At 39.1% G+C, this 144,179-nt stretch overlaps 3 long non-coding RNA genes across 4 annotated transcripts; 2 read left to right on the top strand and 1 right to left on the bottom strand.

Annotated features, from left to right (window-relative positions):
• The first annotated feature begins 30,803 nt into the window (after positions 1–30,803).
• Positions 30,804–51,150, top strand: LOC129038476 (uncharacterized). Of its 2 annotated transcripts, XR_010126533.1 has the most exons (8): positions 30,804–30,910; positions 39,716–39,942; positions 41,800–41,915; positions 45,189–46,378; positions 46,495–46,627; positions 47,200–47,402; positions 50,102–50,208; positions 50,959–51,150. It is a non-coding gene; the product is annotated as an uncharacterized LOC129038476 (long non-coding RNA). The 2 variants fall into 2 exon arrangements; XR_008503159.2 differs by lacking the exons at positions 30,804–30,910; positions 39,716–39,942; positions 41,800–41,915 and having other exon boundaries at positions 44,836–46,378.
• A 15,542-nt stretch (positions 51,151–66,692) lies between these two features.
• On the bottom strand, positions 66,693–95,214 carry LOC129037982 (uncharacterized). Its single transcript, XR_008503034.1, has 2 exons — positions 95,127–95,214; positions 66,693–67,914 (listed from the first exon to the last, which is right to left on the bottom strand). It is a non-coding gene; the product is annotated as an uncharacterized LOC129037982 (long non-coding RNA).
• Positions 95,215–95,303: 89 nt separating this feature from the next.
• On the top strand, positions 95,304–141,816 carry LOC129037983 (uncharacterized). Its single transcript, XR_008503035.2, has 4 exons — positions 95,304–95,679; positions 106,194–106,311; positions 116,727–116,855; positions 141,635–141,816. It is a non-coding gene; the product is annotated as an uncharacterized LOC129037983 (long non-coding RNA).
• Positions 141,817–144,179: the final 2,363 nt, after the last annotated feature.

Here is a 144,179-nt window from a genome sequence, read left to right as displayed (position 1 = left end):
TCAAAAATCTGTTGACTGTAAGTATTCTGTTTGTTCCATTGGTCTATGTGCCTATTTTTGTACCAGTACCATGCTGTTTTGGTGACTATGGCCTTATAGTATAGTTTGAAATCAAGTAGTGTGATGCCTCCATATTTGTTCTTTTTGTTTAGTCTTGCTTTGGCTATGCAGACTCTTTTTTGGTTCTATATGAATTTTAGAATTGTTTTTTCTAATTTTGTGAAGAATGATGGTGGTATTTGGGATTGCATTGAATCTGTAGATTGCTTTTGGCTATATGGTCATTTTCACAATATTGATTCTACCCATCTATGAGCATGGGATGTGTTTCCATTTGTTCGTGTCATCTATGATTTGTTTCAGCAGTGTTTTGTAGTTTTCCTTGTAGAGGTCTTTCGATTCCTTGGTTAGGTATATTCGTAAGTATTTTATTTTTTTGCAGCTATTGTAAATGGGGTTGAGTTCTTGATTTGATTCTCTGCTTGGTCGCTGTTGTGGTATAGAACAACTACTGATTTGTGTACATAAATCTTGTATCTGGAAACTCTGCTAAATTCTTTTATCAGTTCTAGGAGATTTCTGGAGGAGTCCTTAGGGTTTTCAAGGTAAATGATCATATTGTCAGCAAACAGTGACAGTTTGAATTCCTCTTTACCGATTTGGATGCCCTTTATTTCTTTCTCTTGTCTGATTGCCCTGGCTAGGACTTCCACTACTATGTTGAAGAGGAGTGGTGAGAGTGGGTATTCTTGTCTTGTTCCAGATCTCAGAGGGAATGCTTTCAACTTTTCTCCATTCAGTATTTTGTTGGCTGTGGGTTTGTCACAGGTGGCTTTTATTACATTAAGGTATGTCCCTTGTATGCTGATTTTGCTGAGAGTTTTAATAATAAAGTGATGCTGGATTTTGTCAAATGCCTTTTCTGCATCTATTGAAATGATCATGTGATTTTGTTTTTAATTCTATTTATATGCTGTATCACATTTATTGACTTGCATATGTTAAACCATCCCTGCATCCCTGGTGTGAAACTCACTTGATCATGGTGGATTATCTTTTTGATATGTTGTTGGATTCAGTTAGCTAGTATTTTGTTAAGGATTTTGGAATCTGTGTTCATCAGGGATATTGGTCTGTAATTTTCTTTTTTTGTTATGTCCTTTCCTGGTTTTGGTATTAGGGTGATGCTGGCTTCATAGAATGAATTAGGGAGAGTTCCTTCTTTCTCTATCTTGTAGAATAGTGTCAAAAGGATTGGTACCAATTCTTCTTTGAAGAATTCTGCTGTGAATCTTCCTGGTCCTGAACTTATTTTGTTGATAATTTTTTAATTGCCATTTCAGTCTCACTGCTTGTTATTGGTCTGTTCAGGGTATCTAATTCTTCCTGATTTAAGCTAGGAAGGTTGTATTTTTTCCAGGAATTTATCCATCTCTTCTAGGTTTTCTAGTTTATGTGTGTAAAAGTGTTCATAGTAATCTTGATTGATCTTTTGCATTTCAGTGGTGTCAGTTTTGTTTCCTGTTTCATTTCTTAGTGAGATTCTTTGGATTTTCTCTCTTCTTTTCTTGGTTAATCTTACCAACGATCTACCGATTTTATTTATCTCTTCAAGGAAGCAGATTTTGTTTCATTTGTCTTTTGTATTTGTTTGTTTGTTTCAATTTCATTTAGTTCTGCTCTGATCTTTGTTATTTCTTTCTTCTGCTGGGTTTGGGTTTGGTTTGTTCTTGTTTCTCCAGTTCCTTAGGTTGTCTGTTTGTGCTCTTTCAGTATTTTTGATGTAGACATTTAGGGCTATGAACTTTCCTTTTAGCACCACTTTTGCTGTATACCAGAGGTTTTGATAGGTTGTGTCACTATTGTCATTCAATTTGAATAATTTTTTAATTTCCATTTTGATTTCATTTTTGACCCAATGCTCATTCAGAAGCAGGGCATTTAATTTCCATGTATTTGCATGGTTTTGAAGGTTCCTTTTGGAGTTGATTTCCAGTTTTATTCCACTGTGGTCTGAGAGAGTGCTTGATATAATTTCAATTTTCTTAAATTTATTGAGGCTCATTTTATGGCCTATTATATGGTTTATTTTGGAGAAAGTTCCATGCGCTGTTGAATAGAATGTGTATTCTGTGGTTGTTGGAGGAAATGTTCTGTATATATCTGTTAAGTGCATTTGTTCCAAGGTATAGTTTAAATCAATTGTTTCTTTGTTGACTTTCTGTCTTGATGACCTGTCTAGTGCTGTCAGTGGAGTCCCCACTATTAGTGTTGCTGTCTGTCTCATTTCTTACATCTATTAGTAATTGTTTTATAAATTTGGGTGTATATATGTTTAGGATTATGATATTTTCCTGTTAGACAAAGCGTTTTACAATTATATAATGTCTCTCTTTGTCTCATTTAACTGCTGTTGCTTTGAAGTTTGTTTTGTCTGATATAAGAATAGCTACCCCTGCTCACTTTTGGTGTCCATTTGCATGAAATGCCTTTTTCCACCCCTTTACCTTAAGTTTATGTGAGTCCTTATGTGCTAGGTCAGTCTCCTGAAGGCAGCAGATAGTTAGTTAATGAGCTGTTATCCATTCTGTGGTTCTGTATCTTTTAAGTGGAACATTTAGGCTGTTTACATTCAGTGTTAGTGTTGAAATGTGAGGTACCAGTGCACTCATCATGCTCTTTGTTGCCTGTGTACTTTGTTTTTTTTTGTTTTTTGTTTTTGCTTTTTAACTTGTATTTTTGTTTTATAGGTCCCCTGTGATTTATGCTTTAAAGAGATTCTGTTTTGATTTGCTTCCAGGATTTGTTTCAAGATTTAGAGCTCCAAAAGGCAGCTCTTGTAGTGGTGGTTTGGTAATGGCAAATTCTCTCAGCATTTGTTTGTCTGAAAAAGACTTTATCTTTCCTTCATGTATGATGCTTAGTTTTGCTGGATACAAAATTCTTGGCTGATAATTGTTTTGTTTGAGGAGGCTAAAGATAAGGCCTCAATCCCTTCTAGCTGTCGGGTTTCTGCTGAGAAATCTGCTGTTAATCTGATAGGTTTTCCTTTATAGGTTACGTGGTGCTTCTGTCTCACAGCTCTTAAGATTCTTTCCTTCGTTTAACTTTGGATAACCTGATGACAATGTGCCTAGGCAAAGATCTTTTTTGATATGAATTTCCCAGGTGTTCTTTATGCTTCTTGTATTTGGATGTCTAGGTCTCCAGCAAGGCTGGAGAAGTTTTCCTTGATTATTTCCCCAAATATGTTTTCCAAGCTTTTAGAATTCTCTTCTTCCTCAGAAACACTGATTATCTTAGGTTTGGCTAATGATACCAACCTACCAGGTTTGTAACGAAGTGGGAATGAGCCAATATATATGAATTCCTAGACTATGTCTGACATGAGCCCTGATTGGTGTGTAAAGGGTGACATATGATAGGCTTTTATTTTCATCTGGCATTTATGTAATAGGACATGAGATGGAAGAAGCAATAAAAACAGGCCGCAGACAGAACTAGGATACCAAATAGAAAGATGACCTGCAGCAGAACTAAAACTGGGTTAGAGATACTCTTGCAACCATTCCTGATAGATAAAACAAAACAAAAAACCAACATCAGCAACAATAGCAAAAACAACAACTGAACTCCTTCAATCTTCCTTATTCAGAATTCTTTAGTAAATCAAAGATTAGGCAGAGAGAGAGCACCATTACCCACAACTAGGTGAAGGAGACATCCAGATAGGGAAGGAGCAGTTCTCAGGGGTACAACCAGCACAGGCACATCTAGGCCAGACATTCTTGGATGAGGTAAGCTGGTGCTGGGTGGTTGAGTACAGCATAGTGATAAGATCTCTGGAAGCCCAGTCACAGAGGCAATTTAAGAGCAGGGCAGGGTCTCAGAGAGGGGAGAGCTTGACTGGAATTTGAGAGAATAATTAAGAATGGGCCCAGCTCATACAAAGGTGACTGTAGGGTAGGAGATCTGCAAAGGAGTCCAGAGGACAGTAGTGTCATAGGCCAAGGTCAACCCAGCAGAAAGAGGAACCAAGGCTGCAAATAAGAGCTGAAATTCACCTCCCAGGTCTAATGGAACCATTTGATGCTAAGGCCTATGAGTAAAAGTTGAGCTGAAGGGTCTCCTGGGAAGAGCGGGGGCCAAAGAACCAAAGGAGTAAGGCCAGAGGGGGCAGCTGGTAGCTGTTGTGCAAATATACTGATGTGTGTCAGTTTGCTGAATGGTCTAGACTTAACCTGGCTATTGCTAAACTCAGACTCCTCCATCTTAAGTGAAGCTAGATAAACTTACCTTTTTGCTGTTCTTCTGGAATCTTTTAGACATTGATAACATACGGGTTATCATTGCAGACACATTCCTTCCATCCTTACTAAAGCAGGTTAATACACTCTTTATAAAATACTGTCCAAACAGAAATCATTTTGAATCTGGCAGAGACATCCTAGGGTGGAAGAGCAATTAAAAGACCATCTTATCCACTGCTTTGGAAACTTCTTTTAGCCATGGGTAAACACAGTTTAAACGGAGGTACAATATATAAAATAGACCCATGGGGACCTACTTTGGATGAAGAGAGAGGGCATTTGTTGGGCATGGAACAGGGAACTTGGAGCTCCACTGAATGGCTTCTCACCAATACCCATTCCTTGCTCAGAGAGCAGAGTCTGAAAAATGTCAGGCCAGCTACCACCTTTTTATTCCCTTTTTTAGTCTCTATGTCACATAGCTGCCCACCTGCAGGGAATAAACCTCACTCTTCGAAGCAGAGATTTCTTTATTTGGCCAGTTCTTCTTTTTTTCTGTACCACCAAGCTTTGTCTTTCTGCAGTGTCTATCCATCAGCAGTCCTTGATGCCACATTAAGACATTGTATCCTGGGATCCGATTATTTAAATGAAAGGATTTTACAAAATTCCTAACCTGTATCATTGGAATATATCCATGCCTTATTCCTTATTATGTACATTATCAGACTGTAAACAAAAAAAAGAATATTTTTTTTCTGAGAAAGGGAGAATCTGCTGGGATACAGTCTCAACAGGATTTAGGAAATAAATATCATATAAATTAATCACATGATACATAAACAAAAAGCATGGTTCCTAAAATGAAATTGGTAGTCAATGTTGGAATGTCAAATAAAAACAACTGACTGTATCATTGCCATAGTAATAAAAATTTTCTTGATTAAAGAAAAAAAGCTGAAGCCAATTCAGGTTTTAAAAAAAGCATATTGAAGAAACATTTATATAGAAGAAGTAATGCACAGTTGACCTACAAAGAAATAGTATACACACTAGGCATCAAATTTAACTCATCATTCTTAAATGATATACATTATTTAGCCCCCAAAAGGTAATTAATTAAAAGTACATAGTAGAATTGTCCTTTGAATGTCGTCATGACTTATCTGTAGCACAAGTTCTGTATTCAGAGTCTGTCCATGTATAATTTATGATGATGAACAATTATCTTAGGCTGGCATCAGGCTAAAGTTAAGTTTGATTGTCATAAGCAAAAATGGACTTTCTGATTGTTGCTGATAAGTTCATGAAGGACAACAATGTGAATGTAGCTGCCAAACAGGTTAATGTGATTTTAAACCATAGAGAAATATAGCTCTGGGTAGTAAAATCTAGGTTTGGGATTTAAGTCAAAGGATAAGGGTCCAATCTGCTATGCACACTTGGGATATCTTAAAATGGTGTGTATTCTAAGATTAGTGGACAGAATGGAAACCAGATTATATTGAAAAACAAAGGAAATGGGAATATCCAATTTGGAGAAGAGATACCTCATGAGAGATTTGATAGTCATTCCCAGGTCCTGGTAGGCTGTCATAGGAATAACAGAAACATAGATCTTGTCTCTACATGTAGAACTGTCCAAAAACAAAATGGACAGTTACAGAAGAATTCAGATTCTTGTAGTGAGAGTATTCAAATGCCAGGGGTCCACTTGGTGGAGATATTTCAGTTGAGAGTTTTTCAAACTGTGTTTCAAGACCTATTGGAGAATCATAAAATGAGTGAATTAGAATCCTCTAATGATTTAGAGGATCATTATATTTGTCTTTCCTTTAAAGAAACAAAATAGGAAATAGCATTTTGAGCCTGCAAGAAAAGTACATATTATTTTGTTATTATTTTATAAAACTTGTGTTACACACACACACACACACACACACACACACACACACACATAGAGTATGGTAGGTCTCAGCAAAAAAAATGAATTTCTTCTTGTAAATTGCAGTCAAAAAAATGTGAAAGTCAAGGTTTGAGTCATCATCTTCATCGTTGCCAGGTGAGGACCATGAACCAGACACACCTGACTGGCATTTCAGTCACAAAACTTTTAGTTATTTAACCTCTCTATGGTTAAGTTTCCCCATTTGAAAAATGGAGAAAATAATCACAGTTGCCTCTGAAATGTATTTATACATATTACGTTTTAAAAACCTAAATACTTAACATGTTTTAATGATTATGTATATCATCACTTCTGCCTTTTAGTTTCTCAAAATAAAAAAGAAAACCCAGAGTTTTCTCTTTAACCTCATTTTTTTTCCTTTCTTTCCTTGGACACTGATATGTACAGATAAATCAGTAGGACCACATCCTTGGGAACAGGTTGTGGGAGCAGGGAAGCGTAACAGAGTATGTGCTCAGTTCCTTAATACAATAATACGATTCATTCCCAGACTCCCAGATGTAGCTCCATTGCATTCTGCCATGGCTTTGGAGGCAAAGGAAGCCTTCCCATTTTTACTCAATGGCTCTTTTGCAACTCTTCACTTTGGCTGTTGGTGTCTCCCCAGCTGGAACTGGACATTCATGTTATCAGAGAACTGAACGTCTCAGCCTCTCGTGTGTAAGCTCCATTGTCTAACATGGGCTACTGTGTAGGGTGCTGTACCATTGGCCTTTATTGCTGTTTGGGTAACAGGAAGAAACCTGGTACTTTTGTACTGTTCAAACACTCATCCTATTCATGGCCACTGTTTATACCAGAGGAAAATGTTCTCACAGAGAGACCAATAATTTAGAAAATATTTGAACGGGAGGTTGAATAGCTTCTATTGGAGTCTTTATCAGTGATCTCTATTTCTGAATACAATGCAACTCTGTTATAAAGTGTTCCTCTCCACTGCAGATTTGGTTTATTGCAAGCCAAATTGCTCCCCGTGTACAGAATAAAATCTCTGTCACCACAAAACAAAAAGGCTATACTATGTGTAGTTCTTTTTTTTTTTTTTTTTTTTTGAGAGGGAGCTTCACTCTTGTTGCCCAGGATGGAGTGCAATGGCGTGATCTTGGCTCACCGCAACCTTCACCTCCCAGGTTCAAGTGATTCTCCTGCCTCAGCCTCCTGAGTAGGTGGGATTACAGGCGTATGCCACCATGCCCAGCTAATTTTGTATTTTTAGTAGAGACGGGGTTTCTCTATGTTGGTCAGGCTGGTCTTGAACTCCCGACCTCAGGTTATCCACCCACCTGAGCCTCCCAAAGTGCTGGGGTTACAGGCATAAGCCACTGTGCCCAGCCTACTATGTGTAATTCTTATTCCTGACTTCTGGGATAATAGAATAAGCTGTAGTAGCAGTAGTAATAATAATTTTATATATATACATATAATATTTTAGAAGATAAACAAACTGAAGCATGAGCTACCATTGTAGATATTTTAGAAAGTGCTGACGTTTATTATCACTAAACATATAAAAGTTTTCCAAATTAGAATACTGAATTGGGTACATGCAAAAGAGATTTAGACTCAGAGGAATATCTATATGTCTGGAAGTTTTGTGAGCTGCCAAGGTCTTTCTCCACTTTTGAGTAGAGTAAACCAGTATCACTGAGAAAGACACAATTATTAGAAATGGTATTTATGGCATATATTGGATTAAAGTCCTCAAAGGTATGCAGAAATAACAACTTTATTTATCTATAAATTAATTTATAAATTAATTTAATGTCTATTTCCAGCCTACTTGACCTTAGATTGTGTATGGCATTTCCCTGACCAAGGCTTCAAGAGCATAGTGGCATCTGGTCCTCAGGTCATCTTCTCACCTACGCATCGTCTGAAACGACCTTGGTCTTACTGGTCTCTCATCACTGTTCATACAGATTGATGCTGGGTTGCCTCATGTCCCCAAATGCAAAGCCACATTGCATTCAGCTGTCTCTTACATATTAGCATGGCCCTCTAGGGGGCACAGAGGTCATTCGGCTGCTCCTGAGACCTGCTAGACCATCAGAGACTCCCTGGGCTCAATGCCATTCCCACATGAGCAGGAGACCTTCTCAATCCAGTTACTTTGAGACATGAAAAGACTGAGCCTCCCTAAGGATTGAACACTTCATGTTCTCAGATTCTGCTTCTTCATCCAAACTGAACTCAAGGTACCTGAAGCTCTAAGACTTTCTCTTCCTGTACATACTGTGCAGCTACATCTCTTCTGGTCTTGCTCCCTCTCTTGGGTTAGTTACACCAAGGGAAAAAGCTTTGGTCCCTGTCTTCTCAGATACCGCAAACCTATCTGGGGTTTTGCTGTCATTCCTCCCCAGGGTTTGGCCCCTGGGAGGAGACAGGGCATAGGAATTATCTTACTCAGGGATGCACAATGTCTCTATTTCTTCCCTCCCTCCACCAAAGACCTTCACTGGAATCCTGAGGATTCAGAAAGCTTTGTTCTTGATGCAATTGGTTCTCTTTGGGGTTGCCAGGGAAAAGCAATGTATTCACCCCTGTTTTAAATGGGGAGTCTCTTTCAATACAGAGGAAATCAAATGGTGGCTGTGGTTGATGACATATGTCACAGGTGCAGAGCACTATCCTCGATTGCAGAGGGCAGGTGGGTAGTTTGGAAGATTTCCAAGAGAACTCAGTCTTTAGCTAATCTGACTCATGGGCACTCCACCAATTCACTCATTCACTTGTACATCCATTAAGCATCTATTGAACACTTATAATGTACTTAGCACTGAGGAACAAATCTGAATAAGATATGGTCCTTGCTTTCATAGTTCAGCTGGAGAGGAAGAGAACAAAAATGCAAACAGATAATTACAATATAAAAATGTAAATTTCATAATAGAGGGATGTCTGAAGAACTAAGAAAGCACAGTGGAGGGAACTACAAATTCTGCCTAGGGCAGTTGTGGAAGGTTTCACAAATGATTATTGCAGTTATTTTGACCAAAAGAATATTGAAAAAATGGTGTGTGTGTGTGTGTAAGGGGAGGAGTATTTCAATGTATCCTAATTTGCTTAAAAAAAGAGACAATATATGGTCCTATTTCTAAAAAATGGAGTGAGCTCTTCTGATGTCCTAAATGCTTTATACCTTCCCTTTTTTGAAGACATATTCATCCTTCTAATGGGCAGTATGCTTTCAGAAGGGCTTCATCAGTGTGATCAATGGACAGGCTACGTGGTGTATTAACAGATATAATATGTCAATAACTACAATTCTATTTTTGACATGAATTAGCTATTTTCTTCTTAAGTTTCTCTCTGGCACAGTTCAGTTCCCTCTACTAAATCTAGTAAGTTTTTATAGCAGTGATTATCTGAGACCAGAATAGATGCTCTCGGAAGTAATTTAACTCTTCAAAGTGGTTTAAAGGAACTAAAAAAGTTGGAAAAGCAATGCTCTCATGTAAAATAAGTGAGGAGAGAGACAAAATGAGATGAGCTGAAAGCCTAGGCTTTATCTTACAGGAATGAATAATTAGTTACTCAAAGATTAAAGACTAATGGCTTTAGGACTGTTACTTAAGTATGTTTCACTTTCTAATGTTCTCTGAAATGAAACCTAATGAAGCAGATTTCACAGCAGTTTCCAAAACCCATACAAAAGGCAGATCCTAAGAAGTGTAGCAGAAATCAAATAAAAACATCAAAATTTATAAATATGTTTTGAGAACTTTCATTTAATATTTATCCCTTTAAATTTAAATTTCATGAGGATCCATGGAGTACTATTCAGCCATATAGAGGAATGAAATAATGGTCTTTGCAGCAACTCAGATGGAGCTGGAGGCCATTATTCTAAGTGAAGTAACTCAGGAATGGAAAACCAAATATCGTATGCTCTCACTTATAAGTGAGAGTTAAGCTATGAGAATGTGAAAGCATAAGAATGATATGATGGACTTTGGGGGTTGGGTAGGAATGGAGTGAGGGATAAAAGACTACATATTGGGTATAGTTTACATTGCTTAGGTGTCAGTTGCACCAAAATCTCAGAAATCACTGCTAAAGAACTTATCCATGTAACCAAAAACCACCTATACCCCCAAAACTATTGAAATAAAAATAAATAAATAAATGAAAATAAATTTCATGAGGATGTAGTAAGCTGAGAATTGCATACCGAATGCCACAAGCAAGTCTATTTTTTAAGAGTACAAAAAAAAAAAGCAGGCATATACACATATTCAGAAACAGATGAACAAAAAGGAGGCTAGTGACTCAACGTTTTTGACACTTAACAGTGGGTTGACTTGATTTTAGTTCCAGGAACGGGCAAAGGTTCAAGTTGGATCTCATTTTATTCAAACTGGTTTTCCCACCATCTTTAGTTACATCGTGACAGTACTCCCACTACTATACCTCAAATACCAAACACTATGCCAATACTTTTAGTGGATTAAAGAAAAGAAACCGCAAGTAAACATGTCTGATACCCCCAAAGATCACATATCTTATCTTTTCACCAGTTATTTTTGCTCTCTATTTTCTTGTAGGCGCTTTTGCTGATATGGGCCTGAATGTAGACAAGACCACGACACTTTGCAGCTGGCTATTTTTGCAGAGGAGGAATCTGTAAAGGGCAAGTAGGCTCAGTTCATTGCCCAGACAATCTCCAAATAGGTCCAAACCTGTTTAGCTGCAAATACAATAGCAGTTCTTTCATGCGTTATTTAGTACAAAACATCTAGCTGCTGTTATTTAAAGTGGACTACAATTTTCAGAACTTTCACAATCCAAGAAATGCCTCAGTTTACCTGTCATATAAAGGAATTAATGTCAATTCATCCTGTCTGAGAGCATTAAGGTATTCTACAGACTATGAGATGTCTGGATCCACCAGGCAAAAAAGACTCATAGAGTGAAAAGCCATCAACTGCTCTTCTCTCCATAGTAGCAGGTTTGTCATTGTAACAAGTACAAGGTTTGGCAAACCTCATAAAGCAAATGGGTTTGTTCCCATAATCCCAGGCCTCTGGGCTTGGTTTTTGATTAGCAATAGTATGCTGGCACACTTCTTACACAGGAAAAGACAAAATGTGGCTGTTATGAAAATACTAGGGAGAGTATTAATTTTTGTCTCAATAATATATAAGGTACCTTAGATATTTCTGCTGGTTTATCACTGTGTACTGCACTGAATCCAGCAACAACAACTACAACAAAAAACGTGAGACACAGGATTTAATCAATGGCAGTTCCAAAGATTTTCTGTGTGGGGTCAAAGAACAGGATTCTGCCAGTAGCTTGCCATTTCCTGCAGTTACGCCAAAAAGCCAAATAGGTTTATATGTATGTAGAAGAGTAAAAGAGTTTAGTCTAACAATGAGCTTTAGTTTAAGAATTGGGACCAATTACATGAAATTCTTCTCTTCTCAATAAGCATTCTAGAACTACCATTTGATCCAGCAATTCCACTTCTGGGTATCTACCCAGAGGAAAAGAAGTCATTATACAAAAAAGATACTAGCACACACACACACACACACATATATATATATGAGATGAAATTCTACTCAGCCACAAAAGCAAATAAATTAATAACATTTGCAGCAACTTGGATGGGATTGGAGACCATTATTGTAAGTGAAGTAACTCAGAAATGGAAAACCAAACATCACATGTTCTCACTCATAAGTGGGAGCTAAGCTATGAGGATGCAAAGGCATGAGAATGATACAATGGACTTTGGGGACTAGGGGAAAGGATGGGAAGTGGGTGAGGGATAAAAGACTACCAATTGGGTTCAGTTTATACTGCTCAGGTGATGGGTGCACCCAAATCTCGCAGATCACCACTAAAGAACTTACTCATGTAACCAGATGCCACTTGTTCCCCCAAAAAACTACGGAAATAAAAACATTAATAAAAGTATTCTAGAGATTATTACGTTACTTAAAAGTGAGGCACCATAGCATGGAATGGGTCCTGCCAAACTCTGGAGAGATTGTACAAGCAATGCTTCCCACTGGGCTGTTAATGATCCATAGCTGGACAGCTACAGTCCCTTGCTTATCTGTATCATGGCCACAAGGATAAGTAGACCCTGGTTATCTCTCTATTCAAGATACAGGGATGTACCGTTTGTTACAGACTGGAAAGGATGTGGTGGAAAGATTCTAGTTGTCAATGGTGGGAGATAGGGGAACTGAAGAGGAAATATTCCTCAGTAAAATCAGTTTACACTTTAAACACATAAGAAAATCATCTAAGAAATATTCTGATTGTTGCTTTAATTAGTTCTTGTTTCAAGACAATCTATTTCTTGTGGATCACCTACATGGTAATCAGAAGGACAAACACATCATTATCTCTACCAATCACATTACCTTCAAATATGACCTTTGCTGATCAGGTTGTTAAAAATTATACTAAGAGCAGTAATTCTGGAATAGTTCTTATCTCACAAGAGGAAAAATAACCAAAATGCTGTAAATGCCAATGAAACCCCAAGGAAATATTGGAGCTTCTTCTACAGATATTTTCATAAAGGAAACAAAGAAGATGACTTGTATCTTAGTCTGTTCTCATGCTGCTAATAAAGACATACCCAAGACTTGGTAATTTATAAAGGAAAGAGGTTTAATTGACTCACAGTTCAGCATGGCTGGGGAGGCTTCAGGAAACTCACAATCATGGCAGAGGGAAAAGCAAACACGTTTTTCACATGGCGGCAGCAAGGAGAAGTGCTGGGCAAAAGATGAAAAACCCCTTATAAAACCATCAGATCTCGTGAGAACTCACTGTCAAGAGAACAGTATCAGGGTAACCGCCCCCATGATTAAATTACCTTCCACTCTGTCCCTCCTACAACATGCAGGGATTATGGGAACTACAACTCAAGATGAGATTTGGGTGGGGACACAGCCAAATCATATCAACTTTTTATGGTAGAATAGTCCTAAAATGGGAGATATTCTAATAAGAAATGTCAATGAAAATCTTGCAAAGAAAATGCAATAATATATTACCTAAATTAGCTATAAAGTGTAAGTTCTAATCACTTCCTCCCCAACTCTCATTGATTTTTTTTTTTGTATAGGAGTATAATAAACAATAAAACAGTATAGTTATTTAATGAAGTAAATGCATAAAATAATATAGAAAACAATTGCCCAGAAATCTTTAGTAAAGGAAAATCTGTTGAGTGATATTAACATTGTTTTTATTAAAGCATGTGAAAATGTTGGAAAGGGGACATAATAACAATAATCAGTAGCAATAAATGGAAAGGTTGAGATAGGCACAGTGCATTTTCTTTCCCAGTATAAAAGAATCAAAGTAAATGGAATAACTTATCAACCCTATAAAGCTTTGAAATTCAAGTTGCTATCAAACCCAGAGAGATTCTTTTTGTATTATCTGGATGAAAGGTTGAAAATTGAGTTGGTTGTTTGAAGTGATTTAGCTACTTGGCACCAAATATCCAGAGCCAATACACAGATAGAAACTAAAATTCTGCAAGTGTACTCACAGAAAAGGTGATTCGGAGGACCCTTCACCTGCTAAAGTACATAATCAGGTTTTCTTATTTCTAAATGACTAAATACAAAGATGATTCTACCTCCTACTTTTCAGTTAAAAGACATAAGGAACATAGGAATATGGACAAACCATTAGCTTTATTCTTGCTAGCTATTGATTTTCTTTTTCACTCAGCCAACTATTTTCAAATCATGTGAAAATTGTTCCACTAATGTGATCTGAAATAAGAACACACCCACACAAATGCTAAAAGCTGAAGGCATAGGTGAAAGATATATTTGTAAAAAGAATACTCCAATAAAACCAAGGGCAAGGGTTGGGCTGACTAAAAGTCAAATTAACCTTTCCAGAAATATGGAGGCTACTTAATCGACTTGGAGGACTATCATTTTATTTACTTGTCTTTTGTTGGAACCATTCCTAAATCATCCCAGAGGGATAAATTATAACACTGTCCAAAAACAAAAATCTCAGCATCTCCCCAAGAGACCTGCTCATAAATGACACTCCATTCCATGAAGTGGCTTATTAGTGATGGCCTTTCGGGCCTTCATCGTGCCTAGAACCTTAAGGACAGTTATTGAGTCTAAGGTATTTATTGTTACCTTAGAACTGTAAGAAAAATATGTGAAGCCCTTCACCTACAGCCAAGTGAGAGAGAATATACTTCTCAGCCTGTTTTCTAGATTCAAGATTCAAGCTACAGTATAAACAGTGGAACAGTAGAAAATTGCAAAATCACTCTAATGGGAATATTTCGTACCGCATTTAGGAGCATAAAGTCAGGAATTTAAAAGCCAGATATTTTTCTGTTTCTTCATGTAAATGGAAATTAATATAGCTATGCTAGATAAACTTTCTGACATTCTTACTGCATGTGAAACAGGATCCAAAAAAATGAATTGGAATGTTTTTCTTTAGCTCTCTACCTGTGTTGTCCAATATGGTAGCCACTAGCTACAGGTAACTATTTAAATTTAAATTAGTTAGAATTTATGACATTAAAAATTTAGTCCTTCAGTTTTACTAGCCAAATTTCAAATGCTCAGTAGCTACATGTGGTTAGTGGCCACCGTATTGAATAGCATAAAGTATTGATTATTTCTGTCGTTGAAGGAAGTTCTATTGGACAGTGCTGCTCCATAGCATAACTTATTATTTCTAATACCTTATATTTGCATAAAGCAACTTCATCAGTTACTTAATACTACTATTTATATTTTATAGGCAACAAAATTGCAATTCAAAGAGGTTAAATGACTTTTCAAGCCAAAACAGCGAGCAGGGTCTTACAAAAACTGACTTTCATGAAATTTTAAGCGAGGTCATCTGAATTCTATCAAGTGTACTTTCACAGAAACTCTGCAGTGATAAGCACTTAAAACAGATCACAAATAAATTTATTCCTCACCTTAGTCACCCAAATAATCTAAATTCTCCATCTAGGATTTTGTAAATGAGATTGTCAGAGGTAAAGGGAGTCTATCATGTGGTTATAAGAATCCATCAAAATCTCCTCTCTTTGCTTTTAAATTGCTTTGAATTGCACCCTGTTTCTTATTTCATCCTTGGATCCTTCTGGCTTATATCACACTTGACATCTCTACCAATCCTTAATTTTTCCCTTTGATTTCTTTTTATCAATATTTTACCCAGATGTTCTAGGCCCTTTTCTGGGCCTAACACACATTGACTAAATTTGCTCTACAGAGCTTGAAGATTTCTCTCAGTCCCAGACTCTAATGGGAGTAGATGACCATGGTGAGGGAAACAGTAGTGTTCAGGATCACTTGGCTCAGATTGGGATCTTGCAAGTACATAGGCAATGGGACAACCATTAAATTATAAATATAGCCCATGTGCTGGGCCACTGCAGGTTCAATAACAGTTTTGTATTTCTGAGAATTCATATGGTCACAAAAACCACACTAGTAAAGAAGATGTGTAGCAACCAATAGTATAAATGATTTGAACACATTATCTCTGTTTTGCTAACTTAATGAATATGGTCAACACTGGTATATTCAATAAGGTCATCACCCTAAAAATTTGCAATCTTTGATAAATTCTTCAAAGACCTAAACTTTTATATCCTTCTTCATCTCCTGTTTACTTGTTCTGTTAATTATTGAGAGATTGGTGTTGAAATCTCCAGCTACATTGTAGATTTGTCTATTTTTCTTTGCAATTTTATAGGTTTTGCCTTATGCATTTTGAAGGTTTGTTATTAGATGCATAAATATTTACAATATGTATGTCCCCTTGATTAGTAGTTGTCATTATCATAATAAAATAATCTTCATTATCCGTGTAATATTGTTTGTGCTGAAATGTATTTTTCTGGTATTAAGATAGCCATTCTAGCTTTCTTTGGACTAATTTCAGGATGGTATCTTTTTCCAGTCTTTTACTTTTAACCTATTAACTTCTTTACATTTTAAGGAGAATTTTTATGGGAAGCATATAGCTGGGTCTTGCTTTTTGTCCAATCTGATACTCTCTAACTTTTAATTGGTGTGCCTATATATATTTAATGTTATTGTTGGTATGGTTGAATTTAAATGTACCATCTGCTATTGGTTTTGTTTATCTAAGCTTTTTATTATTTTTATGTGTATTTTTCACATATACTTTTTACATCCAAAGTAACTGCTATTAAATTTCCTTGGGAGCTTTGCCTATTCTTCTGAATATTTCAGAATATAAATGTATTCCTTTAAAGATTTTTTGGCACAAACTTCCAGCTAAGCATGGTAGCGCAAACACACCCACTTGCTCTCTATTCTCTAGTGAAACCCTTCAAAAATGACAACGGATTTAAGAAAAAATTTTTGAAAACCAGTTATAGAATTTTTGCATGCATTTTTAGGACATAATACAGAAAGATCCTGTATATCCTTCACCCCATTTCCCTCAGTAATAATAATGTCTTGCATGACTGAAATTGACATTAATATAATCCACTGACCTTTTTCAGATTCACCAATTTTATATGCACTCATTAGTTTGTGTATTTAGTTCTATGCAATGTTATCATAGGTGAAGATTTGTGTGAGCACCACCACAGTGAAGATATGGAGGACTTCCATCACAAGGGTGCTTTGTGCTAACCTTCTATAGTCACGGCCACTTCTCTCCCCTGACAGTCTCTGACAATCACTAATTTGTTCTCCATATCTGTAATCTTGTCATTTCAAGAAGATTATACAAATGAAATAATATGGTATATAACTTTTTGAGATTGGCTTTTTCACTTAACAAGTGAAGCGATCCATCCAAGTTTTAACATGTATCAACAGTTCATTCCTTTTTAATGCTGAATAGTATTCCAAGGCATATATGTAGCATAGATGTTTAACTTTTCACCCATTGAAGGAATGTTTGGGTTGTTTTCAGGAGAGAATTTTTTTTTTTTTTTTTGCCAAAGACTATGCAAAGAGAATAAAAAGATAAGCCACAGTCTCAGAGAAAATATTTTCCAACCACATGTCCAACAAAGAACTCATATCTAAAATATACAAATAAATCAATAGTAAAAAATGAGCAAAACAGTTAGAAAATTGGTGGAAGATATGAACAAACATTTTACCAGAGAAGATACATGGTTGACAAATGAATATATAAAAAGATATTCAACATCGTTCTTTATTAGAAAATACAAAATAAAGCCACAGTGAGATATCACTATATGCTTATCAGAATGACTAAAACAAAAAATGTTGACCATGACAAATGCTGGTGAGGATGTAGAGAGACTGGTTCGCCATTCATCATGCATTGGAATGCAAAATGGCACAGCTTCTCTGAAAAAGATTATGGCAGTTCCTTAAAAGCTAAACATGTGCTTACCATATGACCTAGCAATTACACTTTTGGGCATTTATCCCAGAGAAATGAAAACTTAAGTTCACATGAAAACCAGTACATTAATTTTTATAGCAGCCTTATTCATAATAGCCAAAAATAAATGAAATTTTAAAGGGCATAAACTCAAAGCACAAAGAACACAAGTGGATTTACTAGGAGTTAATGAAGCTGAAGCTTTAGGGCCCCTCACTGTTCATGTGGGTGCCTTCCAAAGGCTCAGGAAAGGACCCTAAAAGTGTATTCAAACTGTTGTATATTTTTATAAGATTTGCAAAGGTAAGACTTTTTAACCATAACTAATTAATATTGTTCTGTATTTCCACTCAGACATCTCCTTTATCACAGATCACCTTGCATTTGATGGGGACTGTGATCACTTCTGAGCTCTGGGTAAGGAAAGTTTATTTGGGTATACATTGAGCTTTGGTTTAGAAGGATATATTTATGAGTGCAATCATATTGTATTGCAATATGATTATGAGTGCAATACATATTGTATATATGTATACAAGTATGTTGCGAACAATCCTAATAGAGGTCATGGCTTCCAGGAATATTTCTGCTACCCATTTTACCAACACACTGAGCATCACAATGCAAATACATACTCAGGCTCAGAGATTGTTTTGTGATATGATAGTTCCCTATGGTATCAGCCTTCAGTATATGCAAGTAGTACACGAGAAATAAGAGTCAGATTTCTTCAGTTGTAAAATCAAACTTCTTTTCTATCCCTTTTCCATCCTTTTAACATTTTTTTTTGCAGGACAAATCTTCTGGCAATAAATTCCTTCAGTTATTGTTTATTAGAGACAGTTTTTATTTCTCCTTCACTTTTGAAGATAATTTCAATGGGTATAAAATTCAAGGTTAGTGTTTTTTGCTGTTGTTATTGTTCAACATCTTGAATATTTCAGGCCAGCCACAGTGGCTCACACCTGTAATTCCAGCACTTTGGAAGTCCAAGGTGGCAGATCACTTGAGTCCCTGAGTTTGAGACCAGCCTGGCCAACAAGGTGAAACCCCTTCTCTACTAAAAATACAAAAAGTTAGTCAGACGTGGTGGCACACATCTGTAATCCCAGCTTCTCAGAAGGTTGAGGCATGAGAATTGCTTGAACCTGGGAGGCAGAGGTTGCAACGAGCCGAAACTGCACCATTACACGCCAACCTGGGTGACAGAGTGAGACTCTGTCTCAATTGAAAAACAACAACAACAGCAACAAACCAACCAACCAAACAAAAAGAATATTTCAATCTGTTCTCTCCCAGCTTATACTGGTTTTGAGGACAAGTCCACTATAATTTTTATTCCTATTCCTCTGTAGATGAGGTGACTTTTTTCCTTCTGGCGTGTTTTTGCTTTTTGCTTTTTTTGTTTTGTTTTGTTTTTGGCGACAGAGTCTTACTCTGTCACCCAGGCTGGAGTGCAGTGGTACAAACATGGCTCACTGCAGCCTTGAACTTTTTGGCTCAGAGGATCCTACTGCCCCAGCCTCTCAAGTAGCTGGGATTACAGGTGCATGCCACCATGTCTGGCTAATTTTTTAATTTTTTGTAGAGACAGTGTCTCGCTATGTTGCCCAGGCTGGTCTCAAACTCCTGGGTTCACATAATCCACCTGTCTCGGCCTCCCAAAGTGCTGGGATTGTAGGTGTGAGCCACAGCACCCAGTGTCCTCTGGCTTCCCTCAAGAATTTCTCTTTGTCTTCGGTTTTCTGCATTTTGAATAATATGCCTAGGTATAGATATTTTGGTACTTATCCTGCTACATGTTCTCTAAATTCTCTGGATCTGTAGCTTGGTGTTGGTCATTAATTTTGGAAAATTCTTGGTCATTATTACTTCAAATATTTCTTCTGCTCCATTCTGTCTTTCTTCTTCCTCTGGTATTCCAATTACATGTATGCTATGCCTTTTGAAATTATCCTACAGTTCTTAGATATTCTGTTCTATTTTTTAAAATTCTTTTGTTTCCTTGCATTTCTGTTTGAGAAGTTTCTGTTGATCTAACTTAGGCTCACTGATTCTTCTCTCAGCTATTTCCAGTCTACCGATAAGCCTCTCAAAGGTATCCTTCATTTATCTTCGTGTTTTTTCTTTTTAGTATTTTTTATTCTTTCTTAGAGTTTATATTTCTTCACTTAAATTACCCATCTGTTCTTGCATGTTATCTATTTTTTACATTAGTACCCTTAGATTTTAATCATAGCTATTTTAAATTCCCTGTCTGTCGATTTCAATGTCTGTGTCATATCTGAGCCTGGTTTTGAGGCTGCTTTATCTTTCTAGATTGTGTGTTTTCTTGCATTTGGTTTGCCTCATAATTTTTTTTTGTTTTCTTTTCTGGAAAGCCAGATTTGTCATACTGGGTAATAGGGACAGAGGTAAATTGCTCTCTAGTGTGAGGTTTTATGCTAATCTGCTAGGAGCTGGGCTGTGTTTAATATCTGAAGTAATTAAGGTGCCAGAGGCTTCAAATTCCTCTAGTGTACTTTTTTTTGTCTCTTCTTCAGTTTTGGCTTCCCTGAGTACTCCTGCTCAGAGAGAGTTTGCGTGTTTCAACCCTAAGGTCATGACTCCTAAGAGTTTCTCATTACTAGGCAAATGCACACTCAGCCTCTAGCAATTTGTCAGAATTGCCATCTAAGCGTTCTTACCAGTTTGTGAACTCCAGAGGCAGCTGCTTCCAGTGAGCAGAGCTCAGCTGGACTCATTTCTGGATTCCAGAATTTTGCAGGGATAATGGGAACAGAGTTTGTTCCTCACGTCTCTGATGGGTCCAAGAAAAGTTGATAATTTTCAGTTTTTCAGTTTGATCTTGTTGTAAGGATGGAAATGACAGCTTCCAAGCTCTTTGCACATCAGAGCTGAAACTGGAAGTCTCTTGGCAGAGGAGATATTTCGATAGATATTGCCAAATTGCCATTCAAAAAAATTGCAACAGTTTACATTCCCATAAATAATATATGCAATGACTTAAATACAATTAGTTTTAAATAGCTTGAAACAACTAAGAACACTTGCTACTATTTGACCTTGAGACTGTGGGACAAACCCTAATAGTATGAATATCAGAGAAAGTCTTAAAACTAAGAGGGAGGAATCAGGAGGGGAGGTTGTGTTCTAATGTATTATAAATTTAGCATTCCTCCACTTATGCTCTTAGTTTAAAAAAAAAAAAAAAAGAAGTAATGCGTAAAAACACTGATGGTGCTAAAGAATTGGTGGGTTTGCATGTACCTAGCCTCACACATATAAAATGCGTCAGAATTTTCCATGAGTCAGGAATCACAGTTGAAATTCCTGACCTTGGTTTGGCTCCAGGAGGGAACATAGCTTCGCTATTGTATGCATGCAGCTGACTTCTACACAGGAAGTAATCCTTGATGGTTTCAAACCATGCCTCTTCTTTCTTTTTTAAAACAAAAATGTGCTCCATTAAAATTTCTCCTAATCTCTTTGATTACAGCCAGAGAGATAATAAGTGCTTTTTCCCCTACCTGTCCTTGTAGAGATGATGATGCAGGAGTGAGTTGATTTTTTTTTCTTTTCCCACGTGAATGTTATTTTTCCATTAGTCCTTTTTCTGTGAGTGGAAAATTCACTTCAAAATCTAGTAAATAGTTTTTTAAAGTCAGCAAGGGGCAAAACCCTAACAAACCAATGATCTTTCTATTGACCACAATCCTTCAACTTTTATTTTTACCTCATTGGAAATTTTATCCTGGAATTGGATAATCTTTAGTATAAAGTAAAATAATTGAAAAAGAAAGGTCTGATACATATTTGAGGGTCAAAATGTAAAAAAAAAAAAAATGAGTCAAATAGTTTGGTGTAATAGAGCCATCTTAACTCAAGCTTTAGTTACCCCAAAAGTGACTGAAGAGAAGACTGTCTTAAATGGGCTATTTCATTATTGTTAAAAGCTACAGTTTCATTTGTTCACTCACTCTGGTATAAATATCTACTAATGGTAAATGAACTCTCTATTCTAAAGAATGTAAAAAGGCTCTCCATCCTTGATAACAATAAGCTATGGACAGGAAATGAAATATGAAGCAAAGCCAAAACTCTTCTTTCAGCTTTGTTTTGTTAAGCTCTGTTCTCATAAGATATTGTCAGTCACAATGAAATGTGACTTTACTAAATGTTATCATTTAATAACATAGAGGACATAAAAATAAAACTTCACCCCCAGGTGCTGAGATTGGGACAAACTGAAGAAGTTATTTCCACATTTACATGATATTATTGCTATAAACAGTATTGAAAACTGTCCAATATTCAAGTTTATTTTTAAAAATAATTCAGGTTAAATCCCTCTGACCATAGAAGTATATCTGTTTGGTAGTTTAAAGCATCATCCAACACAAATTCAAACTTTCGTCTGCTTTCACTGATCCAATTCTTTAGACACTATTTTTTTTTACTAAAAACAATTTAAGAACATTAAAAATTTGAAGTAAATATGAATTATTATTTTTTAAAGAGCCCATGTAGCCACAAAAAGTAAACTCAGTGATCCAAATGAAAGCTTATAGATGAACAGAAGGCCCTTTGCTCTCAAATCCCATTGCTTCTGTTTTAATAGTGTTTCTGAGTAGGAGAATGTACTAAAATCGCCCACTTTACAGCTCACTTTCCAAACCAGTAGTTTGGGATTAGAGGGATTTTTTTCTATGTGCAGAGAGACAACAAAAATTTAAAAACTTTTACATTCAGTCATCAGGGATTACCTTTGTTCTATTACTTTTCCTCAAGTCAAAAAGTAGTTTCTCGTAAGGTTCTTATGCTACGAAATATTAGGCTCCAAGGTGTGTTTATCTCATCAAAACTACGCACCTATAATTTATGTGTCTGTCCTTTTTTCTTGGTTTACATAGAAAATATTGTTCCAGAGAAAGCTCTCAATTCTAAAAACTTTAAAACTTTGTTATCAGCAGAAAAAGAATCTCAGGAATAATGGTGCCATTTGGATGTATAGTCCTGCCAGATGAGCAAGAGACTTGATGATGAAAACCTAGTCAATTTCATGATGATCTGAGGGCTACCAATTGGTTTCTGAATTTATAAACTGAAGATAAATTACTTTCAACAAGTAGTATGTCAATACTTTAACTGTAGGCTAGATTAGAGATTCAAAAATGTTATTCTGAGTTGATTAAAAATAAGAGTAGAGGATGAGATATAATGGGGAAAGAGAAGTAGAAAATAGAGTTGATTTTTTACTTTTGGAAGGATCCACTCTCAGATGCAATAGTTTAGAAATAATTACAGTGACAACCATCACATATGCCATGCACTAGTGCCTTCTCAAGCACTTCTGTAATAGGGTACTAACTCTTTTTGGAGGCCCATTGCTTCCTCTCTTTCTTCTCCATTAATTTGCCTACACTGCAACTTCTCCAAGGCTGTGTTGTTTTTCATAACCTATGTTTTGTTTCCTTTATCCTCTCATTAGTGATTTTGCTGTTTTTGAGCTACTATAGTGGTATGCTGCAACAATTTGGAGTCAGATTCACCTAAAGAAATGTATGCATTTCAGTTACCTATATGTTGAAGATGTATTATTCCTAGCCTGTTTAATGTTATCAAATACAACATCTTCTGTTGCAATGAAATAGGTTTCAATGTAGAATAATGGATAAGAGCTCAGGTTCCAGTGTGAGAAAGTTGGGGTCATATCTCATGCCTACCACTTAATAGGTGAGTGTTCTTAGGCAATGTACACTTATTCTCTAAGTCCCTATTTTCTCATTGGTAAATGAATTTAATGATAGAACTAATGGAACTTGCTTCATGGGTTTTGGGTCGGTATTAAATGAACTCCTCCATGAATAGTGCATAGCATAAAGCATGGGGTATAATAGGCAGTCAACGAATGCTATTATTCAAAAAAAAATCGAACATGACATTGCAAATCTATTCTAAATAGAAAGAGATGTAATACAGTATCCTCATCTTGTTGAAAGTGATTCTTTTCTATTGTGATGAGGAGTTTAATTGATAGGCATCTTAGAACTCATGTGCTGAGTGTGCAGCTTTCTGGATGCCAACACCAAATTAGAGGGCACAGAATAGTAGCCTACTCTAATTCTAATAGGTGATAGAACCTAAACATAATCCGTTTGGTTTATGGCATCAGATAAACTTGTGGTATTACTATCCTCAGTCGTTACTAATTAATTTGAGTATTAAAGCAGGTTTACGTCCCAAGGAGAGGTCCTGTGCTAAGACTTTTATCAAATAAGGTCCAAAAACAAATGGTCCATTGAATGATGCTGTTTCTAACAGGCCGACTTAATAAAATAGATCTTTCAGAAACTTCTGGAATTACTGAGACTTGGTCTTGTGGCTACATATCCTAACTCAGAAGTCTTTTTTAAAAGTGAAAAGATCAACAATTATTTTCTAGTCAGTTACTCTTTGCTAGTTTTGAGTGAACTTGAATTTTTAAAAACCATATGACTTGAGATTTAAAAGATGTATGTTAAGTGATGTAAGTATTCCTCAAGCTATTAGGCTCAGTGCTCAAGTTTTGTTCTTTGCGAGCTGTTAAAGTTGTATGATGTGGTCGTGCAGGGTCAAAGTAAATCAGTCACTTTTTCAGAATAATAGTTCATTTGTTTGTTATCCTATGTTTATGGTTACCCAACAATGCTCTGACCCGGTCTTTGACATTTATTCCTGAGGGTCAGCAGATGACATAAAAAGAAACACGAAGTTGTAAATTGACTCTTTGTTAATAAATCTGGTGGAAATTTTGATAGAAAGTGGCAGTTAAAAACAACTGTTCAAAATGGTTTGTGAATGATGCATGGTTTCAATAATCTATTCTTTCCTTTTTCTCCTTTACCACTGATTATCAAGATTTGACTATAAATAACTCTCCAGATGCAGAGGCTAAAAACTGCCAATCAACATTCTCTGCAGTTATCTTTTATGAGTTCCTGGATGAGTGCCTTCCCGTTTTTTCTGGTAATGAAATGTGTCTGGCATGTCTTCTGCTGGGTACTTCAATATTAACCCTTTTTCTTCAGGATATTCTAATTTAACATGTACAAAGTTGTAGATGCTCGTGGACCTGTACAAGAAAGCTATACCAGATATTGATATTATCACCAAGAAATTTCTTTAAAGTGAAGCACATTCCAAGGTGGTGTTCCCAAAAATGATGGTGTTGCAACTCAAAGAAGGCGAAAGAAGCGATCATTTTTTACCTCTAGGCTCTCCCATAAAATCCCTACAGTGTCCTGATGCCATATACCTTATATTGAAGAATCCAAGGGCAGCATTAAGTTATTCCCTGCTATATTGCTCCATCTTGCTTCTTGGTGGACAAGGGAGCTCTCTAAGCTTGAATTTTCCCCTTTCCCAAGACTGAAAATAGACAATGGGCCAGCTACATGGGTCATTGTTGTAAGATCTTGAGTGAGTAAGATTAAATTTATAATAGTCTTAAAGATATTAGCTCAAATTATTTTAATCTTAATCTCTATTTAATAAAAAGTCTTTGGTTCAGGTAGTTAAATCATTTCTGCAGGTGTGTTTCCCTACAATTATTTAGTCTTACTGCCTAGTTTCTATAAGGTTGGGTTATAAATTGCACTACTGGAGATTTTGTTGATCTCAAAGCATTTTCTAAATTAGCTCTGTGATAAAAATAAGAAATAATTGAGAAGAAACAATTTCTCCAAAGAATAGTTAAGAATATTAGTCCTTTGCTCCTTGGGCTGGCCTCATGGACATGCAAATTGTATGGTCACACAGTGCTTAGGAGACCTTGTGCCTGGCTTCATGCCTTTCTATGCCATTTTAAAATTCTTGATAATTTTGTCTTTGAACTTGTGGTTTGTAAGTGAGTGAAATCGGACAATGGAGCATGTGCATGAGCAGAGAAGACACATACAATGCATGATGGCTGTGATACCTCATTACCCCATGAGCCATGTAGTATTCACCATGGCCCATAAGCAGAACATTCCGGTGGACCCACGATACATGGGAGTTCACTAAAACTCAAAGCAAGCAATGTTAGGCATGTTAGGTCTACCACTGAGTAAGTAGTGGGAGGAGAAGTGGTCTGATAACTGCAAGAGACCACTTTTGAATGAGAACTCGCTTTGAATGAGAACTTTCTTTGAATGCAAACAGAAGGAAATAGAGTTCTAAAAAACAGGAACAGCAAGGAACTCTCTCATATCCATAACTCATGTTACTTCCCTGTATTAGCCAACCACATATGCTAGAAATTGTGACATAAAGCAGAGAGAAAGATAAGTTGATCTACACTTAACTTTCCTTTTAGTTTTTTCTTACCCATCAGTAAGTCAGAGGTAGAGAATGCTGGTAGAATGTATGTATATGAGGAAGAGAAGTAAGAACAGTTGAGTTAGTAGTCTGCAGCATTTCCACTGTTCTAGTCAGAGCAAAATACATGTGCATGTATGAGTACAAAATACAAATTGTGTGATTTTGATGATTCTACATTGGGTTAATGGCTTTTAAATTTGTGTTGAAGACTGGCATTGCACAATATAAAGATGAATGGTAAGAATCCTGCTAATAAGTTAAAATTTTATTTTTTCTTATTTAGAACAGAATTATAGAAACAAATAAAAAAAAACAAACCATGACAAGTCAAGAGAAAGACTGTGAAAGAAAGGAAAAAACTATTTTAGTACCTTTAACAGCATGTTATTTTCTGCTTTTTGAATAAGAGGTTCTGCATTTTCATTTTGTTCTGGGCACTGCAAATTATATAGCTGGCCCTGGTTGCACCATAGCTGTTTGCTCCTTGACCTTGCTAAATCATTAAGAGGTGGGGCTTGGGAAGAATGGAGGGGTGGGTGAGGCAGTGAGGCATACTTCAAGCCCCTTCCCTGCAAAGCCCTAGGGATTCTCTTCTGTATTGCTTTAATAAAGGCCTTTCTTGCTTTATTGTGAAATTATATTAATAATAGTAGTTTCTATTAGTTTTCCAACCAAAGAAAGGACCCTGTATTCTTCCTTATTTCTAATTTACTGAATACACACTACCCTTTGTTAAACTCAATTCATCTTTGCTATTGTTACTTTCTATAAGCAAGTTCAAATCACCCATGATTTGACACTGTGGATTACTTTCTTCTCTTCATTTTCTTTGTTTGTTTGTTTGTTTGTTTTTGAGACAGATTCTCGCTGTGTTGCCTAGGCTGTAGTACAGTGGCACAATCTCAGCTCACTGCAACCTCTGCCTCCTGGGTTGAAGCATTTCTCTTGCCTCAGCCTTCCGACTAGCTGGGATTACAGGCCTGCACCACCACGCCTGGCTAATTTTTGTATTTTTAGTAGAGACGGGGTTTTACCATGTTGGCCCAGCTGGTCTCGAACTCTTGACTTCAAGTGATTCACCTGCCTCAGCCTCCCAAAGTGCTGGGATTACAGGTGTGAGCCACCACGCCTGGCCATTTCTCTTCATTTTCTTTTTTCAGTTTGTATTCAACCATCTAATTTCAAAACCATTTCCTTTTTATTACATTTTTAACCTCATAATTTAAGGTCACTAAAAGTATTTTACATATATCCTGCAAAGTTTGATCCTTTTCTTCTCCCTTTTTTCTTATGTCCTGATTTCTTATTTGTTCTTAGGTCCACAGAAATGTAGGTAAGACCTAGGCCTTTATAGATGTCCTGTTGGTTACTTCTAAGGAAGAAAAGAATCATGTTGCTAGTGCTCTTTAAAGGTCTCCCAAGAGGCTATAAGCAACTTGCCAAAATGTCAGTAATGTTTTACCTCCGCCTTCACCTCTAGCTGTCATTCATCTCCTCTAAGCAAATCTTTTGATCTTAGGAAAACCTCCACCTTGCCTTTTTAGTTTCTTTGATTTCTTGCCTCACACTATCTAATTTCTGAATTCTCAGTATCAAAAGTGGTAAGACCTAAATCCTGTTCTGATTTATTTTATCTATATCTTACAGGAGCTTTAAAATTTCAAGACCTTCTTCATTCTGGCCTCTGCATACATGCCTCACCCCATTTCTTCCTTGCCCTTAGCTTTTTAGGAATACCAAGCTTCTTGTATTTATTCGAATGTGGCTTGTGTTTCAGGCCTCCTCACTTTTTCTCTTGTTAGTCCTTCTGTCTAGAATATCCTTTATTATCTTCTTTACTTAAATAATTACTTTTCAAGCTTAAAGTATCAGCTCAGGCATTACCTCCACTGCAAGTCTTTCCCGTTCCTTCATAAGACAAGTCAGGGTCCATCCAGTTAGGGCCCATATTACCGTGGATATCACTCTATCTCAACACACAGTATATTGTACTAAAAACATCTGTTTATGTGATTGCCTTCAGACCATACTATGATGTCCTTGAGGGCAGGGATGTATCTTTTTATTTGTTGCATTATACAGTCCTGGACACGTAGCAGTATTCAACACATATATTTTTCCCTAAATTAAGACCAATTGAATTAGATGTGCTTTAATATAATATGTGATCTGTCTTCTGGACATTATTTATGTGGTCCCAGCCCAGAGAATATACAGACAGTTGATCCTTGAACAATGTGGGGTTTGTGCAGTTGAAAATCCAAGTAAAGCTTTTAACTCCCCTAAAACTACCCTCAGCTCACTGTCGACCCAAAGCCTTACTGATAACATAAACAGACAATTAATACATATTTTGTATGTTATATGTGTTATATACTGTATGTAAGCTAGAGAAAAAAAAGTTAAGAAAATCATAAGGAAGAGAAAATATATTTACTATTAATTAAATGAAAGTAGATCAGCAATGGTCTTCATTCTCATTGCCTTCAGATTTGGTAGACTGAGGAACAGGAGGGCTTGGTCTTGCTATCTCGGAGGGGCAGAGGCCAAGGGAAATCCATGTATAAGAGTACCAGCACAGTTCAAACCCATGTTGTTCAAAGATGTGTGTGTTGTAGAAATACATAAGTATATATAAATTATGTGCTCCAGCATTATTCTCTAGATTTTTTTTTTTGGACAAAGTCTCGCTTTGAAGCCCAGGCTGATGTTGTGCAATCTTGGCTTACTGCAACCTCCACCTCCTGGGTTCAAGCAATTTTTCTGCCTCAGCCTCCCGAGTAGCTGGGATTACAGGTGTGCACCACTATGCCTGACTAATTTTTTTGCATTTTTAAGAGAGACAGGGTTTCACCATGTTGGCCAGGCTGGTCTCGAACTCCTGGCCTCAAGTGATCTGCCCACCTTGGCCTCCCAAAGTGCCGGGATTACAAGCATGAGCCACTGTGCCTGGCTAGCATTTTTAAAAAGTCATAGAATGTTAGAGTTAAAAAGAACCCCAGAGTATCCCACTCAATTTAGGAATCTCCTTTGCAAAGTTTTGGCCACTTGTTATCCATTTTATTTAATAATTTAATTTCATTTTATTCTTTTAACCTGGGTTGGGGGAAGGAACTGATGAGGAAGAGAGTTTCACAGACCCTTTTACTCAAAGCCAATTGCTAATATAAATTATCTTCTCCAGAAGCCTATTGTAATCAGGGATCAGTTGAGTCATAGGTAGCGGAAAGGTCATCAAAAACTTTTGCTATCCCTAGGTTTGGGCAATCCTTTCTGAAGAATTTCACAAGAAGATTCTACCAAATTTTCAGAAATTCAAGAGTTCTGTTATGAGCTCAGCTAAAGATAAGCCATTTAGAGAGTAGTTTTGAGTCCTTTTCATGAGCTTTAGCTAGAATTTTGATTTCTTGGTACTTTTTGATTCATTTCATTCTTGGGAAAGCTAAGTGCATGGATTGTCATTTTCGTCAGTGTCTTGCGTCAGTAACAAGATTGACATCTATTCTTTTTACCTTAGGACAAGAACACTGGATTCCAAGAAGCAACTTCCAGGTTTTCCAAGTTTTTCAGCATCAGTATTTCCTTATATATGGGTTCTATCGACCTTGCCATAGACACACAGATATATGTAGGAGGTTAGCCCTCTGGTGGTGATGAAAGCCAGCCTTTACAGTCAACTGGAGACTGGTCATTTGTCCACACACCTAAGGGCTCTGACCTGATGAACAGGGCCTACCTGAGGAACCTGACATGTGGGTTCTGTACTTTCTGCTGCCAGCTCTTTATGAGGTTCAAGGGTCTTTAACTTTGTCTCTGTACTAACTCCTTATACTGCTGAAAATAGACAATGCCTATCTAACTTCGCCAGGTTATCCTGACAGTCAAAGGAAAAAATATGTGCAGAGTTAAAAGTGCTGTGGAAGTGAAAAAGTTTTGTGTTCATTCTTCTATTCCTACTGGGAGTTGGCTACTTATCTCATTTTGCATCATAAACTGATTGGCCCAGATTGGGTGGAGCAGATAGAAAGGAAGAGGTGTCTAGCAAGAAAAGATGGGCTTAACAGTGCTTTTTTCTCCGTGTACTGATTGAGACCATTTCTTAATCAGAGAAAATCTGTTTGGGATCCAGAATGGTTTTCTCTGAAAAGAAGATGAATTGCTAAATTATAAAACTAGGACAATGGGATGGAGAGACTTCTCATCCATGATTTGACACTGTGGATTACTTACTTCTCTTCATTTTCTTAAGAGCCATAATTGCCCTGCAATGGATCATGGATCCCAGGCTGCTTCTGGACAGGTTCTATTGGGCCAACACTCAGACTTACGTTCAGTACCCCCATTTGTGTCCTGTGGCATTGTGCCCAATGTAGCCACTAGAGTGATAAATGACTTCCTGCTCCTAAGGTCACCAAACAAGCAAATGCTCCCCGGGGGTCATTAGATGGCTTTGTTTTCTTCTAAATTGTTCCATCAGTGAGCCAGGATGGTGGAGGACTTGATTTTTTTTTAATTTTATTTTTGATGCTCCTTCTAGGCTCCAGACTCACTGGAGACACCCTGACACATAATACTTTGCCCAGCACAATGCGATGCCCTTTACCTAGTAAAAGGGTGAGTCCCGTAAAGGTGCTGCCTTCCCCCCAGAACAAACAACGGAAATGCATCAGGAGAGCTCAGCTGCAGACAGAATGCACATCATGAAGCAGGAGCCACCCTGAGATTCCTCAGATGAAAGCCAATTTCAATGAACATTGTGTTTCAAAGCCCGCTTCCTCTTGCTCGGTAAGAGCTGCAGAAGGAACATCCCACTTGCGTCTGCTGACACAAAAGAATGCTGTGGCTGGGAGATCTTATCGAGCCTTCCTGTGCCACAGCAACAGAGCTCCAGTTGTGTCTTGTAAGAATTGGTCATTGTTTCATGGGGACGACTGGCTCCTTTGGGTGGGATCTGATGGCATCTCATGGAGTTGAGGTAGGTGGTGCTGGGAGGTCAGCCAGCCACATGACCTGGCTTGCTGGCTTCTCGGAAGTCAGATAGAAGAGCAAACTTCACCCAGTTTGCTGGATGCCGAATAGTTAAACATTTTAAGTTTAACCATTAAAATATGTATTTTCTGTTTCCTTAATAATATCTTCAACTGTACAAGTTAAGAACAAAATTAGAAATGATGTTCAGGGTTTCTCTGTTGGTATAAGCTGTTTATTGTTCTCTTTTAACCAACAGTTATTTGATTCTAACAAAACTGAGAAAAATCAAGTAGTGTTTTGAAAAATATAAATTTAATTATTTAAAACTATCTATGGAGAATGTAGATGCTAATATGTAAACATTTTAGTGTTGATGACGTAAGTCTCAAAAATATTTATTTGCTTCATGAAGATGAACTTCCAGTTTACAATCATCACATTTATATATAATAGTGTAAGTTAATAACATCAACTTAATTAAATTTGACTAATTCTAGATAGTGTCTCCTTTTCCTAGAAAGTTCGTGGCCTTTTCCAGAGAGGGAAAATTGATGGTTACTTGTTCAGTTATATGGAAAGTAGAATTTGAATTTTCTTCTCTTTCCTCAAGGTCTGCTGCAGTAATGAATACATATAGAAATATATATAACTGTCAGTAAGACATGTCAGGGAAAAGTGGGGTCATGAGTTTCCTAAAGGAACTTAAAGAAATTTTTTTTAGATTTGAGGGGGTACATGTGTAGCTTTGTTACATGGGTGTATTGAGTGATGCTGAGGTTTGGGCTTCTGTTTGAACAATCACCCAAATAGTGAACACAGTATTCAATAGGCAGCTTTTAAACTCTTGCTTTGCTTCCTCCCCCCTTCCCCCCACTTTTGGAGTCCCCAGTGTCTATTGTTTTCATCTTTATGTCCATGTGTACTCAATATTTAGCTCCCACTTATAAGTGAGATCATGCAATATTTGATTTTCTGCTTCTGCGCTAATTCACTTAGGATAATGGCCTCCAGCTGCATCCACATCTCTGCAAAGGACATGATTCCATTTATTTTTATGGTTGCATAGTATTCCATGGTGTATATGTATCACATTTTCTTTGACCAGTCCACCATTAATGGACACCTAGGTTGATCCCATGTCTTTGCTCTTGCGACTAGTGTTGTAATAAACATATGAGTGCAGGTGTATTTTGGTAGAATGATTTATTTTCCTTTGGGTATATATCCAGAATGGGATTGCTGGGTCAAATGGTAGTTCTATTTTTATTTTAAAGAAATATTTCAAATCCTCCTTTCCCATATCTCCCTGTAGAATTTTCTAAAATGCTGTTTGTTCCATATATTCTGATATTCAGAAAAAAACAATTATTTTCCTTTAACTTTGTACAAGTTTCTGAGGATCAAGATATTACCAAAACACCGTCTCTGTTCTAAATATACATTTTAAAATTATCACGCATAATTAGTTATGTGTAAATGTTTCTGCCGTCAATGAACTGTGAGCACCTTGAAGAAGGGAGCTAGACCATATTCATCTTCCTGTCTCCAGTGTTGACCACAATGTCCTGCACATAGAAGTTCTTAGTGAATATTTATTGATGGACAGGTGGATGGATGGGTGATCAGATGGATGAATGGATGGCCATGCTGTAGCCTAGCACATTTACAAGTAGGGATTTAATTCAGGCTATCCACATGGTGCTTGGCATGACTACACCTGTTAATCCTCTGGGCATTTATTATCCCACTCTTTTGTTTGCTTGTTTGTTTTTTTGAGATGGAGTTTCACTCTTGTTGCCCAGGCTGGAGTACAATGGCACTATCTCAGCTCGCTGCAACCTCTGCCTCCTGGTTTCAAGCGATTCTCCCACCTCAGCCTCCTGAGTAGCTGGGATTACAGGCACGCGCCACCATGCCCAGCTAATTTGTTGTTGTTGTTGTTGTTATTGAGATGGAGTCTTGCTCTGTCACCTAGGCTGGAGTGCAATGGTGCGATCTCAGCTCACTGCCACCTCCGCCTTCCAGGTTCAAGTGATTCTTCCACCTCAGCCTCTCGAGTAGCTGTAATTACAGTGCATGCCAACATGCCTGGCTAATTTTTTTGTAGTTTTGTAGAGACGGGGTTTCACCATGATGGCCAGGCTGGTCTTGAACTCCTGATCTCAGGTGATGTGCCCGCCTCGGCCTGCCAAAATGCTGGGATTGCAGGCGTGAGCCACCGCACCTGGCCTATTACTCCACTCTTAATTACACAGAATGCAGATATTTTCAAGATTACCTCGTCCAACTCCTTCAGTTTACAGTTGAGGAAATGAGATTCAGAGAGAGATTTTGATTTATCCATAGTCATATAGCTTATAATTAAGTGGCAGCTCTTGGTTAACATCCAGACCTCTTGATTTTCAGTCAAGTGCCAACTACATGATGTTGCTTTCCATGACTCATATTTGGAGGTTTTCAGGCACCCTACGGAGCAGTCTGTCCCTCCTGGCTCATCTGGGGCAATATGAAAGCAAATGGGGCTAGAACAAAACTGGGTGAAAGGAGAAACTCTGGGGCTGCTGAATTCACATGCCGATGGTGCTGGGGAAAGGTAAGAACAAGAATGACTCACGGTTATTCAGGCTGATGTCATTCCATGACTCCCTCAGAAGATACCACACTCAAAATTCAGCGGATGGCATCCCATCCCTTCCCTAGGTTTCCTGGCTAACCTCCGGAGATGGTAATGTCCAGCCCTACTCCACTTACCAAAATCTCTGTTTTATGCAAAGTCCAGCTTTTGGAAACCCTTTCCAAAGAAGCTTTTTTCCCCACCTCTTAATGGTGAGGCTGATGTAATGGTACTATCTCTAGACCTTCCTGATATAAGGAAGCGCTCCTAATGCATTATTTCTGATGGCCTGGATTTTGGTTTCTCTGAATTATGCCCAGTTACGGATGCATCTAAATGCATATGATGGATCTATACTTAACCAGAATGTTGTTTATTAATAATTTAAACTTGGGCCGGGAGCGGTGGCTCACGCCTGTAATCCCAGCACTTTGGGAAGCTGATGCAGGCGGATCACAAGGTCAGGAGTTCGAGACCAGCCTGGCTAACATAGTGAAACCCCGTCTCTACTAAAAATACAAAAAAGTAGCCAGGAATGGTGGCGGGCTCCTGTAATTCCAGCTACTCAGGAGTCTGAGGCAGGAGAATTGCTTGAACCCAGGAGGCGGAGGTTGCAGTGAGCTGAGATTGGGCCATTGCACTCCAGCCCAGGCGACAGAGTGAGACTCTGTCTCAAAAAGAAAAAAAAGAATTTAACCTTGTAGAGTAAACTATTTTAGAATGAGCACATAACAGAATAGAGGAATCTCAAAATAATTATGCTGAGTGAAAGAAGCCAGACCAAAAAAAAGAGTACATACAGTATGATTCTGTTTATATAAAACTCTAGAAAATGCAAACTAATCTAGAGGAAGAAAAAGCACAGTAGTGGTTGTCTGGGGAGATGGGGAAGGAGTGGAAAGGACAGAGGAATAGAAACGGGAACAAGCAAACTTTGGAGGGTGATGAATATGTTCACTGTCTTGATTAGGGGATCTGCATATGTCGAAACTTATCACACTGTACAACTTTAATATGTGCAGTTTATTGTATGTCAATTATACCTCAAAAAGCTGTTTTTCTCAATGTAATCTTTTAACATTCAATTAAAATACTGTATTATTAAGTTTTCAATAAGAGAAGCAAAAACACTAGGATGCCTGTGTGTATGTTATGTATATATATTTATATAGTTCCAGGGATTTGACATTATATAATAGTGTGGTGTGGTTAAGTCATGTCTGTAAAGCTGTTGTCTTCATATCCGATGCTGGAGCTTGAATTCCAATAACAGGTTGTCAGGAAAGGAAGACGGATATAAAGTGGGGGAAGAACCAGAGCAGGCTAGAACCCCAGACACAGTGGGGGCTCACAAGGACAGACTGAAACTTGCACCAGTTCTGAATGCCTCTAACCTTGGTTGTATAATGTTCTTCAGAGGCAGAGCCCTTCATTACAGAGCTCAGTACAGGTGTGTACCTGGCCCAGGAGTTGGAGAAGCTTCAGGAGGATCCATCCAGGGGAAGGTGGAACAGTTGCAGGCCCAGCTGCTGTCTCATGCAAGAGGTGATCCAGCAGTGAAGAGACATATATAAGGTAGCAAATGGCTGCTGCTTTACTCCCCTCTCCAGATTTTGCCCGAGAATCTCTCCCGTGACCCATCCTAACCAGAAACACACAGAAAAGGGAATTCTGGGAAACAGAGTTCAGTCTAGTTGGGTTCGCTCTTTGCAAAGCCACGCCTTGACAACTTGGTCTCCTACTCATCTCCTTAACTCAAACTTAATTTCCAGTTACAGGTAATAACAAAGTCGTACCTGCCTCTAACATGATATGTCTGTCCCAAGAACAACCAAAACACACTTTTACGTAAGAGAGAATCCAACATTCTATTTTTGATTTTGGGTGATATTCATTTTTATTCTAACAGATTCACACCAGATTCTCACTTCTCCTTTGATATCCTACAACTCATATATTGAGATATTAAGTTAAATAGTATTAACACATTTTATGTTAGATGATGAGGGAATGAGACAGAAGACAAATACAAAATAATTGGTTAAAGAAATATATATACATATATTTATATGTATGTTTGCATATAGTCCTATAAAAATAAAGAAGAAATACTCATAATTATTACAATACTTGTATCTGTCACTGGTCACGTGACCACAGCTGGTATTTAGAACTACATTCTTCCACTACCTATTTCATGTTCCCTTTGTTCTCAGTAAGTACTTTAACTGGTCATGGGTTTTTGCCTGGTGGTATAAACCAAATCTTTGTTCCTGAATGTTCTAGGCCATTAGCAGTCTTGTTAAGTTGAACTGATGTAGTTTTCTATTCACTTTAATCACAGGATGTGGTAGTACTAAGAGGAAACCTAGAACTTTAGCTTTCGAGACATGCTCCTGATTCTCTTTGTGTAGAAGCAGCCTAGATTGAATCACTGCCTTCTTTGCCTGTTTATTCAAGGGCATGAGTCAAAGTGGTCAGGTGGCACTCCAGATCAACCGAGTCATCATATGTCCCCTGGCAGAAGAACTCCTCCTTTTGGAACTAAGACCTCTTTACCACCCGAGCCTGATGTCACAGGGACTGAAACAATAGTTTGTTAGTGAATTGCTAGGGATAATAGAAGATCCTGTCCTATTTCCACCCCTTGATCCCCATACGCATGAGTTCTGGCTAAGGAAGAAACAGAAATATATGTTGGATGCTGATCTAGAGCATACTTTGCATCCTAAAAGTCCATACATGAGTCTCCAAAAGGACATTCGACCATTCTATCAAGCCAGCTGCTTCAGGGTGACGGGGAACACGGTAAGATCAGTGGGTTGCATGAGTCCATTGCTGTACCTCATTTGCTGTGACACAAATTTGTTGGTCAAAAGTGATGCTGTGTGAAATACCATGATGGTGAATAAGTTATTCTGTACATGGTTTTTGTAGTGGTTTTAGCAGGAGCATGTGGGCAGGGAAGTCAAATGCATATCCACAACAAGTGTCTATTCCAGTAAGAGCCAAACACTGCCACTTCCATGAGGGAAGTGATCTAATGTAATCAGCCTAGTAGCTGGGAATGGTGCCATGTCAGGAGCTCGCTGTCAATCTCTGCTGTTAACAGATTAGGCAGTCAGTTTTGGCACCACTCAGTGGTGGCTATAGCTAGATAGGCCTTGGTAAGTGGAAGTTCATGTTGATGAGCCCAAGCGTAACTGCCATTTTTTGCCACCATTGCCTTTTTTTGTTTTTTTCATTTTTTTCATTTTCCAGTTGGGTAATGACAGGAGTTGGTTGGGAAGAAAGGTGATGAATGTCCACAGAATGGCTCATTCTATTCACCTGATGAATAAAATCCTCCTCTGTTGAGTTTACCCTTTGGTGAGCATTCACATGGAACACAGTTATTTTTACATACTATGCCCATTTGAAGAGGTCCATCAACCTACCTTTTCACCAGATTTCCTTGTCACCAATTTCTCAATCATGTTCCTTCCAAATCTCTGACCATTACAACCAAATAGCCCATGAGTTAGTGTTGACTTGTACTTCTGGACATTTATTATTTGAAGCAAAATGAATGACCAGGAACATTGCTTGAAGTTCTGCAAACTAGGCCCAAGATTTTTATCCCTTTATCAGCTTGTCATAGGAAGCTCTCCAAGGGTCATAGGTGTAAGTTGAGAGAAAGAAGGCAATATAATAGGAGTAAGGGCCACAGGTATGTAGGCCACTTGCTCATGCAATGTATTTGTGCTTTCAGGCCCTGCTGAGGCCCAATTTTGTATCTACCACTTCCATTTAATCAGAGAGTCCTGCTGTGCATACTCAACTTTATGGCCTGGTGACTCAGACGACACTAGTAATGGGCAGCTCAGGTCATATGGTAACTTGGTAGTCCATCGTCAAACATTCAGCCTCTACCAAGGCCCAGTAATAACATAAAAGCTATTTCATAAAAGAAGAATCATTACCTATCAAGAATGGCAGAGCTTTCTTCCAAAATTCTAAGGGTCTGGTCTGTGCTGTACCTATAGGAGCCTGGCAAAGGCTTTAAACAGCCTTTCTTTCTGTTACTGACATTTCAAGCACCATTGGCTCTTCTGGATCATGTGGTCTAAGTGGCAGAGCTGCTTGCAGAGCAGTCTGGACTTACGGAGCCTTCTCTTGTTCTGGTCTCTATTTGTGGGGTGCCTCAACATGCCTCAGACTTGATATTTGTGGGGTTTATTTCCTACCCTTGGTGTGCAAATGTCTTACCACTATATCTAGAGCAGTTTGTACTTTTTAATTACCAGAGAAGGAATAGGAAAAGCTGAAGGAGGATACATGGGAAGACGAAACAGCTGCAAGCCTGGCCACTGCCCACACAAAGGAAGTAAGCCAGCAGATAAGCCACAGTGTTTAGGGGCAGCTGAAATGTGGCTGCTGCTTCCCCTCCACCCTCCTTTCTCCCACAAGAACCTCTCCCCGTAGCTCACCTTACCCAGAAAGATACAAGAACAGAAATTCTGCAAAATGTAGTTCGTCCTAGCCAAGCTGACACATTACACACTACATATTCAACTTATGATCTATTATTATAGGATGGAGAATCCAGTTTTTTTAAAAAAAAATAAAAAGTAGATGGCCTATCTTGGCATGATCTTCTTTCCTGAAGAATTCATCTAACAAAACTTTTTCTTACCTACAAGGCTTTGATTCCATAGAATTTGTGTGTATATTCTAGCTCTGGGGAGATGATCAAAAGGGAGCTGTTTCCAGAAACACATTATTTTTTAATAAATAAATTCTTAACAGTGTGAAAATATATTCACAGTTTGAGTGTATTATTTATCAATTGCTTTTCCAGAGAGACTAAAATTTGCTTAGGTTTGAGGTTTTTTTTTTTTTAATATTTAATCTTCAAAGTATTAGCATTTACTTTTAAGTTAAAAAGTGTGCTGTGGGCAAACAGCAATGTGATATGCTTTTGCATTGTACCAAAAAGAACATCTCAACATTTGCTCTCCAGGCTTCTTGGAATGCAGTTCATTGCGGTGCTGTAGGTGACCATAGTGTTTCCAGAATTGATTGTCCAGGAAGTGCAGGGCATCCCAATATGTGTACCTGTTCCTCTGCAGAAAGCACTAATTTTCTTTTGTTTCTTTGTTTTGTTTCTGTAAATGATCTAAGAGAAGGCTGATGTCAACTTTTGTCTCGTAATACACGAATCTATGAGTTTCTCTCAGAAAATGGTAAGATCATTGCTCTGTGCAAGAAAGGAGGGTGTATGTAAGGAATATGTGACAAGCTTTGCAGGGACAGAATTCACAACAGAGAGCAGCTAAAGGGAGAGAAAGTACAAATGACACTAAAGGGAAGGTGATTTTCAAATCCACCCTTGCTTATCTCAAACCAGTGCGTGATTTCCTGATGAAGCCATTTGTCCACCCTACAGTGCTGTTGTTTCTAAAAATTCCTAGCACAGAATAACAACTGTCAACACCTGCCTCAGACACAGGAGTAGGGAAGACTGCAAGTGGGAACGAGACTTAAACACACCAATCTTTTTAGGAACAAAATCACTCATATCAGCTGATTTGCTGAATTAAAGGATTTCTTTAAAGTAAATGGTATTCTTTGACATAGTATTGGCTGAATAATCATTTAACAAATGTCACTGGTGGATGAATTAAGTAAGAAAGGTGTCACGTTGGCTCTTCATACAGACGTTTGGCAAGTAATTGGCACTAAAGGGATTCTGACTTCTTCCCCTGCCATTTTGATCTTTCAAGTTTTAAAATAGCAAATAACATTGGTCCTTAGAGTTGGTGCATGTTAGAATCACAATGGACAGAGACCCTGAAAAACTGTACAAAAGAGGGAGGAACAGAACAGAATGGAAAAAAGTTATGGAAATTTTCCACCCATGGATGGGACACACCCTCATGCAAACAAAGCTTTGGGGCGAAGACTATATTTTATAAAAATGTGATAAAACACTTGCTGAGCCCTGAGGGGATGAACAATGGTTCTTTTTATTTTATTTTTTTTAATCCTCCAAAATTCAGTCTCACATACTGAGCAGTTGAAGGGAAAGGCCTTTTGTCATAGCTGTTTCCAAACATCTATTTCCTTTCTGGAGCCCCAGAAGTTTGAGTTGCTGTCACAGTGAGGAACTCTGTTGTGTCAGGCACTCTGATTCTATGTCCTTGTCCTAACTAGGTTGTCTGCCAACACTAACTGGCCAGCTCTGACAGGAGGTGCGTGGCCCAGGAGGAGCCATCAGGCCAGTTCTCTGGGATACTGCTGTGTGTCCAGCTCTGCAGTTTGCTCTCCATCACTCAGCGGCAGACAGAGAGGCAGACACAAGCCCCTTTTGAGCCCTCCTCCCTACCGTCATCTCACAATGTTCTGAAATAAGGAGGCAAATGGCTGAGGTCCCCTCAGTTGTGAGTATCTTGCTTCCTTCCCCAATGCCTCTTCAAACCACTTTGTCAAAAACAACAACAACAACAACAAAACAAAAAAACAGATTCTTGTGTTCATGATACTAAAACAAAATTGCGTAAGGTCTGTTGCTTAAGGTTAAGCACTGGCCGGGCACAGTGGCTCATGCCTGTAATCCCAGCACTTTGGGAGGCCGAGGCGGGCGGATCACGAGGTCAAGAGAGACCATCCTGGCTAACACGGTGAAACCCTGTCTGTACTAAAAATACAAAAAATTAGCTGGGCGCGGTGGCAGGCGCCTGTAGTCCCAGCTACTCGGGAGACTGAAGCAGGAGAATGGCGTAAACCCGGGAGGCGGAGCTTGCAGTGAACTGAGATCGCGCCACTCCACTCCAGCCTGGGTGACAGAGCGAGATTCCGTCTCAAAAAAAAAAGATTAAGCACTCAAAAAATGTCAAAGTTGGTCTTAAAAATCTGGCTGTGGTTAATGGGATCAGCTGCATTTTTCTTTAAAATGGTGTAACCCATCTCCTCCATTTTACTTTTGCATTTGACTTTCCAACTTCCACGCGAAGGAACAGCATGTGGTTTACTTGTGGTCATATGTTACATGTTACTTTGGTGCTTTACAACTTTCAAAGAGCTTTTATACAAAAGTGATATCATCAGCTCCTCAGATAACCCTGTGATGTGGGTAGGTTGATGGATACTCTATCATCATTTCCCATATGAGGAAGGAAGAGTAAATAAGTTACACAACATGGACGAGCACTTCAGAGGTGGAACCAAATTCCAACAGAAGCATTGAATTTCTAGACGAGTTTTTGTTTGTTTTTTATCTTTTCCATCACACCAAGCCACCTCTGTGAAGGAAAATTGCATGCATCTCCCTAATCCAACATTTTTCATGTTAATTATCCACTAAATTACAGCCACAATTTGGTAGTCTCAGTAGCTATTCTGGTTTGAGGACAACTTTTTCCAAATTTCCATATTTTTTCTACTACTTTATCATTTTCTTCTCTACTTGGAATTCCATACTTAACATTCACAACAACACCCTCTTTTATCTTTCTTCTTTCTTCCCTTTCTCTGTTTTTTTTTTCTCCCTTTGTCTCTCCTCTTTTTCTCACTGCCTTTCTCTGTCTCCTTTTTGTGTGTTTATTTTTGTTTTAGTTTTAGAGACAGGGTCTTGCTATGCTGCTTGGGCTGGTCTCAAACTCCTGGGCTCAAGCAATCCTGCCTTAGCCTCCCAAAGTGCTAGGATTATAGGCGTGAGCCGTCATGCCCAGCCTGATTTTGTTTGTTGATTGCATACTGAAAGTAACACATGACTGGAATATAAGAGAACTGAGTTTGAGATATTATAATTTCACATAACCTCTATAGGTCTCTGTTGTTTTATCTCTAAAATTGTTTTTTGTAAAATAATGATTTTCTACACAAGTAAAGAAGAGAGAAGGGAAAATGGGATTTTTGTGATAATCAAAAATAATATGTGGTTAAAAAAATTGAGGGCTACCTAATTTGTAGGTTTTCTTATTTTAAGTAATAGATGATAGGATCAAATCCAGGTCTCCTGTCTACAAGTCAAATATTTAGTAAGCTGCTGGGTGCAGTGACTTGCATCTGGAGAGGCTGAGGCAGGAGGATCACTTAAGTCTAGGAGTTTGAGGCTACAGTGAGCTACAGTTGCTCCCACTGTAGTCCAGCCTGGGTGACAGAAGACTCCATCTCTAAAACAAAATAAAACCAAAAACAAACAAACAAAAATATTTAGTGATTTTATTTTTTAGTGACTTTGTTAGCCTTACCAGTAAGTTATTTTTACTTTTACTTTTTTTTTTTTTTTGAGAGAGAGTCTCGCTGTGTCCCAGGCTGGAGTGCCGTGGTGGGGTCTCAGCTCACTGCAACCTCTGCCTCCCGTGTTCAAGCAATTCTCCTACCTCAGCCTCCTGAGTAGCTGTGATTACAGGTGCGTGCCACCACGCCCGGCTAATTTTTGTATTTTTAGTAGAGATGGGGTTTCACCATGTTGGCCAGGCCGGTGTCGAACTGCTGACCTCATGATCCTCCCACCTCAGCCTCCCAAAGTGCTGGGATTACAGGCATGAGCCACCACGCCCAGCACCAGTAAGTTATTTTTAATATGAAATGCCAAGGCAGGGTATCCAAAATTTAGGAAAGAAAGAAGCCAGAATTTTAACAAGCTACTCCTGTCTTCACTATTATTAATACCAGATAATTTCTCACATTGATGACATTTTTTTCTTAGAAACTCTAATCTAACAGTCAACAAAAAGACAACAATAAGCAAAAGAGGATATGAGACGATTATTCTAGCATTCTATTTTTCTGGTTCTCTTTGTCAAGCCAAGCGTTATGAGGTGATGGGGGTGTTTGTTCTGACTGGAAATGTGTTGCATTTAGATATTATATACAAAGGTTTTTCCTGGAATAACATCATTATTTAGCTAAAAAGCTATAGCTCCATAGACTTGTGTGCTCTGAACACAGCTGCATAATTAGTAATCATCATTAATCATTTCTACTTCTGTACTTTTATCACCAACAAAATTATAGCAACCTATATTTTTAGTAAATTTTAATTGCAAGTTTAATTTGATATTTATTTATCACTATAAGAAGCAGTTTGCTGAACTGATTACGCAAATTTAAAATGATGTTTCTGAAGATAGAAATAAAACTTCCTGCCAGGAATAAACAGGCTTTTCAAAAGAAGAATATCTGCCTCTTGGCAAAAAAAAGAAAAAAGAAAGCAAGGCTTTTAGGTTTTTTCCACCTTTAATGTGAAAATGAGTATTCATATGGGATGGCTTTAGACTACCTATTAGAAAATGCATATCAAGTAAGAGATGTATAATTTATAGAGTTGATTGCTTTGAGCAGAGAAGCTTAAAAAGGAGTTTTTGCAACTCAGGTTGTTCTCAAGAGGCAAACGTATGCTCATTATTCAGAAATGAAACCTGCCTGTGAAATACACAACAAAAAGGAAAATAAACTTAGAGAAATGTTTGAGAAGTAAAATGTTTTACCACTCTTGGAAAAATTTTCTTGCTTCTTTTCTGTAAGAAGGAATGAGATAGTTGTTAACACTCTTGAAAACTATCTTAGAGAGTGAGGTTTGAACAGTTGAGGTTTTCTCATGGGACCGTGCACTGATGTTTTGTGGTGCTGTATCAGGATCTCTAGGCTTTCTTAGGTGGACAGTTGAACGGATGTGTCAACAGAAGCTGAGAAATGTTCTCTCAGCCAGGCTTAAGACATGAAAAGAAAATGGCTTTCTTCATTTACAAAATTGAGCCATGAATAGACTCAAGAACAAAAGCCTAACAAGGAAGATGAATAACATAGAATTATCACTGTCACTTACATTATGTCCAGAATAACTGGATTACAAAAGGCAAGTCATGTTGTCAACAGCCTGAGATATGTGAGGAAACCCTCCGATGAAGGCCTATGCCCGAATGTCCTGAAATGGAAATCTGAGACCTGTTAGTACAAAAGTGCCCTGAATGTTCTTAACTGGCAGGGTGTAGGCAAGGGGATGGGGCGGTCTCTAAAGCAGCTAGAACCCTTCAGTCACATGCAAGGAACTGGTAATCTGAAAAAACAAACCACCAAGAGAGAGTACAATAAATGTCACAGCAAATCAAATGGAATATGATAAGCCAAGCTCTATACTCCTATTAGAACAGGAAGTTCCAAGGAGAGATACCTTGACTTTTAAATAGTCTGCAGACACAAGCAATGCATTCTTCACAGATATCTTATTTCCTGTTTTTGTTTTGTTTTGTTTTTGACTTTTTAGTATTTATTTTAATGTTTTTGAAGGAGATACATTTTTTCAAATTTAAAAAGAAAGAGACATGGCCATCAAGATTAGGTTAACATATAGCAGAATACCACACAAACGAATTAGCTGCTAGCTACAAGCAGCAACTTGGATGAATCTTAAAAACATAACATTGGGGCTGGACACAGTGGCTCACACCTGTAATCCCAGCACTTTGGGAGGCCGAGGCGGGCAGATCACGAAGTCAGGAGATCGAGACCCTCCTGGCTAACACGGTGAAACCCCGTCTCTACTAAAAACACAAAAACAAAATTAGCTGGGCGTGGTGGTGGGCGCCTGTAGTCCCAGCTACTCGGGAGGCTGAGGCGGGAGAATCACTTGAACCCAGGAGGCAGAGCTTGTAGTGAGCTGAGATCACTCCACTGCACTCCAGCCTGGGCAACAGAGGGAGACTCTGTCTCAAAAAACAAACAAACATAACACTGGACAAAAACACATCACAGAACAATATGTATAATACAGTACCATCTATACAAAGGTCAAAGCAGGTAAAATTAAACAATATATTATCAGGAATCCATAAATAGGTAGTAAAGCTATAAAGAAAATCAAGGAACAAGTACCATAAATTTCAGGATTGCTCTTCGTGGTGGGGAGGAGATGTGATCAAGGAGGGCATAAAGGTGTTAAATACTGGCAGTGTTTTGTTACTTAACGCTGCTGGTAGGAGCCTGAGTATTCATTTTATTATCTTTACACCAATTATAAATGCTGTCATCTGCTTCTTTAAATGTATGATTTATAAGTTTGTTTCTTCAAAAAAGATGAGTCAAGTTTTAAAATTTTATTTCATTTATTGAGATCCAAGTATCCCTATCTTCTGAGGGTGGCCTTTATCCAGAGACACCTATGAAGAAACCCAACATGCAGAGTTTCCAGATCCATAGACAATGCTGCCAAAGTGTAAAAAATAAATAAAATAAGATAAAAATCAGAAAAAAATTATTTTTTTTAAAGTTGGTATCCATATATGTGAACTGACACTCAAGGCCTTTTACCACCTGAACCCAATCTTTCTTTCTAGGCAGATGATATCCCAGAACTTCCCAGTGGGACCTTTTTCCTTGTTAAATGTTATTCCCTGGCCAAGCCTTACATTTCCCATGTTTGTGCTGTGATTATCTCACTCCATTTACCTGCATTTCCCACCCTCTTGCTGATTGGCCATCTTAGTTTGACCTTTTCTGGGAAGCCACCTCCATAACCTTTGTCTGAAGTGCTCTGGCTCTCTTTCTTGAGCTCTCAACAACTGCCAATTTAATTCTCCTAGCAGTTAACCTTGTGTGCCCTGTAACAACTGCATTTTCACCAACCAAACCCCTTTCCCTCCTGGGCAGAGAGCTTGACTTTATTTTCTGTTTTCCCATGCAGGTAGATGTGATTGAGTTCTATCTACCAGAAGCATATGCCTCCTGGAAGCCTGGTTCTAACACCTCCCACAAAATCCTTCAAGCACTTTTTTCTGCTCCAAGGTTTGCTTATGGGGGACCTAGTGAAGTGCTTCAGAGCCCTAGAGATTTGCTGAGTCATATGAGGGGTCAGCAAACTTTTCCTGTAAAGGGTCAGATAATAAACATTTTAAGCTTTGTAGACTGTATAAAGTCTCTGTTTCTTCTCCCCCTCCTCCTCCTCTTTCTCCTTCAGCTTGTTTCCTTTAAAAATGTACAAAACCTTTCTTCTTTTCCAAAATTTGTCTATATTTGACCTGTGAGCCGTAGTGTGCTGAGTCCTGCATTAGTAGGAAAGATCTTGGGTTTCAGAATCACGATGTAAAGCAGAGACCCTCCTCCCCGCACCCATTCTCTGCAACTGACACTTGGATTACTTTTCTTTTATTCTTTGTCTTTCTCTGAACTATAGATGTATGGTTGGCTTTCTGAGGTCAAATATAATAAAGAGGTAGCCAACCATTTGGCAAGTTTGAACCAAGCAGAGTTCTGATATAAAGAATGTAGGACCCATTCACTCCCAATTAGTCTCTTCACTGAAAGGTGGCTTACACCAGATATATCTTATTTACTAATTTGTTTAGTCCGTGTCTAGGGAAACATTGTGATCAAGCCAATATGCCCAGGCCAGAGCAGCCTACTTTAGAATCAAAGCTTTAGGCTAGGCGTGGTGGCTCACACCTGTAATTCCAGCACTTTGGGAGGCCAAGGCAGACAGATCACTTGAGGTCAGGTGTTCGAGACCAGCCTGGCCAACATGATGAAACCCCGTCTCCATTAAAAATACAAAAATTAACCGGGCATGGTGGTGGGCCCCTGTAATCCCAGCTACAGCTACTTGGGAGGCTGAGGCAGGAAAATCACTTGAACCCAGGAGGAGGAGATTGTAGTGAGCAGAGATCGCATCACTGCACTCTAGCCTTGACAACAGAGCGAGACTCCACCTCAAAAAAAAAAAAAAAAAAAAAAGAATCAAAGCTTTGAAATCCACCAGAAGTAAAATTTCCAAGTAGGAGGGAAGAGGATCAAGAGGAGAATCTGCAAGAGTAAAACAGGAAGAAGATGTGTGCTGCATGGCACAAAATGAATCTGCAAAGCATCTGGGAACTGCAGGTATGTCTGACTCATAATATTAATGCTTTGCTTAGGACCCCTAATCTCCCTCCTTCTCTTCAATTTTCTGAAATAACCTACATCTGTGAAGTGTTTTCCTTTGCTTATATTTTCAGACCCTACTGATGCCTGGAACTCACTGGAGTCAGCATGTCCGGGCAGCCATTGTAGCAAGTCAGAGTGGTGTGATGAAATGCTTCAGGAGAAAAACATTTCACCACGGCCTGGTTCACTCAGATACCTTGCCAGGTACTGTGGTTCTCATGTGAAGAAATTACCCTTTACCTCTTTCAAGGTGTTTCCCCCTAAAACAGCAGATTCATTTGGACACTGAGTAACTTGCTATTTTTTTTTTTCTTAGGCCAACATTTGTTTTATTCCTTGAAGCTGCAGGTTCAAACTCAAGTGTGGTTTTTCTTTCTATAACACACTCAATCTTCAATGACTTACTCACATGCCAAGCTTGAGAGACACAAAAGGAATACCGGTGCTAAGCAAAAAGCCAACAGACTTTTGCTCTTGTTCTTGTAACATAATTCTAGAACCAAAGGAATGGGGTCTCCTTTTAATTGTGATGTAAAAAGTAGAAGAAAAGAGAGTTAGCTTTTCTACAGTTGATTTAGAAAAAGGGTCTCTGAAATTACATTCATATATATATACTTTCACTGGAGTAAGCCATATAGTAGATCTTCATTCTCAGCAATCACAATGTACTCCAAGTGACTTATTTATATGTGAGTTTTGACTCCACCTGCCTTTGTTAATTATTTTGTAAGCTAATATTAATAAGGTATTCATAGCTCATTTGCTAACTCTTCCAGGGAATCAACATCTCACTCGGGCCTCTGATATTGTAACTGTGGGCCTTTAAGAAACAACAGAAAACCCAACTGAATAAAAACTGACCTTCTTTGTGGCTGCCCTGATGGAAGGGGCTCAGGAGCAACAGCCTCCATGGTGCCCACCCTCTGGGCCAGAACAACGGATGCCCCACATCTGAATGTAGTGCCTCCAAGAACCACAGGTGAGGGTTCTGGGGGTAGGGAGAGTGGGAGAAATTTCATCATTCCACAGATGAATGAACACTGGTCTAGTGTGTTTAGGGCAGTATACCTTGACCCAAAGGGATTGCGTGGAATACACTTTATGTTTAATCTCCTAACACCTTTTTGCTAATGCAATTACTTGAAATATAACTCAATAGAAAGACAGGACCCTCCTGGAAGTGTCTTGAAATGCTTATTGTACAGGAAGGTTTCTGCTTATTTGCTTAATTTTTAAGGATTTGTAGCTTGATTTTTCCCCCAAAAATGGATGAAAGGATGAGCAGTGTTAAATTTTGAATATCTTAAGAAGTCGTGGCCCTTGTTAAATTTTGTTTGAGAGAATTCATAGAAAGTTACTGTGAAACAACCATATTCTTAGAAAGCTTCTCATTTAAGACTCAATTGGGTCAGAGCTTAGGTTATTCTGAGAGCTGAATACATTTGTTCTCTCTCTGAATCACAGATTCTGACATGTTATTTTAGAAGTTCTTGGTCTTTTTCTAAAAATTGACAGGCATATGGAAAAGTTAATAATTCAGTAAGTAAAATAGGCTTATATCTGCAAACAACAGAGATTAAAAAAAGGTGCCCTATTTTTATTAATCTTTCTAAGAGTTTTGAAAATGCAAACCCAAATTTGACATAGAAAAAGTACAAAAGATCTTGGCCCTTAAATTTTCTCTGCTGTTTTTCATTTCATGCAATGTTTTAATTTTCCTTGAGATGAAACCACTTAGATACCAGCTTTAGATCACTATGTCCTATACTATAGGATGTATAGAATTTTAAAAGGTAAGAACGTTCTTGGGAAAACGTGGCTTCTGTGAAATATAGTCACAAACATAAATAATGACTATTTCTACATTATTTCTCTTAATTTTTTATTCATATTACATTAATTATATTATAATTATTTCAGTATTCCCTTTTTTTTTTTTTTTTTTTTTTTTGAGATGGAGTCTCACTCTGTCACACAGGCTGGAGTGCAGTGGCACAATCTCTGCTCACTGCAATCTCCGCCTCCCGGTTTCAAGCAATTCTCCTGCCTCAGACTCCCGAGTAGCTGGGATTACAGGCCCCCGCCACCACACCCGGCTAATTTTTGTATTTTTAGTAGAGGCAGGGTTTCACCATGTTGGCCAGGGTGGTCTCAAACTCCTGACCTCAGGTCCTCCACCCACCTCAGCCTCCCAAATTGTTGGGATTACAGGCATGAGCCACCACACCTGGCCCTATTTATTTCTTTAAATTTATCTGATTTAAGACAAATTTGGGGATGATTTTCTTGTAAATGAAACTAATGCCTTTCATGAATGAGTAGTTGCAAACCAGATCTGATATCGTTTAAGGAGATATGCGGAGGACTTAGCTAGTCACTAAGTTTCTCTATTCATTTTCTACACTTCCTTTCAATGATATTTCAGTTTATATTTGGAAAATAGCTTCCAAACTATAAAAATTGCTTCACAGTCCATAAAACAATATGCCACCTTCAAGCTAAAGATGAATACGTTTTTTTAAGAGCATGAAAAGTTCTATTCCTTTGGTTGCTGTTCCATCTGTCCATAACTTTACAGAAAGTTACCTACCAGGAGCTCAAACTTAAGCAGATCATATGTGAGGTCATACATAAATTCATGGAAAAAAAGGAAGCCCTTCTTGCTGACAGATTTTGCTGTGAGCAATGGGATAGGGGCAGTTCTTTTCCTCCTGGGGCCTTAGTTTCTTTAGCCTTGAATCTTCTTTTTCCTATTTCTGCATGACTGCCTTCCTCTTTTCTTGGGATCTCAGCTTAAAGGTCACCCTAGAGTGATTTTTTCAGAGTAGGTGCCCTATTATATAATTGTCTCTGTAGCACTCAATCTAAGTTTAAGGTGCCCTATAATTGTCTACATAGCACTTATCATGAACTGATACTCTTGGTTTTTGTTTGTTTCATGTCAACCTCCTTGTAGTTGCAGAGCATGAACTCTGTCTTATTTGTTCTGTAATCTGGCACCTAGAGTGGTGCTTGGCAGGTCTTACGAGTTGAATTGTGCCTCCCAAAAAGATATGTTGATGTTCTGATCCACAATACATCAGCACGTGACATTATTTGGAATAGGGTTGTTGCAAATGTAATTGCTGGGATCACAAGGAATAAGATGTATCCTTAATCCCAAAAGACAGCTGCCCTTAGAAGAGAAAATAACACACAGAGAGGACACCATCTGAAGACACAGACACACAGAGAAGATGGCCATGTAAACAAGAGGCAGAGACTGAAGTTTTGTGCTGGAAATCAAAGAATATCCGGGGCTGCTAACGGTGGACGAGACAAGCAAGGCTCCTCTCCCACAGGCTTGGGAGGAAGCATGGCTCCGCCAACATGCAATTCCCTTTTCAAATGCTGAGGGCTGACACGCTACTCCCTCAACCAGGGGCCAAATATTTGCCTTAAAAATGAAACTAAAGTAAAAACAAGATTTTTCTAATAAAAACCAGCTGTATAGCAAATGGGATGAAATGTATCATTCTATTGCAGTTCTCTAGTTGGGCTTGAAATAATATTGTAATAAATTCATCAAAAGTACTTGGAGGAAAATTTTTTTACCATGATTTTGTGCTCCTGGCCACTGTAAATTTGCAAGTTTAAGCAAGGATCATTCAATAATTTAAAAATACTTTCCTCCCCCAGCTTTTTTTGCAGCAGTAGGAGCATACCTCTGAGGCACTGTGAAGAATCTGATGGTTGAACTGAAGCCAAGTCCAGTCTTTACGGAAAAATTTACACAACACTTCCAGGTGGGCAGATTCAAAGACAGGATGAATCATGGTTCAGTGCAGTGGTTCCTGGCTGTAATCCTAGCACTTTGGGAGGCCGAGGCAGGGGGACTGCTTAAGACCAAGAATTCAAGACAAATCTGGGCAACATAGTGAGACCCCATCTCTATAAAAAATTTTAAAAAATTAGCCAGGTGTAGTGGTCCGTTCCTGTGGTCCCAGCTACTCAAGAGGCTGAGGCGGGAGGGTCACTTGAGCCCAGGAGTTTGAGGTTACAGCAAGCTATGATCGCGCATCACTGCACACTAGCCTGGGTGACACAGCGAGACCCTGTGACCCCCTTTCTCCCTGAAAAAAAAAATAGGATGAATCAGTGTCAAAATTATGAAGAAAAATATTCTAGGTTCTTAGTTCCCAAGGTCTGCATGACCAAAATGGTAAGAGCTCAGAGGGTACAAATTCAAAATGTATTAATTGCTAGAATTGATCTTTAGTGACTGCATTTGAAAAATCTGAAATCACTTGAAAAACAATTGTATATGTGCATATACGTACGTGCGTGCGTATGTGTGTGTGTGACCTGAAAAATTTCATTATGAGGTCCTTTATACGGCTACTGTAGCAAGTCCTTCAGTTTATACCAAATGTCTCCTCATAAATCAGTAAACCTCTTCATTTGTTCCTTGATAATGTAAGAGCAATTTCTTTAGAAGTCATATACTGTCCTATAACTGCAGCTTTCTCTTTGTCTCATCTGTACACAATACATAGAATGAAGCACAAAGAAGCAAATGGATGTACCAAAAACAAAGAGCAAACTTTGCAGGGAGTTACGTGCAGGGTCTGAGAGCATTTCCTGTCTCATAGATAGGAAGCATTTGCATCACGGCTTGTCATCTGCGCTGTCGGGCCCAGTGTCTCCTAACTTCCTGAAATAAAACCAAACTAAGCAAAACAATAAAAGTGACAATTTCTCTCTGTTTTGGAATTCCAAACTCCTGTTACTGGAACATTAAATCTGTCAACCCTACTGGCTAATGTGCCTTCCAAAATTAACAGTGTTTTTGTAATGGTTTGTTTTTAAAATATAATGCTGCAATATACATTCCATATATTATAACAACTTATTATTATTATTATTTTGAGATGGAGTTTCACTCTTGTTGCCCAGGCTGGAGTGCAATGGCATGATCTCGGCTCACTGCAACCTCCGCCTCCCAGGTTCAAGCAATTCTCCTGACTCAGCCTCCTGAGTAGCTGAGATCACAGGTGCCCGCCACAATGCCCAGCTAATTTTCTATATTTTTATTAGAGACAGGGTTTCACCATGTTGGCCAGGCTTGTCTCGAACTCCTGACCTCAGGTGATCCGCCCACCTTGACCTCCCAAAGTGCTGGGATTACAGACGTGAGCCACCGCACCCAGCCTATTACACTTATTTTAAACATTGTTCCCAAATTCTGCTAATCTTTGTGTCAAGAGAAAAATACTGGCTTATTAAAATTTAGTTTTCCTTTTACTCTTCTAAATGGCTTGAACAAAACTCGTTCTCTCTTGAATGTTAATTGGGTTTCAGGTGTGGGCAGATGACAGAGAAATACATAATATAAAAACAATCCTTAGTTTTGTCAGTAAATTTATCTTTCTTGTCCTTCAAGTGTACTTGATGGTCCAGTGGTTTCCAACTCTGATACAAAATTTTCATTTGCCTTTATAAGAAATCATCTCGTATAAAGAAGGGGTCACATTTTATCAGCATCATCACCAACAAACACATCACCATCACCACTTTTTAATTTGTAGAAAATCCAGTCTTATCTGCCAAGTTGGCAAGATACCAAAACAGCGTGGGTTGTTTTAAGGTGGTTCAGTTCTGGATGAGTTTGGGAAGTTCATGGTCGGGTCTGGGGAGAACGTCTATGTCATAAACCTCCACATCACATAGGTTAACAGAGTAATAGAATTGTGTAGGTACAGAGACCTGATGAAACCTACTGACACCTCTGCTTTTCAAACTAAGAGAGTGCCCCTTCTAGGGTTCCCCTGGGAATGTGCAGCCATGAATTAGGTATGTCTGGAGTAGAGGAACAAACAAGACTGCAAGAAGGGATGAGGTGAGTGTGAGTGAGTGCATGGAGAGAGGTTTAGTTAGGACATAATATCTATGTTTTAAATATCAAAAAAAACTCAGATGATGGAAACGAGTGTAAATTTTTCATAAAATTTTAGGGAAAAACTAACTTATTTTCTGTTTAGAGCAAGCATTCAGACCTGTAGAGAGTACAAATTCATTCAGCCCAGAAGAAATGCTTAAGGAGAGTGATCTGATCCCATGCTTTCATTATGCTGCAAGGAAATAGAAGTGATTTACCAGCCCACTAGAATCCTGGCTTTCTGATTGCCAGGCCTCAGCTCCAATTCATAGCTCTTTAAGAAAAGAGGAAATGCAGAATTAACTTCTATTAAATTTCATCCATGGGCCAGACAGGATGACAACTGCCAGGCATTGTCATTGTCACAAGCAATGGTTATGAGCTCAGGCTCCCAGGCACACTTCTTCAGTGGGAAATTGGTTCCACCTCTTACCTGTGTGACTTTAGACAGGTCATTTTTAAGTCAACTGATTCCTAGTTTCTTCACTATAAAATGAGGATCATAAATGAAACTTCTTTACTGACAAGAATTAGATGAGACAATCTTTGCAAAATCCTTAATGGTGCTTGGCGTGTAAATGTTAGTTCAATGAAGATTGAATAGAAAAAAAAGAGAAAAAAAGTCCTTTGTCTGTGGGAGGGGTGAGGAAGAGGCAGTGGGGGTCGATTTTATGGCTGTTTTACAGATGAGAAAAATTGGGATTGAGTAAAATGCACTCATTTGCCAGCAAGTTGCAAAACCAGAACGTGAAGCTGTGTCTGTTTGAACCCCCACTTCAGATTGTGTCTGCTACACCGCAACGCCTTCCTGTAAGAAAGCCGAGAGCTGGCAACTATGCTGAGGCCATCCCCTTTGGGAGCTGGCTGCCGCACTCACTGCACTCATGCTGAGTTCTGAAAGCCCTCTGGCAGCTCCCCAGCAATTCCAGCAATCTGCAAAGTTCTGAACTGGGTGCTGCCCAGGTGGCAGAAGTCAGTGAGCATATCCAGGTGACAGTGCAAATATGATTGTAGGTAGGAGTCCAGAATGTGACCTTGACTTCTTTTAGCCATTTCCCAGTCCATTCTCAAGGGCAGATGCTGCGTCCTCTCTTAATGCAGGGCTGACTCACTCCATGCCCAACACTGTAAGAGCTTGCTCTCTGTCTCAGCTCTGCCAATAATGTGACCTTAGGCAGCTCACTTTACTTCTTCAAGGCAGGCTTAGGATAGATCCTCAAGCCACACCCCTGGCCAACAACTCGGATTCTACAGAGTGAGACACTGAAATATTTATATTTCTTTATGGTAACCGTTTCATTGAAGTAAACCTTACATCAGGAAAAAATGTGCAAGCCCTGTAAATATACAGATTAATTTTCACAAAGCGAACACAGTCTCACATTAAATAATAAAGCAATCCAGCCCAGAAGACACCCTCTGGGCCCCCTACTAGGCACCAGTCTACCAAGATAACCACTCTATTTTGACTTTTAACATCATAGCTTACTTTTGCCAATTCTGAAATTTTAGATAAATGGAATCACACAGCATGTATTCTTTTGTACGTGGCTTCTCTCACTCAACAGTGTGCTTGTGAAATTCATCCATGTTATTGCAGGTAGTTCTAGTTTGTTTTCATTGCTATATAGTAAGGGATCAAGCTCCGGTTTTATAAATAAAGTTTTATTGAAACACTGCCAGGCTAATTTGTCTCAGTATTATCTACAGCTGCTTTCACACTACAATGTAGAGTTTAGTTGCCACAGAGATTACATGGCTGGCAAAGTTAGAAATATTTACTATCTGGCCCTTTACAGAACAAAGTTTGCTGAACCCCACTGTATGGTATCCAATCATATGAGCCCACCAACATTTCTTTCTTTATTCTATTCTTTATTCATTGATGGACATTCGGGTTTTTTACAGTTTTGAGTTATTACAAATAATGCTGCTGTGAACATTCTCGTAGCATCTTTTGGTGACATTTCTGTTGGATTTATGGAATGTGTATTTTTTAAAATCTTGGACTGATGCTAATGCCAGGTTTGGGAACTCCTGCTTTACAGATGTAATCTAACCCAAAATGTTTAAATTGTCTCGCTCAAAGTCATGCAGAAAATAATTGGCAGACCTGGGATTGATAACCAAGCCCTGTTCTTGGAACAATTCTCTGCTTCCACTGCTGTTCGTATAGTTATTATCTTTAGAAGAACATTGTTAGAAAGCTCTTTACTTATCCAAGCTCTTTCACAAATATGACTCTTTTCTACTGTATTTGGCTGTACATTTTCAAGAACAGAAAACGCACTGCCTTATGATAATTTTAGAGAGAAGAGATTATGTAATCAACCCAGTCTTCTCACATTATAAATTAGTAAATTGATGTTTGGGGATACTAATAATTCACTCAAAATAGGCATTTTGAGCCTTGACTTTTATCCTGTACTACAAAATGATTTTGAACCTGCCTTTTTTGTCTTTGCAATTTGTACTACTTCAGTCAATTAACTTATTTAACCAGTATCTGTTTAACTATTTAAACATTATGAAAGTGCCTGAAGTAAAACCAATAGTCTCTCTGTCACCTTCCAACTGTATAGCTTCTTTCTCCTAGGCAACTACTGTTAACAATGTTTATTAAACATCCATATATAAACATATGAAAATGCATTTAACTGCTATGAGTCCAAACATTGGTAAGGAAAAAATAAAATTTAATTCTTCTTTAACTCAAATTAATATCTAGTTTGAGGCTCCATGTCATCAGTTAAGTGAAGACTCAATCTCAGTTAATTTGGAATACCCTCCCTTTCCCTGTAGCTGTACCTCATTTCAGAGGGGTTAATGTAATGCCAAGAATTTGGTGTGTGTTGGGGGCTGGGGGTTCAGCATGGGAAGCATGTAGACCTTGATAACCACATAGGCCACTGGTCCCCACAAATGTCGTGGCCTATGCTGTCAGATGCTGTGAGGTCTGGTGGTTTATGTGCCGTGCTTGGGCCATGGCAGTCTCTGCCAGGCTCACCATATGGCCTGGCTCACCACAGCCATTCCTCTGTGGCAGCTTCCCTGGCCTCCACCTGGAAATGGAGGTCCAGCTCTCTGGTTTTATTTATTTTTATTTTTATTTTTATTTTTTTGAGACAGAATCTCTCTGTCACCCAGATTGTTTGTCATCCTCTATTCTTGATATTACAACACAAGTGCAGTGGCACAATCTCAGCTCACTGAAAATTCTGCCTCCAAGGTTCAAGTGATTTTCATGCCTCAGCCTCCCAGGTAGCTGGGACTACAGGTGTGCACCACCACGCCTGGCTAGTCTGTGCATTTTTAGTAGATAAGGGGCTTCATCATGTTGGCAGGCTGGTCTCAGACTTCGGACCTCAGGTGATCCGCCTGCCTCAGCCTCCCGAAGTGCTGGGATTACAAGCGTGAGCCACCGCATCCAGTGAACGTATTTTTTCTTAACACCCCCTCACTCCTACTCACACACACAGGTTTTGGGTTATTATAAATAACACCATAAATGTCTTCTCAAACGTCTTTTCTTATGTTTATTGGCCCTTTACATTTCCTCTGCTGCGAATTGCCTGTTCCCATTTGCCATTTTCTAATTAATGTGTAAGAGCTCTTTGTGTATTAGAAATATTAAGCCATTGTCCTATATGTGTTGTAAATATTTTCTCTTGGAAGCTCATTTGTTCTCTGCTTTATACTACACAGAAATTATACATTTTTATTGAACTGCCTCTGCCTTTATTTCCTTTATAAGCTACACAGTACTCTATACTATGAATAGTTTCTTGAAAATATATTCAGTTATTTACCTAACTAAGCTTCCTATCTTGCTATAGAAAGCTTTTCTCATTCCACAGCCGTAAAATGTTTTTAAAATTTTTTAAAAATATATTCTATAGTTTTCCTTATTTCATATTTGGCTGCTTAACATTCAGGAATTTATTTTGGGCTATGTTACAAGATAGGAGTTGAAGGCTATTTTCTTGCATATACATAGTCAATTATCCAACCCCGTTATTATATATATTTTGTATTATATGCAAAATGAATATTATATACCTTTTCCCAAAAGATTTCTGCACTCAGATATAGTCAGACCTACTTCTGGATTCTATTGTTTTCCGTTGATCTGTCTGTCTTTCTATCAGTACCATTCTGCTTTGACTGCAGTAGCCTTATAGTAAGTTTTGATATCTGTTAAGGGAATTACACCTCCTTTTCCATTTCTGAAACAGGACTATAAAGCTCATGAGACACCTTTCTTCTCTAGATATTTCTAATTTTCCACTAGGCCAGGGTGCTGCCTTCTTATAAGCTGATTTTCTTATGAATTAAGAAGCATTACAATTTTTTAAGTAAATGAAGCTTTTCATGTCTGAGAAGTTATACAGGCTGACATCCTTCAAATTTTGTCAAATAATATTATTAATGAGTTGGCCATAATTTTGGATTTGAATTAGCATTTTCTTTAACTTTAGTCATTGTCTGAATGATAGGAAAATCAGCAAATTAAGGGAGAAAGCACAGTAACTTTTATGATTAATGAAGATCACTATTTTGCTTGAATAGAAATAATTTGGTTTAACAATAATTTAATGTAATGTCATAATCTTACTGCTCAAGTAGCTGGTCTTTAGTGCTGTGTTTTTCTTTGGTAGGGGTCCCCTCTCCCCCATCTTTATTTCTAATTTGCATCTAGCTTTAATTTTTAAGGGTTATAAAGGTTTAGACAGCATCATTTTTTTTTATTATAAGCTTCATTATGGATGTGAAAAGAGCTGAAGTTTATTATTTGTTTAATGCCAAGATACTAACTAATTTTCCACTAAACTCCATGGACAATTTGGTTCTTATGCTTTTTGACTAATTTATCTTTGTTTGTAAATGTAGCTATGTAGAAAGATTTCTCTGGATAAAATATTAATCAATCTAAATAGAACCATTTGGCATATAGTATATTACTCAATTTATAATCTGGAATTAGCACCACAATGATTCATGCACTGTAATATCCACTACTGTACTCCCTCCTACACACTGAAAAGCTTTATATTTTGGGAAGAATTTTGCCTTAATCACCACCACAGTGGGATTTTGCCCTCATTTCCTGTGTATTTATTCTGGGTGGTGTTTGCAAGACGATGAGGATCTATTTTGGTGGGGTTCTTTTCCTCGAGGAGGAAGTAAGAGCACTGCGCCTGTCTCCAGCTCCATGACTGCTAGACAGATCAGACGGGCTCTGCCAGCCAGGCTCCAGGAAGGCTTCTCCCTTCTGATGGAACAACCAAACAATTGTTACTATTTACAATGGCCCAAATGGAGAAGTATTCTTAGAACAATAAGAAAAGGGAAAGTCAGCCACCAGCAGGAAAGAAGGCCTTCAAGCAACATCAAACTCAGAGAATGTGACTGTCCTTTCAATGTAAACAGTTTGCACAGCACTTCTCTAAATAACAATACAAGGAGTGCTGGCCATGTGCAGGGCCCCTACATACACTATTATCTCTAATTCCATAACAGCCTTAGCAGATATGTATTAACCCAATTGGACATCTGAAGACACCAAGGCCCAGAGAGGTCATAATAACCTATAGAAGTTTCCATGACTGGTGGATGTGACAGTCAAGCCCCAGTTTGTATAATACACAGCCATAATCTTATCTACCACTTTTAAAAATTAAACATAGATGAAATGTTTACAGTTCTTTGTGAGTGAATCTATAATTTTGTTTTAAAAAAGCACAAGGCAGTGCAGAGGGCTCCATTAACAGTTTGAAATATATTCTTTTTCTTCTGAGTTTCTCTGAATATTACAGAGGCAACGGGAACTTGAAGGAAATTTGCTGACTGCTGTGTGTGACCCTGTACCAGCTTCCTTTATCATATACAAAAGGATTCCCCTGGATCTCGCTCATTCTGCAAACAATGCACAGGGCGAACTCTTATTCTGCTTATATTAACTTTAAATCTTGAAGGCAAGTGTGTAAATTAAGGATCTAAGCCAGGTGTGGTGGAGCGTACCTGTGGTCCCCACTACTCAGAAAGCTGAGGTGGGAGGATCACCTGAGCTGGGGAGGTCTAGGCTGCAGTGAGCTGTGATTGCACCACTGCACTCCAGCCTGGGCGACAGAGCAAGACCTTGTTAAAAAAAAAAAAAAAAAAGAAGAAGAAGAAGAAGGAGAAGGTGATTAAACATCTACATTAACATGACCATCATACTAAGTTTCAGTAGAGCTTGGGTTATCCACTGCATGAGCATGATTGTGACGTGCGATGTATGCATCTGAAAAATCATTCTCTATCACTAAATATTTGGTCTCTTTTCCATTAGCATTTAACTTTTCATTGATTGTTTCTATTAAGTGCTAGATCAATGAAGCAATTCTTTACCTTAATTGCATGTCATTTAAAATAGGCGAGAGAAGAAAATAATGACTCTACAAGTGAGATGTCCATTGGATTGGTTTTGGATATGTAATCATGTATGAGAACAAGTCAATAATTATTGACTTCAGGACTATAATGGACCATGAAAAGTTACTAGTTTTCTAGTTGTTTCTAGGTGTGATGATGCAAATAATTTTTTAGTTTTCTATTAACTTTCTTAGGTTTTCCAGGGCCCAGCCTGGGCCTACTCTATACTTAGGTAGAGTATAGAGTACTATACTAAGGTGCACTAAGATGCTTATTATTTGAAGCTCTCCTTCTCACTGCCCAGCATGCCAATCTCATTGCAAGGTTTCCTGTTGTCAGGTTCTCCTGCATTGGCCTGCCACTAGCCACAGGAATATCCACCATGCACACAAGAGAGGACCTCATGCTCCCACGAGCTTCTGTTGATAACACTTTCATAGATAGGGTCACAATTCATTAGTTTCCATCACAGAAAGCAGGATTCTGGGCAAATCAGTCAGAAGACAAGTATGCTATAAAGTTAGGATGACAAGAGTGGGGGTCTGGCATCTGGAACTCTGTTCAGGGCACCCAACATGAGGAAGATGAATTAGAATGGAAGAAGAATGCTATGAACTACATTGTGTCATCCCCTCCCCAAAAAATTCATATGCTGAATCTCTTCCCCTCAATGTGATTGTGTCTGGAGATGGAGTCTCTGGGGAGGTTAGGTTTAGATGAGATCTTGAGGGCCCTCATGATGGGTTAGTGGTTATAGGAAGAGACACCAGAGAGCCTGCTTCCTCTCTCTTGCAGTCCTGTGAGGACACAGCAAGAAAGTGGCTGTCTAAAAGCCAGGAAGAGAGCTCTCACCGGGGAACTGAATCAGATGGCACCTTGACCTTGGACTTCCCAGCTTCCAAAACTGGGAGAAATAAATTTCTGTTGTTTAAGCCACTCAGTCTATGGTGTTTTGTTAATGGCAGCCTAAGCTGACTAATACAAAGAATGATAAGAAGGGAAGCATTAAAAGAGAAACTCTTCTCCAAAAGGGAGGTAGAGGGTTTCCTCATCCCTTTGCCTAAGGTCACCTGAAGTTTACACTGTGTTAAAATGATCAATCTATAGGACACCAGGCCTTAAGATGGCTGCCATGCCTGCAGTCTTTTCCAGAGAGAAGCACTGTATTCACAGCCCCTGCTGAGGAAGATCTCTAGGAAGTCCTTTTTTTTTTTTTTTTTTTTTTTTTTGAGGCAGGGTCTCACTGTGTCACCCAGGCTGCTGCACAATGTCATGATCACGGCTCACTGCCTCCCAGGCTCAAACCATCCTCCCGCTTCGGCCTCCCAAGTAACTGGGACCACAGGCGTGTACCACCATGCCCTGCTAATTTTTTTGGTTTTTTTAGTAGAGACGGGGTTTCGCTATATTGCCCATGTTGGTCACAAACTTGTGAGCTCAAAGCAATCATCCTGCCTCCGCCTCCCAATCTAGGAAGTTCTTTAAGTGTAGGTGGACATGTTTTGCTCCACATCAGTCTGCCACCCACAGACAGCAGGACTAAGGTTCATACCTAACCCAAAGGCAGCTAAACTAGTCAGACCAACAGCCTGTGCGGTGGTCTGACGCCAAAAGCTCTGCCCTTTATGAATCATGGTGATTAAGTTGACCAACCCAATCCTCTCTTGAGACTTTAAAGTTACCTAGTAAAAATGAGCTATATGGTAGCAGAAGAATATAGGCACACAGAAAGATGCAAAGGCAGACACAATACTCAAGAAGTTGGCAAGGGAACAACCAGTCATTAGAACTGTGTGGAATCCTGAATCACTTTTCAGAACATAAATTGAGTTCTAGTCTCCATGGGAAGCTATGGTTTTGTGATTTCTTGTTGTGAGCCTTTTTCTGGACTCTGGTTTAGATTGCAAGCTTTAGAAGAGGAAACCTAGTAAAAAAATTCTTTGTTACTTTATTGCCACAGGTGTTATTCCACAGGCCATAACACTGTGGCTTCATCTCTTGAGGTAGCATGAGTAAGTCTCTTTCCAGCAAACAAAAAGGCCACATAAACGATGATCTAAAATAGCTTATCTGTATATCTGTATGTTTTTTTCTATATAAGATGTTAGGTTACATAAAAGTTTAGGAAGTGGGACTTAATAGGTTTGTCTTGGAACTTTTCTAGCTTAAGGTCCAATAATAAGAAAAGTAGAAAATAAGTATTCCTACATTTTTAAGGAGATATGCTAGACAAATCTATGTAAGAAATTACATAGATTTCAGTTCAATTAATATCTGTTACATGAATGAATTAATGTAATACCTGAAAAGAAAAAAATTTCAAATGTTTGCAGAAATATCTGAGAAGGAATTTCCAGAGTTTGTAGTATTTCAATTTTTTTTTTTTAGTTATTTTCTCTGCTTCCTAATTTTTAATTTTTATTTCCCCTTAGTAAAAAGTAGCCATTCCCAAAATGTGGTCTGCAGACCCTTAAAAGTCCCCAGGATCCTTTCAGAAGGTCTGAGAGGTGAAAAGTATTTTCATATAGTACACGTTCCTTTTTTCATTGTTCAACATTTTCACTGAGGTTGGTAAAAAGGCAATGGTGGGTGCCTTGCCCTGACTCAAAACAGTGGCACCTAACTATACTAGTCATTGCACCACCTATTCATATTTGAAAAAAAAAAAAAAGGCTAGCTTCACTGAAGAATGTCCTAGATGAAGCAATAAAAATTTTATTACATCTCGATCTTTAAAATAATGTTCTTGTGGTATAATGAGTAGTACTGTATTTGTCCATTCTCTCATTACTATAAAGAAATACCTGAGACTGGGAAACTTTTAAAGAAAAGAGGTTTAATAAGTTTAATTGGCTCATGGTTCTGCAGGCTGTATGGGAAGCATGATGCTGGCATCTGCTCTGCATGGGAGGCCTCAGGAAATTTACAATCATGGCAGAAGGCAAGGCAAAGGTGGGGCAGGTGTGTCGCATGGCCAGAGCAGGAGCGAGAGAGCAAGGGGGGAGGTGCTACGTACTTTTAAATAAACAGACCTCACAAGATCTATTGTGAGGACAGTACCAGGGGGATGGTGCTAAACCATTCATGAGAAACCTCCCCCATGATCCAATCACCAGGCACCAGGCACCACCTCTAACACTAGGGATTACATTTCAGTATGAGATTTGGGCAGGGACACACATCCAAACTATGTCAAGTACACAGAAAGCGCCTCTGCTGCCTACTGAAGTACGGTGGTTGTCTCAAGGAAAAGCACTTATGCAACTGAGTGGTGGGCTGAACCAGCCACTTTTTTCATGAAATACTATTTTTATTTGAAAGAACAACTGACAGAAAACTGTAGTTCTTCAAACATTGGTATTGACAGACTTTTTTTAAAAATGAACAAAGTGGGTCTGTCATTTCAAAAAAAGATTTGGCAGTATTTGTTGGGAATAATGAAATCTAAGCTTTCAAGTGAAAATTAGAATTTGGAAAACTTGTAGCTGCCATAACGAACTTGACAGCTTTGAAAACTTCAACACTTTTTTGTTGTTGTTCTGGTGAGATGGGTGATGATATTAACAGATGTGATTTTTGATATTGCATAGTGACATAGATCAACATTTACAAGATCTGCATATCTCATGGAACCAAATTTTCCAGATGACCAATACTTAATATTACGAAAGTCATGAGTCAAATGTCTGTCTCAAGCACCAAATAGATCAATGAATTTTTTTAGACCAGTGAATTTTGATGTAACAGAGTATGAAATTTTTATTGATATAGTTTCAGATATCATGTTGTAACAAACCTGTAAGAAGATATCACTTGCTGAGTTTTAGTATAGTATCAAAGAAGAACATCCATAATTAATTATTTGAAAATGCTGTTAAAATGCTGTTTTCTTTTCCAACTATACATTTGTGTGAAACAAGATTTTCTCCATATACTTAAACCAAAGCAAAATAACACAACAAATTGAGCGCAGAAAGAGAAATTAAAATCTAGCTGTCTTCTTTTAAGCCAGGTATAAAAGAGATCTGCAAAAATGTAAAATAAAAGCATATTTCTATTTTTGCTTTGGAAAATATAATTACTTTTCAGAAAATGTGTTATTTATGTTGACATGTAATAAGTTTTATTATTATTTTAAATGCATTAAAATATTTTTAAACTTTTCAGTTTTAATTTATATTGTGGTAAATAGCAATAGACCTAATCCATGTAAGCGAAAACTCTTTGAGTTTCTCAACAATTCTTTTTTTTTTTTTTTTGAGATGGAGTATTGCTCTTGTTGCCCAGGCTGGAGTGCAATGGTGCAAGCTCCGCTCACTGCAACCTCCGCCTCCCGGATTCAAATGATTCTCCTGCCTCAGCCTCCCAAGTAGCTGGGACTACAGGCACGTGCCACCATGCCTGGCTAATTTTTTTGTGTTTTTAGTAGAGACAGGGTTTTGCCATGTTGGCCAGGCTAGTCTCGAATGCCTGACCTCAGGTGATCCATCCACCTTGGCGTCCCAAAGTGCTGGGATTGCAGGCGTGAGCCACCGCATCCGGATAACAATTCTTAAAAGTATAAAGGTGGCCTAAGACCAAAGCATATGAGTTACTGCTTTTATCCCTTTAACCTACCTTAAAAAGGTAGGTAAACAAAGAAAGATTATACGCATATTAACACACAAGAGAAAAAAAATACAGATACCAAAGGGAATTCTTGTTATAGAATCGAGAAGCAAAGTTCCAAATAACATGTTTGAAAAATATTTTACTAGCATACTGATTTCATTTTAGCTAGGAATCCACCATAGCATATGAATGCAGAGTCAGCTATTAGATTATATTTAAACTAAGACAATAATTGCATAATTGATAAGAAACATGCAAAACAACTCATCTAATTTGAATCAAATGAGAGACTATTCATATTTTGAAAATGTATTTATTATTTAATGCCACCAGATTTAGTTATAAAAAGACTTGAAACTAAACAAAGATCTTATTTGCATGCTCATATTCCTATACAATATTCAGATAACAAAAGCAAAGTTAAATTTTTAGAAGTTGTACAAGAAAGGGCTCACAATTTATTCAATACATTTGATAGTATAAGAAAGACTATATTTTGGTGAAGGTGGTAACAAGTTTCAGTCAAATTCTGCCCATTATAATTAATTTCAACATGATTGTTTCAATTATTCTGCTTCTGGAATTTGTTCTGTCAATACCTGAAATAGGCTGTTAGTTTTGACTTAAAATAGCTCCAGTCAAGATTTTTGTATATTCATTTTAGTCAATATCTGATCTATAGCTCTTGGGTTTTTTTTTTGGTGCAACATTGACTAATGTTTTTCGCCAAGTAAGAAACAGGTATTTTTTACAGAATATAGATTCTCTCAGACCTGTTGTGCTGACCTGCTGTTTTTATAATTATACTTCTTATACAAGTAGAAAATTAAAATAAATGTACAAACTACCTACCTAAAACAAATTCAGTAAAATTCAAGTTAACTAGCATAGTTGAATGTGATCATGTAGCTTTGCAGAAATTAAGTCACTGCTAGTAGCAAGCACAGGGCTCCCACGACTGCAGTGCAGCTCCTTTGGGTGAGTACGTGGATACCACTACTGAACTGTCTGATGACTGTATCCACCCACGACTTTTTGTTTTAACCAAATTGCAGCAAAATCTTCCTATCTACACGATACTGTGATATTGTTCTTCACTGATGTACCTATTAGTATTACTATGGTATTTTTATGTTTCCCTCCTCACCCTCAAGGTGATAGTATTAGGAGTTGGGGCCTTAGGGAGGTAATTAGGCTCTGCTCTCATGAATGGTGTTAGTGCCCTTATAAAAGAGCCCCCAGAGAGACCGCTTGATTCTTCCATCACTTGAGGACATCAAATCTGCCTTGATTTTGGACTTCCCAGCCTCCGGAACTGTGGGAAATAAAATTCTGTTCTTTATAAGCACCCAGTTGATGGCATTTTGTTTTAGTGACCCAAACAGACTAGACAAGTATCCAAAGCTCTAGAATTCCGTGGGTACTGCAGATGCCTGTGATCAGGCCCATTTTGCAGCAATAGTTGTCTAGATCATCTAGATAATCCCAAATTTGATCATATCAATTATTTTTATTGTCTTTAGAAATGAAAACACAAAACAAAAATTTTGTAGAGAACTTGCGTGACTTTAAGTGTTGTCCTCGGAGTCCAGTTTAAGAAACAATGGTTCTGATTAGGAAGACTGAGAGCTGCAGGAAAGATCCTGCCTTCAGGTGAGGGTCTCAGAGGTGATTTTATTCCTGAAGTTGAGTATTTGCAAGCTTTTCAAAGCTTTCAGAGCTATCATAATCAAAGGGACACAAGATGGGGAAGCCATTTTTTGCAAAAAGATCCTTTATGTTAGGAAAATAAAATTTCATGTGTTAATCTCCACTTCCTGAGAAAGGGCTGTACATGTCTTTCCATCAAACATAGCAAGTTTTCATGTCAAGAACACTTTTATTTGCAAACCTCATAGTAAATTAGTAGAGCAAATTCTGGCAACATCTGCCTCATTCTTAAAATCTAAAGCAGGAATTAGCAAGCTATACCACCTGTGAGTCAAATCAGCCGACTGCCTGCTTTTTTATAGATGTGAGCCAAGAATATTTTCAACATTTTTAAAGTATTGTTTAAAAAGAAAAAAGGAAAAAGCCCATATGAAACAGAGGACTTACGTGGTTTGCAAATTATAAAATAGTTACTATCTGGCTCTTTATAGAAAAAGTTTGCTGACCTCTGCTCTAAAGAATTGCCTCTTTTTAGAAAGCAATATTAGTTTTATCTTGAGAAAAAGGTAGATAATATTCACATTCTATCTGTCCTCTTTCTTCTTCACCCTGTTTTATTCTTTGTTTACCTTTTCTAGCTATCAAAGGCTTTTATCATGCTACTAGATTTGTTGTCTAAGTTCTATCATTCAGTCCTTTATTTTAAAAACAGGTGAGAAGGTAATTTATATTAATCCTCTTTAAAAAAAAGACACTAATATGAAATAGTCTGCTTTTTGACTTGTTTTTCTGTGTGTCAGTAATTTTTTTAAAAAAGAAAATGTGACCTATTTACCTTGAATGCCTACATTAAAGTAAAGCTATTTCTTAATGTCTTTGATTTGCATTCTTATTTATTTATTTATTTATTTATTTATTTATTTATTTTACTTTATTGTTTGGAGACAGGGTCTCACTCTGTCTCTCAGGCTTGAGTACAGAGGCACAACCAGGGCTCACTGCAGGCTCTGTCTCCCAGGCTCACATGATCCTCCCACCTCAGCCTCCTTGAGTAGCTGGGACCATGAGCATGTGCCATCATACCTGACTAATTTTTTATTTTTTGTAGAGACAGAGTCTCCCTCTCAGGCTGGTCTTGAACTCCCAAGCTCAAGTGATCCTCCTGCTTCAGCCTCCCAAAGCACTGGGATTACAGATGTGGGCCACCACACCCAGCCTTTTTCTTTAGTAATAATAATAATAAAGTAGGTCACTAATGTGGGAATAACTTGAAAAATGTGGGGATAACTTGAAGAATGTTTAACCTGAGTTCAGAGCATCCCAGATGGAATATATAATTGTTAAACTCAGGAAAGGACAACTGAACATTAACCTCATTTTCTAAATCTCTTTTCCCAGGAATTAAAGCATGAATAATATTTGTTTGGTAAGATCTAAATGGCTTAGTAATCTCTAAGCCTGCAGAGAAATTCACTTTCAGAATTGCAAAATGGTTTATAAGGTTCATTAATAGTCAATTTTAAGTATGATTAAGTGCTTAGACTATTGTTAAGTACCCAAGAATTACTTGTTGTTGATTAACTATTATGATCTCCTTTACCTGACTCAGAGAATGCATTTAAATAGCCAAAGAAATGTGATAATTACTCATTAAGGAAACAAAATGTGGTGGGTATCTGGATTCCTTTCAATCTTCAGTGGTTTATTTAAGAAAGAACATTGGAAACTAATTCCACAGGGAAAATGCTGTTGCTGAAGAAGGCGTTGGGACACAGATTGCTGACAACAGGATTTGGTTTTGAGAACTGAATTTGAAAGACCAAAATGAGTTATGTTTTCTTCCCTGAAGGCAGATGGGTACTTGTTAAGAACTTCCTTCAGTAAGAAAGTTAGGATCCCTGCCACGTTCTCCACCTCTTCACAGTTTCCTCCCTTCTGGAGCTCTCCACGGGAAGCAGGCATGAGTCACCAGAAGAGGGAGGCTCTTGGTGGGGCACTCTTGGTGGTCCGAGGACTCAATCAAGGTGCTAGAGGGTGAGCCCATCTTAACCAGAGATGGCAGAACTTGACCCAAGAAGGCCTTGTGGTCATCGGGGCTGTACGCAGCACACCCCTGGCACATTCTGTGCCTCTCTTCTTTTGGCTCTAATTGTTGCCAACAAACAGCGACATCAGGACTTTGAGGAAGGTTGTGTCCTCCAGGCCTTTGTTAAAACTTTGTAAAGATGTAGATGGCATTGCCTTCTCGGGCACCAGCAGAATCCTACTCATACCCTACTAATCCTTGTTTGCAAATGCAAGGCGTGATCAGTCAGGCCCCCCCGTGGCATGATGCTGCAGGCTGCCTTTACCAGAGTCAGGGGCCACCGCCAGCTTTGCTCCTATAATGGATTTTTAGATACTGCCCTGACCTCCCACTCTGAGCTCCATTCTTTCCCTGATTCCTTAGGCAGCTTGGACTTGAGCCTGACTTGTCCAGTTCCTAGCCTTTTATTCTTCCAAGGGTGCACCAGGGCAGCTGGGATCTCTGGATCTTAAAGCACCTCCTCTTCCACATCCCCCCAACACCCCATATGCAGGACCACACCTCCACCTTTGCCCCTGCTGGACTTTGACTTCTGGGCACACCCGGAGCAGCCAGACAGCTTGCAGTCTGAGCTTTGGTCTGCATTTTAGAATTCAACGTTGTCGCCTCTTCAGGCTTAATGTTTCTACATTTGCTGCTTTAATTTCCCCTCCAGCTCTGAGCTCTAGCTCTGCCTTGGCTTGCCTATTACCTTGGCCACATGGCCAAGCTGGCAGGTTCCCCGAAGCCAGTCTATTCATGCCCATTCCTCAAGTTTGCTGTAGCTGTTTGTGTGCTCCAGCTTCCAAGAAGTCTCCAGACATAGGACAAAGGCTGAAACGAAAGAGTAACAGGAAGTAAGTTATCTTAGCAAGTTCCCCTGTGAATGCTGGTGAGGGGTTGCTGAAACGAACTTCTCAGATCAACACTGACAAGGATTCTCAAGGGAAGGCTTGGTGATAGAGTGAAATAGATATTTAATTTAGATATAGAGATATAGAGGGAAAGCCTAAATTAAAACATCAACTCTTTCACTAGCTCTTTTCATAGATGAGAAAATGGGAGACCAAAAATATTAACTGCCTTGGCCACTATCACTCTGATTAAAATAGAGCAACGTTGGAACCAGTGTCTTGCTTGCTGGATGGGTACAGTGTTGTCTACCCTCCTTATTCATTCAACAAGTATTCATTGAGTGTCTACTTCAGGCCATGCCACTACAATTTAACAGTTCTTGGCTGTATAATAAATAGGTGCTAGAAAACATATGAAGTAAATATAATAAAAGGTAGCCGTTGTAAGGGACATTAATCTGGTTAAAAAAATAAATATATTTAGAATTTTAAAATAATTCAATGTTATTTATGCTGGTGTGATGCTAGAAGTATATGTAATAAGTTTTTATGGAAATTCATAAATAAGAGCTACCAAATTGTGCTGTGATTCTCAGGAAGGTTTCTTATGTTGGATGGTACAGAAATCAACTGGAAGGCAAGATAAAATTTAGATACGTTGAAAAGAGAGGGAAGCATTTTTCAGTAGGAGAAATGGAAGTTTTGTGTTGAGGATTTAAAAGAGCAGATTGTGTAGTTAATGTGGGAACAAATTATAGAAAGCTTTGAGAAAAAGCCAACCAAAAATGTTCATGGGGGGTCGGGCGTGGTGGCTGACACCAGTAATCCCAGTACTTTGGGAGGCCCAGGCAGGTGGGTCACTTGAGGTCAGGAGTTTGAGACCAGCCTGGCCAACATGGTGAAACCGTGTCTCTACTAAAAATACAAAATTAGCCGGGCATGGTGGTGCATGCATGTAATCCCAGCTACTCAGGAGGCTGAGGCAGGAGAATTGCTTGAACCTAGGAGGCGGAGGTTGCAGTGAGCCAAGATCCTGCCACTGAACTCCAGCCTGGGTGACAGAGCAAAACCTTGTCTTCAAAACAAAACAAAACAAAAAAAAAGCAAAAGTGTTCACATGGCACTGGAGGGCCACTGAAGTATTAGCAGGGGAGTGCCATGAGGAAGCTAGGCTTTAGGAAGACTGCTCCAGCAATGCTAGATTGGGGTGAGGGTGGGGGCAAGGAGGAAGAAGGTGAACGCCTAGAATTGGTACAATAAGTTATGTAATATCAGGCTATTAAAATAATCTTCAATTAAAGGATATTCTTAAAGAGAATCAAATATGTCTTGTTCAAGTACTTATAATAATGTGATCTTATGATTAAAACACAACTGTCATCTTCGGTCCTGATAAATGTGCTATAGCAAAGAATTTAGATTGTATATTCCTACCATGAGTCTTACATGGAAATGGATGAAGGTAATGCTTAAAAATAATTTGTTCTCAGATTAAGCAAACCACCTCCCCTCCCCAACAAAATGGTTTTGAAGTCTATAATTTCTGTTAACATCTCTTTCATAGTACAAAAATAAACAAAGCTAGTTCATGCTCACATAACTAAAAATTATCCATGAATGACCATGTGTTAATCAACCAGAAGTTTAAAGATACAAATAACATCAAAAATCATAAAAAAATTAAAAAACAAAATTCACCCCCAATCCCATTACTCAAACACCAACTGTTGTTTTTCCTCTTCCCATGTTCTTTTCACTAGGTTTTGTTCATATGTTGCTGTGTCACTTTTTATGATGGTGAAATTGTGTTTACTCATAACAATAGAGGTAGTGAAATTGACGATCTTTGTCCCTAACATAAGAATAGTTACCCTACTTTTTTTTTTTTTTTTCTGAGACAGAGTGTCATGCTGTCACCCAGGATGGAGTGCAGTGGCACAATCTCGGCTCACTGCATCCTCCACCTGCCAGGCTCAAGTGATCCTGCCACCTCAGCCTCCTGAGTAGCTGGGTTTACAGGTGCATACCCCCTCGCCTGACTAATTTTTGTATTTTTTGTAGAGATGGGGTCTCACCATGTTGCCCAAACTGGTCTCAAACTCCTGGGCTCAATTGATCCCCTGTCCTCTACCTCCCAAAGTGCTGGGATTACAGGCGTCAGCCACTGCCCCCGGCAAACCCTACTATTCTCAAATGAGATTTGCACCTTGGCAGATGGCAGTATGAAGCAGAGTTTTCACTGCCTTCAGGCTCTTCAAAGTAAAGACCATACTATGGCATCTTCTTGAGGAAGCTTGATTAAATCCAGCAAAGTGCCCTGCAGTTAACTGTCTTCTGCTCCAACTGGCTGAGTAAATAACAAAGGGTGACAGCTGCAGTACTTTCTTTGTGCATGTGCTTGTGTGTCTGTGTTTTTGTTGACAAGTTAGACACTAATCTCTCTAGTGAGTTGAACATTAAGCAGGTTGTATGTCTTCTGGGAAAATATCTGCATAAGGATTTTAAAGAAATTAAGCCCTGGCTATTTATTTGTAATATGTTTGTGATATTTAGTCATTCTTGTTGAAAAGGAATGTTTTAACATTTACTCCATTAATATTTGAGTACTGTTATATTCAGTCTAGTTATATAGATTGTGCGTACAGATTCACTTATCACTTAATGAGTTGTCCCCAGTGAACAAGATTTGCCTGCCTAGAGGCAACGGTCTGGGATGCACTGAATTTATTCAGAGGATTTTGGTTTGTTTGCTTTAAGAACACTTGTTAGCAAAACCTAAAACTTGAAAATTATCCAAATCCACTGCCAGAATATAGCTACAACAGCTCCAATCTGGTGATAAAAGTAGAAAAAGTTTTGATTCCCAATGACCTTGATTTATATAAATTTGCATGTACATAATGATCTTTGCTTGTGAGTTGTAGAAGCAAACATGAAATTAGGTGATACTACTTTTGGGAGTTGAATGCATGCTATGAAAATAAAACCAAATTCAAATAAAGCCAAAATGTTAAAATGTTTGATATTTCATCACAGCAGAGGTCTAATACCACTGTATCTGTCATAAAGTTTATCCCACTGCAAAAAATAAATGAATAACATTTGTAATATTTAAAAAAAACTAAAATATATTTTCATTGTTCAGGTTTTTATTCCATGAACTGATGTTACATGTGATATCTATTCCACAAGACCCAAACCAAAAATTATCTGTGCAGGAAGATGTTGTTACAGTTAATGGTCTCCACTAAGGATTAAAATACTCACTGTTTCAAAGTTTTATGGAGAGATCAACATTTTACATAAAAACATTTTTCACCATAAATTTTTCTTGTGCCTTGCTTTTTAAAAAAAATTAAATACCCTCTGACTCTGAAAAATGTTTCTTTAAAAAAAATAATTAATGAGAATAATAAAATAAATTTATATTGGGAAACTTTTCACAAAGGCTGTCTCAGTATTTTCTCATAAGATCTTGCTTGGCAGCAATTAATGTCATTCACTGATGGGTCAGGACACTGAGGCCTGAATGAATTAAAAGTCTTTTTGATTCTGATACCAAGTCAATAAAAAACCCATGATTTAGTTTCCCAGGACATTGTTCTTTTTATTAGCTTTGTAGAACAAGTATTGATTGTAATAAAACAACAATTGAAAGTCCCCAAACAAGGTTCCTTAAAAATGGTTTTATTGCTTCTGCCAAAGTATTGTGTCATAGTCAAATGTGTAGCTGTGTGCTCAATGTGCTTACCCTGCATTGGTACACCGGCAGCTTTGCTTAGCACAGTTCTAAAGCCTTCTCTTTCTATTTTTCCTTATATATATATATATATATATATATATATATATATATATATATATATATATATATATTTATTTATTTATTTGTTGAGATGGAGTCTCACTCTGTCACCCAGGCTGGAGTGCAGTGGCACGATCTCGGCTCACTGAAACCTCTGCCTCCCCGGTTCAAGCAACTCTCCTGCCTCAGCCTCCCGAGTAGCTGGGACTACAGGCATGTACTGCTACGCCCGGCTAATTTTTTGTATTTTAGTAGAGACAGGATTTCACTGTGTTGCCCAGGCTGGTCGCGAACTCCTGAGCTCAGGCAATCCGCCCTCCTTGGCCTCCCAAAGTGCTGGGATTACAGGCGTAAGCCACCGCGCCCAGCCTCTTCTTTATTTTTTTGAAACAAGGTCTCACTCTGCCGCCCAATCTGGAGTGCAGTGGTGTGATCTCGGTACCCTCTCTTAGAAGTGGGAACAGGTGCCCTCTCTCTTCTCCTATGTCCACTCTCCCCTCTTCCAGTGTCCTCCTCCTCACCCAGATACTGCCACATCTAATGAGTTTACAATTATTTTAAAATTTCTTTCCATGAGATGATATCTGCATACCAGCTGGGGATAGAATGTAATCCGTCCTGCAGAAGTTAAACCATGTGTCATGTGAAGAGCAGGAGATGGTAAGTCAGGGACATTTGATGGAAAACCTCTCGGAAATGTCAACCTCAGTATTCGTGATGTTTGTGATGTTCAGAGTTCGTGATGTTTGTGCTAGAGCCAGTCATTGGAGTCAGTTCAAGTTTGGAGAAAATTTTCTTCCAAATTAACAACAAAGAAGGAAGAAAGAGAGAGGAAGAAAGGAAGGAAGAAAGGAAGGTGGAAGGAAGGAAAGAAGAAGAAAAGGAGGAAGAAAAATAAAGGAAAGAAAAAAGAAAAGAAAAAAGGGCAAGGCTTTTTGTACATGCATGCATTCCTGCTCTTAGAAGAAAAAAAGTTTAACTAAGTTACTTCATTTAGCCAATGAAGATAATTTTTCTTTTTTCTTTTTTTTTTGAGACGGAGTTTTGCTCTTATTGCCCAGGCTAGAGTGCAGTGGTTCAATCTCAGCTCACTGCAACCTCCGCCTTCCAGTTTCAAGCGATTCTTCTGCCTCAGCCTCCCAAGTCGCTGGGATTACAGGTGCCCGCCACCACGCCTAGCTAATTTTTTTATATTTTTAGTAGAGACAGGGTTTCACCAAGTTGGTCAGTCTGGTCTCAAACTGCTGACCTCGTGGTCCACCTGCCTTGGCTTCCCAAAGTGCTGGGATTACAGGTGTGAGCCACGGTGCCCGGCCAATGAAGATAATTTTTCTTAGAGAATCAATAAATTTCATCTAGCCAATGGTGTCATTTCTGCAGATTCATATTAGAGGTTATTAATAGGGGAATAATGATGTGATCAAACAATTAGACAAAAATATAGTATATTCAGGTTGAAGAACAACACAATTGCTCCTGAGAACTCACCTTGAATAGCTGCACCATACGGTTGTAGGAGTGGTTGGGGTCCACACACTTTAGGTTTTGTCTGTGATTAGGAAGGAACATTAGGTAGACCTGATCCCCTAGCATTCTCGTCTCAGTAGGCATCACCACCAGCTTCTCAGGTGCAAGCCTGAAACCCATCTGTACTTTACACTTTCTTCTCTTTACACCAGCAAAGGGAGGAAAGAGAAATCTCTTCCTGACTAATTAGAAGGCAGGTTCACCCTTCTTCACTGTCTTATGTTAGATACTCATTAGGTTCTGACAGTATTATAGCGACAGCAACTTGATTCTTCCTTTCTAATCCTGCTAGGGTGATCATCCCAAAACACAAGCACGTTCAATTCCCTGTGTTTAAGGAGCTTCAACTCCTTGGATGCCCTGCTCTTGCCTCAGAATAAAATTCAAACCCAACCTACGGGGACTTTAATGAGTCAACCCCTATTTAACTCTCTTGTCTCTACTGTTCATTGCTTTGCCACTGGAACTCCATACACTTTTTGGATAAAATGATATGCAGTTCAGGCTGGGCGCGGTAGCTCACGCATGTAATCCCAGCACTTTGGGAGGCCGAGGCCAGCAGATGACCAGGTTAGGAGATCGAGACCATCCTGGCCAATATGGTGAAACCCTGTCTCTAGTAAAATAAAAAAAATTAGCTGGGCATGGTGGTGCACACCTGTAGTTCCAGCTACTCAGCAGGCTGAGGCAGGGGAATCACTTGAACCAGGAAGAAGAAGGTTGCAGTGAGCTGAGATCGTGCCACTGTACTCAAGCCTGGCAACAGAGCAAGACTCCATCTCAAAAAAATAAAATAAAATAAAATAAAAAGTGCAGTTCCAGAAAAGAGCACATTGTCTTGTGATGTCGTGGCTATGCACGGCAGCTCCCTTTGCCGGGTCATCCTCCACTGCTATTTCACCTGTTCACCTAGCTGGCTTGGTGCAGGCCTCATCGCTTTCAAGAAGTCTCGCCTGCCCCAGCCTGTTTTAAGTATCTGTTTTTAGTACCCCCTAGTTTGTTTTAAGGATCTCTCGGAGGCTACACCCATCTTACACTGACCTCTTCACATGCTGCCAACCAGATGTTGTCTATTTTCCTGTCTCCACCCTCAATTTTGAAATCCTTCCCGGCAGGCACCTAACACATTCCTGGCACAGAAGAGGTGCTCAGTACAGAAAATCCTTGCAAAATGATTTACAGAATTAATGAACTAATAACATGGTAACCGAAAGAAAAGAAGGGACAACATGAACCTGAAGTTTGGAGTGGGCAGTAGTGGCAGTGAGAAAGTTGTTTCTCTGTAGTGTTACCTGAATTGGGTCAAATGAAAAAAATCCGGGAGAACTGGGTTCTAATCAAACTTTAACACTAATTAACTGTCTGCCTCTGTGCAAGTTATGTAACCTCTCTCCACCTGAGCTGACTTTTCTATAAATAACATGAACTCCATAGGTTTTCTGTGAGGGTAAATAAAATATTGTATATACAGTGTCTATAATATTTTTCTAGAACATATTAAGAATATAACAAGAGTTTAGTAATTAAGAGTCTAATAAATATTAACTTCAGCCCCTTAAAGTTTAATATTATCTAAACCTGATGAAATCAACCAATTCAAAGCAACAAAATCAAAGAGCTTTAGACTAGTAATTTCAAATAGAGAGTTACTAATTAAGAAAACAAAAACCTTCTGGCACAGAAGATGAGGAGTACGAAAAAAGAAGGCTGGGCACTGTGGCTCATGCCTGTAATCCCAGCCCTTTGGAAGGCTGAGGCAGGCAGATCACTTGAGGTCAGGAGTCCTAGACTAGCCTGGCCAACACAGTGAAATCCTGTCTCTACTAAAAATATAAAAATTAGCTGGGCATGGTGGTGGATGCCTGTAATCCCACCCACTTGGGAGGCTGAGGCAGGATAATCACTTGAACCCGGGAGGAGGAGGTTGCAGTAGCCAAGATTGTGTCATTGCATTCCTGCCTTGGTGACAGAGTAAGACCCTGTCTCAAAAAAAAAAAAAAAAAAAAAAAGGCAGCATTAGTCTCCAAAATGGGCTGGACGTGGTGGCTCATGCCTGTAATCCCAGCAGGCTGAGGATTGGAGGCTGAGGCAGTAAGATTACTTGAGCCCGGGAGTTCGAGACTAGACTGGGTACCACAGCAAGACCCTCGTCTCTGGAAAAAAAAAGAAAAAGAAAAAAAAGTTCCAAACTGGAGGGGAAAATCAAATTCACATTAGCAATAATGTCTCCACCATTCTCTATGTCTTTTTTCTTCTTTTCTTCCTGTAATACTTCACTTTATAATATTTCCTAGAGAAAGATTTATACACATATCTTAAGTGTACAGTTTGATGAGTTTTGACAAATGTATATACCAATGTAACCAACAGCCTCGTCATGACAGAATATTTCAATGGCTTCAAAAAAGTTTCCTTGCACCCTTTTCCAGTGAGTTCCTTCATAGACAACAACTGTTCTGATTTATATAACAATATATTAACAGTGCCTTTTCTTGAACTTCATATACAGTAAATGAAATCATGTGTTCACCTTCATACAGCATTAGTCTGTGAGATTCATCCATATGTATGTATGAGTAGTTATTCATTTTTTTGTGGCTGGGTAGTATTCTTTTTTTCCTTTTTTGTTTAAAAAAATTCTGGGGGTACATAGTAGATGTATATATTTATGGGGTACATGAGGTGTTTTCATACAGGCACGCAATATTCTTCTGTATGAATGTCGCTGTTTGTCCCTTCTCCTGTTAATGGACATCTGGGCTTTTTTCCCCAGCTTAGGATTATAAATACTCTTGTGCGAGTCTTCTTGTAGATCTATATTTTTGTTTCTCTTGGTAAAGACATAGGAGTAGAATTGCTAAGTCCTGACATGTTTAGTTTTATTAAAAACTAACAGTTCTCCAAGGTGACTGTATCATTATATACTTCCACCAGCAATGAATGAGAGGTGTAGTTCCCTCCTAAATGTTTGCCGATATTTGGGGTTGTCAGCTTTCCAAAAAAGACTGTAACATTTTGCATTTCCACTAAACTGTATGAGTTACTCCACATTCCTCACCAGCGCTTTTTAACCTTAGTCTTTTTAACTAAGCAGTCTTTTTAACCTTAGTCATTCTAGTGAATGTGTAGTAGGATCTTGCTGTGGTTTTAATTTGCATTTCCCTGTTGACTAGAGATGTTGAGTACGTTTTCATATGCTTATTTGCCATCCGTATGTCTCCTTGTGTGAAGAGTTTGTTCAAATCTTTTTGCCAAATTTTTCATTGTGCTTGCCTTCTTACTATGGAATTGTAAGTTTTTTTATAGATCCTGGACACAAGCCCTTTGACAGACATATGCTTTGCAAATATTTTCTCTCCATCTACAACTTGCCTTTTTACATTCTTCATTGTATCTTTCTAAAAGTATAGGCTTTTAATTTTGCAAAAGTCCATTTTGTCAATGTTGTCTTACGATCAGTGCTTTTCATGTCCTACTTAAGAAAATTCTGATTAACTGAATGTCACGAAGACTTTCTCCTATGTTTTCATCTATAAGTTTTATTGTCTTAGCTTTTTTATTTAGGTTTATGATTCATTTTGAGTTAATTTTTGCTTACAGTATGAGGTAAGGGTCAAGGTTAATTTTTTTATTAATCCATAGAGATGTATAATTATTTCAGCACTTGTAAAAGACTATCCTTCCCACACTGAATTACTTGGCACCTTTATTGCAAACTAATCAAACATATAAGTGTGGGTCTATTTCCAGATTTTCTATTCTGTTCTATTCATCTATTTGTCTATCTTTATACCAATAACACACTGTATTGAATAATGTAGTTTTATCATAACTTCTGAAATCACGTATTGTGATAATGTGAAATATATATTTGGTTTCAGATCTATTTCCTCCTAAAATTTTTAGAATCTCCAAAGCGATGTCCTTTTTTGTACACTAATGAGTTGACTGATGGCTGACAGCCCCTATGTAGCTTCAAGATAGAGACTGGTCACAGGAAAGACCAAGAAATCATTATAGGATTGGGATGGTTACAAGAAAGACCAAGAAATCATTATAGGATTGGGACTTTCAGCCTACCCCACAACCTCTGGGGAAAAGAAAGGGGCTGAAAGTTAAGTTGATCACCAATGGCTTAGTTTAATCAATCATGCCTATGTAATAAAACCTCTGTAAAAGCCCAAAAAGGCAATGTTCAGAGAGCTTCTGGATAGCTGAACACGTGGAGGTTCCTGGGAGGGCGTGGAAGCTCCATGCTCCCTCCTCCATACTTCATATGCATCTCTTCATCTATATTGTTTGTAATGTCCTTTGTAATAAACTGATAAACATAAATATTTCCCTGAGTTCTTTGAGTCACACTAGAAAATTAACTGAATCCAAGGGGTGGGGGATGGGAACTCCAACTTCTACTTGGTGGGTCAAAAGCACAGGTAAAACACCTGGGGCGTGTGATTGGCATTGAAAATGGGACTCAGTCTTGAGGGACCTAATTCTCAATCTGTGTGATCTGATGCTACCTTCAGGTAAGTAGTATTAGAACTGAATTGAATTAGAGGACACCCAGCTGGTGTACGCTGCAGAAGTGACTGCTTGCTTGTTGGTGGGAAGAAATCACATATTTGGCCACAGAAGTCTTCCGTGTTGACTGTTATGGTGGGTGAGCAGCAGAGAAACAGTTCACGTTTTTCCACTTGGAGATATATATCCTCTAACTTTGATTTTTTTTTTTTTTTTTTGAGATAATCTCGCTCTGTCCCCCAGACTAGAGTGCAGTGGCACAGTCTCAGCTCACTGCAACCTCTGCCTTCCAGGCTCAAGCAATTCTTCTGCCTCTGCCACCTGAGTAGCTGGGATTACAGGTGTGTGCCACCACACCTGGTTAATTTTTGTATTTTTAATAGAGACAGTGTTTCAGCATGTTGGCCAAGCTGGTCTCAAACTCCTGACCTCAAATGATCCACCTACCTTGGCCTCTCAAAGTGTGGGGATTACAGGCGTAAGCCACCATGCCCGGCTATGTCCTCCAACTTTGTTCTTCATTTAAAAAATTATTATTGCTATTCTTTGCCTTTGGTTCTCCTTGTAAATTTCATAAGCAGCTTATTAATTTTTTCAAACAAGGCTATTAGGATTTTTATTGTTATAACATTGAATCTATAAATCAATTTAGGAAGAATTGCTGTCTTAACAATGTTGAATCTTCTAATCCACAAACATGTATGTCTATATTTATGTCTGCTTTTGCTTTTCTCAGCAAGATTTTGTGGTTTTTAGTGTAAAGTTCTTACCATCTTTTGATAAATTCATGTCTTAGTGAATTTATCATGTCTTTAGGCTCTTATCACAAAATTCCACAAACTGAGTAGCTTGTAAACCACAGAAATTTATTTCTCAGAGTCCTGGAGGCTGGGAAGTTCAAGATCAAGGTGCCAGAAGTGTCTAGTTCCTTGTAAACAGTGACTTCTTGCTGCATTCTTACATGATGGAAGAGGTAAACAAGCTTTCTTGGGCCTCTTTTATAAGAACACTAGTCCTATTCATAAGGGCTCCACCCTCATGATCTAGTCACCTCCTCAAGGCCTCACCTCTTAATGCTGTCGCATTGGAAATTAAGTTTCAACATACAAATTTGTGGCGGGGAAGGAGGACACAAACATTCAGACCATAACAATCCCCAAGTATTTTTATGCTATTATAAATGGAATTTTTTTAAGTTGTCTAATTGTTCACTGTTAGTCTACAGAAATATAAATTTTGTTTATTGACCTTGTATCTTACCATCTTGCATTCACTTATTAGTTCTAGTAACTTTTTGTAGATTCTTTAAAATTTTCTATGTACAAAATCATTTTATATATAAACAAATAGAATTTTACTTCTTCTTTTCCAATTTATATGTTTTTTATTACTTTTTTTGTATATTACATTGGTGAAGACTCCAGTGAAATATTGAGTAACTCAGTAAAAAGTAGATATCTTTCCCTCATTTTTGATCTTAGGAGAAAGTATTCTGTCTTCCAATATTCAGCATAATGTTATCCATTAAGTATTCATAGATATTCTTAAATCAGATTTAGGAGAAAATCACCTTTTATTCCTGCCTTGCTACCTTGCTAAGAGTTTCTATTATAAACAAGTGTTGAATTTTTATAAAATGCTTTTTTTTTACGTCAATTGAAATAATCATTTTTCTGGTCTTTGCTCTGTTGATGTGGTGAAATACATTGATTTATTTTCCATTGTTAAACCCTGTTTGTTTAATGTGTTGCCCTTTTTATACATATTACTGGATTTGATTTACCAAAATTTTGATAGGGAATTTACCACTTATGTTTATTTGGCGTATCAACATAATGTCATTTCTTTTTTTTTTTTTTTTTATGGTAGAATCTAGCTTTATTTTAAATTATGTTTGAATGTTTATTATTTATTTTTAAGTATTTTAATTTATTATTATATAATTAATATGTTTGAACATTTTCTTTTTTTTTTTTCTTTTATTATTATTATTATTATCATTATTATACTTTAGGTTTTATGGTACATGTGCGCAATGTGCAGGTAAGTTACATATGTATACATGTGCCATGCTGGTGTGCTGCACCCACCAACTTGTCATCTAGCATTAGGTATATCTCCCAATGCTATCCCTCCCCGCTCCCCCCACCCCACAACAGTCCCCGGAGTGTGATGTTCCCCTTCCTGTGTCCATGTGTTCTCATTGTTCAATTCCCACCTATGAGTGAGAATATGCGGTGTTTGGTTTTTTGTTCTTGCGATAGTTTACTGAGAATGATGATTTCCAGTTTCATCCATGTCCCTACAAAGGACGTGAACTCATCATTTTTTATGGCTGCATAGTATTCCATGGTGTATATGTGCCACATTTTCTTAATCCAGTCTATCATTGTTGGACATTTGGGTTGGTTCCAAGTCTTTGCTATTGTGAATAATGCGGCAATAAACATACGTGTGCATGTGTCTTTATAGCAGCATGATTTATAGTCCTTTGGGTATATACCCAGCCATCCCATTACTGGCCATTTCTTGTGATGTTTTTGTTGTAGTATCAGGATAATGCTAGCTGCATTTAACAAATTAATTATTCCCTCTTCCTTTGTTTTCTGAAAGAGTTTGTTTTGAACTATTTCATTTCTTAAACATTTAATGAAAATCACCAGTGAAGACCTCTGAGCCTGGAGTTATCTCTGTTCAAAGCTCCTTAATTATGAACTGAGTTTCTATAATTAATATAAGGATATTTAAGTTCTTAATTTTGGGGGGGTTCTGATTTGGTAATCTGTTTTTCTTAAGAAATTTGTCTATTTTATCTAAATTGTCAAATTTGTTGGCAAAAGCTACACATAGCATTCTCTTATGATCTTTTTAATGTTTGTAGAATCTGAAGTGATGCCCCCTTTTCTGATATTGGTAATTTTGGACTTGCATCTTTTGGCTAGAGTTTTAAGAATTTTATTAACATTTTGAAAGAACAAGTTTTTGTTTTTGTCTTTCTCTATTGCTTGTCCAATTTGCCTTTCATTGATTTCTGCTACCTTTATTATGTTCTCCCTTCTACTTATTTGGGCTTCATTTTTGTGCTTCTTTTTGTAATTTCATAAGGTTGAAATGTCAATCATTGATTTTAGATATTTTTGTTTTGCTTTAATTTATACATCTCATATGTATAAATTAATACCTCTTCATAAAAGAAAAAGATCTAAGAAGAAAGAAAAAGATCTACCTATAGATTTGTCTCAATCACTGTTTTAGCTGCATCCCCCAAATTTTGGTGTGTTGCATTTTTATCACTCAGTTCAAAATATTTCCTGACTTCTTCTTGCAATTTTTTTCTTTAACTCATTAGTTACTTAGGAGATGTTGTTTAATTTCCAAATGTTTGGGGTTTTCCTAGATATCTTGTTTCTATTTGTTTCTAATTTAAACCCATCATGATCAAAGAGCATACTAAGTATGATTTCATTATTTTAGAATCCTTCACTGAAACTTGTTTTATGGCTGAATATATTATCCATCTTGGCAAATATACCACATTGCTTTTGAAAAAAATGCGCCTTTTGTATTATTTCAAATGTTGGGTGTAGGATTCTATAAATATCAAGTAGATCAAGATGGCTGTTAATTTTGTAAAGAGCTATGTGTTTCTGATTTAGTTTGTCTAGCTGTTCTTTTATCTTTCGGAGAATGGCATTAAAATCTCTAATTATAACTTAGAAATGGCAATTTTTGTTTCCAGTATTTTTAAGTTCTGTTATTAGGCACATAAACATTTATTACTGTTATGTATTTCTAGTGGATTGACAAATCTATTATTATAGAATGTCCCTCTTTATCTCTGGTGATACTTTTATCTTTAAAATTTTGTTTATATCTTATTTTAATATAGCTACACCAGTCTTCTTACACCTTCTGTTTTCATGGTAAATCTTTTTCCATCCATGTACTTTCCATCTATTTTTCTCTATATATTTAAAGTGCAACTCTTATAAATGGCATATATTTTGGTCTTGCTTTTTATCCATACTATCTCTATATTCTAATTGGAGTGTTTAGATTAAATGCATTCATATATTTATTGATATATTTATGATTGGGTCTATGATTTTATTATTTTGTATTTGTTTCTTCTATATTGTGTTTCTTTGTTCCTGTTACCTATTTTTTTAGATACTTGGAATTAAATTTTATTTTTCCTGTTAGCTTTTTAGCTATACTTCTTGGCATTATTTATGTAGGTGATTGCTTTAGGAATTGGACTTCTTACAGTCCACTTACATTTATGCATTATGGCTTCATACAAAATGTAGAAGACTTACAACTCCGTAAGATCCATATTGACTTCCCCCTAATCCTTTATCCTTTAGTTGTTACATATATCACATCTGGATATCTTAGAACCCCCACAAGATAATGATATAGATTGCTTGAAACAGTTATATTGATTATACAAAATTAAGATAAAAAAGCAAAAAAAAAAAGCATTTTCTAGCCAGACAATGTGGTTCACACCTGTAATCCCAGCACGTTGGGAGGCCAAGGCAGGAGGATCACCTGAGGTTGGGAGTTCAAGACCAGCCTGACTAACATGGAGAAACCCCGTCTGTACTAAAAATACAAAATTAGCTAGGCGTGGTGCCTCATGCCTGTAATCCCAGTTACTCAGGAGGCTGAGGTAGAAGAATTGCTTGAACCCGGAAGGCAGAGAGGTTGTGGCGAGCCAAGATTGCGCCATTGCACTCCAGCCTGGGCAACAAAAGCAAAACTCCGTTTCAAAAAAAAAAAAACAACAACATTTTCTGTTCACCCAGATGGTTATTCATGGTTCTGAGTTTCCATCTCTTATTATTTCTCTTCAGCCTCAAGAACTACCTTTAGCATTTCTCATAATGTAGGCCTGCTTGCATCAAATCCTCTTAGTTTTTTTTCATCTGAGAATGTTTTTCTTTCTCCTTCATTTCTGAAGGGTATAGAATTCCCAGTTGATGGCTTTCTTTTTTTTGAAGCACTTTGAAGATGTTGTTCTACCCTGCTGGCTTCTGTGGTTTCTCATAAGATCAGCTATTAATCAAATTACTGTTCTCTTATATGTATATGTCATTTTATTGCTTGCCACTTTCTAGATTTGTTCTTTAATTTTGGCTTTCATTATGTGACTCTGATGATACCTGTTTCTGCAAGACAGGCTTTGGCAAAAATCAAAATTTTAGGTCAAATAACAGCATTACTTATTCCTTTACTGGCTAGAATGCAAAATGTGTAGAACCAGGTCAGGTTTCCAAGGAGAGTCTTATCAAATCTTTAAAGAGCATGCAATTTAAATGCTATTGAGATTGACTAGAGCAAAATTCTTTGTATGAAGCAAGTATAATATTAATAACAAAATATGATTTAAAATTTACATAAAAAAGAAAACTACAGAAGAATCTCAAATATGATGACAGTCAGAATCAAATAACACATTATAAAAATAATACACTGGCCAAGTGCAATGGGTCACGCCTGTAACCCCAGCACATTGGGAGGCCAAGGCAGGAGGACTGCTTGAGGCCAGGAGATTGAGATCAGCCTAGACAATGTAACAAAACTCCATCTCTAAAAAAAAAAAAAAAAAAAAAATTAGCCAGTCATGATGGCATGCACCTGTATTCCTATCTACTTTGGAGGCTGAGGCAGAAAGCTAGCTTGAGACAAAGGCTGCAGTGAGCTATGATCATGCCACTACACTCTAGTCTGGGCAACAGAGAGCAAGACCCAGTCTCAAATAATAATAATAATAAAGATAATATACCATAATTAAGTGGGGTTTACTCTGTAAATCTAAGAATACTTGGCATCATGAAGTCAATTGATACAATTAGTCAAATTTAAGGAGATTTAAAGAGAAAATTCACAAATCATCTCTGCAAATACTAAAAAGATATTTGATACAACAGAATGCCCATTCTTGGTTTTTAAAATTCAATAAAATAAAACTTGAAAAGTATTTTGCTAACATGAAAAAGATATATAAATAGAAATCCCAGAACAACACAAGGCTGCCCACTATACCACTGGTATTTAATGTTTCATTGGAAGTGTTAACTTACACCATTAGATAACAGAAGAAAATCGGTAGTGTAAGAACTGAAAAGGAAGAGGAAAACTAACTCTTAATCCACCTGACAAAGGTCTAATATCCAGAATCTACAAGGAACTTAAGCAAACTTACAAGAAAACAAACAACCCCATTAAAAAGTGGGCAAAAGATATGAACAGACACTTCTCAAAAAAAGACATACATGCAGCCAAGAAATATATGAAAAATAGCCCAACGTCACTGATCATTAGAGAAATGCAAATCAAAACCACAATGAGATACCAACTTGTGCCAGTCAGAATGGTGATTATTAAAAAGTCAAGAAACAACAGATGCTGGTGATGTTCCAGAGAAATAGGCACACTTTTACACTGTTGGTGGGAATGTAAATTAGTTCAACCATTGTGGAAGGCAGTGTGGCGATTCTTCAAAGATTTAGAATCAGAAATGCCATTTGACCCAGCAATCTTGTTACTGGGTATATATCCAAAGGAATATAAACCATTCTGTTCTAAAGGCACATGTACATGTATGTTCATTGCAGCACTATTCACAACAGCAAAGATATAGAATCAACCCAAATCCCCATCAATGATAGACTGGATTAAGAAAAAATGTGGTACATATGCACCATGGAATACTATGCAGCCATAAAAAGGAATGAGAGTGAGATCATGTCCTTTGCAGGGACATGGATGAAGCTGGAAGCCATTATCCTCAGCAAACTAACACAGAAACAGAAAACCAAATGCCACATGTTCTCACTTATAAGTAGGAGCTGAACAATGAGAATACATGGACACAGGGAGGGGAACAACACTTACTGGGGCCTGTTGGGGCAGGGTGGGGTTGGGGGAGAGCATTAGGGAAAAGAGCTAATGCATGCTGGGTTTAATACCTGGGTGATGGGTTCATAAGTGCAGCAAACCACCATGGCACACATTTAGCCTATTTAACAAACCTCCACATCCTGCATATATACCCTGGAACTTAAAACACACACACACACACACACACACACACACACACAGAATAAAATTTTTTTTGAAAAAAAGAACAAAATAAAAAATGAATGCAGGAAAAATAAAATTAATATAGATATAAAACATTCTATTTGCAAATGGTATAATATTTGATTTGTCTTATAAAACACATAAGAGAATTGAATAAAACTGCAATATTTGTAAAGTAGCAAGATTTAAATTAATATGAAAAAGTAGGTAGCCTTCACATTTGCAAACAATATACAGAAAAGCAGATAATCTTGCTATTTATAATCATAATAAACAAGATAAAATAGCTAGAAGTAAGCTTAACATGAAATGGGCAACACCTGTACCTAAGAAAAACTTTAAAACACTGTTGAAGGAGAAGAAAAGTACACTTAAACAAATGAAACAATGTATCTCATGTTTCTTAATGCAAAGACTCAACATCATTACAATGTTCATTCTACTTAATGAAGCTAACAAAATCCAAGCAAGAATAGCCAACAAACCTTGAAAATCTCCAGATATTGCATATAACATAAGACTTCATTGATTAAAACACTTTAATATTGACCTATGAATGGAGACACCAGTGGGACAGAGTAGAAATTCCAAAAACAGGGACAAACACATGTAGGAAATTGAACTGGGAAAGATGGCGTCTCAAATCATCTTTAATAAATTGCATGAAGACAATTGAGTAAAAGGCAATGCTGGATCCATAGTTCATATCATACATCACGATAAATACCAAATAGATAAAAAATGTAAATGGAAAAAATAAAATCAAATAAATATTTAAGAAAATATAAATTTTATTATAGAACTACAGTTGGGAAGATCTATCTACCTATCATTCCACTTCCAAAACCTGAAGAGAATATAATGATTAAATCAAATGCATGAAAATGAAAACCTTAAACATGGCAAACAACAACAACAACAACAACAAAAACACAAACACAAACAAAATCCAAAGACAAAAGAAAAACTGGTCAAAACATTGCAATTTGTAAACAAACGCTGATCTCCTCAGTACCTAATAGCTCCCAGAAATCAAGATTTTTAAAACCTACAGTAACAGGAATGGGGAAAGGACATGACACAAAAGTTCACAAATGGCCCTTAAAGGTATGACAATATTCTGTTTTACTCATGATAAGAAATCAGGCTGGGCATGGTGGCTCACCCTTATAATCCCAGCACTTTGGGAGGCTGAGGTGGGCGGATCATTTGAGGCCGGGAGTTCGAGACCAGACAGGCCAGCATGGTGAAACCCCATATCTACTAAAAATACAAAAATTAGCTGGTCATGGTGGCACACATACAAGGCCTGCAATCTCAGCTACTGGGGAGGCTGAGGCATGAGAATCATTTGAACCTGGGAGGTGGAGTTTGCAGTGAGCCAAGACAGTGCCACTGCACTCCAGCCTGGGCAACAGAGAGAGAGACCCTGTCTCAAAAAAAAAAAAAAAAGAAAAAAGAAAAAAAAAGAAATCAAATATTAAAACCACACTAAGAAAACACTTGTCATCTGTTGGATTGGCAAAATCCAGAAGTGTAATACACTACCCTGGGCAAAGCTGTGTAGGAAGAGGTACCCTCAAACATTTACTGGTGGGAGAATAAAATGCTACAACGTTCCAGGAAGAGAGACTGGCAATAGCTATCAACATTACAGGTGCATTTACCCTTTAATCCCCCAACATCATGTCTCAGTATCTAGCCGTTAGTTACACCTGTACACATAAAAAATAGCACATGAAAAAGGATGTTTCTGGCAGCATTGTTTGCAATAAAAGAGACTGAAAACTACTCAAGAGTCCAACAACTAGGAGACTGGTTGCATAAAATCTAATACATTCATGTATTAGAATAATCTTCAGCTGTCAAAAAGAGCGAGAAGGATGTCACATATGGACATGGAGAAAGTTCTATGATATATTAAGTGAAAAGAAAGGCAAGGTGTAGAACAGAAAAACTATCTTTTGTATAGGAGAGAAATATAAGAATATTTATTCATATGTGTATAACAAAATAGTGTAAAGATAAACAGAAACTCAAATAATAATGTAGAGTGGGCAAAGGAGGAATTTGGTGGATAGAACAGAGAAGGGCAAAATGTCCCAGAGTACCTTCTTAGACAGACTTTTATTTTTATTATTATTTTTTTAGACAGAGTCTTGCTCTGTTGCCCAGACTGGAGTGCAGTGGCATAATTTCAGCTCACTGCAACCTCCACGTCCAGGGTTCAAACGACTCTCCTGTCTCAGCCTCCCGAGTAGCTTAGACTACAGGTGCATGCCACCACAGCCAGCTAATTTTTGTATTTTTAGTAGAGATGGGGTTTCATTATGTTGGCCAGGCTGGTCTTGAACTCATGACCTTAAGTGATCCTCCTGCCTCGGCCTCCCAAAGTGCTGAGATTACAGGCATGAGCCACCACACCCAGCCTTAGAGAGTTTTGATTTTTCTTTCTTTTTTTTTTTAAGACAGAGTCTTACTCTGTTACCCAGGTTGGAGTACAGTGGTGCAATCTCAGCCCACTGCAACCTCTGCTTCCTGGGTTCAAGTGATTCTCTTGCCTCAGCCTACTGTGTAGCTGGCATTACAGGTGTGCGCCAGCATGCCACCATGCCCAGCTAATTTTTGTATTTTTAGTAGCAGAGACAGGGTTTTCTCATGTTAATCAGGCTGGTCTCCAGCTCCTGACCTCAAGTGATCTGTCCACCTTGGCCTCCCAAAGTGTTGGGATTACAGGCGTGAACCACTGCACCTGGCCAGTTTTGAGTTTTGAGCCATGTTCAAAAAATTTTTTGAAGGGAAAATAAACTCAAGATGTGGGAAATTTTCTAAGAATGTTGTTATTTAGTAAAATAATACATGGCTTCTGTCTTGCTAGTTGTGGTCTTGGGGGTGGTCACATGTGGGAGAGACTCTTATCTGGCCAGGAAGACGGGGCAGAGTATAGGGCGTCAGTGCTCACAGAGGCAGCAGCCAGCCCCTAAGCCATCCAGAACCGTCAGGGCATTAGCACAGTTTATCTTGGCCCCACGCACGGCCTGATTCCACTCATTGTCTTGGCTCCCTGCGGTAGCTATCAGGTCATGGGACTGCCTTGGGAAAAAAAAAGTAATGGGCTATCCAGGCAGGTTCCACTCCCTGTAATCTGTCCCTGAGGAAGGTCCCGAGAAACATTAGCAAGACTTTTCTTTGAAATGCCTTTCTATAATTACTTTTTCTGTCTCAGGAAGACAGTTTCATTGCACCTAATCTAAATTTAGGCTTCCTGATTCCATTCCATTCCTCATGGAAACAGTTTGGACGATCCAAATAATGACCGCCTTCACTGATGTTTTAAGGAGGTGAAATTCATACATGATTCCCCTCACCAGAGCTTAAGCTAGCTAAGGATGAACAGCCTCAAGTGTTTCCCCTGGTAGCCCTGGGGAAACTGGAGTTGTGGGCTTGTTCACACTGTTGCTCAAGTATCCTGACCTTGTGGGGCAATGAGACACATACACACACACACACAAAATCACTAGTTCTAGCATTGTCCTTTTAGCTTTGCCTCTAGCATCCTTTAAAAGACCATATTCTCCACAATTGACAGAAGTGGAGGACAGCATTAATGTTGACAAAAAGTACAGGTAACTGTCCCAGGGCCCCAACAGATGCCCCTAGGGCCAGATGAAAGTGCTATCTGCCTTAACTCAAACTGTGCAGCGGGGAGATCAAAGACTTTGAAGGACAGTCACCCCACATTCTGTCCTTTCAGGAATATGCAGCAAGCAGTAATGAAAATATATGCCTAACCCAGGTGTATAAGGTCCCTCTGCCTTCCAGCTGGCATGTCCTCTAACTCCTTGCTACTGAAAGCATGGTCTATACATAGACCCTAGGATCAGCCGCACTAGGGAGCTTGTTAAAAATGCAGAGTGTCAGGCCCTACCCCAGATATGCTGAACCAGAATCTGCATTTTAACAAGATCCCCGGGTGACTCACAATCACATTCAAGTTCACAGAAAGCTGCTCTGAGCTGCAGGTGCAGGCAGAATGTTATCTCATTCTGGTCTGTGCTCTTCCTTTTACCTGCCCTTCTCTCACGATTGAAACATCTTCCAGGTACGGAGTCTTAGTCCACCCTATAGGTGCATGGGAACCACGGAAGCAAAGGGTGGGAAGAATCTCCCTTTCCTGGCCATTCTTTCCTCTCTGTGTCCACAAAGCAAAACCACCAGTCAGCAGTTCAAAGCAAATATCTCTGTTCTGGAAACTGGGGACACGTTTAGGAGCACTTCCTAAACTAGGAGAGGGTAAGTTAAAGGTCTCACCCATTGGAACTCTACCCATCTCAAGATTCCTGTTCTACAGTTCCATCCACCTCCCAGGCATGGGGGCGGCCTCCCTCCCCCAAATCAAAAAGAGCTCTGACGTCTCACTCTTCCTACCATCTTCCCTTCACCCTTGCAATGAGCCAAATCTGTGAATTTCTCTCTAAAATTCTAGGTTTCAGTTAGGCAGAGATTGGTGCTGGTGACTCTAGGGCCCCTTGTTGGTGGTGGAGATGGTACTTCCTGATTTGATTTGCTGATCCACTTTTGCACCAATGTGAGTTGCAGATGGATGAGTTCCTCTAACTGGGGGACTTATTAAAATAGTTTCTCATGGAGAGGCAGTTCAGTGTAGTGGATAGAGCAAAGTATGGAGCCAGAATCCTTGAATCAAATCCCAAATCGACCTACAATAGCACCAGGTAGGCACTGGATAAGTATCTGCTATCCTTATATAGGTGCAAATAATGTCTGGAAATATTTCAGAATGCTGCAGGCTTGTGAATTGAAAGAGCAATTTGAAGTGATTATCTGAGAGCTTCATACAGGCTCACTGGAGGGAAAAGTTACATTTATGCTTAGGAGCCCCAAGACCATTTGCAATAGGTAGAGAGAGGAATCAATGTTTCTTGTCGCTTCTTGCTCAACCTTCATCTCCTGACTTCACAGGTAGGCTTATCACTCCCAGCTTGAATTGCTTATGGCCATTGTTTCCCATTGCTTCTATTCTGTTATTTTACTTGACTATCCCAGTGCTCTTTTCCTATTGCAGAAGTTTGTCTAGTGGGCACCTTTACTAACCTCCTTCTTAAAAATGATGTTGGAATACAGAAGTTAACATAAAATAATTTCCACATAATTGTATAACTATAAGGAGTAGAACTCAGGAATCAGAGGAGCTATATACAGACAGACAGGGAATTTCTCTTTTTAAAGGAACACTAATTGTAACAAGATCTTTTTTTTATTCGGGAGTACTTAGAATAGATTTCAGCAAATTTGGATCTTTGAGAACAATACTCCTCAAGTTACTAGGTCTTCTGTGTGGTGAGTCAGCCCAGGGGTGACATCCTGCACTGTGTAATTGCTGGCATGGCTTTGGGAAACATTGCCAGGCTGGTTAACTTAGTTTAGGTATTAAGAAGATATGAATTCTAGTTTGACTTGTGCCAAAGCATACAAAAAAGAATAAAAGAAGGTGTTTTTAAATTTATTTTTGTTTTATTTTATTTTCTACAGAGCCTTACTTTGTCACCCAGGCTGCTGGAGTGCAGTGGCGCTATCTCTGCTCAGTGCAACCTCTGCCTCCTGGGTTCAAGCGATTCTCCTGTATCAACCTCCTGAGTAGCTGAGATTACAAGCGTGCATCAGCATACCTGGCTAATTTTTGTATTTTTAGTAGAGACAGGGTTTCACCATGTTAGCCAGGCTGGTCTCGAACTCCTGGCCTCAAGTGATCTGCCTGCCTCAGCCTCCCAAATTGCTGGGATTACAGGCATGAGCCACTATGCCCGGCTGGAAGGAGCTCTTTACTGTCACATCGGTTGCAATTTGTGTGTAGGTTTAGAGCATTTCTAGATTTTCTATGAAAATTGGAAAGTTATTTTTACTTTCTTTAAAATGGTAGAGATGTCTAATGAAGTGAATCTAAAGAAAGAGAAAAGGACCGTTTGCACAATATAACTATAAAAATTCCAATTTGAAGAAACCAAAAGATCATCTACTACAACAATTCGTAAAATGTTGGCATCCCTTCAGTAGTATCCTTGTTAGAGATTGCTTTATCATATAGCAGGGAAATATATAGCTGTAGGATCCAAATAGACCAGGGCTTAAATATCAGTCCCATCACTTCCTGCCTGTTTTACCTAAGTCAAATTGCTTAATTTCTATTAGCCTCAGTTTTCTTATCAATGAAGTGGTGCATAAAAGCTACCCTGTATGTGGTTGGTAAAAATTAAATGAGATTTTATATATATATATAAAGCACTTAGCACTATGCCTATGTATGCTATAAAAAATGTCGTACATACCGGGCACAGTGGTCATGCCTGTAATCCTACCTACTACTTTGGGAGGTTGAGGCAGGAGGATCACTTGAGGCCAGGAGTTCAAGGTCAGCCTGGGCAATATGGTAAGACCCTGTCTCTACAAAAAATTTAAAATTTAGCCAGGCATGGTGGCCACTGCCTATGGTGTCAGCTACTCAGGGTGCTGTGGCAAAAGGATCGCTTGAGCTCAGGAGGTTGAGGCTGCAATGAGCTATGATTGCACCACTGCACTCCAGCCTGGGTGACAAAGTGAGACCCTGTCTCAAAAAAAAAAAAAAAAAAAATCATACAAAGCCCTTAATAAAACTTAAAAGCAAAACCATACAAAACTCTCAGTTCTGTGAGCTTTTTAACTTGCCTACCTACTTTGAAGTGTTGTCATTAGGGATAGAATTATATATTTAAAGCACCTATCACGTGGTAGAGACTCATTAAGTTAGAAGGGCCATTATTATTTCCTCCAGATGATCATTCTACATCATTCATTCATTCTTCAAATATTTAGGAGGAATTGACTGTGTGCCAGTGGTTTGAGGGAACTCAATGTGTGAGACACTTGTGTTCCTTGTTCAAGTCTGGAGGTGATTGGCTTGAGGTGGTTTGAGTGTGACAGGCAGAGAGAAGCAGAAGTTTAGGGCTAAGTGACAGGTAGGTGTTGGTGCCATTGACTAATCTAGGGCAGGTTGGAGGAAAATAAGACTTTGGGGCAGAAGAGGACGAAGAAGAAATCAAGGGTTCTATTTTTCCTGTGTTAAGTTCAAGATGCTCATGAAACATTCAAGTGGAAGGTCATGGAGGTAGATGAATATATAAGGAAAGAGAGATTTGACTGGAGAAAACAATGGGTTCATTATGACATATACATGGCATTTAAAACAACAGAGCTTGATGAGGTGATGAAGAAAAAGTGTGTAAAAGAGAAGAGAGGCCCAAACTGAAATCTGAGGAGCCTCAACATTCAGAACTCAACTGGGCACTGTGGCTTAAGCCTGTAATCCCAGCACTTTGGGAGGATGAGGCAGGCAGAACACCTGAGGTTAGAAGTTTGAGACCAGCCTGGCCAACATGGCCAAACCTCGTCTCTACTGAAAATATAAAAATTAGCCGGGCATGGTGGGGAGCACCTGTAATCCCAGCTACTCCGGAGGCTGAGGCAGAAGAATCTCTTGAACCTGGAAGGCGGAGGTTGCAGTGAGCCGAGATCACACCACTGCCCTCCAGCCTGGGCGACAGAACAAGACTCTGTGTCAGAAAAAAAAAAAAAAAAGAAAGAAAGAGAAAGAAAAGAACTCGATGGAGCACAAGTAGCTGAGTAATGCCCCAGGAAGCCGGCATCATCGTTGGACAGCTCAGATGTTCAGGATGCTGCATTTTGAGCCTACCTCATTGGAATTTCAAAATATTGGCCTCTTTGGAGCAAGACAGAGCAAGTCTGTTCCTTCAAGAAGGTGAAAAGCTCCCTGCATGTCTTCCATTGGACTTCTCCCCTTTAGCTTAAAAATATCCACAGTCCTGAAACATGGCTCAGAAGCAGATATTACCCAAACCCCACTCTTACAGCTCGGCCAGCCAGCCACATGGAGGACCCCGAAGTGAATAAGAGGGTAAGTACAAGGGAAACAGATGAATCACTTTGAAAACCCACTGCTGTTGTCTGAATGAAGCATGACTGTGGCTACAACAAACAGCAGTTGTATAAAGCAAGGTCTTTCAGAGAAAACCATAAGACAAAGAGAGCACATTTTACAGTCAGTTGTGCTTCAAGCAGTATCTTTAAAATTATGGAGTAGGAAGGCATGTGCTAGTGATGTCAAAGCAACTGCAAACCAGCTGGACTTCAACTAGAATTTAGTCAGATGTTCATGTTTCCTCCTGGAGTCCATTACTCCAGGTAATTCATTTGTCTTTGCTCAATTTTTGTTTTTTGTTTTTTTTTTGTTCTTGTTTTAAAAGACAGGGTCTCAGGCCAGGCGTGATGGCTCACGGCTGTAATCCCAGCACTTTGGGAGGCCGAGGCAGGCAGATCACTTGAGGTAGGTAGTTTCAGACCAGCCCAGCCAACATGGTGAAACCCCATTTCTACTAAAAATACAAAAATTAGCTGGGCATGGTGGTGAGTGCCTGTAATCCCAGCTATTCAGGAGGCTGAGGCAGGAGAATCGCTTGAATCCAGGAGGTGGAGTTTGCAGTGAACCAAGATCACACCACTGCACTCCAGCCTGGGTGACAAGAGTGAGATTCCATCTCAAAAAAACAAAAAAACAAAGACAGGGTCTCACTTTGTCACCCAGGCTGGAGTGCAGTGGCTCTTTTTGTTTTTAGACGGAATTTCGCTCTTGTCACTCAGGCTGGAGTGCAATGGCACGATCTTGGCTCACTGCAACCTCTGACTCTCAGGTTCAAACAATTCTCCTGCCTCAGCCTCCCAAGTAGCTGAGATTACAGGTGCCCACCACCACACCAAGCTTATTTTTGTAGGGATGGAGTTTAATCATTTTGGCCAGGCTGGTCTCGAATTCCTGACCACAGGTGATCCATCTGCCTCGGCCTCCCAAAGTGCTGGAATTACAGGCATGAGCCACTGCTCCCGGCCTAGTGCGGTGGCTTGATCATAGCTCACTGAAGCCTCGACCTCCTAGGCTCAAGCAATCCTCCCACCTCAGTCTCCTGAGTAGCTGGGACTCAAGGTGCATGCCACCACATCCAGCTCAGTTTGGTTTTGATTTCCATTTCACAGCTCTGATATAGTGCGTTTGTTACTCAGCTATGTAACTTTATATTTGAATATCCATTAATTGACTTTGACATCACCCCAAGCTTTGCCCTCCACTCTTAATTTAGGATCCAATATTTACCTACTACTTCAGTTCTTACCCAGGTTTTGGTCCTGCTGTATCCTGACATATCTAGGGAAAGCCACATGCAAAAACCAATACTGTAGGTAAACACTCTAGCCATTATCCAAAGGTCATATTTTACAGATGTGCTCTGTGTGGAACTGGAAATTGATCTCCATTCATTTTTCAGGCACTTCTGCATATATAACAGCGTTGGTACCTAGTAATTTCCTGAGCAAGAGACAGCTGATAATCAAAGTGTTTGGACTGCTCCTGCCTGACAGAACTGTGAGATATGGTCTCCACATCTAGGTACTAAGTATCTGACCAGATAGATTGTTGAGGTAGTTCTACTCAGGGTACTATGATGCAGGTCTGGAATTTACTTCTCTTTGTGATGTTAACCATCACCCAACAATGGGACCATTGGTGTGAGTCTTTCCACCTTTCTAAGGTTCACTCCCTCATTAGCATCTCATCCTAAGGACACCTTCTACCTCCTTGTCCTCTAAGCAATGCTTGTCAAACCCTACAGACCAGTGGCTGCATCAGAACAATGAGGAAGGGCTTTTGGAATACTATGCAGCCATGTCCCTCTGCAGGGACATGGATAAAGCTGGAAACCGTCATTCTCAGCAAACTAACACGAGAACAGAAAACCAAACACCACATGTTCTCACTCATAAGTGGGAGTTGAACAATGAGAACACATGGACACGGGGTGGGGGCATCACACACCAAAGCCTGTCGGCGGGTGGGGGGCTGGGGGAGGGATCACATTAGGAGAAATACCTAATGTAGATGACAGGGTTGATGGCTGCAGCAAACCACCATGGCACATGCATACCTATGTAACAAACCTGCACGTTCTGCACATGTACTCCAGAACTTAAAGACTTAAAGTATATATATATATAGTATATATATGACATGAATATTATATTCTTCAGGAGATTTTGATTCAATAGGCCTCAGGTGAGGCTAAAACCCTACCTTTTCTAATGTTCCTTGTATGATTCTGATGTGTAACCAGGTTGGGAATCACACTTACGGAAAGTCCAAGTCAGGAACAGGAGGTTATGACTTTCTGGGCCACATCTTCTCTCTGGTCTCACTCTGTCTGGTTAGCTTCATCCAGTAAGCCCTTTGGTCAGTTTGTTCCCATTCTGACCATTATGATTCCTCATAATGGTTCTGTTCTAATTCTCCTGAGTTAATGGGCTCATTGGTCATTCCAGATGCTCTGATCCTAATAATCATTTTGATACTCTGTTCTAGTTTACTAAGAAGAGTCACCAATTTTGTTTCTGTGGTTTGGTATGAAATAAGGTGGCAGAAACAGTACTCTCCAAATATCCATGCACTCCTGACATTTTTCAGCAGCCCATATTACTAGTTCTGGCCCAGGGATTGGGAGAAGAAGAGACACGTGTCATCTCTGAGTTGAGGCTGCTAAGAGCTGGTACAACTTTCCATTCTTCTCTTCCCCTCTAGCAGTGACCTGAGAAGCTACATATTGACATGGCGCTACCATGGGTGGAGGAGCCTGCATTGCTGAATCACAGGATGAAGGCGAATCCCTGCCAGCCTCCATCCATCTCTGGGTGAGCAATAAATAAACTTCTTGCTGAGACACAGAAATTTCAGGGTTGATTTGTTACCACAGCATGGCCTACCCTGTCCAGGACTAAACAAAACAGTGATTTCTTGGTAAAATGCTGCCAAGATAACTAAGCCGACCCATCAAGACCCAATTTCCTAATTTCTTGTTCTCTTTCCTTTCCAAATAGCACATAGTGGACACCCATTGGACACCACAAAGACAAAATAATGCTAGTTACAAGGGATGAAACAGCTCATTAGTGAAAGAAAAAGTAGCTCCCACTTAAACTGTGACTGACCTTCCAGGAAAGTCATTTTCAATCATATTTAAATCCTTTAACATTTCCCTTACCTCTTGTTCATTCTATACCAAAGGTGGCAGACTCCGATGTGAGGGTAAAATGCATGGAGTAGGCAGATCTAAAACAATGGGTAATGTGGGGCTTTGCACTTAAGAACAGAACAAATAGAAAAGGGCTTGGCCATCTGAAGATATTCAAATCAATAAAAGTAATAGCTCTGGCTAATTAAGAGACTGCAGCCCCAATCAGCCTGCCACCAGAAGCTATGAACTGAAGCTAGACATACCACTAGAGCTCCATCAGGTCTAAAAATCATTTTTGAATTTTAGTATATACATGTCAAAATACTATGCAGCCATTCAAAGATATGAAGCATGCTGGATGCAGTAGCTCATGCCTATAATCCCAACACTTGGGGAAGCTGAGGCGGGAGGATTTCTTTTCTTTTTTTTTTTTTGAGATGGAGTCTCACTCCGTTGCGTAGGCTGGAGTGCAGTGGCACCATCTCGGCTCACTGCAGCCTCCACCTCCCCAGTTCAAGCGATTCTCCTACCTCAGCCTCCCAAGTAGCTGGGATTATAGGTGTGCACCACCACACCCAGTTAATTTTTGTGTTTTTAGTAGAGACAGGGTGTTACCATGTTGGCCAGGCTGGTCTCGAACTCCTTGCCTTAGGTGACCCACCCACCTCGGCCTCCCAGAGTGCTGGGATTACAGGCTTGAGCCACCACATCCAGCCTGCCTTCCTGCTTAATACCCACAGAATGAGCACTCTCCAGAGGAGTCAACAATGCCTGTTTGGTAGGGAGTATTTCTTTAGCTCAAGAGTTCAAGAACGGCCCTGGCAACATAGTGAAACTCCATCTCTACAAAAAATTTAAAAAGTTAGCTGGGCATGGTGATGCATGCTTTTAAGTCTTAGCTACTTAGGTGGCTGAGGTGGCAGGATCTTTTGAGCCTGGGAGGTTGGGGGCAGTAAGCCATGATCTCAACATTTCACTCCTGTCTAGGCAATAGAGTGTGACCCTGTCTCCAAAATAAATAAATAATAAATAATAAATAAAAATATGATATAGAAGAATAGTAACTGGGAAGAAAAATTACTTATAGTATATGTATGTGTTTTTAAAATTAAAAAACAATTATAATATCTAATTTATTAAAACAAAATGTGTAGAAAAAAGACTAGAAGTAGAGTTCATGTACCTAATTAACGGTTGATATCTGTAGGTTGCAGGCTTTTCCCACTCTCCTAAAATAAACATGTATTGTTTTGTAGTCATCAGGAAATAAATGTTATCTTAAAAATTCATATCTTGGAATAAAGGGCAAATATATCACTACGTTAACTACAAAAATTACTGATTTTTAAATTCTAACTGTATAATGTGTACTATGATATCTTGTGTGTTTGGTGTGCTTTAAATCAATGGTTGTACTAAATTACACAGAAACTAACCTGCAACTGCAACTCATCTACAAGTTCTAGTTAAGTTGAAACATATATCTATTATCCTTTATATATTTCAGAAGAAAATTTTGCTCATTTTAGTAATCATCATAATTATATGGCAAAAGAGAACAAACTACATCTTAAAAACATAACAGCATGGGGGCAAGTGGTAACAGACAATGGAAAATATCCTGTAATTACAGCTGCCAAAAGAATGCAAATAATTAAGAAAACTTTTTGTTCTCCAAGTTTTTGTTCCACTGTTTATTCATTGGAATTACTTGGTATTTGGTGAGTTCCCAACAGGCTTGAGACTGGTTCATTAAGCTCTAATCTGATTAGGACTTTTTGTTTCTTTGTTCTCTGTGTCCTCAGGTGGCAATTTTGGCAGAACATCATAAATTTTTGCCCTGCATCTAGGTACAGTAACATAACTTTGCCTATGTATTACATAATAAGAATACAATTCTCAGGCATCAATCCTAAAAAGGCAACTGTAGTTAATCAAGTCTACTTCTGTCCAAATAATCTTCAACATATGAATTTTACTTGTAATACACGTGTATCACTGCACTAGACACACATTTATGTATGGATAGCCAGGCATATATATTTTCCCAGAGCAATTCCCAGATGAACATTTTACTTTTTAAAAATGTTTTTAAAAACTTTTTGAAAAGTTTTCCTAAATCTTATTTCTCTAAATAAAGGTTGACTTAATGTATTTGAATCAGGTGGCAAGACGGGTGAAAAACATGGTAAGGAAGGTTATTTGTCAGAAAAAGAAACTGCAATATAAGACCAGTTGGATAAGAAGAATTACAAGACCATCAGGAGAAGGCTTTAAATTAAATATGAAATACAGCTAGGGCCCAGTAAAATCTTCAATATTGAAGAGCTAGTATGAGTCATCTTGCTATGCCAGGGGGCAGAAAGATTGTTGGGGGGAAATGGCCACTAGACGCTATCCACAGTCACTGCTGGATTATCCTGGAGGCACAGATAAATAAATAAACATACATCAGAAAATTTTCACTTTAATAAATTCACCCAGACTTTTATAATCAATAAATCATCTAGAAAGAAAAGCCATTCTGCCATCAGCATACTTAGGAACTTTATGTTAGTTCAAAAAATAAAATGGTATTTGTATTTATGTATGCAGGAGCTCAGGGACTCTAAAAGTCTTATTCTGGTCCTGGCAACAATTCAGGTGAATAGGGAATGAAAATGAAGACCCATGTCAGGGCAGGTCCTGGATGAGATTTCAGAAAGTTTTGGATGAGACAAAGGTCCTAATAGAGGTGGGTGGGCTTAAGGTTCTGGGCAGCTCTGGAATGGTGGCTGTGTGCACTCTAGCAGGGTAGAAGTAGTGGTCTTCAGACACTTTCCTGACAGCATGCCATCATCTGGATATGCAGTCCTCAGCTCTTGGAGCAGCAGGTGGTTTAGGGGAGACCTATGCTTCCTGCAGGAGGCATTTGAATGGCAATCAGTTTTGTAACATTTGCATTGTTGAAGGTGTTTCGTTCCTCACACATGAGTATAGAAAAAGAGTAGAGTCTAGAAAATGTACTGAGTATAGAAAATGTATGGAGAGTATAGAAAATGTATTAAGTATAGAAAATGTATTGAGTATAGAAAATGTATTCAGAGTATAGAAAATGTACTGAGTATAGAAAATATATTGAGAGTATAGAAATGTATTAGAGTATAGAAAATGTGTTTAGTAGAGTATAGAAAATGTAATGAGTATAGAGTATAGAAAATGTATTGAGTAGAGTATAGAAAATGTATTGAGTATAGAGTACAGAAAATGAGTAGAGTCTAGAAAATGTATTGAGTATAGAAAATATATTGAGTAGAGTATAGAAATGTATTGAATATAGAAAATATATTGAGTAGAGTATAGAAAAATGTATTGAGTATAGAAAATGTATTAAGTAGAGTATAGAAAATGTATGCCAAGGCCAGTCTCAATGGTTTTCACTTGTAATCCCAGCACTTTGGGAGGCCAAGGTGGGAGCCTCACTTGAGGCCCGGAGTTTGAGACCAGCCTGGGTAACATAGTGAGGCTCTGTCTCTAAAACATTTTTAAAATTAGCTGTGCATGGTGGCATGCATCTGTAGTCCCAGCTACTCAGGAGGCTGAGGCAGGAGGATTGCTTGAGCCCAGGAGTTCGAGGCTGCAGTGAGCCATGATCACACCACTTTACTCCAACCTGGGTGACAGAGTGAGACCCTGTGAAAGAAAGAAAGAAAAGAAAAAGAAGGAAGGAAGGAAGGAAGGAAGGAGAGGAGAGGAGAGGAGAGAGGAGGGGAGGGGAGGGGAGGGAAGGGAAAGAAGGGAGGGAGGGAAGAGAGAGAAAAAAAGAAAGAGAGGGAGAGAGAAAGAAAGAAAGGGAGAGAGAAAGAAAGGAAAAGAGGAGAAAGGGAGGAAGAGAGAGAAAGAGAAAAAAGAAGAAGGAAGGAAGGAGAGAAAGAAAGCAAGAAAGCAAGCAAGCAAGCAAGAAAGAAGGAAAATGTCAGACTGGTTGTCAACTTATGAGTGACAGGCAGCATCATACAACAAAAATAGACATGATGACAGAATCTCAAATTTGATCTAAAGCAGATCGTCTCAAGTTCTGTAACGGCATCAAAATGAACTGTCCTCTATTGAAAAGAGCCAGTACATCCTATTTGAAAATCTACAGAAATGCACCTGTGTTTCCCATCACGGCACCATGACTCCAGTTTCCAAGTTTGCAAGGCGGTGAAAAAAAAAAAAAAAAAAACCACCCTAAAATCCTTCCTTCTCTATCTTAAGCTTCAAACCACTGCAGACTTGAAGTGAAGATAAAAGAAACCCTTCTAACCTCCATTTTTTACTTTTTGGTGCTTAACAGGCAATCCTAACATTAACAAGTTTAGTTCATGAAACACCTTCTGGGCCAAAAGATAAGACTTCCTTACCCCACAAATCACATTTTCTCAAATATTTTTCAAAGCTGAGGTGTAAGCCTTTTAATAGAATTATGCAAATTTTGCCCCAACTCTAAATGTTTTAGGAACTAAATAACTACTTTGAAGAATCACAGTTTTGCAGTGTCCACATTGGAAACAAATGCCAGAAACTGCAGGCAATGAAAGGGACGGCGGTGGCACCCCAAAAGTGGGAATTTGTCTTTAACGTTATTTTGCACAAACCTAAAGCAACCTCTGCTACTGAAAGGTCAGTTTTGACTCTCTGGGATGAAAATGCTGACCAGTCATTAGGGGATTATCTGCTTGGCAGAGTAGAAGAAGTCCAGCTCAAATGCATCTCATTCCTGATTTGAACTGGCTGAAGGACTAAAAACATCTCAGGCACAAGTCAGGGCAATGAACAGTGAGACTAGAGACTTGTATAACTCCTAAAACTGAGGCCAAAGGACATCTGAAAAAGGGCTATAGCTCATTGTGAAGAAATATGATATTTCCTAGTTGGTTTTTTTAAAAAAATAATGGAAGTCATTTTCTTTTAAATGGTACTTAGGAAAAGATTATTATGAACAATGTCTTCCAGTCCGACACATGCTTAGCACTGCAGGCTGGGTAAGACACCCTGTTTAATGGAAGATTAGTATAGTCATATACATAAGCTAGAACATGGAAAAGCACACAGACTGTTCTGATTCTGCAACTCTTGGGCCTTCTGCATGTGGGTAAAGAAAAGCAGTTATGTGGGACTTCCAGAAGCACTGTCTTATCACTAAGGGCACTCTTTAGGACTAAATGGCTAATAAAAAAAACAGTGATTTTTTTTTTTTGGACCTAGGTAAGGTAGAAACAAGAAAACATTTTCTTGTTGCAAACTCATAGACCCTGTGGCATGGCTTTAAAACAGTTAGGAGTGTTCCTGCTCCCTCTGTGGGCTGGTTCTTTTCTCAGCTGTTCCCTTTTCTGGGAGAATGGCCTCTTCTCCCTAAAAACAGTGCTTGAAGGTGGTGTGTTTGGCAAAGCAGGCTCAGGACAAAGGAAGAGCACAAAAGAAGGAGTGCAGCATATGGGAACCTTTGCCAAGTTATTATTTTTATTCCAGTTTAGCTTTTTAAGGGTCACTAGCTAAGGCTGACATTTATTGCCATCATGTTATTTCCTAAGAATGAGGCCTCAGCTGAAAATCTAACCCCAATCAACTTTCAAAAATGCACTGATATATTTTAAAACACACACGGTGATGACAAAACCCCCAAATTGCAGCCTGTCCTCTCTCTTCGTATCATGCCTATCTGCCTTGGCACTGTCCAGACTGTATGCCCTTAGAAGCAGCTCCTTGCCTGCAGCTGTGAGGTGTCTTGTTTGCCATCGACCACCTGTGCTATGTGCACACTCAGCTGGCATTTCTGCCAAGAAGCTAAAGTCAGGAACACCAGCAATTTCGAATATGTAATCAGGTTTCAAATTAAAGTCCTTGTGCTTCTGGTACATGGGAGTGTTCCCAGAAAGAGTGGGGGTTCTGCTGTCACTCTTCTAGCTGCTGTGTAATTTTTTTTGCAAGGCGCTTGATGTGTATCTGGCTTTAAAACTGATATCGCCGGGCATCAGAAGTTGAGAAGTTTTGTCCTTGATTTATTTGTTCTTGTTTGTGTTCAATTATGATTAGAAGTCACCTCTACACAGCTGCTCTACAATTTGTACTGCATTTGCTTCTGGAATTTCTGATCGCACTGTTCAGTGGAATAATATTAACAATATGAAAATGAAGTCCGTTTTTATAGTGCAGTGGATAGTGTTTTATTAAAAATGGCTAACAGCTGTAATTTGTAGGTAGTTAACTCATGTGAAGTTTAACTTTAGCATGTATTTTTCCCTAGGAAAATATTTTATATAAGCAGAAAGACAAATGTGAAAAAGTAAATCAAACCCAAAACACACCTACCAAAGTAATTCTGATCACAATAGCGACATCTCTGCTGCTAATACGTTTCTGAAAAAAAAAAAAAAAAAAAAAGGGCTCCCACTTCCCCACTTTAGTCTGGAATGATAGTAAGTAATAAAAAGAAAATATATAGCTAGCTGTTGATGTTTTTGTTTTCTTTTCTTTTTCCCAAAATAACAAGGACTTCATAGACACAGATAAGCTACATGTTCTTTTCCAAAAATTTCCTGCAACAGAGTTTTCTGACAGGGTCATATTACAATTCTAAATGTGAATAACACAGCAAAAAGAAAAAAAAGGATATTTTTTGGCTGGTACTCATGGGTATAGTTTGTACTCTCGCAAGCTAACTGAATATCAACAGACCTTGTGTAGAGTCCAGAGGATGGCTTTGATGCTCCTTCTGCTACAGGCTGGTTTGGATGCCTGAGTTAGAAGTGTTAAAAGGGCACAGAAAACAGATCTCCTGACTGGCTTCTTTTTCTGAGCACCATTACCTAGGGCACAATTGTAAAAGAAGATATCAGGAATGATAAGAAGACAGGATCATACCTCAGGGAAAAAAGAGACCAGTCATAACTACAGATGGTGCCTCTAATGTAAAGGTGGCTACACATGTGTGTGAAGAAGTGGATAGTGTTCTCGTTTTGCAGTGCCTAGAGTTTAAAATTTAGTATAGTAGGGTCTATGGATATTCCGTTAGCTTTCAAGAGTACAAACTATACCCATGTGTACCAGCCAAAAAAAATCCCTTTTTTTTTTTTTGCTTTTTGCTGTGTTATTCATATTTAGAATTGCAATCTAATCCCTTCTGAAAACTCTGTTGCAGTAAACCGTTTTCCATTATTCTTGTCATCTTCTAACATGCCATTTGATATGTTAGAAATATTAAATATTAGCCTGTTCTTTATTTTCTGCACACTCTTCCTCCCCAACCAGAATGTAAGTGCCAGGGAAGCTTTGTTTGCTTTATTTACTCCTCTGGCCCTAACCCTAAATCAGTGCCAGGCACATAGTTGTCTGCTGACTTAGTAATGAGTAATCCACTTTAGTCCTGTGTTTCTATGAAGCCGATTGATAATAAGCTTATAGCTTCTGAAATTACATTATATTATTACATATTCATTGAACACCAAAGGCAAAATCTCTATCTTTTTATTTCAAGGTACAGTGCAGACTGCTAACACTTGGAGAATTTTAATGTTATTACTTGAAGTGAGTTGAGGCCTCCTCCTAATTGGAGAATGACTGCTTGGTTATCAATTTAACTGCTTGTGAGATTGTTAGTTTTTTGAGTAGAGGTCGGGAATAACACTGCAAGAGAATATATTTTCCAAACTCCTCCTATAAATGCACCATCCAATTAAAGAAAGCTGAGATAACATTACTTCAAGGCACTTTCAAAAAAATGATGTCAAATTTTGCACACAAGTGGAATGCTGCTTTTATTTCACATACGTGCTCATATCTGTTTTTAATAGAATGTTGATAGAGAAATCTTGTTACTGCTGGAAAGAAATGAAGAACAAATGTTCTCTTACAACTTGCAAATTTCAGCCAGTAAGTTCTGGGTTTCTTGGACTAGTGAGCATAAGTATCAGCTAGTGTGTTTTCTAAAAAAAGGTTTATTTCTGGGCCCATATTCTGGGAGCTTCTGATTCAGTAGGTAAAAGTAGGGTGCAGCAATCAGAAATGTTTATAATTATGCCATGGGATTTGGATGCAGGTGGTCTGCAGACTTCACTTTGAGAATAATAAAAAATAAGAACCCTGATTTGTGAAAGGTCCTATAGGATCTTAGTTTCCTCTTGAACGCAACTGTTACTAAATCATAATTCAGGTACCCAGCTGCCAGGTGAATGGCTTTATGTTTTGATTATAAGAAAAGTAAAATGGCCAAGAAACTCTTAGAACATGCTTTACAGTTCTAAAAATGTTTATCTTTTCTATTCTTTAATTGACTGAGGCTTCTGTTTAGGTTAATGCCACAAATGTTGATGCCACAAAAGTGAAGTACAGAAAGAAAGTTCATAAAAATATTTATTTGGCATCTGGCAAACTATAAAATATTTTCTCACATGTTACCTAATTTGATTCTCATAGTAGCTCTGTCGGGGAGTCAGGGCAGGTATGTGTTAATTTTGCCTATGAGGAAACAGAGGTCTGAAGAGGTTCTAACTTGCCCAATGCCAGATAGTAGAAATAAACAGCAGAGAAGCCACTCTTCCTGGGACTGCTCATGTCTAGTGTATGTAGTGTTGGTTCGACTACCTTTCATGGTCCCCTAATATATCCAAATATATTCCTTTATGTCGTTCTCTCCTGACTCTTTCATCTCTAGAGATATTGCCTAGGGAACATTTAACACTGTGCTCAGGAGGAAGAGGAGGAGGGTTGGATGCTATTGTGTGTTCAGGATTAAATGAGATAATATATGTGAAAGTCTTTGTAGTTATAAAATATTATACATATACATGCATATATTATTATTGCATTGTATATTGCATATTATATTATTGCTTATCCTTTTCAGAGCATTACTGCATCATATAGGAAACTCTTGGCCAGGCACAGTGGCTCATGCCTGTAATCCCAGCACTTTGGGAGGCCAAGGCAGGCGGATTACTTGAGGCCAGGGGTTCAAAACCGTGTCTCTACTAAAAATAGAAAAATTAGCTGGGTGTGTTGGCACACGCCTGTAATCTCAGCTATTCGGGAGGCTGAGGCATGAGAATCGCTTGAACTGGGGACATGGAGGTTGCAGTGAGCCAAGATTGCACCACTGCACTGCAGCATGGCTGACAGAGCAAGACTCCGTCTCAAAACATAACAATAACAATAAGAGAAATTCTTGAAACTTAGAGTTTCTGAGAAAAAGAGTTAGCAACAATAAATTTAATGATAAATTTTTTAAAATTGAGGAAGGAATACATGCAGAAATAAATAATAATTTAAAAGATAATGAGAAACTAATTAGAATATGCTGAAACATGATTGAAGTTCAGTTGTGGGAGGAGATAAATGACTCATACTGAAAACTACCTAAAATAGCACATACAAAAGCGTTTATAAGCTTAGAATTTCTTATTTTATTTTCTCAGAATATTTCTGGTAGTTAAATTTGAGGCTTCCTGAGGTGTAGGCATCTCAGAGGAACCGCATAGATTGGCGCTTGTACTACAAAATATCCTAAGTTGACTGGGTTTAAATGTGGCTTATTTTTATTTACTTTTATTGTCATTTTCCCCACTTACCCTGACTTGAAGCTCATGAAAGTGGTTTTTATACCCTGAAGTCAGGGAGGCATTGTTCAGCCGCATCATTTGCCTACTTCTCATAGCTTGAAAGGGGAATAAAAGGCAGATTGCCTCACCACCTTGCTATTTTAGTCTCCTGATGTCTTGTGGTCTCGGCACCTCTCCCTGCCTGTAATTCCATATTGCTAGTTGTAATCAAATCCTACCTTGGAAAGGTCAGACTTGAGCAGGAAGAGTGCAGTCATTCCAACAGCTGTCGCTCTGGGCTCTCCCGCTGTGTCACAGTGTGAGGTATGTGCATCACTGCACTCCAGCCTGGGCAACAGAGGGAGATTCCATGTGAAAAATAAATAAATAAATAGAATAAAATAAATAAAATAAAATTTCTTTGGAATGGCTACTTTCTCATCTTCTTGAGCTTCATGAGGAGCTTAAAAGCAAATATTTTTCTGTGACATTTAATGCCAAATACAGATAGAAAGAAATACGTTTAGGATGTTCCTGGGGTTCGAAAACCATGTTCACCCAGGCCCACTAATTTGGTCTTTTTCTTCTTCTTATTCTTATTCTCACTCTTCTTTTTGTTTTGTTTTGGACACAGGGTATGACTCTGTCACCCAGGCTGGAGTGCAGTGGAGTCATCACAGCTCACTGCTGCCGTGGCCTCCTGGGTTCAAGGGATCCTCCCACCACGGCCTCCCAAATAGCTGGAACTACAGGTACATGTCCCCACACCTGGCTAATTTTTGGTTTTGTTTTTGGGTAGAGATGGGGTTTGCCATGCCGTCCAGGGTGGTCTCAAACTCCTGCACTCAAGCGATCAACCTACCTTGCTCAGCCTCATAAAGTGCTGGGATTAAATGTGTGAGCTACCATACCCAGCCTAATCTGGTCTTTAAAACCAGAAAGATATCAAAATATTTCAAATTCCTTATGGACGCAGAACTTCAAGCTGAAACATCCTTTCTAGGCTCTCGTTTACACTCCATTTTACTTCCAAATTTGAATAATGTTTTTTCTTTTTTTCTTCCTTTTTTTTTTTTTACCCTCTTTGTGTCACAGTATAAATAATCTTTAGAAGGATAAGCCTCTGCTGACAATAGAGCTCTATTTACTAAGTATCTACTATATACCACACCCTGGATCAGGACCACCAACACTATCTCATTTGGAATTCTTAATCGCTAGAGATGTTGTTTACCATCTTGCAGATAAGGAAATGAAGATCAGAAAAAGTAGGTAATTTGCTTAAAGCTACAAGAATGAGACACAAAAATGTGAAGTCAGGTCTGTCTTACTCCAAGGCCTGTGCACCATGTTAATGTGTCTACGTGTAAGCATATTTGTGATTTGTTGTAAAGAGATAATACACTTCTATTTGTTCCAGCCTCTCTGCTTGCTAATTGACCACATGCAAGTCACTCGACATCTTACAAGGTCAGTTTCTTTGACTGGAGAATGGGAATGACAATTCTTTTTTTTTTTTTCTTTTTTGTCAGATGGAATCTCTCTCTGTCGCCCAGGATGGAGTACAATGGCGGGATCTTGGCTCACTGCAACCTCTGCCTCCCGGGCTCAAGCAATACTCCTGTAGTCCCGAGTAGCTGGGACTACAGGCATGCGCCACCATGCCCGGCTAATTTTTTGTGTTTTTAGTAGAAATGGGGTTTCACCATGCTGGCCAGGCTGGTCTCAAACTCCTAACCTCGTGATCCGCCCGCCTCCGCCTCCTAAAGTGCTGGGATTACAGGCGTGAGCCACTGCGCCCGGCGGGAATGGCAATTCTTGTTCCTTGCACTTTATAGGATTATTGAAGAAGTAAAACGAGAAGACATAAATGGTGGCTTTTAAAAGCACCCAAACACTTTCAAATCACAGGTGTGCATTAGTGAAGGTTAGGTTTGGCTGCCCATAATAGAAAATCCAAAATGACTGCAGCTTACACAAAAAAGAAATCTACTTCTCTCTCAAGCTGGGCGCAGTGGCTCACGCCTATAATCCCAGCACTTTGAGAGGCTGAGGTGGGCAGATCACTTGAGGCCAGGAATTCGAGACCAGCCTGGCCAACATGGTGAAACCCCATCTCTTCTAAAAATACAAAAATGTTGCTGGGCATGGTGGCACACGCCTGTAATCCCAGCTACTCAGGAGGCTGAAGCAGGAGAGTAATTTGAACCCCAGGAGGTGGGGGTTGCAGTGAGCTGAGATCATGCCACTGCACTCCAGCCTGGGCAACAGAGCAAGACTCTGTCTCAAAAAAAAAAAAAAGAAAAGAAATCTACTTTTCTCTCACATGAAAGATGACCCGAAGAAAGCAGTCCAGGGAAAGTGGGCAGATTCCCACCCGTCTGGTCCTGAGAAACCTTCAGTCAGGCCACTGTCTTTGTCCATATGTCACCTCATGGTACCAGGTGGCCCCAGTGAAATGGTCTAGTGTGTTCAGCACATAAGGAGAAAAGTCAAGAGAAGAATGCGCTTCCTAGGCTGAAGCGAGTGGATCACTTGAGGTGAGGAGTTTGAGACCAGCCTGGCCAATGTGGCAAAACCGTGTCTCTACTAAAAATACAAAAATTAGCCAGGCATAGTGGCGCACCACCTGTAGTCCCAGCTACTCAGGAGGCTGAGGCAGGAGAACTTCTTGAACCTGGGAGGCAGAGGTTGCAGTGAGCCGAGATCCCACCACTAGACTCCAGGCTGGGCGACAGAGTAAGACCTGTCTAAAAATAAATAAATAAATAAATAAATATTTTTTAAAAATGCACTTCCTTTCAAGAAATTGTACACAAAATAGTTCAACATTTCCTTTTTTCCCATAATCTTAGGCTACATACTGAGCCATATGGGGACATGAAAATTATCCTCAGATGAGAGGATTAATAAGGCTTTAAATGCAATGTGTCATTTTCCCTCTATGAGCATAAAGTATGCTTTCAGAGAATTTCTGAAAGAGGATACATGTCAGATATTATCCTCATTTCACAGGTTGTGTAAGTGAAACAGAGTGGTCATAGGGCTTGTTTCAAGTCACACAGTTACTGGATGAAAAACATTACACTGAAGACATTTGATAGTTATACGATAGTTATAGCTCCTACACAATTTTTTTTTTTTTCACAAAACAAGTACGCGGAAAACATAAAATTCAACTCAATCAGCCAAATGTTGGCAGGAGAAAAATTAAACATCCTGAAAACTGACTTGAATTTGGCTTTGGGTAAACATAATTGAAACCAAGATTGTTTCCAATAAACTGGAATGCTATAACCCAAAGTCTTGACAAATTGGAGGTAGAGAGAAATAAAAATTCTAGCTATATACTCACTCACCTTGTCTTTCATTTTCATTTTTATTTTAACAACAACAACAAAAAGCTGTGTAGCCTCTGACTATTGACTGTGGTGCAATCCCCAGCTCCTTACCGTTAGTGATTGGCACCTGACCAATGAATGGCATGGCAGCATGCATCCTCATGATTTTGAGATATATGTAGAAGCAACCTCAAATTCGCATAGCCTATATATGGCTATAGCACATTATTTTAAAACTAAAAAGCAGACTATAATATCATAAACATTGTACACAGAATTTAGGCTACATTTTTACATCGAGTAAAACATCGTACACAGAAATTAGGCTAAAAACACAAACTCAGGCCAGATGTGGTGGCTCACGTCTATAATCCCAGCACTTTGGGAGGCTGAGACAGGCAGATTGCTTGAGCCCAGGAGTTTGAGACCAGCCCGGGCAACATGGCAAAACCCCCATCTCTACAAAAAATACAAAAAGTAGCTGGGCATGGTGGTGATGGCCTATAGTCCCAGCTACTTGGGGAGCTGAGGTAGGAGGATCTCTTGAGCCTGGGAAGTTGAGGCTGCAGTAAGCCTATTTGCACCATTGCACTCCAGCCTGAGTGACAGAGTGAGATCTTGTCTCAAAAACAAACAAAAACACACAAACTCCAAGAGTATGGCAGATGCCTAGGCTACATCTCCTAGACAGCCAGAGATCACCTTCACTCCCCTCCGTGGAGATGTCTTCAAAGCAACTTGAACGCTGTCTGCATAGCTTCCTCCCATGCCTCATCTGGACCTCCCTAACACTGGCTTCCCTAGCTGTGGTCTTAAAAGCCACACAGACCCATCTCTACCTCCACCTCTCCCTTGCCTGTTGTCATTTTTCTCCTGGCTCTTCTTACCACCTGGTGCTTGCTATACATGTGTTTCTTTCTTTATTGTCTGTTCCCAACTAGAACGTGAGTTCCATGAGGACAGGATGTTGACTTGTTGATTGCTATATCCCAACTTCTTAGAACAGGGCCTGGCATATTTGTAAAATAAATAAAATAATAAATACTGAGAAGTTTAGACATTATGATGGACCACAGAAAATAGTTGGTTTGGGCAGGTGATTCCATAATGTGCCCCTTAAATTGTACCATGGACATCTCTGACTAAGCTTAAGAAAGCCTTCGGTCAGACCTTAGTAAATCTTAAACTTTTCTTTTTAATTAAAATGAAGAACATTGATAAAATCAGTCATTTCCTTCAAGGCTTCTGACTGATTTCCATTAAGGTTGTTGCCTCTATCATATTTCTTTGAGTCACTGGTAACGACCTCCTTATAAACTCTCAGACAATAGAGAATGCCGTATGCATCCATATTCATTTATTCATTCATTTAATTATGCAACAAATATTTTTTGAGTAGTTACTATGAACTAGGCAACATTCTAGACCCTAAGGGTATAGCAGGAATCAGACAGTCCCTGCCTTCATGAAGCTTATATTCTAACAGGGAGAGAGACAGGCAATAGGGAAATAAGCAAATTGATATATATTTTGAAGGATAAGCAATGCTATGGATACTGTCACATGGGAGATTGAAAAAAAAAAAAAAGAAAGAGAAAATTTAAAAAAAGAAACGCTGTGGAAAAAAACAGAGCAGAGTAAGAGAGCTGGGTGTGGTGACCTGGGGAGATTTAGGGAAGGGCATTTGAAGAAATAAGGCAGTTAGGTACTGCAGAAATGGTGGAGAGTGTGTGTCTTGGAGGGAGGAAGCTCCGGGCACAGGAGATCCAACAAGAAGGCCCTGAGATGGTGGCATGCTGAGGGTGTTCTGAGACTAGCAAAGGGGCCGTGTGTGGGAGCTGCCTGGGAGAAGGTTGTAAACCTGCGGCCAGTGTATGGAGAGCAGTGAGTGCAGAAGGAAGTGGGTGCTTGATAAAGTTAGAGATAAATAACAAGACAGCAGCCCCTTTAGGGTCTTGGAGTCCACAGTAGAATTCTTTAATCAGAGTGAGGAGGGTTCTAAGAAAAGGAGCAGCATAATCTGATTTACTTTTTGAAAGATCACTCTAGTACCTGGGTAACAATAGGCTATGGGGGTGAGAGCCTATGGAGAAAGACAAGGCTGGGCACAGTGGCTTATGCCAATAATTCCAACACATTGGGAGGCTGAGGCAGGAGAATTAATTGAGGCCAAGAATTCAAGACTAGCCTGGGCAACACAGTGAGACCCCATCTCTATTAAAAATTTTTAAAAATGAGCTGGATGTGGTGACATGTGCCTGTATTTACTTGGGAGGCTGAGACAGGAAGGATCCCTGGGCCCAGGAGGTCAAGGCTGCAATGAGCCGTGATCTTGGCATTGCACTACAGCCTGGGCAACAGAGCAAGACCCTGTCTCTAAAAACAATTAATGCTGCTATTAAGAGAAATGGAGAGAAAGAGTGAAGTCACAGATGGATCCAAGCAACTGGCTTAGGACATAGTTACCATGCACTGAAATGAGAAAATGGGAGGAGTGTGGGGGTTGAGGAAATTGGGGTTTGGGGCACACAGTTATAAAGAGCCAAACTCATTCAAACTTTTTAAGCAGCAAAGGAATGGAGCAGCATTCAGAACTGTTGCAAAAAAGCCAGAGAGCCAGCCTTGGAGGCCATGCACCCAGGAGCACGGCCCAGAGGTCTCCATGGCCACTTCCCCTGACACTGCACGGCCACTGGGCAGAGGCAGCCAAAGTCTAGGCTGACAATGGAAAACAAACACGGGAACCTCCGCCCCTGCTGCCAGAAGCTCCAGTTGTCACTGTCACCTCCCAAGTAAAAAATATAAATAAAGGACTCCGTATGGTTCCTACTTTTCAGTTCCCTCTTCTGATATGGAGTATCTGATGGGCAGAGCCTGGTGTGGGGCTGCAGAGGAGCCTGGCTCACCAGGCCTCTGCTTTCCACTGCCAGGGTTTGAGAGCAGAGCCCCAAACAGTTATTCAAAAGGGCTTTGCAAACATGGTAACCTTCACAGATATTCTTGCAATCACAGTTTTTGCCTGTTACTACTCAGTGAACAATTCAATGTTTTTTAAAAAAAGAATTTGATTTTTTTCCCTCTATATCCATCTCTAGACCGACCAGGTTTCTTGTAGAATAGGTGCCCAGTCTTTCTCCAGACTGGGTAAAGGCCTGAAGCAGGGTAATAAAACTGACTTCCCTGTTTGAGAAATAGTTCTGGGAGAAAATGTGAAGATATTTGAAATCCGTAGATAAATTCAAGAGAAAAATTAATGATAATCTTTAAGCATAGGAGGGAATATACAGCAAGTAAATGATAAATGGATAACTAACACTGCTTAGGTCGATATGAAAAAATTGGAAATTTGGAAAATCCTGGTCTAGTGTTCCTTAAAAATAATCATCACTAGATTAATTAGAAAGTATTAATAAGGAATTATTAACTGTTTATTGCTACATTTATTGAGGGGTTAGCAGTTGTAATGAACTGAAGTTTTTTGTCCCTCCAAAATTTATATATTGAAATCCTAACCCCCAAGGTGATTAGGCAACAGGGCGTCTGGGAGGTGATTAGGACGTGAAGGCAGAGCCCACAGGAATGGGACTAGTGCTCTTGCAAAAAAGGCCTGGAGAAACCCCTGGCACCTCCTGCCAGTAAGAAAGTGCTGTCTGTGAGGAAGTGAGCTCTCATCAGACACTGAATCTGCCATCACCCTTGATCTTGGACTTCTCAGTCTCCAGAACTGTGAGAAATAAATCTCTATTGTCTACAAGCCACCCAGCTTTGGTATTTTGTTATAGCAGAATGGACTAAAACACCAGTGATAAATAATGCTGTGTTCAATGCTAATTTTCAGCATCTCATTTGATTCTCACAATAACCCCAACAGGCAGGACTAGGCTTAGAGAATATAACTACCTTGTCTCGCTAGTAAATGGTGGGGGTCCAATGTCCTAAGCTCTTGGCTTCAAAACTATATGCCCTAAGTTAATCTCTAGCGAGATATAATATCTAGTAAGGAAGAAAGGAGAGGACCTGGGTGATCCACAAACTTAACAATCTGCTCTGAGTAATCTCATTAAATGTGTATTTTAACTTTGGTTTTTAAGTGTCATTAACATGTTCTGCTAAATCTTCAGTGCTGGGAATTTATCCTTATTTACCTACAAAAACACATATATAAGTACAGAGGTACATTTTCCAGTTTTCTTTGTAAGAAGAAAAAAACTGGAACTCTAACATCATCATTTAGGAATTTTTATCAAGTTTCATGAATTATGAAATATCTATATGATAGAATACCATGCATCTTTTAAAAGTATGGGAGTATCTTTAAGATATACTTTCAAGTTAAAAATATCCAGGTGAAAAATAGTAGATATAGTGATTCCATTTGTAAATAAACACACACAGATGTTTATGCTTGTAGATACATTAAAAAATTCTACAAAGATATACAAATTCTTGTGGGAGAAAGGGGAAGTTTTATAAAGGTCAAGGAAGACCTTTACTGCGCAGTTACTATCTGTTCGTATGGTTTCAGTTTTCTACCTTGCGTATAGATAGATAACTTTTTTTTTTGTCCTTTTTTTTTTTATTATTATACTTTAAGTTTTAGGGTACATGTGCACAAGGTGCAGGTTAGTTACATATGTATACATGTGCCATGCTGGTGTGCTGCACCCATTAACTCATGATTTAGCATTAGGTATATCTCCTAAAGCTATCCCTCCCCCCTCCCCCCACCCCACAACAGTCCCCAGAGTGTGATGTTCCCCCTCCTGTGTCCATGTGTTCTCATTGTTCAATTCCCACCTATGAGTGAGAATATGCGGTGTTTGGTTTTTTGTTCTTGCGATAGTTTACTGAGAATGATGATTTCCAGTTTCATCCATGTCCCTACTAAGGACATGAACTCATCATTTTTTATGGCTGCATAGTATTCCATGGTGTATATGTGCCACATTTTCTTAATCCAGTCTATCATTTTTGGACATTTGGGTTGGGTCCAAGTCTTTGCTATTGTGAATAGTGCCACAATAAACATACGTGTGCTTGTGTCTTTATAGCAGCATGATTTATAGTCCTTTGGGTATATACCCAGTAATGGGATGGCTGGGTCAAATGGTATTTCTAGTTCTAGATCCCTGAGGAATTGCCACACTGACATCCACAATGGTTGAACTAGTTTACAGTCCCACCAACAGTGTAAAAGTGTTCCTATTTCTCCGCATCCTCTCCAGCACCTGTTGTTTCCTGACTTGGATAGATAACTTTTTACTCTTATTTAAAATGAGTGTTTTTAATCAACTCTGTATGTTTGAAAGATTGTTGAGCCTTTTGAAAAAATTAGTTTAGGTCTTTATATATTTCATTTTAAAAATTATAAAGCTGGCCGGGTTTGGTAGCTCATGTCTATAATCCCAGGACTTTGGAAGCCCAAGACAGAAGGATTACTTGAGACCATGAGTTCAAGACCAGCCTGGGCAACATAGTGAGACCCTGTCTCTAAAAAAAAAAAAAAAAGAAAAAAAGAAAAAAAAATTTCTTTTTAAAATTAGCTGCATTTAGTGGCACTTGCTTGTAGTCCCAGCTACTCCAGCCAGAGTGACAGAGCAAGATCCTGCCTCATAAATATATAAGTAAATAAATAGCTATATAAAACTTTGTGTTAATACCAAATATTTTTGTTAGTCTGATTCTTAAGTATTTATTGCTAAACTACATGTTACTATGCAGACATTTACTACAAATGGTCAGTTTCCCTTTAAATTAAAAAATACACAGATCTATATATTCACAGCATGAATAATGAAATGGAAATTTAATAATCATAGCTAAGACTTAATTTGGTGCTTCCTCAGTGCCAGGCTTTGTGAAAAGCATCTCATTCACGTTATCTCCCTAAATCGTCACACCTCTACAACCTTGATGCTTGCCCTGCCCATTTTGCAGAGAACAGAGGAAAATGATTTGCCCGAAGGCATGTATCTGGGGAGCCGTGAAAGCAGAGGAGCCCAGAGACTCTGAACCCAGACGTAGGAGCCCCCAAGTATTACACATGACTCCTTACTGCCTCCATATTCAAATAAGTTTGACTCTGGAAATATGACTGTGACATTCCCAAAGAAATTTGGCTCACACCTCCTTATACACATGTAGTGCAATGTAAAGCTTTAAAACACTAATGATTACTTAACACTAGTATCTGGGAATGTTAGGGCTATATTTTCTGATCTATATAATATTAATTTTGCCAACAGTACTTGGTATTCATGGTATGATTACTGATCGATAGGTTGAATTTTTCATATACCATAGGTAACTAGAGTACACTGGCTAATTATACGTGGTGGCTATTTCAGTGGCAAATAGAAAGCTCCTTTTGTCTTCATCTTTCTTACTAAGAATATATCTGAAATCTGTTAGTACTCATTTTCTTAGTAGAATAGCAAAGAGATTTTCTTTTGATGAAAGAATTTCTTATGGAATCATTATAGCTATCAATGATCATAATCTAAAAATATATTAAGCTGAATTTCTATTAACAGTGTAATATATCCTTAAAAAAAGTTCTTTTTTTATACTAAGTCAGTAATATGTGTTTGTTTTAGGTAATTTTCTCATATTTTCTTAAAAAATAGAATTTTTACAATGATTCTAGCTAATTGGATTCCAGTTTGCTAAGGTTCAACTACATACTAATATTTCAACAATTCCACAAATGCATAATTTGTGAATTGCTGGGTTTGGGGAAAAGCTCTGCAGTGAAAGACACTAAATGCGGTGCAAAAACTGAAAGCATTGTTTGTAAGAAGGAAGATGCTGTGGTTTTACAGATTATATATTCCTGACACACCTGAAGCCTCTCTCCCATGTCCTACCCGGAAACTCCCTCGGAGTTGTGATTCTTGTACCTGGGGCACCCCCTTTAACTCCTCCTTTAAGATGATTCATGGCCAGGTGTGGTGGTTGACGCCTGTAATCCCAACACTTTGAGAGGCCAAGGTGGGTGAATCACTTGGGGTCTGGAGTTTGAGACCAGCCTGGCCAACATGGCAAAACCCAGTATCTACTAAAAATGCAAAAACTAACTGGACTTGGTGGTGTGCACCTGTAATCCCAGCTACTCGGGAGGCTGAGGCACAAGAATCACTTGAACCCAGGAGACAGAGGTTGCAGTGAGCCGAGATCACGTTACTGCATTCCAGCCTGAGTGACAGAGCAATGTCTCAAAAAAGAAAAGAAAAAAAAACAGAAAACAAAAAACAAAAGACCATTCATATGAGAGAGAGGCTCTTAATCAAATTTCTTACCTAATATAGAAATGTCTTGAATGCATTCCTGAAAGACAACAATCCAGTAGGAATGTTAATTCTTTTCATTATAGAAAATGCCTTATGTCATTGAGTATTTCTTATGTCAGACAATTATAACTACTATAGTCCTTCAGCCACGAAACTGTCAATTATTGACACTACTTCTGGCAGCTGGAGCAACTCAGATTATGAATGCTGGTTCCTCTGCAGACTTCCCAAGTCTTGTTGACCTAAAACCTTTCCTTATCCAGTTAGGGGGTTGTTGAAAATAATAAAGCCAAAGACAGTGCAATGCTCCTTATCATCTCTAGACAAAATATCTCTTGGAATGCATAGCCTGCCTTGTCTTACATAATAAAGCATCCCAGACTAAATTTATGTTTCACATGGATGGAAGTAGTGCATTTTCCATTAGGAAATGGAACAGTAAGGATGGATTGTTCTCAGGTACCCACATCCAGGGACACTGTCCAAGAAGCCACACAAAACACGTTTTAAACAGACAATATTCCTTTTCTCCTGTAGGGTGCTTAGCAGAATCCTCAGCTCACAGGATGAATAAATGGATACTAAATGACGCACAAATAATCTTCACACACAACCATCAACACACGGAAAGACAGCAGGATGTCCAGACCCCAAGGTAACAAACAGGTAAAATTTGCATAATTAGGTCTTCAGGTGTCTTTAGTTATGAAATGTGTCTGATTCACTTGGTGATTCTGGGTGTCTTAAGCTGAGTCTGTTAGAAGCCAACCTGGCTCACGTTCTGCCAATCCACTGGGTGTTTGCTCTGCTGGGTATCATTAACCAACCAGTTTGATAGGAGTGCTTTGTTTTCTGCACTGATGAAATTTGTTTTCTGAACTGCCTGAACAAACAGGTTATGTAAGCCATTGTGTGGAGAAGGTTGGAGGTGGTTTTTGGAGAAGACAGATCTCTCTTCCAAGGCAGGATTATTATGTGGTTGCAGTAAGAGATGAGAAATTATTCTCTTGATGTCCACATGTCATTGAGGCCACAGCAGGGCAGGGAGGCAACCCTTCATATTGATGTGAATGGTGGAGTGTAACTTATCCAACCAGTTTCCCCTGAGGAATTTCTCAGCCAAACACTTCGTAACCTCCCTCCTCCCTCATGTATCCCTAATAGATTGGAGTGGGGAAGGGGTGACGCTGACACTGAAACCTTCAGTGCTTGTTAGGAAGACATCTAAAATATTTTATCTGTGGGCAGTAAAATGAAGTAAGAAACCAGGGTGCCTGGTGGGAAAACCATCAGCTTTTGAATCATCAAATTTTGAATCAAATCCCAGCTCTGCCATCATTAGCTTCATAACCTCAGACCCTCTCTGCATCTCAGTCATCAACTGTAAAAGACTGCTGTGAAGTTTAATAAGACACCTAGAATAGTGTCTAGTGGTGTCCAAAGTGTGGCCTGGCCTAGGACCAGTATCTGCATCACCTGGAAACTTCTTAGAATTGCAAATTCCCAGTCCCATCACAGACCTAATGAATTAAACTGGGACGGAGAGAAGGTAGCAGCAACCTGGTTTTAACAAGCCATCCAGGTGATTCTGATTCACAAGAAAATTTAAGAACCCCTGGCCTGGTATACAAAAGTCCCTCAATAAATGGCAGCTGTTCTATCATATTAGTGTAGTATTTTACAGCTTACTGATTTGCTTTTTCATTCACACTGCCATCTACTTTGCTCAGGTTTACATTCCCTTTGACCCAGTAATTCCACTTTGCAGAATTTTCCTAAGGAAATAATTAGAGATGTTCAGAACGATTTATTTGAAGAATTAATCATGCATGTGAAAATTTAGAAACTAATGTCAAATGAACAGTATGAAACTGGTTTAATAAATTATGGTACACCTATATGATGGAACACAGTGCAGCATTTTAAAATCGTATTGTAGATCAGTGTTTGTCAGAGCAAGCTCTGAGGATCACCTCCATCAGAATCTTCTGGGGTGCTTCTTCAAAAGGCAGATATCAGATTTATGAGTCTCCATCTGAGATTATGAATGAGAATCTCTGCGAGTGAGAGACTTTAGAATCTTTATTTCCCACATGCTCCCAGTTGAGTGGTATGCACCCAAAAGTTTTCAAATAATGTTTTAGATTAATAATAATATATGGAAGATATTCATGGTGTATTATTGAGTGAATGAAAGTGTGTTTTAAAGCAATATTTACAATATCTCAATAACATATGCACCATAGCCATATATGTAAAAAGACCAAAATACATATGCTAAAATGCTAAGCAATTATTTCTGGACAGTAAGACGGAAATTCTGGTGATTTGTTTTCTTCTGTTCTCGATGTTTTGCATTTTCTATAATGTATAGCTTTTCCATGAGAAAAGTAAAACCACATAATAGTGCATGTGTCATTAAACTATGGAGTGGGAACTTCATATTTTATTAATTTTTTTAAATTTTTGATTTCAGTAGAGATGAAGTCTCACTAGGTTGTTCTCAAACTCCTGGCCTCAAGAGATCAATCCCAAAGTGCTGGGATTACAGGCGTGAGCCACCATGCCTGGACTGCTTGAGGAGTGAAGGCTAAGATAAATCCAGAATTAAGCTGTGTATTAGTCTGTTTTCACACTGCTATAGAGAACTGCCAGAGACTGAGTAACTTATAAAGGAAAAAAGTTTAATTGACCCACAATTCTGCATGGCTGGGAAGGCCTCAGGAAACTTACAATCATGGCAGAAGGGGAAACAAGCCTGTCTTACATGTTGGTAGGCAACAGAGAGCATGTGAGAGTGCAAGAAAAACTATCATTTATAAAACCACCAGATCTCGTGAGAATTCACTCACTATCATGAGAACAGCATGGGGGATACTACCCCCATAATCCAATCACTTCCTTCCCTCAACACGTGGGGATTACAATTGAAGATGAGATTTGGGTAGGGACACAAAGCCTAACCATATCAGGCTGTAAACAAGTCCTCCCCACCTCTGCCCAGGGGATGCTGAGGCAGTCAGCCATTCATTAGGCAATGCAGGTGACTGGGCATGCTGCTGACCCCATCTGTAGTCCCTGGATATTCACTGGAGGCAGAAAGAAAGGAAATCAGAGCACTATTGACCTGGCACAGAAGTTATGGATCCTTCTGTGGACTTCTTTTATGACAGGAGAGTTGCCCATCTTTCATGGGTGAAGCCCCTTAAAATGCCTAACAATTTCATCTTGGAGTTTGTGTTTTGTAAGTGAAGTCCAGGAGGACAATGGAACAGGGGGTGAGGAGCTTCCTCATCCACTCCCATTATCTCCCACCCCTCCACTCTCTGCTCCCCAACCCCCTTCCAGTGACTACAGCCATTTGGGCAGGCAGGCGCCTGGGCCTGCAGGGGGCATGGAAGCTGGGTGCACACACCCCATGCACCGAGTGGCTGGGCAGGCCTGAGCTACCTGAGACCATCTGCACTCACCCTGTGAATACCCCTGTGTCAAAGAGAGCATGAAATTAAATAGCAAGTAAGAGACCCCATGACAGGCCAAAAGAGAAAGAAAGGAAATCTTCCACACCTCCCCCCACCACCACCCCTGCTTTTTGAAGGGACTTTGAGGGGTTTTTTTGTGTGTGTTTTCACTTGGGCTCTGCAAATTAAGGTAGCAGTCCAGATGAGGACTTAGGGATCGATGCACCCATATCAAAGAAATGAAAAGAGGGCTTATCGGAAGAGGTTCCTCCCTTGGTAATCATTTCTGGTCTGTCTGAGGAAACTAATGTACTCCAGAAGGGTGTATCCCTGAAGGCACCACAATGTAGAATAAATTGTGTGGTTAAGTCAGGAGTATTTTCTCAGAAGGGAGTCTCTAGTGATTATAGATCAGGACACAGCCCTACTTAATTATATGCGGTACAAATAATCATTCTAAATAGTCTTTTCATATATACATGAAAGAGTATTTCATACGTGTATATATACACATATATATGAAGCCAGGACTAATTAGAGAAAGTATCAGGAGTGTGACAGGCAAGTTCTTCAGCTTTTGCTAAACAAGATTGAGAGGAAAAACATAATTATCAAAAAGAGCTGAGTTCACCTTTCTTTCTAGAAATTATCTTTCCAATAGCTTTCTCTTGCTCTCATTTTGAGAAAAGAGTTAAAAATAAAAATGAAAATAATGAATTTCGCTTTGTAGAAAGCACACTCTAGCACTTTGTTCATTAGCATCTGGAAAGTCCAGGGCACTCATGCACAAACAAATTACAATGCAAATGCTTATTAATGAAAAATCTACAATATGCATGTTTATAAAAATCAATTACACTTCACACCAATTTCTAAATTACTTCCACAGAATTAAAAAACATTTTAAGTTTCTAATAAATAAAAACTCAATTTTACTGCTCCATGGAAGTGAGAAAAATTCATTAAACTCCTGGGTCCTGCTGGTTGTTTTGGTGAGGGCCAAAGAGTTTAGTAATTACTCACATGTGGAAAAACGGGTGTGTATGTGTTTGAAGGAGGTCTCTTTTGGACCCAAACCTTGGCCTGGTTTCCCCAAATTTCATGGACTTCTTGTCTTACTCTAACAAGAGAATTAGCCAGGGTCCTCTTTCCTATTTACATGCAGTATAGATACATATATTAATAAAATGTGTCCAGTTGCAAAGAAAATGATGTAGATTAAGGAGCTGGCTTAAGGCATAGCTCTGCTTCCTCTCAGGGTTAAGACACAGCTCTATGGCTGGATCTGCCTGAAAGACTGGTGGAATAAGATTTCCAGACAGTTCTCCCTTTGGACCCAGGCAAATGGTATCCTAGCCTGAGGTGCCTGCTTTAGTTTTAAGAGGAGAGAGACCCATGAAGCCAAAGAGACATGCCCACCTGGAACCAAGGCACCCCCTTCTAGTCCATACTTTGGGTACCTTGAACTCTGAACTTTCTCTCCCGAATACCCTAGCCCTTCCACAGCCTGTGTGGGCTACTCTTCAAGTCACAGCATTACAGCTGTTAACTGCACTCCTAACCTGAGAAAGTCCAAAGGGCAACTCTTTGCAGGCTCCCGGGTTGCAGCTGCAATGTTCACATACACATGAGTGTGCGTGGGGGTCAAGTTGCAGGACTGAGCAGCAGCTAAGAACATAAAAGGGGCAAACTATGAGTTGGAAGGGTGGAGGCCTTCATCTGTACTCTTGCACCATCTGCAAATGTCAGAGATGGATCTGCTGCCAGGAGACCACATGTGCAAGGGCCTGAGTAACCTCCTAGGTAGAAAACATCTTAAAGGAAGAGGGAATGAAGGGATGACTGTGAGGTCAGCATAGGGTCTATCCCTTAAATTTCTCATTCATAATGATGTGAAACTCAGCCCACTTGAAGCTAAAACTTATTGAATAGCATTTGGTTTAACATAAGAAATGTTCACTAGGCCGGGCTCGGTGGCTCACATCTGTAATCCCAGAACTTTGGGAGGCCGAGGTGGGCAGATCGCATGAGGTCAGGAGTTCGAGACCAGCCTGGCCAACATGGTGAAACCCTGTCTCTACTGAAAAAATAAAAAAAAATTAGCTGGGTATGGTGGCGGGTGCCTGTAATCCCAGCTACTCAGGAGGCTGAGGCAGGAAAATTGCTTGAACCTGGGAGGTGGAAATTACAGTGAGCCAGGATCACACTGCTGCACCCCAGCCTAGGCAGCAGAGCGAGACTCCATCAGAAAGAAAGAAAAGGAAAGAAAAAAGAAAGAGAGAGAGAGAGAAAGAAGGAGAAAGAAAGAAAGAAAGAAAGAAAGAAAGAAAGAAAGAAAGAAAGAAAGAAAGAAAGAAAGAGAAAGAAAGAAAAAGAAAGAAAGAGAAAAAAATGTTCACTAAATTGCCGAAGTTCCCTGGCCTTTTACATATAATTAAATCTTCTGGAGATTGCTCCCTGTGAGATATTGAATATCCAGCCATTTAAACCTATGATGTGGCCAATCAATGCTGCCAGAGAGGACAGATGCCACGCTAAGACTAAGAGTGAGTCCACTGTCAGCTGTCTCCTCAGTGCATTTCTTGCTAAGCACAAGGATATCTCTCTGCTTGCCTGAAGTTTCACCTGTCATTCTTTGGGCTGAACTGATAGCAGCTAAAACATGGGACCCCAAATTTCAAGCTTTGGTTAAGCTGAGAGCAGAGATGTTCTTCTCAAAGGCAGTGTGGAGGCAGACATAGGCATGGAGAAAGAAGAATGCACAACTTCATAAAAGCACTCAGTACCTGAAGGGCACTCAAACAAAACGACAGGAAAATCCCAGAAATGAGATAGGAGGGGCAGAGACAACCAGGCCCCATCCATAGACTTGCCCACCACAGACCCTGTAAATCTGTATAATTTCAGTTTAGGTTTAGTTGCTTTAATTGGCTGAGAAATGAGGCTCTCTATATGGAAGGAACCACAAACAAACATTTTTTAGTTCATTAAAATTTTCACCATATTGAAATAGGCTCGTTTTTGGTTTCTTTCCTTTTAAAAACATATGTGGTGTTTGGGAGCTATATCTCAGAGTCATCTATGTGATAACATCACTTTTATGTTAACAGTCATTTGGTACCAGGAGTATTTTTTGAATAATTTCTTTGTTGAGATATAATTCATATACCATAACATTTACCCCTTTAAAGTGTACAATTTAGTCATTGTTAGTATAGCCACAAAGTTATGCAACTTTCCACACATTTAGTTCTTAAAATGTTTATCATCACCCTAAAAGTCCCATTATCCATTAGCCCTCACTCGCCACTCTCCCTCTCCTCTCAGCCACTGGGAACCCATAATCTACCTTCCATCTCTATGGATTTGCCTGACCTGGACACCTCATACAAATGGAATCATACAATATGTGGCCTTTTGTGTCTGACATTTCACTTAGAATAATGTTTCCAAGGTTCGTTCATTGTTTATAGCATGAATCAGTTCTTCATTCCTTATTATGCTGCATAATATTCCATTGTATGAGTGTATCACGTTTGTTAATCCATTCATCAGCTGACGCACATGTGGGTTGTTTCCACTTTTTGACTATTATGAATCATGCTGCTATTAATATTCATATGGGTATTTGTGTGGACGTATGTTTTTAATTTTCTTGGGTATATATTAAAAAGTGGAATAGCTGGGTCATGAGTGTATTTTTTTTGTATCTTTTAAAATCTCAAAAAGGGGAAGATGATGTTTCAAATGATCATCTGAATGTTGGGTTTCCACCTTCCACCAGGAAGTCATATGGTATGAGTATGATCTCTCCTTCTCTTGGCTAATGAAAAGTTCTACATCCCATGGATGTAGAACAACCACTGGTTGTTGAAACGAATCTGAACAGATCTTTCTCTCTCTCTCTCTTAATTTTCTTTCTTTTTTAATTTTAGCAAATTCTCCCAGATCCTGAAATGTATCTTTTGATAGAAATGACTCTGGTACTTTCCCCAACTTACTTTCTATGGAGCACTTTCCTAAAACAAGATTTGTATTTAAATATTCCTCCTTCTACAAAGTATTAAACACTAGTAAGTTCTGCAACATTGACAATGGAAACCTGGCAATGTGCTCTTGTTTGACTATTAAGGAATTGCTTCCAAGTACCACAGGGCCTTGAAGACCAAAATAACACAATTACCTGGAAGGTGAACAATGGCAACTTACCAGGTGTGGTAAACACTTTTTTCCCAAGAAGATCCTTTATTCCTTCTGAATGCACATCAAGAATGAGAAAATACATAAATCACACATTTGTTAATAAGATGTGCATTGCATTTTTGTCCATGTAGGCAGCTGACTTGATTGTACACCAACTAGTTGAAAATGAAAAATTGAGTCACGGGGCCACTTAGCATCAAGTCATTTAAAAATGATTATTTCATGTTATTTTTGGTAGACTTCTCCCCTTAAACTTGTTTGTAGACATAGCTACAGTTGGAAGAAGAGAATGCTTCCTCAGAAATGTGCTACATTGATAAGTTATGCCGCAGAGAGGCAGAATCTATTTTTGACTTTTGAATTTGACTATTGTAACTGATATTTCTCACTTTCCATGTGTGTCATCATAGGTTTTTTCCCTGTAGATTTTTTAATTCTTTCTGGTTTTTCCTTGTTGTTTTCATGTCTGACCTCCTAATTCCTGAATCACCAACTTCACCACTTGTGATTGTTTTCAAACTAATGTATTTCACACATGCGTTTCGGGGATACATCCATCAGGAGAAATATGCAAGTGCCAGTACAAAGTCATCTTTCTAATTTGTTAATGCATGTCTGAAAAATACGGAGAGTGTGAGATGAGCATAAAAATAACTTGAAACAGAAGGCTGAGAAGCAAAAGGGAGAGAAAATACACATAATAAGTAGTTTGTTGATTCTTTTCCTCATAAACTAACCCACATGTCACTGCCTGCTATGGGGTTTGTCTAGTGCCTGCACTTTCACGCTTACACCAGCGGAGTTCCAGGCCACTGATTCTCAGGATTCATGCTTGTCAGTATTCATGCTTGTCATGCATGCAGCATGTTCATTTCCTGGCAACCCTTCTAAGAGATGGAATATTGTAGCCTCTTTCTAATCACGAGTTTCCTCAGAAAAATTCCTTGGATGGTGTGCAAACCACTCAAATTCAATCTTTCAACAGAGATCACTAAAATGTATGACATCTGCAATTATGATTTGTATTTGTGGTCCTTGTAATTTGTATGACTATCAAGCATCCAACATGTCAGAAAGAGTTTGCTGTGTAAACAAAGGCACCAATGAGATGTAGGCTTGGGCTGCATACAGAGCTTTGCACATGCCACTCTGCGTAGCAGAGAAGAGTAGGGTGACACAGTCTGTGTTTTTCTCAGTTCAGCTAAGCAGACATTACTAGGCACGGTGAGCTCAAGACATGGAGGGATTATAAGAATAACTGGTTTCTGAGAAGCACAGGAGATAAACTAAAAAAAAAAAAAGGTCTATTATAATAGAGCAGTAGATACAAAAATAGCTGCTGTGGTGGTATAACATGTGCGTATACATTATTAGAAAATGAGGAATTTATTATGTGGAAATAATCTGAGAAGATTTCATTACAGGGTTAATTGCTAAGCAGACTACTGTAGGAACTATACAATTTTGTTTGTTGAAGTAAAGAGAGAATGTCTTTTGAACTGTGGATGAAGAGTAAAAGCAGAAGGGTAGAAAGTAGCCAGGCATGGTGGTTTGTACCTGTAGTCCCAGCTACTTGGGAACTAAGGCGGGAGGATCGCTTGAGCCCAGGAGTTTGATTCTGCAGTGAGTTATCATTGCACCTATGCACTCCAGCCTGGAGACAGAGTCTGCAGTGCAGTCAAGTGCAGTGGTGTGGTCTTGGCTCACTGCAACCTCTGCCTCCCAGGTTCAAGCGATTCTTGTGTGTCAGCCTCCTGAGTAGCTGGGACTACAGGTGCACACCACCATGCCCGGCTAATTTTTGTATTTTTAGTAGAGACGGGGTTTCACCATGTTGGTCAGGCTGGTCTTGAACTCCTGACCTCAGGTGATCTGCTTCCCAAAGTGCTGCGATTACAGGCATGAGCCACTGCATCTGGCTGAGATCCTGTCACTTAGAGAAAAAAAAAAAGTAAAGTAGAAGGCCCTGGCAATGTAGTTTGAAATTTAAAATGCATCTATTCTACAAGTCTCCTCTAGTTAAAGGAGGTCATGTGACTTAATTCTGGCCAAAAAGTCAGAAGAATCCTGCTAGGTGTCAAAGTGAGACAACTTTGCTATTCCCATGCAGAGGCAGGTGTGGCTGGCCCTGACCCTCCTCGGCTCATTCCTGCCTGGAAGGGCATGGCAATGGGGTCTGAAGCTGCAGTGGCTCTTCCAACGTGAGGGAAAGGCCAGAGAATCCTGTAATGCTGCTCCCAACATCTGGGTTCTCTTTTTGAATGTGAGAAAAAGAACCTTTCTTACTTATAAGTCAATTTTTTTTTATTTTTGGAAGCCAACCAAATTCCTAATTGATATTCTTAGGTGGGTTTTTGGCCAGGAATAAGCTGCTTATATTATAGCTGTATTTGGTAAAAACAAATTTTAAAATAAAAAGTGCACATGATCATAGAATTACTTCATGAGAAAGCCATGCTTTGTATCTTTCAAGTGTATTCGCTTGAAGAATCACAATAAAATAATTATATATCTCCACTTCATAATTTGTGGCTAAAAGTAGATTTCCTGATCTTTCAGCCACATTTGGTCCATTAAGCTTCACTGTCTCAGACAAGCACATCTAAAACCTCTGCATGGCTACGAATTTAATGTCAGCTAGGATTTCAAAAGACAGGTACATTTACAGTGTCATTTATTTTCCTTTAGTTTCTCTTCCAACCCCATGAAGTAACCTATTTCTGCTGGCTTATTTTTTTTTCATATTTAGAAGATTATTTTATGCACTCCAAAATCTAAGCTTTTTACAGTGCCTTCTCAAATTTTATGAAATAAAGGTGGTTTACAAATTCATACTCCCTAAGCCCTTCAAGAATTGCTTTCCACCAATTCTAGTAACTATCAACACTGGGCAGGGAGAAGGAGAGCATATCTTGAAGGCTGGCAACTTTTGTGAGAGCAGACATAGACTATGAAAACCACAAGGAGGCTGGGTGCTCACGCCTGTAATCCCAGCAGTTTGGGAGGCCAAGGCAGGCGGATCACTTGAGGTCAGGAGTTCCAGACCAGCCTGGCCAACATGGTGAAACCCTGTATTTTCAGTCTCTACTAAAAATACAAAAATTAGCCAGGCATGGTGGCAGGTGGCAGGTGCCTGTAATTCCAGCTACTTGGCAGGCTGAGGTGGGAAGATGGCTTGAACCCAGGAGGCAGAGTTTGCAGTGAGCTGAGATCAAGCCACTGCACTCCAGCCTGGGCAACACAGCAAGACTCCATCTAAATAAAAAAAAAAAAAAAAGAGAGAGAGAGAGGGAAAACCACGGGGAACCATTTGAGCTAATGGATCCCATCACTTGTTGGTTCTCAAAAGATTTGGGGGCACTTTTTAAAAATAAAAAGTCTGAGATTCATCTCCAGACATTCTGACCCAATATATCAGGAATAAAGGCCAGAAATATGTATTTTTATTTTATTTATTCTTTTATTTAAGACAGGATCTTGCTCTGTCATACAGGCTGGAGAGCAGTGGTGCAATCATGGCTCACTGAAGCCTCGGCTTCCCAGGCTCAGGTGATCCTCCCACCTGAGCCTCCCAAGTTTCTGGGACCACAGGCGCACACCACCATGCCCAGCTAACTTTTTTATTTTTTATAGAGCTGGAATCTCACTATATTGCACAGGCTGGTCTTGAACTCCTACTCAGGAGGCTGAGGCAGGAGAACTGCTTGAACCTGGGAGACAGAGGTTGCAGTGGGCTCAAGTGATCCTCCTGCCTCAGCCTCCCAAAGTTCTGAGATTATAGGCATGGTCCACCATGCCCAGCAAAATACATATTTTTTAATCTTTCCAAATACTCATCCAGGTTTGAGGACCACTTACCTACTCTAGTGCTTCCCTGAATGTGCACACAGCACAGCTAAGGATCTTGTTAAAATGCAGATTCTGTTTCAGTAGACCTCAGGTTGGCCTAACAAGTTCCCAGGTGATGCCCATTCTGAGTTTCTGAAGCACACTTAGAACAACGAGGATCTAAGCTGCACCCCACCTCTATACTTTTGTGCTACAGAGAAGAAAACTGAGACTGGGAGAAGTTAAATGAGTAGTCCACATCATACAGGCATGCGGTGGCAGCATGAGGATCAGAAACCAGGTCTTTTAATTCCCAGTCCAGGCTCCTCTGTGATATTACACTGACTCCAGCAAAGAGCAGCCTGTGAGAACTGTTGGTGTTGATGAGGACTGAAGAACATGAAGCTGCTTTGGTTCACTCTTTTGTTTTATTATAGGCCCTTTGAATAGCTCATGATCTCATTTCCCACCCCTCTTCAACTTCTCTCTCCACCTCATATCTAACCAGTGGTGTGCTGGTAAATGCTTAACTACTGACTTTCTGGAGGAAAAAGAAAAAAAGATCTGATTTGTGATGTTTGCTGACCTCCATGGTATAAATATTCCTACTATGGTTAACATGAAGCTGGAAAAAGTTGCACACAAACAGCTCTCATGAAGTAGTGGAGGCCAGCTCCTGCACACCATTGCATCGACGTGTGCATTGCATTGCACACATTGCATCCTCTGCCCCAGAGCTGAAGCCACAGGTCAGGACAATAACCGGGTTGCAGCCTGACTGCAACGAGTTGGTACTTGGCTAGAAGAAATAACACTATTGCTTTTTAAGCAAGCTAACCTCTAGTGTAACTGGTAAGATATACTGATTGTGTATGTCTTAGGAATGCTAATACAAAGAAGAGAGGAAAGATAATGGAAAAAGCATCTGCTTATAAAATAACTGAAATCTTTAGAGACCAAAAACAAGCAAACGAAAATCAACAGATAAATCTCAAAGTGGACAAGTGTATAGAGAGATGCCTTTACTTAGTCAAAATACAATCAAAGAACACTGGATCAATTTGGAATTCAAGTCAACAGTATTGGCTGGTTGCTTCCTGTGTTCGGGACACTTAGCGAGGCTCTTGCACCACACATTTTCTTTCCATGGGGTCTTACTGTAATTTTTTTTCTTCTCCTAGTAGAAACTACTTCTGCCAGGAGATTCATTGGGGAAGATAAGACAAGCAGTCTCCTATGCCAGTGCAGAAGTGACTGCATTCCATTTGCCGCTGTCCACCAGGTATTAGGTTGGTACAAAGCAATTGTGGTTAATGGGGAAAACTGCAGTTACTTTTACACCAACCTAATAATTAATATTTTTAAAAGAAAAGTTTTGCTATCAAAAGAGATTCATTATAGTCAGCAAATTATACACTTCTAGAGAGAGACTACACACAGTCATGCACACTGTACTGAACGATAACTAAAGTCTATACAACAAAAAGTTTACATTGTTTAGACATGTCACACAAAGTAGTGCAAACAACACTATTACTCTTATTTGTTAAAAATGGTTATACATTGCATAGAAGTGTTATTTTCCCATGTAATTAATGAACAATGAAAGTAAAGTACAAGAAAAATAAGAACAATAAATATGGATTTTCAACATGGAGGAAATTCAGATATCATAAATATTTCCATTAAAAATGGCCTCGTTATACAAAAATTAGCCAAGTGTGGTGGCACACACCTGTAGTTCCAGCCACTTGGGGGACTGAAGTGGGAGGATCGCTTGAACGTAGGAGGTCAAGGCTGCAGTGAGCTGTATTTGTGCCACTGCATCCCAGTCTGGGTGACAAACTGAGATCCTGTCTCAAAAACAAACAAACAAAAAATGGCCTTGTGTTTCCCTTAGTTTTCTATTCTCATCTCGTCTCTCTCCCTATTAAAAATTCCTTTTACCAATAAGAAACATTCTCCTCACCCACCGCCTAAATGTTTTTACCACTCACTAACTCTCTTGGGGAAAGAGACATGTAATTCTTTCCCATTTTCTAAGTTAGTAAATGGTGCCTAGGATCAGAAACCGGGCTGCTGCAATAAGGTGGATTGTTTTTCTCTTGTTATCAATCCCTCTTGTTTACGGTGACAAGCCAAAAAGGTAGTGAAAATCCAAAGATAAATGTTGTTTGAACTACATTTAGCAAAACTAGGTTAACAGATTTAGAAGCAGATAACATTATGAAATAATCTTATAAGACATATAAGCAAAACCAAATATAAGGGCCGAGGCAGTGGCTCATGCCTGTAATCCCCGCACTTTGGGAGGCCGAGGCAGGCTGGTCACTTGAGGACAGGAGTTCAAAACTAGCCTGGCCAACATGGAGAAATCCTGTCTCTACTAAAAATACAAAAGTTAGCTGGACATGGTGGCACACGCCTGTAATCCCAGCTACTCAGGAGGCTGAGACAGGAGAATCACTTAAACCTGGGAGGCGGAGGTTGCAGTGACCCAAAATCATGCCACTGTATTCCAGCCTGGGCGAAAGAGCAAGACTCGGTCTCAAAACAAAAAACAAAAACAAACAAAAAATATGAATGAGTTCAAATATCTTCATATAGGGATAACAAGATACTAAATTGAAAATTCCTTAAAGGTTTGTCTTTAACTTACCTGGTAAGTCTTAGACCAGTGGTCCCCAACATTTTTGGCACCAGAGACCAGTTTCGTGGAAGGCAATTTTTCCACAGATGGGCTTTAGGGGGGTGGGATGTGGGGAATGATTTCAGGATGAAACTGTTCCACCTCAGATCATGAGGCATTGATTCTTGTGAGGAATGCGCAACCTAGATCCTTCACATGCACAGTTCACAATAGGGTTTGCGCTCCTTTGAGAAGCTAATGCTACCACTGATCTGATAAGAGGCGGAGCTCAGGCTGTAATGCTTGCCCACTGCTCACCTCCTGCTGTGTGGCTTGGTTTCTAACAGGACACAGACTGGTACCGGTCAGCGGCCTGGGGATTGAGAACCCCTGTCCTACATGTTTGATATGGTGCCTACAGTATGCTAGTGTAATTCAAGAGTCGATTTTAAGCAATATTTCTTGGCCACTATAGGCAAGATCCTGAGCAAGGTATTACAACTATATGTAATTCAGGAAATATAAAATAACCTATTCTCTTTTTTTTTATGTTTTGGGACAGAGTCCAACTCTGTCACCCAGGCCAGAGTGCAATGGCATGATCTCGGCTCACTGCAGCCTCCACCTCCCAGGTTCAAGCGATTCTCCTGCCTCAGGCTCTCAGGTAGCTGGATTTACAGGTGCACGCCACCATGCCTGGCTAATTTTTTGTGTTTTTAGTAAAGACGGGGTTTTGCCATGTTGGCCAGGTTGGTCTCGAACTCCTGGCCTCAAGTGATCCACCCGTCTCGGCTTCAACCTATTCTTTTTGAACACCAGAAATACGCTAAGGATTCGTTTTGAGCCATAATCTAACTTTGAATCTAAGGTAGGACGACCCAGTTGGCTTAGAATATAGCTCTAATAAAGTATTGTTCATTTATGCATCCCTGACAGTAAAAAAGTTTGTGAATATCTTGAGCACTAGAGAGATAAATGAGAATGTGAGTGTACAAAATCCAACCTCAAAATGAGAACACAGCCCTGAGCACAAGTCCTGAACAAAAGGCAGAACATCTTTTTGTCAGCCTCACACTTCCTCTAAACCCCAATTTAGGATAGGTTTGGTATGAAGATCAAAATAGAGTAACTGTATGGAGAATCTGTAAACCCAAAATAGATTAACTGTATGGAGAATCTGTAAACCCAAAACACCATAAAGGTGTAAAGTGGTATAATTATTATTACTATATGTTTTTACACACCAAAAACCACAGAGTCGGCTTCTGTACAGCTCACAGTGTGAAAAGGTGTGTTTCTTCTTCCAGAAAACATTAAAATTGGTCAATATATGACTTTTTAATCTTCTTATGGTTAATCCAAGTGAATTGTAATTTTCCTGCATGGTAAGGGTTATGTTTTCCCCTTTATTTCTGGAATCTTTTTGCTTTTCCTTTCTTCTTTTTCTCTGTCTCTGAATGTCTCTGTCTTTTTGTTTTTTAAACAAACACCCTCCTTTCCGCAGAAAGCCTAAGGGCCATTATTATTGTTGTTCAAGGGGAAAAGTGGCTCCCAAATGTCAGGCTTAATTCTCTGGCTTTCTTCATCTTCCAATCTTTGTCCCAAGATGCCTCACTGCATTGTTACTGTTCCAAAGTAAAACCAATCAGTTCTTTAAAAATCTTCTGAACACCCATAATTTCATGTATTTAGTTTACTATCAGTCACTACATGATACACTTTTAATTTGGCAAATTTAATGTGACAACTTTAATGTGATGTTCAAAACATCTTGAGCTATGCAATTTAAAATAATAATTTGGATAGGCCTTAATTTACTTTTCCCCATTTTTCTCTTAGTGTTCAACAATTTCATATCTGCCAAACCTGAGAAAATTCTTCATGAAATTTCAGAGCTTTTGAGCCTCTTTGAAGTGGCAATATCCACAGGGAACCCGATGTGCTCAGTTAACTTGCTAACTTGACCCTATATCCCTGCGTACCCAGACCTCTGTATTCGTTTCTCCCGGGCGAATCCCACCTCAGCCCCCAACTCTGAGTAGCTCGGACTACAAGCACATGCCACCATGCCTGCCTGATTTTTGTATTTTTGCAGAGACAGAGTTTTGCCATTTTGCCCAAGCTAGTCTCAAACTCCTGGGCTCAAGTGATCCAGCCTCAGCCTCCCAAAGTGCTGGGATTACAGGCATGAGCCGTTGCACCTGGCCTGTTGGCCAACTCTTAATAGCAATTCTTCTATGCTATGGTGAAATAATTAGAAAAGACTACATCCCTAGATATTTTGGGATGCATTAATCACTGTCTTTAACTAATAAATTAATTGAATGTAAAGAGTCCATTCTAAAATATGGGGGAATTTTATCCTTCAACACAGACTTTCTACAGTAGTATTCAAACAGATTTTGAAGTCTTACATTACAAATTAGAAAGTAGAAACACATTTCTAATCTGATATTAAAACATTTACAGAGGAAATAATTGAAAATGTCTTACCAGATCACTGTCAGAATTGGCAGTACTAGGCAGTCCTCCTGATTTTCATTCCGGATTATAATGATAAGAAGGTAGATATTTTTAAGAGAACTAAACAGTAAGTTAATCAGCTATAGTATTCTCACTTTTTTCCCAGAAGTTTTTTCTCATTATCTCATTTACTTTGGGGACCAATAACTTGTCCCCTTTTTGCAAACATGGGCAAAAACAATGAGTACTTTTTCATTTTGCCTCTAATGCTAAATAGCAGCTCCTTGAGGCTAGAACTACAGATCCATTCTCTCTCTAATCCCCAGTTCCTACCACAGTGACTGGTAATAACTTTCAGTAATTATGTGCATGATGCACATTTCCTTGTTAACTAAATATTTTACTTATTTCGATTGTAACCTGTAACTTTTATAGAATCCTTGCAAGGTGACCAGAAAGCTCTTTTTTTGAGGAGCATAATTCTTGTTTGTGCAATTTTTTTACTCGTGTCTTTTCCTAGTGATGATATTGTCTCTCCAGCACTCTGTCTCCTCCCCTCAACCCCTCCTTCTCCATCCCTGTTTTTGTAATCTCTTTATCCTAATTATAAGCTACTTAATATAGAAAGAAAATAATTTTAACAAAGGGAAAAGTTCCTTAAATGCATTACCTTTTTTCTGAAATTTGCAACAATGGAAGGATTCTTAGTAGAGCTAGCAAGCACCACTTAACAGTTCTTAGATGGAAAACCGAAGCCAAAGGACATCATCTGTCATGGAGAAAGACCCAATAGGGAAGAATATTCCCAAAATTCACATCATCAACAGCAGTATGAAATGAGAGTGATGCTAAGAGTCTGACATATGCCAGCATGTAAGGGCCAGTCATATTAGTGGGTGTCAGAGGTTACTTCTTCATTCATAACTAAAAAGTGGAAGATGATTCATATGTCTTTGCTATTGATGTAAACAAAACACGGTGGGTGGACAGCACTCCCTGAGAGAGATGGAGATGCTGGTGAGTGGGTCGATAAGGAAGTCATTCTGCCAGCCTCCTCCTTCTTCCCAAATGTGCACAAACTGCACCTTGTAAGGTGTCCAAGGACAATGACTTATTCCACAGCAGGTGCAAACACTCAGGATTTCAGTGAGTGTCAGCCTCAAATAGTTTAGGTGCTGAATCCAAATTCCACAATCTGTTGACCTGACATTGTCCTTTCTTCAGGTGTTTATATGGCCCTGGAAAAAGAAATAGTTCCATTACATAAAAGGAATTACAAAAATAATGCACCCAAACTCCAGAGAGTACTTACAGTCTTGCATCATTTTGCAATAGTTTCAGTTTCAGATCTGCATAGAATGTTGACCAGGGATAAGGATTAACAAATCTTAAGTATGAGTATTTTGGGTCTTTTATTTCCTTAATTTCATTGAAAATTGCTGTGTCATTGACACTTTTTAGGCATATCATTATATGTATGCTCAGAGTTCACTTCCAAGAGAGTAAAATATGACAAAGGATCATTTTAATCCAGTTGTTATCTTTTTATTTATACCCAAATTTTGTAGATCTTATATGGCAATTGATTTCTACTTTATCTGGTTGTATGATGAGGATGAGTTATTTTTTAAAAACACAACTGTTACTTATAACTTAAACCCAATTTGGGCTTCATAAGAATTGTCCTTCTTTCGGTTCATATTTATGCTAACAATTGTCACAACCATAATGGAGGAAAAAAATATTTTAAGGACAAGAATGTCACTTGAGAATAAGTGAACACCCCCTGTGACCTGGCATTTCTTGGAAGAAAGGAAGGTGGTATGACATGCCCCTCTCATTCTGAGGTGCTCTGGAAAGGGCTGTCATTCACAGTTGCCTGGGCAAGGCTGAGCAGGACACACGTTTGGTGACTCAAAACATGCAGGTAAGAGTAACTAGGGTGGAAAGATGCATGGCCACCATTTCAATTATGTTGGGCTATCAAAACTTTCTTAGGCTAAAGATTAAACATGTTTTTCACCAATTGTAATGGCGCTTATTTTTTTTTTTTTAATGAGCTATTGTTGGTGCCTGTTTCTCAGAAACATAACTTACTGTAAGAATCCACACACAGGATTAGTCACACAGTCCACCCCTCCTTTGTGCGTTTCAGATGAACAAGGGGCGTGTCTGCAGAGCATTTGCCACTGAGTCATTGCCCTCCCCACACAGTGAGCGATGAGCAGTAAGTGACCAGGAAGATGACAGAATCCCATCATTGTTTTGGTATTTAGAAACTAGTAAACAGTGAAATCTTGTTTTAGCTACAAATAAAAACAAAAATATTCCATTCCTTTCTCTTCTTGAGGGTGTGCAGCACCTCTATAGTGCAGCACACTATTGATTGACTGATTGATTTGCTTAAATTGTTTCAGTTTTGGCCATTGGGAACTTTTTCAGCTGTGTGTCTTTTTGACATATTCCCATCACTGTGGGTTTTTTTTTTTTAAATGTTTTTATTTTTTGCTATCATTTGAGTGCCTCCTTGCCTTCCGGAACTACAAGATGCTGCAGGCTCATCTTAGGTATTCCCTTCCCAGTCCTAAAATCAGCCATGTCTCCAAGTAACCATTGGAGAATGGTATTAGAAATCAAGATCGGGGCCAGGTGTGGTGGCTCACGCCTGTAATCCCAACACTTTGGGAGGCCGAGGCAGGTGGATCACCTGAGGTCAGGAGTTCGAGACCAGCCTGGTCAACATGGTGAAACCCTGTCTCTACTAGAAATACAAAAAATTAGCCGGGCGTGGTGGTGGGCGCTTGTAATCCCAGCTACTTGGGAGACTGAGGCAGGGAATTGCTTGAACCCGGGAGGCGGAGGTTGCAGTGAGCCGAGATCACACCACTGCACTCCAGCCTGGGGGACAGAGAGAGACTCCATCTCAAAAAAATAAATAAATAAAAGAAATCAAGATCTTCTTGCTACTGGAATGTTGACAGAACAGGGAAATACATACGTGTGTTCTAATAAGTATATGTACGCATATCTATAAGTATTTATATATGTAGTTATTCGTATCTATATTAAGCTAAATGTGAGTGCATAGAGTCATCCCACAACTCTAATCCTATACCACATGGATCATTCTAGCCTCTTTCCTGTCTTTGTACGTCACCTTCCACTCCAACAGTGAGACACCTGGCTCCCACCATCCACCATCCACTCATTTATTTGCTCAATACCAGTACGCATGAATAATGCCCTCAAAATCAAACTATACTCCTGAGATGCAACTTTATTGACAAGAATACAGTGCTTACATACAGTTCATTTTGCCTTTGGTCTTGTAGTCTCCTTTCATTTCTAAAGTTGTTTAGGTCAGCAACTTTCCTCCCACCCCTTTCAGGGAAATTATTTTATATATCTGTAATACACTTAGATTGTTTTGTCATAGCCTGCACTCCATTCTGGGATCCGCTAATATCCTAAGTGATTTTTCAAAAATGTGTATACATTAGGGTGCACAAAAAGCAATTTTTTGTGCTGTAACGTTCTACTCCCTGCTCAAGGACTCTGGTGTAACTCCCCACCCTGTTAAGTATGGACTCCACATAGTGACTTCCTTTCCAAAAAATACAGTATGAAAAGGGTGGGGCGGAGGGTAACTTTACAACGGAGAAAGCTGACAGACATTACCTCAGCCAGGTGATCAAGGTTAACGTCACCAGTGATGTCGTGTTGATAGCAAGTACCCTTGATGTGATGTGGTGAGGATGACACTTTACCTCTGTGATCTCTTCAAAACCCATAACCCCAGTCTAATCATGAGGAGAACACTCTAGAAATCCCAACTGAGAGATATTTTACAAAATACATGACCAAACTTGCTCAAAACTGTCACCATCATCAAAAATGAGGAAAGTCTGAGAAATTGTCACAATCTAGACGAGCTTAAGGAGACAAGATAACTCAATTTATTTATTGGTTTGTTTATTTATTTATTTACTTTTGAGATGGAGCCCCAATTTATCACCCAGGCTGGAGTGCAGTGGCACAATCTTGGCTCACTGCAACCTCTGCCTCCCAGGTTCCAATGATTCTCCCACCTCAGCCTCCTGAGTAGGTGGGATTACAGGCACGCAGCACAATGCTAGCGAATTTTTGTATTTTTAGTAGAGAAGGGGTTTCGCTATGTTGACCAGGCTGGTCTCAAGCTCCTGACGTCAAGTGATCTGCCTGCCTCAGCCTCCCAAAGTGCTGGGATTACAGGCATGAGCCACCACACCCAGCCAGATAACTCAATTTAATGTGATATCCTGGATAGGCTCCTGGAACAGAAAAGAGACGTGAGGTAAAAACTATGGGTATCTGGCCAGGCGTGGTGGCTCACACCTGTAATCCCAGCACTTTGGGAGGCCGAGGTGGGCAGGTCAACTGAGGTCAGGAGTTTGAGCCCAGCCTAGCCAACATGGTGAAACCCCATTTCTACTAAAAATACAAAAATTAGCGTGGCATGGTGGTGGGCACCTGTAATCCCAGGTATTTGGGAGGCTGAGGCAGGAGAATCGCTTGAACCCGGGAGGCGGAGGTTGCAATGAGCCGAGATCACACCATTGCACTCCAGCCTGGGCGACAGAGTGAGACTCCATCTCAAAAACAAAACAAAACAAACACAAAAAACTATGGGTATCTGAATACAGTATGGACTTTAGTTAATAATGTATTAATATTGGCTCATTGGTTTTGACAAATGTATCATACTCATGTTAACAATAGGAGAAACTGGGTGTGGGTGCATTATACTTATCTTACTTTTCTGTAAACCTAAAAGTATTATAAAGTTAAAAGTTTATTTTAAAAAATAAAGCAGAAAAAAATAGAGCTGATGCCTTAAGGAGAATGGCATTTGCAAATCTGAGGAAAAAAGAGACTTAGGGATTTTGCTTCATTTGAGTTATAAAACATATTTTTCCTACTAAGTAATCTTCTAGGGTTTTTGATTTTTTTTTAAATTTAAAACTGGGGCACTGCCTATGAATCTAGCAAGTAGAAATGACCCAGAGGAGCTCATCTCTAAAGATGCATTTAGATTTTTCTTGCATCAAGAATGAGCTGATGACCCCAAAACCTTATTTTAAATGTTAATGAGCATCTATTTAACTGAAAATTGCTATATTCTGAAATACAGTCTGGGTCTCATATTGAGTAATTGGGATATACGCTCGTATCTATTTTTCTTTCGAATTATTCCTTTAAAACACATCAGACTATGTTATTGGAAGAGAAAAACTGGATTACTCAACCCGATTGTGTCCTCAAAACCTACACAGAAGGGTTTTTGTTTTTATTGTGCTAAAGTATGTATAACATAAAATTTGCTATTTTAATCATTTTAAGTGCACAATTCAGTGGCATTAAGTACATTCACAATGTTGTATAACCATCATCACTATTTTCAAAACTTTCTATCAGAACAGAAACTCTATCCAGGATATTCACATTTTGTATAGCCAGTGGTGGACACTGAAGCTGTTTCCACCTTTTGAATATCCTACACAATAAGTTTTCTAAGTGTGTTTTCTTAAAAAGGGAAAAAAAAAAAAAAGGCTGAGAGCAGTGCCTCATGCCTATGATCCCTGCACTTTGGGAGGCTGAGGCAGGCCGATCACTTGAGCCCAGTAGTTTCAGACCTGCCTGGGCAATATAGTGAGACTCTTTTCTCTACAGAAAAATAATAATAATAATTAATTAACCAAGCATGGTATGTCTATAGTTCCAGCTACTCAGGAAGCTGAAGTGGGAAGATTACTTGAGCCCAGGAGGCAGAGGTTGCAGTGAACCAAAGTCACGCCACTGTACTCCAGCCTGGGAAACAGAGTGAAAATGTTGAACTTCCCTGGAATGCAAAACTTGGCTTAATTGTTGTTAGCATCAGTGCCTACCATTTGATGTCAAATGGTAAGTAAATATGCTGGAAATGAATCCATAAATTTGTGGCTCTAGAGGCCTCAGACCAAAGTCATAGCTGAACAGGTAACAAATCTTTCAGACTCTTGCTTCTATTGTTTGTTCATTTATGCTTATTTTTGTTTTTGCGCAACACTTTTAAATGTTATGCCCTCATATTCTCTTTTCTTTATCCCTGTTGTAGTGTCTCTACTATTGTTAATAAACCCTGATAATTCAAGTGATTTATGTTGACTATTAACTAGTATACCAATTACTGTCATTGTTTATAAAAATCAAGTTCTGCTACTGGCACAATTAACCAGGCTCTATATATGATAGGAACATGAGCTGGAGGAGTTGCAATTGCTGGAATTTGCTTGGGGAATTTGCCTGCCCCAAATGAAGCTCCTCTTTTCCCTTAACCTAGCTTCTCAAGATTCTCTCCCTTAGTTGACGATATTACTAGTTACCTAATCATCCAAGAAAGACCTCAGAGAATTACTCTTGACTCCTTCCTCCTTCTTGCTCCCTATTATAAATCCCACATAGTTTGCCTTGTGTAAATATTTTTCAAATTACCCACCCCCCATTCCCTTTCCTGCTTCCACAGATGTGATGGAATCCCTCGACGTTCTTTGCAATATTTCCTGTAGATTTAGACAAGAAGGACCCTGCCCCTGGGTGTGGGGCTATAGAGGGAATGGCATTTCACAGACACTTGCACACACACACACACACACACACAAAAATAGTTGAAGAACACATGGTTCCTCTGTCATTCAGGACCTGATGCTTAGCATTGGAAGATTCAACTCAATCCCAAACATCCACTCTCATGACTAACAGTATTCAAACCCCAGGGAAACACATCTCCATTTCTCTTCTCCACATCTCTTCCCTTAACAATTCTCCAAACAGGCTGGGCACGGTGGCTCACGCCTGTAATCCCAGCACTTTGGGAGGCCGAGGCAGGCGGATTACGAGGTCAAGAGATGGAGACCATCCTGGCCAACATGGTAAAACCCCGTCTCTACTAAAAACACAAAAATTAGCTGGGCGTAGTGGCGCGTGCTTGTAGTCCCAGCTACTCAGGAGGCTGAGGCAGGAGAATCGCTTGAACCGGGGAGGCGGATGTTGCAGTGAGCCGAGATCGCGCCACCGCACTTCGGCCTGGTGACAGAGCGAGCCTCTGTTTCAAAAAAAAAGCAAGGAAAGAAAAGAAAACCATTCTCCAAACAAAAGGCAACTATCTGAAAGCTATTAAAGTTGTAGGTTGGGTCATTACCTACAGAAGAGAAAAACACTGCTTCCTTCACATTGCAGAGGAATTTCAGCAGGCAGGTGTTTCAGGAACTGGAAAGACAAACTAATGAACTTGCTGTTATAGATTAGATGGTGTTCTCCCCAAATATTTATGTTGAAGCCCTAACCCTCGGTACCTCAGCATGTGACCATATTTGGAGAAAGGGTCTTTAAAGATGTAGTTAAGTTAAAATGAGATCATTCAGGCAGGCCCTAGTCTAATAAGACTGATTTTTTATAAGACGTTCGGACACAGACACACATAGAGGGAAGACCATATGAAGACACAAGGAAAAGACAGACACCTGCAAGCCAAAAAGAGAGGCTTCAGAAGAAACCAACTCTGACAACACTTTGATCTTGCCACCCAGTCATTTTGTTATGGCAGGCTTAGGAAACTAATACACTTGCCAAATTCTTCCTCTCAGAGAGCATAACAAAATATTGGTTCCCAATTGTGCCAGTTTCCTGTTTCTCTTTGTATTCTAATTTATGGTTCCTAGTAGCACCTCCACATTCTGGCCCTGGTCTTGTACCTGAAAAAGCTTCACCCCGGCCCTCGTCTGGCCGTGCCTTTCCTCACAGGCCTAGTAGTACAGAGGGCTAAGGTATGCCTACCTGAAGCCCATCTCTCTTCCCACTCTAGATTTCCCTGCACAGGTAGTCCTGGGCCCATTACCAGGAACTGTACGGGTCTTGTCCCTGAATCCTTTCTCCTCGCGATTGATAATGCCACCACTCTGCACACCACTAAGTCTGAGAGATGGCCCAGAGCAGCTGTTTGTGTGTGATATGGTCAGAGCTTGAACATGCGGACTGGGGTATCCATATGCAAGTATGCAAGACCCCACAAGACATGGGGTGGAGATGAAGGTGGCAAGAGAAGGGGGCATGAAAAGTGGGAGTGAGAGCTGGGGGCTGGAGGACAGATTTACTTACACTTTTTTACTTATTCCTTCTGACATGGTTCTCTGAGAAGACCAAGAGTTCTAAATTTGAACGTGACTTTCCAGATCAACAACGTATATGCACAAGATTAGGGAATAGAAAATGTTTGATGTTATTGTTTGTTAATATGATTTACAGCTTTTAAATATTTAGACACATGTTGTATGGGTCTTCACATATTGCTTCAGGTCCCACAAATATTAAGAGCAGGCTTGGTGGTTCTAGAGGAACTCTTGAATTACAGCAGTATTTTCTATAGTTGCACATGGAGAATGGGGAACATTCTGCAATACTAAACAATTCATACTACTCTTATATTTGTATCTATATAGGTCTAGACATAATATGTGAAGCATGATACCAATTTTAGTATCAGCAATAGGTGAATATTAAAATTAAAATTGCAAATAGTTGTGTTTTGTAAGCATCATAAAGGCTTTTTAAAAATTCAACAAAAATTTTAGCTAGTTGAAATAATTTTGATTTAAATTCTTGCTAGATATTAATTATAATTTGTATTTTACTTTTAATTTTAATTATTTTAAATATTTCAGATGAAAAATATATTTTAGAAGCACATAAAATTTTATTTTCCTTACTGTGATTTGTATTTTTTGATAAAAATACATTATATTTTGTACACATTGATTATAATTACACTTTCTGTTTTATTCCTATAGAAAAAGAAAAAAAAAACGGCATTATGATAGAAACAGAAAATGTAACAGTGGAGTGCAGAAAATACAAAAAAAAGGGAAAAAATAAATAGAAAATCTTCAAAGAGGCAATCTGCTTAAATATTCAAGAACTGGAAACAGTAAAAGTGAACAGGTTTTTATTGAGCATGTCAATAAAATGTTTGAATAAGACTTTACAAGTGCTTTATTTCATGAGGTTTTTATTATTGATCAAAGCAATGAAAATGAATGGGAAAGTCATTCTCATCAAATCTACAGCTTGGGAGAAGGTCTGATGAAATCCCTGGAAGCTCACGTTTTTTATAAATGAGGAGTTAATTACCAGTGTGAACAATGAGAACCTCTGTGGTTCTTCCTGATGCTTGGATCCTCCCAGAGCTCTGTCTCCAGTCTCCTTCTCCACAGCCTGGCCTACGCCACGCAAGTGGGCTAACTGATCTCCGCCTAGGGAAGGATCCTTCAGCAACTTGCCGACAAGAGGAGCAGCGATGCCCAAGGCAAGTCCAAAGGAGCACTGACTGCATGGGGTTGATTACACTGGAGGAACAAAAGGTCCTGTGGCTACACAAGTTTGAAAAGCAGAAGGTACAACCATTGAATTTCTGGCAGACTTTTCAAAGACTTTAATATATGAATCCCTCATATGAATCTCCAGGAGGATTATATAATAGGCAGAGCTCCCAGCCATTTTCACTGAACAGTTCTTAGAATTGGTATCCTTGAAAAGTGTCACCTAACCACTCAATATGGTAGCCACTAGCCCTGGGTGGCTATCGAGCACCTGAAATGTGACTAGTCTGAATTAAGACACATTCTAAGAATGAAGCACACTGTATTTCAAAGGCAGTACAAAAATAAAAAAGAATGTAAGCTGTCTCGGTAATAATTTTTGTATTGAATATGTGTTGAAATGATGTTATTTTTGATATATTGAGTGAAATAAAGTGTATTGCTAAAATGAATTTTACTTGTTTTGTTTTACTTTTGCAATGAGGTTACTAGATAATTTAAAATTCTACCTGTGGTTTCCATTATTTTTCTAGGATGATAATGAGCTAGAGGACAGCATGTATGTAAGACCTTCAGGATTTAGAGTCTGGCTATCTCTCCAGCTCTCTGTCTCAATACTATCTTGCTTTGGGTTCCCATCTCTCCAGATCGCTTAAAGAAACCCCTCCCTGTCCCTGACAACCACCACCACAGCAGACAGCCTGACATCTTTATCTCTTGCTCATTTCAACTTACGGGATGACATCTGGCCAATTCTTATTCAGCCTTCAGGTGTTAAGCATCAGTCACCCACACAGGAAGCCTATCTGGAAATCCAGGCTCACCTATCCCCTGGCCTGATTAGGTGGCCTTTCTCCATGCATCTATCATTTCCTGTGTACACCTCTATCCTAAACTCACTATATGGTTTTATAAGCATCTGCTTATGTATCTCTCTTCTAATACATTGTGAGCATGTTGAGGGCAGAGATAGGTCTTACTTTTTTTTTTTTTTTTTTCCTTCAACAGAGTCTTGCTCTGTCTCCCAGGCTGGAGTGCAGTTGTGCGATTCCAGCTCACAGCAACCTCCACTTCCCAGGTTCAAGTAATTATTGGGCCTCCCAAGTAGCTGGGATTACGGGTGTGCACCACCGCGCCCAGCTAATTTTTGTATTTTCAGTAGAAATGAAGTTTCACCATGTCAGCCAGGCTGGTCTCGAACTCTTGGCCACAAGTGATCTACCTGCCTTGGCCTCCCAAAGTGCAGGGATTACAGGCGTGAACCAGTGCCCACACAGATTCTTACTTATTTTTATATTTCTAGCACTAATCACAGTGCCTGGTGTATTAGGCCCTCAATACATATTTAGTAAATGAGTAAATGATTTAAGAATGAAGTAGACACGGTTCCCGCCTTAAAAGAGCAAAGCTAGAAGAGGAGGCAGATATGTAAATAGATAGTTAAAGTGTGTTGCTTTAAATAGTGTTAAAAAATGGCGTTATTTTGAGTTGTATGAAAACTCTGAGCAGAGAATCTAACAGGGCTGGCTCTGTAGGCATGCGACCCATGCTGTGGCACAGACCCTGCACTTACAAGAGCCTAGTGCTTAGTTTAATACTCTGTGGTCACTCTCGTGATATTCTTAATAATTTTTCAACACGCAGTTACACATTTTCATTTTGCTCTGGGCCTTTCAAATTCTGTAGCCGATCCTGCACTAACCCATGTGGGACTAGGATGGGGTTGGAAAGTTGAGGAAGAGTGTCTGAAAGAACTAAATGAAGCCGGGCTGGGAAACGGGATGGGGAAACCCATCAAAGCAAAAGGAACTGTCCACACAAAGCCTCAGAAGTTCAAGAGCACGTGGCTGGCAGCACACCCAGGCTGCAGGACAGCAGACCGGAAGGAGCAGCAGTGGAGTGAGTGCGCTGCTCCAGAGTGGACTTTACACTGAAGACCATGAAGAAGCTTTGTATGGATTCAGGTGGAAGAGTCACATGTTTAGATTTGCATTTTAGAAAACTTACTCTTGGGAGA

This window comes from Pongo pygmaeus, chromosome 5, assembly GCF_028885625.2.
Source record: "Pongo pygmaeus isolate AG05252 chromosome 5, NHGRI_mPonPyg2-v2.0_pri, whole genome shotgun sequence".
Classification (NCBI taxonomy): domain Eukaryota; kingdom Metazoa; phylum Chordata; class Mammalia; order Primates; family Hominidae; genus Pongo; species Pongo pygmaeus.
The sequence above is the reverse complement of the archived record's forward strand: the minus strand, read 5'-3'. Positions and strand labels throughout refer to the sequence as shown.